The sequence below is a fragment of the Polypterus senegalus genome, chromosome 13 (assembly GCF_016835505.1).
Source record: "Polypterus senegalus isolate Bchr_013 chromosome 13, ASM1683550v1, whole genome shotgun sequence".
Taxonomy (NCBI): Eukaryota; Metazoa; Chordata; class Cladistia; order Polypteriformes; family Polypteridae; genus Polypterus; species Polypterus senegalus.
The window spans coordinates 80,261,802-80,405,980 of record NC_053166.1 but is presented as its reverse complement, the minus strand read 5'-3'; the positions used below and the strand labels follow the sequence as shown (position 1 = coordinate 80,405,980).

At 40.1% G+C, this 144,179-nt stretch overlaps 2 protein-coding genes and 7 non-coding genes across 9 annotated transcripts; 4 read left to right on the top strand and 5 right to left on the bottom strand.

Annotated features, from left to right (window-relative positions):
- Positions 1-29,513: 29,513 nt before the first annotated feature.
- Positions 29,514-34,973, bottom strand: LOC120542548 (histamine H1 receptor-like). The gene is made up of 2 exons (XM_039775079.1): positions 34,805-34,973; positions 29,514-32,497 (listed from the first exon to the last, which is right to left on the bottom strand). Exon 2 carries the CDS (start codon positions 32,476-32,478, stop codon positions 31,036-31,038), a length of 1,443 nt encoding a protein of 480 aa, XP_039631013.1. The 5' UTR covers positions 32,479-32,497; positions 34,805-34,973; the 3' UTR covers positions 29,514-31,035.
- Positions 34,974-54,747: 19,774 nt separating this feature from the next.
- LOC120542484 (deoxyribonuclease-1-like) lies at positions 54,748-106,969 on the bottom strand. The gene is made up of 10 exons (XM_039774989.1): positions 106,936-106,969; positions 97,306-97,451; positions 77,598-77,686; positions 77,278-77,361; positions 74,377-74,492; positions 73,364-73,476; positions 73,030-73,187; positions 62,465-62,558; positions 57,064-57,115; positions 54,748-56,132 (listed from the first exon to the last, which is right to left on the bottom strand). The coding sequence occupies exons 2-10, from the start codon at positions 97,441-97,443 to the stop codon at positions 55,921-55,923; spliced, it is 1,056 nt and encodes a 351-aa protein (XP_039630923.1). The 5' UTR covers positions 97,444-97,451; positions 106,936-106,969; the 3' UTR covers positions 54,748-55,920.
- A 2,836-nt stretch (positions 106,970-109,805) lies between these two features.
- On the bottom strand, positions 109,806-109,877 carry trnah-gug. The gene has a single exon. It is a non-coding gene; the product is annotated as a tRNA-His (tRNA).
- A 653-nt stretch (positions 109,878-110,530) lies between these two features.
- On the top strand, positions 110,531-110,602 carry trnae-uuc. Its single transcript has one exon. It is a non-coding gene; the product is annotated as a tRNA-Glu (tRNA).
- Positions 110,603-118,658: 8,056 nt separating this feature from the next.
- trnae-uuc lies at positions 118,659-118,730 on the top strand. Its single transcript has one exon. It is a non-coding gene; the product is annotated as a tRNA-Glu (tRNA).
- A 1,906-nt stretch (positions 118,731-120,636) lies between these two features.
- trnah-gug lies at positions 120,637-120,708 on the bottom strand. The gene has a single exon. It is a non-coding gene; the product is annotated as a tRNA-His (tRNA).
- Positions 120,709-121,322: 614 nt separating this feature from the next.
- Positions 121,323-121,394, top strand: trnae-uuc. Its single transcript has one exon. It is a non-coding gene; the product is annotated as a tRNA-Glu (tRNA).
- An 8,218-nt stretch (positions 121,395-129,612) lies between these two features.
- Positions 129,613-129,684, bottom strand: trnah-gug. The gene has a single exon. It is a non-coding gene; the product is annotated as a tRNA-His (tRNA).
- Positions 129,685-130,653: 969 nt separating this feature from the next.
- Positions 130,654-130,725, top strand: trnae-uuc. Its single transcript has one exon. It is a non-coding gene; the product is annotated as a tRNA-Glu (tRNA).
- The last annotated feature ends 13,454 nt before the right edge of the window (positions 130,726-144,179 follow it).

Below are 144,179 nucleotides of genomic sequence, written 5' to 3'. Positions count from 1 at the left end.
CACTTTTTGGGTCTTCATAACACCTACAAACAATCAGTAAAGTGGTTATTCATCTCCGCTGTGTGACCTACTAACAAAACTTCACTTTGGACTTTTCTGAGGTGTCTTAACATTTCTCTTGATATTACTTATCCTATATATAAACGTCTACATATGAAAGTGTGTGTGTCTGTCCGGCCCGGAAGTGACAGGTGGAGTCAGGGTAAGGGCTCCACCTCTGAGGAAACAGAAAACTCTCTTAGCCACTACTAACACAAGTGAGGACAGCACGTCAGCAAAATGAAACCTCAGAAGAAAGACAAAGTCGCTTAGCTGCTAACATCAGGAAAACAGTAACCCTTTTACTTTTCCTCCTACTGCTAATGCACAAGCGATGCAAGCATGTCGGCAAAAAGAATCCTCCTGGGAGAGAGACGCCCAGCGTAGTTCCTTTCAATTACCTGACATCTCTGCATTTCAGTTTTTTTCTGACAATTCAATAGTTTCTAGGACCCCGGGCTTTTTACAGCATGGTCTTACACAGCTATTTGTAGTATAAGATCTGTGATCCCTTCATATTAACAACCTGAACTAAAGTGTTATCAATTTCAGGAAATTTGAAGGCAACTTCACACCACAAGACAGTCAACTGAAATTTATGACATGACAGACGTTCTTTAAAGTGTGTGACAGCTCAATGATGTCATACAACTGGGCATCACATTCCCTCTGATACTGCATGAGAAACAACATGGAGTATCAGTTTGGGTTGACTCAAAAAATCAGTCAGTAATACAAATTGGGCTTAGAATTGAGCCAGAATTGCATGGTGTATGCCCGGTTTAAGATGTCTATGCTGCACGTATGCCCAGTGTTGGGAGACGATTACCTCATATGTTTTCAGTCATTTTAATATGGACGAGAATACTTTCGTTAACAATGTGAAAATGCTAGTGTTCACAGAGATGGTTTTAGGAAAATGTAGTTGTATGAATGTAGCCTCAGTCTTCATTATAACAGGGCAGTATTAAGAGTGCAAGGAAATGTGATTATCTGTTAGAACCTCCACACATCAAATAAGTGTGACTTTTTATATTTTGCTTTTCCTGACGGGTCTCAGTAGTGACTTATTTGCACTATGAACTTTAATTTAAAGTTGATCAGTAGTTTAGTGGTTAGTATAATTACTATAAATCCCAGGCCCAGATGTTTTCCGGGGAGAGTTTGCAATTACTGCTAATGTGAGTTGGTTTTCCTCTGACAAGGTCAGGTCAGGTCAGGTTGGGAAGCATGCACTGGTACACCCACCACACAATGAAACAGCTCGGGATCCTGGTAGGCAAAAGGCAGAAACATGGTCTAGTCCCACCCTCTGGAAATTACCATCTGTCTGCTGCTGCCAGGTGTTACATGGGAATCCTCTTGGCCTGGTCCTGCCACTCATGTCCTCAACAATGAGGATCCTGTGACCAACATCACCCTTAGGGAATCACGCCACATGGCCATAGTGCTGTAACTGACACTCCCTCACAATTCAGGTAATGTGCCTCATTTGGGAATCAATGAGGAACTACTCATTCGACACAAAGCCAAACAAGCGATACCCAAGGATTCTCTGAAGTAACACAGTACTGAAGGAGTCCAGTCTTCAACTCAAGTCACTGGACAGCGTCTATGTCTCACAGCCATATAGCAAAACAGGAAGCACCAGGACTTTAAAGACTTGGACCTTCGTCCTTTTGCAAAGATTATGGCAGTGCCGCACACCCCTTTCCAGCGACCTAATAACACCCCACGCTCTGCCAATCCATCTACCAACTTCATAGGAAAGAGCCACCAGAGACAGGAATGTTGCTGCCGAGGTAAGTAAATCTCTCAACGAGGTTAACACTCTCTCCACAGACAGACACTCTGCTGATGGCTGTGCTTAAGAGGTCATAAAAGGCCTGGATCTTGGTTTTTATCCAGGACACTCCCAAGCGCAGACACTCCGACTCCTTGCTCAGTCTCTCGAGAGCCTCAATCAGAGCCTCCATTGACTCTGACTCTGACTCCTCTGACAAGATGACTGACAATTGTATCTGGCTCCAGAATGAGTATGATTGGCATGTGGTGGACTGGAACCTTGCCTGACCTGTTTCCTGCAATGTATCCAGTGCTATTAGCATAGACTCTGGCCAACTGGAACACTACTTTGGATTAAGCTGCGTTGAGGCTGACTTTAAATTTCATGTAAATTTGATTTAAATAGGCAGATATGGGATACACAAGACAAAAATGCTGTCAAATTAATGTAATTTTACATGGCTTTTTGAAAAAGTCTGCTATCTCTATTATGTCTAATAAAAAATATGTGATGGAAATGGTATAAAGATTATTGCCGATTTTGGAGATCTTTTTCCTAGGTGCTGCTGAGATGACAGCTTACTGCCCCATGTTAACACCTTTACTTACTCTGTTTCATTCAAGTTGTTACCTTTAGTGATGAATACAGGGAGAGAATCCCACATCCAGATATCTGCCAAAGTCCACTGGGAGCATCTCAGCTGAATGAATGAATTTGTGTTTGTGCTCCAAAGGAACTGAATCTATCAGAGCTATTGCTACATCCTCTCAGAGTGGCCTGAACTGGAAGTGACTGAGCATCTCCTAACTCTTATTTGGATCAGACGGGCCAGCCTGTGTTGGGCAGCCACATCTGCCTGTAATCACACCACAGCGGTACTCTGCCTCTGGCGGAGTTGGAAGCAGCTTGATTCCCAGGTGAAGATGAAAGCACCAGGTCGCAGGTGCACAGGGGAAACCTGAGCCCACCTTCAAAGCGGCAGCCCTCAGGCAACTAGCTCTCAAGCCCCCACCTGTCAGCGTCTCAACTTAATTATCAAGAGCAGGGCTGGGGGGTCTCATTCAAGAGCACAAAGAGCAGAAGAACATAAAGGGATTGGGAAGTGCAGCTTTAGCAACTGTTTACTCTTTCCTGCAACTTGTCATTTGTAAGTACTTGTTGGAGAACATCACGTGAAAACAGAAGCACATAAGTTCTGTGATACATGTGGGCAGTGTGGGTGTCACCCACTGACCTGACTTTAGAAAACTGCTCCTGCTGCTGCCCCAATTTCAATCCATGTTAATCATATCACTTCTTGATGCCTATCTTGCCTCATTCCTATAGTAGCTGAGATTGCAGAGCATCTTTTCTCATCCACGAAATAGACAGGTTACCTGGGTGTCCACTTTCAGAAAGGGATTTTCAAGTCAGCTTTAAAGATACAACATAACCTGCATACCCAGCCTGGCCTGCAAACTCACATGTCCTGCAGCAGTACCTTCAAATAGCTGCACAGATACTGTCTATCTCTATTCTCCCCATGTCTGCAAAACTTAGTTTAAACAGACTATATACTCGCTTTATACTTACTTCTTTTCCTCAAAAACTGTGTTACTCCAACTAGAGGATAACATGTAAACTCTGCCAGGAAAGTTTGAACCCATGTTTCTACAGATATGAGGCAGCAATGCTACCCTGTGTTCATACTGTACATTTGTCCACCAGTGTATGAGATAAAAGTTCAGGAGGGTCTTCATTACACTTGTGAGCCAGGCTGCTCAGTTCAAGAGAAAGCGCAGTGCATGATGGGAGTTGGCATTTGACTGAGGGGAATCAGGCACTGAGAGTCCTTCATTACCAAGTTAGGGTTATTAAATACAGTATATGATGTAGCCTTTGAGAAATGATTTGACCTGACCACTGCATTCAAAAGAATCAGCCAAAGAGGAGGTTAATGAGGTAGAAAAAGTAGCAGTGGAAAAAAAAAGCTGAAGCCAGCAGAGAGGGAAAAGCTCAGAGACAGATGTACTAAACATATGTCAGTCTCCACCAGCACCTCCATCAGAATTGAACAGGGCACCTACTGACTGTACCTTGTAAGTATCCAAGAGCCCCTGTAGCAATTCTTCTCCAATTTCTCTTTCTCTCTTAATGTGTAATGTAGCACCTTCCTACTCTTATGCTCAAGGCTTAGCTATTAGGCCATGCTGACCCATGGCAGCATTCTCAAAGAGGGTCCCATTTGATTGAATTGTATGTCATCTGAATCTGACTGGCCCAGCTCCAACTGATATCAAAGATCAGCATTTTCCCCTGACATCAAAGTAAAGTGGGGCACTACTGTGCCTCGAAGCTCTGAGGACTTTGGTACAATTTCCAGCTCTGTATGTCCACGTGCATTTTCTTCAATTACCCAGTCCATGGAGTGTGTGTAACAATGGATTGGCAACCTGTGCAAAACCAATTTGTGCTTTGCACCTAATTCTACTATTATAGACTCCAGCCCATCTTGTCTCTTCAATTGACAAAGTGGACATCTTTTATTATTTGTAAATGTCAGTTTTCTTCTCTCGTTTCCATCTTTCTGAACAAGCACAGAAAGTGACAGCCTTCAAAGGAGCAGCGTCTTCAATGACATTTATAGCATAAAGCCGTGGGCACATCGTCAAATGTCTGCTTTAATTTTCAGTAAATCTGGGCATCCAATTCTCCTCCTTGATATTCATACAGCATATTAAACTCTTTTACCCAGCAGACACACTTTATATAGACACATTTCTCACCAAGTATTGTGTTGATTTAGATCATTGGGTACGTGAGTAACGTGACCAGTAAAGATTATGTTGGGAAGGATTCACAAGCTTATAATGCACTCCACATGCATGTCACGATAAAGAAATGCACATCTGCTCAGGTAACTTACTTTTATTGCGCTCTGCTCATGTTGCACTTTAGCGTTTTCCTTTCCTGAACTTGGGCAGAAAGAATTTATGAGTCCGAAAGCTAGGCCAACTAGATTTTCATTATTCCAGAAATGAGACACAACTCATTATTCCAGCAGGTATGGTAGATGTAGGTTATATCAAAAAGTAAGGAGTTTAGTATGTCTTGTAAAAAACTACTGTGATTGGGTGGACAGAATTGCAGGAACCGCTTTGAAATTTTGGGAAAACAACAGGGTATCCAGCAACTGTGCCTGATTGCACCAATAACAGAAAATTATGGCATGCTGGCTGGTTCAATAAAAAAGTGTTCCTCTTAGGGATGATTTAACCTAACACTAACCTAACCTAATTCTGACAAATCTGTTCTGACATCTCAAATCTTTTCTTGACAATGTCAGGCAAGTTGTGTCTGGGGACCATCTTCCAGGATCTGAAGAGGTAAGCAGTACCACTCTGGGAGGCAGTGGATGCCTAGCAACACCCACAATGCCCCAAGAAGGTTTTGGCCCTTCTGGAGAAGTTAATATAAAAATGAATCACTCTTGGAAAGTGGTGTCATGTTCTCTGTCATTCAGAGAGGACAGAGCTCTTACCTGTTTGTTATTTACTGTTAAAGATGAACAAAGCCATTTTCTTTTTGTATTTTTGGGCCCTAAATGCAATCCTTTCTGTTTTGAGTAAACAGGTTCACCTGGTAGGTACCCCCACTATTTCCAGGCCATGGCACAACAAAAAGAAATTCTGTCTGAAATATGCAGTCCTATGATATAAAACAGTATGGATCAGTGTATTTAATTAAACAGAGGGACTCTCAAACTCAAGAGCGCTCTGACATGAATTAACCGTACAGCATCAATGAAAGCCTGCGGTCAGAGTGGCCCACCATGATTGAACTTATTTATGTTTCCTGTCGGTTACAGGCTCTGTTTAAAGGCTGAATGGAAATTTCCCTTTATATTTTTCTTTGTCCTGGGGGTTTCCAACAAATGGTGATTTATTATTTCCAAAAGGTGGGCCTTTGCATTATAGGTAAAAGTAACTAGCTTCTTTATGGTGTAGTAATGTTGTAAGTAAAGTAAAGTAGCAGGTGATATGCAAAGCCTGGTGAAGAAGCAGAATTCACAACAACGTGTCTTATGGGCATCATTGGTAAGCTCAGGTCTGTAGTGTTCCAAATCTCAGTCTTAATGACCATGCACTCTATAGACCATCTTCCCTCCCATCAATGTCAACTGTAAATATTGAATGGACTTGTGACATGTAGTCATAAAACAAAAATCCTCTAAAAAATTCACTTTCAACATCTGCTGCTAGAACTTCTCCATTGTTGAGTGGCTGGAATTGGAAGGTGATGCTTGACTTTAACTGGCAAGGTAAGCTGAGAATGGCTTGAAAATATAAACATAACAGCTAGTAGACGTGCTCAAGAAAAAATCATTCTATGCCAATTAGGTTTAAGGGAGTAGGAGAGCATTCATCCTTCCATGTTCTAACTTGCTTACCCAGTTCAGGGTCACAGGGAAATGGTGCTTTTCCCAGCATTGTGTTCAAGACAGGAAACCATTTTGGACAAGACAGTAGACTATCACAGAGCTCACTTACATACACATGCACCCACAAACATACACAATGACAATTTAGAGATGGCAGTTTACCTAATACACATGTGGTTGTTATGCTTTCTGGGATACTTGGAAAAACATATACAGAATTGAAGATAAAGACTGGAATTTGAAGTTGGGAGGCCACAGTACATATTCTCAAAAATCATTTGAGCAGTCAGATTCACTGAAAAACACAAAAACAAGAAGGTGCTGCAAACCTCAAGGTACAATGTGATGGTCAAAAGCTTGATAATGTAATGCAAGCTTTACCGTGAGTAGCACAGATTGCCATGAAAGTTCAGTTGCCATGGAAATGAAAGGGTGAGAATAGGCCCAAGAAAAAAGTGCACTCGAGGGGGATAGCCAGAGAGATACGTGATGTAGATCACAGTCAAGCCTGAAGCAATGGCTGGCGCTGAGGTTGACTCATGAGACCTGGTCAGTCATTAGTCTAGATGTCAGAACAAATGTTTCTTTGCTGACACCTTTGAGATATGTTTCACCTCTCTGCTCTATTGGATGGGTCTTTGGAAGGGTAATAAGTCACAGAAAAGAGCATGGAAAAGTTCTCAAGAGGGCACTTATCTAGAGAAACCAAAGGTTTCTGTGATTGTTCATCTGGATGCTTTCTAAGTCACTTGTCCAGTTTAGGATAACAAGGAGGAGGTAAGCAGGACCGTCTTAAAAGCATTATAGATCCCAGGGCAAAGTAGTGCACTGTAGCCCCAGGTTTGACAGCACAGCAGAAGCATACATAGGCATTAGAAACATGGGCCCCTATGCTCCTCAGGCCCCCAGCCAGTTCCCATTGTGCCTATATGTTAAGATGGCCCTGAGAAGGTGTTTATTTCTGTAATAATGGGCACAAGCTAGAAACCAATTCTGAAAATGGCACCAGTCCACTATATTAAATACACATGGCCCACTCACTCACAACAATGCAAACTATAAATGTTGCTTATATCACAGCCCAGCAAGAACATTCCTCAATTTGCAGTTTTTCTGAACAAATGAATGAGTGAATGAATAAAAAGCCATCGTTCAATAATCAGTTACTTTCCTGAATGATTGAATGAGGAAAATAGTATCCATTGATCCATAATATTTCCCTAATGAATGAATAAATAAATGTATGTGAAGAACAGTATCCATTTAGCTATCCATTGTTTTCTCAATGAAAGAATGAGACAAAAGGCATCCATCTAGCCATTACTTTTCTGAGCAAATAAATGAGAAAAATAGTATTTATTCATCCATCCATCCATCATTATCCTAAATGACTGAATGCATGAATGAATATACGAATGAGAAAACAGAATCCAATCATGCTTCACACTCCTGAATGAATGTATAAACTAATGTATGCAGAAGCGGCCTTAGGGGTGTGTGGAGCCTAGGGCTGACCAACCCCATGCCGGTTAAATCAAACGCTGTTACTGGTATGTGTGGACTGTATAAACTTGCACATGAATTTAATAAACATAATGTTAACATACACCGGATTTTCTCATTACAGTATTCAGCTACATTTTTGCAAGATAACATGTGGACTTTACAAAATATAACTGGAGAAAATCCATCCATTATCCAACCTGCTATACCCTAACTACAGGGTCACGGGGGAGCAAATCCCAGCCAACACAGGGCAGGAAACAAACCCCAGGCAGGGCACCAGCCCACCGCAGGGCATGCACACACACACTAGAGACAATTTAGAATTGCCAATGCACCAAACCTGCATGTCTTTGGGAGGAAACCCATGCAGACACGGGGAGAACATGCAAACTCCACTTAGGAAGGACCTGGGAAGCGAACCCAGGTCTCCTAATTGCGAGGTAGCAGTGCTACTCACTGCGCCACCGTGCCACTACTAGAGAAAATAACTTGACAAATCCACTTGAATGGGACACATAGACCTTAGAAGCGAGGCCTCCTTAGGCGCGGGGCCTGGGGCCCACTTTCCTCCCCCTAACACCGCTCTTGAATGTATGAATGACTGAATGATCCAACTATCCATCATTTTCTTGAAGACTCTTGAGTCACTTCAGGATTGTAGAGAGTCTACACTTCTCCAGATGTACAATATTTTGATGTAAAGTGGGCACCATCCCTCAACAAGGCGCCAGTCCATCACAGGTCACACACAAGAGCACTTATTCATGGTGGTAATGTTACTTTCATATTTGACATTCACACAAGGATTTTTTTGTCAGTCATTCATAGCTGATGTAGTGCCTGTCATATTAATCCTTAGCACATAAAATGTTTTTCAACTTCAAGCTGGCAAGATCAACACATGAGAACATATTGAAATGAGAATTTCGCCTTTATGGTTCCTAACTTCTAATAGCACCCTGTCAAAACAATACAAAATTTTCTTAGAATCCAAAAGGGTGAATTGACTTTCTTCAGGGTCACACACTGAGCACCTGCCTGGGTTTGTCACTTAGTGCACTCAGGCCACTCAACTTAGTCACAGTTCCTAGCCGAAGTCACATCATTGTTCATCTGGCTTTGGCTGGCATAGTGACCTAAAGTTTCCATATTTTAACATCATTCCAGCATTTCTTACACAGAGTTGGGTTAACATTAATTTTGCTTCATTTTAGTCCTCACAAGGTTTTCCTTTTAGATAAGATCTACAGATGGCTGATGCCAGGAAGGGATTTGTGTTCATTTATGTGGGACGTTACACAGCCGGAGGTTTATTCTCAATCTGTTTAGTCCTTGTATCTCACAAGTCCCCCAGTGTGCAAGTTACTTTGATTTCAGCTGTCACAGGCTTAAGCACATCAGATCCATTCTTATTCTTTATTAATTTCCGCTGCCATTTCCATATTTCTGTAGCCAACCAACCAACACAGACACAAACAGCCAGGTAGCCTTTCACCTCTTCCAGTGACATTTAGTGGTGTGGGCCTCACTATCAATGACCTGCCTTAAGAAAACTAATTTGAATGACAGGCTGACTATAGAAAGCACAAGCCTTGCACCCAAGTCTTCTAACTGTTCTCTCATTTTCTCTAGCATGAAATTTCTCTTCCCGGTCCAGAACCTTGGCCACTGAGACACCCTAAGTCATAACTCCCAAGATAATTCAAAATTTTCTCTCTTGTTGATGTTGAAAGTCTCCCCATGCATGTGCATATAACAATTTGCAAAACATAAAGCTGCATTATGATGGAGACCTGTTTAGGTCTAGCTGTCCTTCGAGTGGTTTTTCAGAATGCCAATGAGATGCCTGATCTCTTTACAGTTCATCGTCAGTCTGCTCTCAGAACTGAAATGAATTGCCCTGAGAATCTTAGGTCAGTGAGCTAGTCTCTGGTGGACCGACTGTGGGATGACATAGTTTTCTGGAAATGGTGCCACCCCAAGGCAGGTGGTTATCCTGGTTCATCACTTGCCTGGCTAAACACACAAACATGCACACTCACTCTTGAGACTGTTATTATTAAGTGTTTATTTTTGCTCAGGGCGGACCATCTTGAAACGCGGCTTGTAATCCAAAGGAAAAGAAAAAAAGGCTGGGTGGAAAGCGCTGGGGGGGTGGCAGCCGGCGTTGATTCAGCGGCTCCTTTTATGTGTCTCACCTTTAAGGTGTTTAATAAAAGGGTTGGCAGAGGGAGCTTTCAGGGGGGGAAAAAAAGAAGCCGTTTGATAAGTGAACATGCTCAGACCTGGGAACAAAGTACAAAGAAAGAATAAGAGCAGGAGTGCCATGGGGGAGAGGTAGGTGGCAGAGATCTTGTTGCTGCTCTTGCTCAGGTATTTGAAGCTAAAGCTAGGAAAACCGGCTCGACCAGCTCCTGACAAAATGCACATCCTCAGGGCTCGAGGATCACAGTGTCATGTTCAGGCAAAGTAATTGGAGAGCGCTGACTGCACACAGGAATTCTGCGCCCAAGGGCTGTGAGGCTCAGAGACAACAGAGAGATGCCAAGCTGCCTTTGTGTCAGCCGAAACACTACCCATCAGCAACACCCTGCCCCCCACCCCACTCCTGGCCGAAATCCTACACGGTGGGCTCACAGAGCTCAACTCACAAAGAACATCCCGTGCTTTTTCCTGTCTTTGTCACCTTCACACTCCGCTCTGATCTTAGGAAGCAATTAAGGTGCTTAATGAGTCGTGGTGCACAGGGAGGGGCCTCCTTGGGTGTGGGTACGTGCCAGGGCTTTGTCAGGGTGGTGGTGGTGGTGGTAAAGGGTGGGGGAATTCTCTTCTAAAGTGGTTCATCATTAAAGGTGCTATATGCTACAGTGAGAGCCACTTTAAACATCTGTCTGTGGAGTCTGAAAAGGACCTCATGGAAGCTGACTCTTGAGTCACCCCATGTCTCAAAAGGTCATTAGGGGTGCTTGAGGTAAAAGTTTGAGGGGATTAGGTCACTCCTTCCAGTCCCGTTCATGTGACCTATCCAACAATGTTGGCAGTATGGGAACAGAGTTGGCTAACAACAGGAGGATATCCTAATTGCGACGTGCATAAGTCGCTTCCTTGTACCTGAACCTGTAAGAAGGGTTGTAAGGCCCAGTGGACATCTTTTCTATGTTCGTTAGTGAAATGGTTATGCTAGAAATGTTAACCACTTAGGCTAGTAACCTGTCTGAGCTCTTCTTTGGAAGGGCTGGTGTGTGCCAGGTGTTAATGGAGGGTGTAGTCTTATGGGCACATTGCCTCCATATGCACACTGAAGGCTGTCTCTCACAGTCTCTGCCTCAGCAGAATGCTGTCCTGGGGCAAAACATTACATGTGAGCACACAGTGTTTTTTTCCCAGCATGCTTTAGGTACTTTCCCACATGATTCACTTAGGTGAGCAGACATAGGTCTTATTTGCCTTTCTCTGTCAAAAGTGGTCTCCACTTTATGCACTTGGCTAACTTTCCTCCTGTGTGCCAATGGGATCATCATGAAAATCAACTAAGGAAGGCCAGCATGGCCATGGTTAGGGCATGTCTTGGTCTTTTGATGTCCCTCCGACTCCCTTGCTCAGAGATTTCTATTTAACTGCACTTCTGTCACCTAAACTGCACCACAGAGTGACTCCGACAGGGATTTGGGGCTACCTAAGTGCATTTTCCACTGCAGCCATTTTCTCTTCATTTAAAATCTTATTTTTTTCCCTTTATTTATTTTGATGTTTTACAGGAATGTGTGTTATTGGCATCATTGGATGGACAATGGACAGTGTGATAGCTGCAGCTGTCATATCCACTGATGTGTCAATACACAATGTCGCATACCTCATTATTATCATCATGATGTACTGTATGGCTGACACCTTTATGCGTAGTAATTTACAAGATCAGGGTATGTTACAACAATTTAAAGATATTTTTTACGTGTGGATCAAATAGAGGTTAAGGGACCTGCTCTGGGTCACACAGTTTGGCAGAAGTGGCAACTAAACTGGCACTTCTTGCAGCTTAAAGTCTGCTGCTTGAACTAATATGTAACACCTCTTTGCTTCTTGCTTGCATTAAAGCAGGCAGCAACAGGAAAATCTTTGTAAGAGTATGGAGACGATGATTGTTTTAGTTTCAGAAGAATGGAAAAAATGTTCTTTTGTTTTCTTTTCTCTTGACATGGATTTAATCAAGGTGTGGTAACACCAGTCTGGACTTCAGTTTAATGCTCTCAGGTTCTGGCTTAGCCTTATAAATGGATCTACCTTTTCTAAACCTTTTATCCCATGGTGACACAGAGGTTAATTACTGCTCCAGAGCACTGGCTTTGAACCTCAGTCCTCGCACTACCTGTGTCGAGCACGTATATTCTCTCCGTATATGAGGTTTCAATCATGCTCACTTCTGGGACATCTTCCACACTCTAATATGGAAGACAATACCACCCTAGTGGAGAATGGGTGCTGTCATTAACTCCATCTCATTTTCTATCTGAAATTTAGAAGCTCACCAGATGGATGATGAGTGAACCAGTTCTTCTTCCACTTCGAAGCTCTGCTCCTTCTGGGCTGTTGTTTTAAAAATCTCAGGGCCACTGGAAGCTGGTATTCACTGATGGTCTGAGGAGACCGGAATTACCATAGACATATATAGATAGATGCCGCATTCACTGTGTTGCCCAGTCGACGCGATACGTCAGTGCGTCCGCCCTATTGCAAATGGCAAAAGTGCCATTTAAACTAATACAGGTAGACGTGGAAACCGGATTTTCTGATGAAATAACAATAACGTTTAAAACAGTATCATTTACATACAACAGATTTTGGCGAATCGTTTACATGCAATTATTTATATCCATTTATACACTAATAATGGCAATTATTAAATAATAATAATTATTATTATTAAATAATTCCTCCCATATAAGTAACATTTCTCAGACTGCCTTCTTCCATCTCCGAAACATTTCTAGATGTCCTGTTCTTACGCAACACAGTACTGAAGTATTGGTTAATGCCCGAGTCACCTCACGTATAGATTACCGTAATGCTATTCAATCTGGCATCCCACAAAAACGTATCCATCGCTTACAACTTCTTCAAAATTCTGCTGCCAGGACAATAACCTGCTGTTCTAGATCCACTGAACATACTACACCTATTCTCACTCAGCTTCACTGGATTCTTGTTAACTACAGAATACAATACACAAAACGGCTCTGAACATTTAAAGCTCCCCTCTACCTCACTGATCTCCTCCAGACTTACACTCCTCTCGCTCACTCAGATCCTCATCTGCAGGTCGACTTTCTGTACCACACATCAAACTCTATTCTATGGGAGCGCGAGCGTCTCTTATAGTGTGCCTCAACTCGGGAATTCTTTTCCCTCTCATATACGTCAGCTCGATTCAATAACACATTTTAAAACTGCCCTCAAAACTTATCTTTTCAAACTGGCATACCAATTGTGAATTTTGCACTGTTACTGCCAGTTATCTTTGTTTGTTTGCTAATTATTGCTTTTTGATTTATCATTCTCTTGTTTTAATTTTACTAATGTTGTTTAATTTTATTGTAAGGTGACCTTGAGTGCTAAGATTATAAAATGGGATTTTCTAATGGCCAAATATAACCAAAACAATTGTTCAGGCTTACCTATGAAATGTAATCCCCCGGGATCTGGTTTGGAACGTACGGCGGTTTGTACAATCCCAAGCAGCATATTGTTCATTACTTCACTCCACAGCAGTGCCAATCGCAATAGGGCGGCGACGTTGACGTACGATGCTGCTAGTCATGCGACGTCTAGTAATTCTATGTCTATGGGAATTACCCCTCAACTCTTCTTTTGTTTGCTTTGGCTAAATGTTAGTGTTTAGCACCCATGTCATGGGCAGAGTTTAAGGGGTTGTCAGGTGGGCCTGGCCTCTCCTAACAGATGTGTTTTCTTATTAAAATAAGTCCTAAATAAGTGATATTTTTCCTTCAAATTTTACATTGACGTTTTTACAATTAATGTAAATATTATAATAATAATCCATGAATATGCGGCACAGTGATGCAGTGTTAGTGTTGCCATCTGGTAGTCTGGGCCCAGGATGCTCCCTGCATGAAGTTTTCATGTGGTGCCACGTGGGTTTGCTTTGTTTTCTCTCAGAGTCCAAAGACATACAGGTTGAGTGAACTGGTGTGTATTCAGCCTGTGATGTGTGGGCACTCTGTCCAGGGGTTGTTCCTGCATGCACCCGCTGCTTGCTGGGATTGACTCGAGCTGCCCCCTGCCCTGGATAATTAGTTTTTAGAATCTGTCCTGACCTAAGCAACTCTCTTTATTGCATGCAGCATACCCTTAAAATAGACAGTGAAACATTCTGGTATCATTTTAATTACAGGTTAGTTTACTATTTCAGACTTTACCTGAGAGAGGTCACTTCAGTTTACACATCTTGGCTACAGGATTTTCCTCTTTTACACATCGTAAAGCCATTCCTGATAGCAAAACAGACCCTTGGTAGTCAACAGGAGTGACTGAAATGGTAGTGCGCCTGTGCCTGGTGCTCATGCTTGCCTGTACAAGCAAATCTCCATTACACATCTGCACACACCATTTTGACAAAGTATTTAAAAAAAACAGAAAACAAAAAGCTAATATCAGCCTCTTTGATGAATCAAACAAATAATTGAAAATGCTCCAGCTTTCAAATCAGTTAGCTAAGTCCATGAATGCATTGAAATTACTCCACATGTATTATTTTTTAGTTAAAAAATAATATATTACAAGAAGCAGACAAATAAACCTAAATTGGCATCGGAAAGAGTATTGATGAACTTTTTTGTAATTTCTAAATTTGAAACGTGTTAATGTAAGTGGTGTAACTTTACATTAAAAACAATTTTACGATATTTATGATGTAAATATATAGAAGTACAGTTTTGACTCTCAAAAATGAAGCTATCTTTAGGGGGTTCATCTGCCCTCCCCCCAAGTCTAAATGTCAAACTCTGCTCATGACTCTCGTGTGCCTTTATTGTTACTCTTTTTTTGAAAACCCATATTAAAGGCGGATTACGGGCTGGTACCCCAACCTTTTTATAACCTGACCAATTTCTTTGCTCTTACAGAGGGATTTATCGCAACATCCCAATGATATTTGTTAACTGAAATTAGTGACTAGAAATCGACCTCTTATTAGTGAGTGCTGGTTTGTGTACTGTATGTGTGTCAGTAGGCACTGTGATGGATGGTGCCCTGTGCTAGACTGAATTTCTCTCATGACCCTTGTGGTGGGTCCCGGCCGGGATGCCCCTTTGTCACTAGTTCCGGGGGAGTAGCCATGGGAGCCACGCTATGTCCCTAAGAACCTTTGTTGGCAGCCCCTCTGGGTTGCGTCGGGGTCACTTTCAGGAACACCGGAGCTCAGCTTGGTTGGGCTCCGTGGCCTCAGCCAGGGGGAGCTGCATAGAGCTGCATGGTTTAATGAGCCTGTCTGGGTAGAAGCATAGCCACACCCGGAAGTGCAGCCAAAAGTTGGTCAACGAGCACCTGCAGCACTTCCGGGTGGGCTATAAGAGGAGCCTGCAGCCACTACTCGGAGCGCCAGAGTAGGGAGGAGGAGGACAAAGTTGCCTGGGAAGAGTGGAGGAAGACAAAGAGTGTGATTTGGGGTGATTTTTCTTTGTGTGTGTTTTGGGGACTGTGTAGGGCCTCTAGGACACTGGGAAGACGTGCCCAACGGCTGAAGAAAAAATAAATCTTTTTGTTTATTTTACCTGTGTCTCTGGTGTCAGTCTGTGTTGGGTCGGCGCCAACCAAGCGCCAATATCACACCCTGAATTGTAAGGCAAGTTTTTTTGACCATGTCCAAATTGATTCATTCTTAGCAAAAGATTTACTAAACCTCTTGACAGTCCAACATTAATTAATCACTTCACAACCATAATGAAAAAAAACTTATTGTTATATAAAACTCTTCACTGTACAGGCTCAGAGCACCTGCACAAATTTTATATCTACTATGTATTAATGGCAAATTGCTACATCTACATTCATTAAAACTTCACAGCCATAACATAATATTTTAAAACCCACTGAATCCAACTCAGAGGTGCTAGGGGTCTGAGCCTATTCCAGCAGTCCTGGGTGCAAGGCAGGAAACATTCCCAGACTGGTTGCCAGTCCATCACACAGCCCAGTCATGCATACACCAACACAGGAGACTGAAATTGGTTTATAAGATAACTAGCCAACCCGCGGCATACCATACGCTACATAGTCAGGCCGGTTTTTTAATGATTTTTAAGCACAGGGAGAAAATTAATATTTGAAAAATCGGTAATGTAATAAATCAGCAAGAAAAGCAACATTATAACAATGCACGGAATGAACCAACACACAATCGTTCGTGACTGAAAACTGGCGGACCGCCATTGCTCATGTGCCCACCTCCAACTCATCATGTTGTCATCTTTGCACAGTCCAGATGCACCTGTGACTCAAGTAGACTTTCTGTGTTCCTGCAGGAGCATCTAAGAAGACGCATGTTTGTCGCGGATGCAAATTGCTGTATGTAGTGTGTAAAACAATTTGCTATGGTGCATGCGGTCGTGCATCGTAACCGAAAGACTGCTTACTTCATTGTGTTTTAACCTCAGTTGTAAAGGATTGTTTTAAGGATCCCATGGGATACCCCTTGCAAACCGTTTTACACGCTGCATATGGCAATTCACCTCCACGAGAAACATGCCTTTATGAACAGTCAACGTGGCTCGGAGGTGCCAGGAGTTGGTGGGCGTGGCACCTTCCTGCGTGCGCCATAGGTGTCTTGCTTGTCGGCGGCTCAGTGAATCCACGCCGCTTTCCATGGCTGTCTTGCCTTAGTGAATTATATATATATATAGATTATTGTCGCATGTACAGAATTCAGGGAAAGTAGTGCTTTCATATGCTAATCAACATGCAACACCACTCTCCAACACTAAAGTCACATTAACCTAATCTACACATATTTGGGGATGTGAGAGGAAAACCCACACACATATTGTGGTCGAAATTTAACATCTTATTAAAGAAAGAAACATCTTCTAACAGGACAATTCAGTAATCAGGCAGGAGAAAAGCTGTCCATTATCTTTTAATGACTCCTTGGCAAAATACCTCGGAGGGAGCATTCTTCAGAAGCAGTCCATTACAGAATGGTCAGAATAATCAGAATGGTCCGAGAAACAAAGGATAGAGGTTCATTTTATAAACTGTTGAATTTACATAAAGTGTCAATCAATGCATACATTTTACTCTGATTGGTTCATTGGTTTACACCCAAATGATTTATACAAAATAAAAGTATGTTAGGTTATATTTTGGTTCTTCATATACCTTTGAGTTGCGCCACCACCCTTGAAAATTCTGTGGATACAACAATTGTCCATTCTTGATGCTTATAGTACATCTGCTGATTTCTTAGTCATCCTTCAGTACATTTTGTATGTTACATCAGCTTGTCTTCTGGTACATTTACTTGACCATCGCAGTATTTTTCCTAAACTAAATCTTATATTTCAGTGTACATTTTGTTGTTCACTTGACCTTTATTTGGTTTCCCACATATATTAACCCTTTATGCTGTTTCTTTATGATGAATGCTATGTAACCCTAAAATTATTCTTCCACAATATGGAAAGAACATGCAAATACTACACAGAGAACAACTAAGTATGAGTTTCAAAACTATGGAGACAGCCCCACTACTCACTACACCACTGTATTGCCCCACAGTGAAACCAATCAATATAAACTCAACATAAGCTATAAACTGAAAAATGACAAGATGGCCATGTCACAGAGGGCAAAGCAAAGAACATAAACCTCAGAGTGTTCACAGTCAAAGTTAGACAATGTCGCAGATCTTCCTACTCAGGCCAACCGCTGCCCATTCTAGAGTATAACTACATGCTCAGCAGTGTATAAATGACATGCAGTCATTTCACTGATTATTCACAAACCCAAGTACCTCTGGTGTCACTCTCCATGGAGTGATATATAGAGAGAGAGGTTGGGAGCATACACTGATACAGTGCATTGTTGCACCCACCACATGACGAATCACCCAGAGTGATATAGCTGGATTTATATACAGCAGGGCATCGCATGGATATAAAATGGATGCCAAAAAGACAGACAGAAAAAAGGATGGCAGGTAGCAGTTCATAATGATCATTATAATGGTATAACAATTGTTATAATGTCAAAATGAGGCTTTTGTTTCTGTGCAACATTAGCAGCTAATCAGCAACTCTAATCAGGGTGTGCTAGACTAATATAGTGAGTCTTAAACACTGATACAGATATAACATCCTTTATCTAAGCTGACGGGTTGTTGAGTCAATGAGTGTGTTTACATGTATACACAAAACCGCCATAAGGTGAATATTCTGGTTAAGGCAGACACCTGGTTTCTGAAAACCCAGTGTTAACATGCGCAACTCCACCTACAGAGTTTTTCAAATGTTCCAAAGTCATTAAAATGAACAAAAAAGAGTTCAGCCTCCTCAATGACCTCCACAAGTCCAAAAACAAGATTGGGGTCTGCGTCTCCTGAGCAATGTGCGAAAAGTTACTAATAGTAACTAATATGTTATATAGTTACTCATTATAATATGTAATGCATAAACAGTGTGCTACTTTTGTATTACTTTCTCTTCTTTTGTATGAAAAACTTCATATTTGACTGGCAAGCCTTTGTTGTTAAATCCTAAGCCCATACATGAACATTCATGAAACTGACAAGAAACACAACTAAACATAATAATTTCCTTATGTTTTATAAATACATTTAGTCCTTCATGTGAAGTAAATTACATTCACAATTTGCAGTATGAACAATGGAAGCTGTATCATCCGATCATACTGTTACAACATCTCTTTAGCGAAGAGCTGGATTAAAACTAAACTGACACTTCATTCATAGGTTTCCTTTACCAGATTGCAAGCAGCACTTTCTTTTGCTTGGCTGTGAACCCTGCCAAGGAGTGGAGTACTGATATGTATGCTTCTTGCCTAACACCCATTGCTGCTGTGATAATAATAGTGCAGGTTATTCTAACTTGACGAGAGAAAACTATTGCATTAGGTTACTCACTATTTTAAAAAACGTATACTCAGATATGAGGATGGATATTTGAGGAGTAAACCACAAGACAAAGAATATATTTTTATATTATGTACATTAAAAAAAATGAACAACAATCAAATCAAATTGATAATATATTGACCAATTATTATAAAAATAAAGTTGAATAAATCGGACTCTGCAGTTGCATGAGTAAAAGGTAAAGTACCACTTCCAGCTAATAGAAATAGCCCAAAAGTTAATAGAAATCTACGTTTTTGTACCTGATACGAAATTTGCTTGACCTAAGTGAAAGCATACTCAAGTTATCGTGTTTACGTATACACACACACACACACGCGTGCACACAGTCAGACACACAGACATAATTCCAAAAATGGTATTTTCAGACTTAGGGAGGTCTAAAAAGTTGAGATTCATCAAAATCTCGAAATAGAATTTTTAGAGGATTCCAATACATTCCCTATACTTTGTATATGAGAAAGTAAAAAGTAATTGGACTACTTAATGCACATTATTTTTAACGCTTTATTGCTCCGAAGATTGTCCTGCCGAGCTTAGCACTGTACATTCATATAAACAACATAAATTTATTTAGTTTTGAAATATTGAGACAGATTATTTAAGCCATTAAAAGAAGAAATGCAATAACAAAAGCATTTGCCTCAGGAAACCTATCTTTGTGAATGCTTTTCCTGTTATCTACCCGTAGTTTCTGGAAGTGTGTGCAAAGCTAACAATGTGCAATGGACATGCACAAAGTACAACTGTACAACTGTAAGTGTAACTCAATTAAGGGTTTACATGGCCACATTATCGGATTATGGTTTACATGGTATTTTAGAAACTGGGTTTGTGTGAATAAGCAGGTTAATAAGGCACATGTAAATGTCTTCAGTGCTGTTACAGGCTTAATTGCCATCCCACATGGAGCTCTTAGAAGACCAGCACCTCGACATGATAATTTATGTGCTGGCAGGAGTTAATAAATTCTGTCAAGTAAATAAAACACAAGCCATTTAAAATTTCATCTGTTTGAAGGAGGATTTTGAAAACATATCTCGAAGCCAAAGGGAAGACCTGCTAACAGAAGCTCTGTAGTCCTATTTCCTAGATCCAGTAGCTATAATTTTGAATTAGATGAAGGTTACAGACAGAGTGATTTGAGTTGCTTATACCTGCGGTGGGTTGGCACCCTGCCCGGGATTAGTTCCTGCCTTGTGCCCTGTGTTGGCCGGGATTGGCTCCAGCAGACCCCCGTGACCCTGTATTCGGATTCAGTGGGTTGGATAATGGATGGATGGAGAAATAATGTGTTGCCTAATTGCAATAGCCAGTTCTAAATGGAATAAATGAATGAATTCTATTCCATAATCAGAGAACGTCTAAATTCACCTGCATTTTTAAGCTGGATAAAGCAGATCTTGGATAATGTGATAATATGTGTGGCCTAAATTGTGCTGACTCAGAAAAGTTAATGTTTAGGTACTGAGCTAACAATTAGGAGGACTTTCCTGCTCTATGTATCTTTCCCACCTATTAATAACATTGTTTGTTCCTTTTCTGTATTCAATGTCACATAGTTATCACTTATCCAATATTTTAATATGATTATACAATTAATTAAGAGCAAAATAGGAGAAGCCTCATTTGGTCTTAAGGATAGGTACAGTTGAGAATCATCTGACTATAAAGCAAATGACTTTAATGTGTTCTAATGATGTCTTCTAGGAATATCAATAAAAGTGAAATTGATAATAGTCAAAGTACTGAGGCACACAAAGACTAATTTCATAATGTAATATTGGGGTACTACATTCATATGTCTGTATTTTTTTCTACCCTTTGGTCTGGTAGGTCATGGCACCCTCATAATCAGGATTGTGATACTTGTCGATACATAGACCCATTTATCCTCTTCTGACCCTGCTTTTCCCTTTATATTGTACTGAATTTTATATTTATATTGTATTAATGGGTACACATCTAAAATCAAGCACATAGGGGATGCCAGTCATGCTAAATCATCATACTCATGCCACGTCAATTAAGAGTTGCCAGTTAACCTAAGATGGATGCCTTTGGGATTTCAAACAGAACATCAAAAATATTTGCACCTAAAAACAAATTGTACATGCAACCCTACACAGACAGAGACCAGCCTGGGAGTCATGTCCACATTTCACATTATAAACCTTTATTATTCTGTTGTGTCTAGTCTGTATCCATACATCACATACTGTACTTCAATCACCCACTTCAGGCAAAGCTCATGACACCCAGACATTTCAGCAGACGTGTAATTCTTTTCATTCTGGGAGTGCTGGTTTCACTATCACTCCATGGGACTATGCTGAACATTTTTCCATTATCCATCCACACATCTGTTTTAGCTGTTGCCATTCCAACACCAAGTCTCCCAAACCAAGTGATGGATTGGATCAGAAAAGACATCTAGCTTCTGTATTTTCCTATTAAGGAGATGCACTGAGGTGCTCACAAAACTGGTACAGAACAGGTTGCCATGATTCAGGTAAGCATTACTCTTGCATTGTTATTTCAGTTGTTGCACATGGGCTTGGCAGTGCCAAGATGATCCTAAAAAGCCCAGATAAAAACAGGTAACCCATACCACAGAAAGGCCACACAAGGCCTTTGGAAAAACACTTCATGAGAAGCCAAACTGGCACAAGAAGGCAAAATTTGACAGAAATCAACTTCTGTTCTAGTCAATGAATCAGTGTGTCAAATTCAGTGTTATATTGATGATGGGCACGTACCAAATTCACTAAACAATAAACAAAAGGCTTCAAATTATCATCCAGCATTGAATTACTTAGATCACATACACTTAACATCCATCCATCCATCCATTTTCTAACCCGCTGAATCCGAACACAAGGTCACGGGGGTCTGCTGGAGCCAATCCCAGCCAACACAGGGCACAAGGCAGGAACCAATCCTGGGCATGGTGCCAACCCACCGCAGGACACACACAAACACACCCAGCACACACTAGGGCCAATTTAGAATCACCAATCCACCTAACCTGCATGTCTTTGGATTGTGGGAGGAAACCGGAGCTCCCAGAGGAAACCCACACAGACACAGGGAGAACATGCAAACTCCACCCGGGTCTCCTAACTGCGAGGCAGCAGCGCTACCACTGCGCCACCGTGCCGCCCTACACTTAACATGTAAGAATTAAATCTTGGTCCAACTATAATGCGCAGAAAGGCAAAATAAAAATATCATGTCTGCATTCAACTGATTCTGAGTTGGTCTGAATTTCTAAGAAGCCTATACTGTCATCCAGTAGCAACAGTGTCAATAGGACCACAGTGCTGTGCACAGGCCGGTCAGGTAGACTTAATCAGCGCCAGTTAATAAGTATTCAAACTACATTGGTGTATCTAGGCCTGGACAATTCCACGGAAGCAGCATCACTTGGATTTAGTGACCAAGACAAAAAGGGATAATGTGGAATGGAATTGTATGGATGTATAAAGATCTTATTTTTTCTGCCATTTAGTGTTAGTGTTTTGGGCCTTGACGCATTTTGTTTGTTTATTTGTATATGATTTATTTTCATCACTGAACATTCATTAGGTTTCCTCCACTCATGTCAACCAAGCTAACTAGTCCTAACCAAGAATGAAATCTAATGATGAGGTGAAAAAATGCCAAGAATATGGGCACACATGCTTAGCAATGAAGAACTAGTACAGCAGGAATTGCTCATGGCTATTGACCTTTGGCATGTCTGGAGCTTGAAGAGTTTAGCCGCTCCTGTACTTATTGCAAGTGGCAAGGAGATATCAGGGTGAAGGGTCACTGGTCACAGTGGAAGGGGTCAGTTGAAGCCAAGGCTTTGTAAAGAATGAGAAAACATGAAAATATTTGCTTTCTAAAGGTCTTTATGCTGTGTGAGAGTGCAGCCGGAAATCCTCACTAGGTGATAATGCTCAGTGAAGGCTGGTCACAAAAGGAAAGGTAGTTTTTCTGTTCACTACTCTGCTTTTTTCTCCATTTTGTAATAACCTAAGATGTTCAAGAACAGGGCGTTCTTATTGGCAATAGAATTGTGGTGTTCTGTCTCTGCCACAGTGCCTTCAGCACACACTGGGTTGACATTTTCTTGACTTTGCTCCTCTGGTTGTTTCATCATTTCGCCTTTCCTTTCACACTCCACCCCCAGTCCCCCCACCAAACATGCATTATGATACTCAAGCAGCGAAGAGAAGAGGCGTTAGGTTCAACACAGATCCTCAGATAGTCTCAAAGGGAGTGAGGAGCTGGAGGCACTGCAGCATTAGAACATTGGTTTTATATTCTCATTCTCTGGAATGCTGCCACTGCTGTCAGGCTGACTGCAGAAATGTGAGCAGCACTGATGCCATATATTATCATAATGGTAAACTTTGGGGACTCAGTAAAATCTAGAGGAATCAGTGAATTAGTGGCTGAGACAATTTACCGGGATAGGTGAAAAATAAATCTAAAAACATTTTAAGCTGAAAGGTAGTGCTGCTGCCTCACAGATGCAGGATCCTGGGTTTAAATCCAACTCCAGGTTGGTGATTGTGAAGAGTCTGCACAGGGCCGGCGTTGTTTTTTTCTTTATGTACTTCACCATTTGTTGTTGCCAAAGACACGTGGGTTGATTGGCAATTCTCTATTGGCCACATGAGGGTGTCTGTGTAAGTGGGACCAGCGGCGGTCTAGGCTCAAGCACGTCATAAACCATAAACCTGAACTGAATTTAATGGATTTGGGATTAGATTAAGTAGTATCAGGTAAACCCTGATTTAAATTCAAGCTGAGATCCATTTTTTAGGCATGCATTTAGTCTTTCTTTTACCTCAGCTTCATTCACCATCACAAGGTGCTTTACAGAGAATTAGGGGTTACGATAAAGTATCACACACAAATCATCCTGCAGTTATCAAGAGGAGTGTAAGAACCAATCTTAGAAAATGAATGCTTAAAGCTAAATTTATATAAGTAAAGAGAGAAAGTAATTTTCTCATAACTATAGATAATGGTATAGCCTTTTACCCCCTGTAAGTTAATGAGAAATAGGACCCTCTTGGCTATACCTGTAATACAGTGTTAATTAAGCCAGTTGGGAAATAGTGTCATTGCTAGCATGGACTGACAGACATATTTGCAGTTTGCAAATGGGATTGGCATACAGTTTTCTGACCATTTAGAAATGGTTCAACTGTATGACCAAATGTAGAGAAATGAAACCAGATACATAAGCCTTAAACAGAATTTTCTTTAAACAAGAACTTTTATTTATTTTGTAATACCAATCTTTTCTATATTTTTTGTGTGAGCTGTTTTGCTTTGAACTTTTACTAAAGCTTTTAAAAATGAAGATATTTGGTCTGTGGAATTATTTCAACACGAGTCACACTTTTGCCAGAATCCTATGAAGCTAAGTATGGTAAAAGCTGCAGAACGTTGGTAATTTTGGATAAATGCAGTTACAAAGAGCCTTGAAGGGCATCTAAGAAGTTTTAATAGCCAATATAAAAAGGAATCAATCAAATCAAACTGACTTACAACATAAAACTATAAAACAAAACAAACCCCAAAATAATCAAACAGGTTCAATAAAAAATTGTAAGTAGACCTGTTAAAAGCAGCAGTAGAAAGGTAGCATTGCAAAACCAATGACTTTTACATGATGAAAGGAAAATAACCAGAAAGCCAGAGGAAACAGATGGGTCTTCAGTCATAAAAACATACTAAATTTGACAAACAACAGGAGATCATATAGCTAAACTGTCCCAATGTCCATTATCCAGATACTTCTTAAATGTTGTCAAGGTTTCTGCTTCAACTACATGTCTTGGTAGTTTGCTCCAGATCCCCACAATTCTTTGCATTAGTCCTAAATGTACTTCCTCTTTATTTCCACAGTCTGTATGTAAATGTTGACTCCGGATGAATACTCATGGGCAGACTAAGAAAGAGAAGATGTCAGCTCTCTGACAAATTTATATGTGTTATAGACTCTAAAATAGTTGGTTATCAAAAGCTGTGCCTTAAGAGTCTAGACTGGCTTAAAAACCAAACTCCAGAAGCAGGCTGTACAGTCTGTATAGGCCAGATGACAGTCAAAACTGAAAAAAAACCCAGAGTTTAATAGTAGGTATATTAGGCTTATGATTCACTTTCTCATGTTATTAATTGCTCTAGTATATTTAAAAACTTAAGGTTTTTTTGTTTTGCTCATGTTTCGCTTCTTTTTATCTTTCCCTTAGGAAGAGATTGAATCTTAGTTTTCTTTTCTATACCTTGGTTTTTCTCTGTATTGAAATATACTCAGCAAAAAAAGAAACATCCTCTGACTTTCAACTGTTTTTACTTTCAGTAAACTTAATGTGTAAATATTTGTATGAACACTAAAAGAGTCAACACCATAAGACATAAACTAAAAATGTTTCACAAGGTGTCCCTGAATGAAGGGAGGCTCAAATTCAAAAGTACCAGTCAGTATCTGGTGTGGCCACCAGCTGCTTGAAGTACTGCAGTGCATCTCCTCCTCATGGACTGGACCAGATTTGTCAGTTCTTGCTGTGAGATGTTACCCCATTCTTCCACCAAGGCACCTGCAAGTTCCTGGACATTTCTGGGGGGAATGGCCCTAGCCCTCACCCTGCGATCCAACAGGTCCCAGACGTGCTCAATGGGATTGAGATCTGGGCTCTTCCACTGCGAGGATGATCAGCTGTCCTTCCTGTCTCCCTGTAGCGTTGTCTTAGGCGTCTCACAGTGCGGACATGGCAATTTATTGCCCTAGCCACATCAGCAGTCCTCATGCCTCCCTGCAGCATGCCTAATGCACGTTCATGCAGATGAGCAGGGACCCTGGGCATCTTTCTTTGGGTGTTTTTCACAGTCGGTAGACAAGTCTCTTTAGTGTCCTGCGTTTTTAGAACTGTGACCTTAAATGCCTTCTTTCTGTAAGCTGTTAAGGTCTTAACGACCATTCCACAGGTGCATGTTAATTAATTGATTATGGTTATTTGAACATGCATGGAAAACATTGTTTAAACCCTTTACAATGATGATCTGTAAAGTTATTTGGATTTTTAAAACATTATTGTTGAAGTACACAGTCCTGGAAAAAGGAACGTTTCTTTAAAAATGTATTAATATAACATAGTGAGGTTCTAGACTGCTAGTCCCATAAATAGAGCTAGGGTGGTTGTATTAGTTGCAGTGTCAAGTCATTTTGCCTCTTCTGGCCCAACATATTACAGAAAAGGAACAGATATAGTATATAAACAACATACAATTGTACACAACTAAACAAGCATATGCAATAATAGAGTATACAAAATTATAGTCAACAGACAACACAAGAAATCCATAAGAGGCTGAGAAACTTGTAGGTGAAACCCTACCAATTTCCCAATATAATCAGCACAGATAATGTATGTATTGTGAAATATTGGCAGAAATGGTTTTGTGTGAATTCTGTGGGCAATTTGGTATTTGATGGGAAGCCACTGTAGATGAGCCAGCCAAGGGTTAATGTGTTTGTAGAATTCTGGATGGAAACTGGAAGTAGTATTCTGAATCTGTTGTAATCTGTTAATACCTCACCTTTGAAAACATTTAAAAAGATTATAATAGGAAAGCCTGGCAAGCATTTGAGGATCTAGTTTAGAGAAGTGCAGTTGGATGTTGGCAATGTTTCATAGATGTCCTGGAGCTTGTGAGTGCCATGGAGGACAGATGGGCATCCTAGCTGGACGACAACATGACCTTTTATCAAGATGGAAGGTACCTGGGGATGGATGAGCAGAAGCAGGAAGCCAGGAGTAGTTCCATCCCCCACATGTTACGTGGCAGTGGCCCACTAGAGGTGTCCCAGCTTGGACATCTGCAGGGGTTCATGAGAACTGGAGTTCAGAAGCGCAACCCTGTCAGGTGTTCAAGCTGGGATGCCTCCTAATAATATATTGGAGACGGAACTGCTCCTGGCCTCTGTCTTCTGCTCGTCTATCCCCTGGAATCTTCCATCTTGGCAACAGGTGGTGTTATCATCCAGCTAGGTTGCTTGTCTGTTGTCCATGGCACTCACACGCTGTAAGACTATATGATTCTAAAGATGGTTAGAAAGGAAAATAAGACCGAAGTGTAGAAAGGAATCCAGCTGTGCTGTCCAGGTGATCCTACAAGAGCAAATTTCATTTTCTGTGGAAGTTTGTAGATATCCAGGCACTAAGTTCAAAGTACTCAGCTTTTCAATTGCAAATGTGCTTTTTGGGAGTGATTGAAGCATGAAGTCATGCTAGACAGGTGGCCCAGTTATATGTAGTATAATGGACAGCACACATAGACTGGCATCCTGACCAGGATTGAATATGGATACTTACCCAGCTGGGAGGCCAGTACAATGGAAGGATTGGGGGAGATGAGCACTGCTAACTATTTTCTTCTCCAATACGCTTGGTGGCAGCTTTCTTGGTTTAGGATCTCCACGCGGATACCCTCAGGGCATGCTGGAACCTGTAGTCCCATGATGCAGGGGGCTGAAGGCGTTAACAATCCCTACTTTGTGGGAGCTCCATTCAGCCCGGAAGTACTTCCATGGGTTATGCCCTAGCACAAGAACTGCTCCTGGGTCCAAGATAAAAGAGACCACTCAACCTCATCCAGGTGAGTTGGATTCGGGTGTGGAGGACAGACAAAGCTTCCTTGAGAGGATTGGAAGAGAAACAAGAGAGAGAAAAGAATTTAATCGGTGTTGGTGTTTATTAAAAGAAGCCTTTTGTAAGGTAATGTATAATAATAAACCTTACATTTGCACCTGGGACTTGTGTCTGTGAAGTTGTGTCTGGGGTTTGGGGTATTGCAATGCCACCTACTGGTCAGAGTAGATTATAAAAGAAGTGAAAAAGAATTTCTGAGCTGGGGTTTCATAAGAGAATGTGGGCAGGAAGCTGGATTCAGCATTGCATTTACTGTACATTATCAGCACTGAGGAAGTTCCTCACAGCTCTTACTGGAGCAAATTGCGAAGAAACTGCGCTCTCAAAAAATTTACACAAGAAAAGCACATTGAAGGGAGGAATAATGTTGAGTTGAAATTTCTGGTTAGAAAATGGATAGATTGATATAGGACTGGCTTCTCCAGTACTCATATTTTCTCGGGGAGACTGATAGACACCGAGTGTGATGAAGGAAGCAAAACAAGGTACACCATTTTAAACATCAGAAGAAAATCCAGGGAGTAGTCTGTAACATCACTGGAAAGAGAAAAGGCTACAAGAAGAGAGGAAATCAAAGAGTGCAAACATGGAATTGAGCAGGAAAGAGGAGAGTGAAGATAAGGGATCTCATCTTAAATGAAAGAGATGAAAGGGGAGCAAATTAAAGTGGATGAGAAATTTGGCCTGGAGAATCATATTCATTATTTATAAATAGGATTATAAGATTTCACTTCAGATGAATTATACTTGTACAGTTTTAGCAAGAGCTACTGCTTGTAGCATTGGAAGGGGGAGGACAAGATTTCTTCTCTTTGGACTGTAGCAAAAGATGATGACCATGATTGCTCCAGGAACAAGTTTCCTGTGTGCAGTTTCTCTCTGTTCATATATAGTATTTTCTTGATAAATGTTCCTGCTATCAACACAGGGGAAAATATATTTAAACATTTCCCATGAAACTCTGAATTTCCAAATGTTTGACTTTGACACACACTGCCTACTTTTTGAGGCATCCTATCTTAATGAAACTGTTAAGGAGTTTAATTTACTGCGTGTTTGTTGAGTTCTCTGCTGCTGGAGTCCTTAGGATGTGCACATATCATCCATTTGATGAACTTGCTTTTCCATTGCAGGGCACAGAAATCTTACACATATTTTGGTAACAACTTATGGGATCAAATCCTTGGACACACACCTTCTCTTCCTCATGCTAGGCTGATTCAGAGTGTCCATCTAACTTAATCTGTCCATCTTTGAGATGCTGGAGAGAACCCAGAGTAACTGGGGAGAAAATCACGTGCATGCTGATAGCAACCAAGATGGGAATCACACTCTGTTCCCTGTAGTGTTGAGGTAGCACTGCTTGAGGTGGTGATCTTGATGCATTATATTATATTATATTATATTATATTATATTATATTATATTATATTATATTATTAGTATGAATTAAGCAGGTTTAAAAGTTGATGAATAGACAGCTCAGTCTAGAGTCATGGTTTGATGTCATAATAAGCTGCATTCTAAGACTGAAAATTGTTAGTTTAGTTCAGCAAGACATTTAACCAACACTGTATACATTCCATACATACTGTATATATTGTATATCTCTTCTTGCAAAATTGGTATACTTCCTATTTAATAATAGCAGTTGACCTAGCATTAGCATACTTGGGATGTAGGAAAATAAAACAGAGTAGCTGGAGAAAAGCTCATTTGAACACAGCGATAAAGTTCACATTTTGCACTGACAGAAACTGACAAGAATTAGAGCCTAGTCCTTGGAGCTGAGGTACCTTGTTATATTATAACATTCTTAAACACAGCTAATCCAATTTAAGGATACAAGGCATCAAAGCCCTATCCCAGGAGCTCTGTGTTCAGAAGAGGAAACAATCCTGGATAGGGCACCAGATCATTGCAGGGTGGTGGTACCTGAAGGAACAACTCAAGCAAACTTGGGGAGAACTTACAAACCAGACAAGGCATGGAATATGAAATCAGGGTGCTGGATCCATGAAACAGCAGTGCTAAGTACTGGGTTTGGGTTAAGTTAGATTAGATTTTCTAAACCTACTTCCATGATATTGGAGCATATATCAGCAAAATTATTCACAAGGCAGGAGCCTTCCACAGACAAGGTGCCAGTCCACCACAGGGAACATTAATGGATATACATTAACTCTCACTCATAAAGGAGGAATTTAGAGTTTTTCATTCACTGAACAAGCATGTGTGTGGGTCGTGGGAACAAATCCTGATTACCAAGAGAAAAGTCATTGAGAGAAAAGTCTACCTAGTCAATGACCCCGCTGGGAATCAAACCTAATTGTCAATCTGCAAATATTTGATTTCCTCTAGAATGAAATCCAAGTCCACAGATTGTGTTCTATGCTGTAAGAATACAGCAAAATTGTGGTGTAGTCCCTTTTTGTAGATCTATATGCACTCCAGTGTCCATCTCTTTACCTCTTTCTGGTTGACAAGCACACCATCCTTGCACAAGTGACTGTGTGGCCTGGCACTAGCACTGAATATCAAAGGAAGGATTTCATTGTAAGGAAGCCATCAACTTAGATTTGTGTGACAATAACAGGTTTTACAGTTGCAAGCTTTAGTAATGGTTGGATTAGAATCTGACAGATGGGCACAAAAAGCAATGTCTGTATTATAGGCCTCGGGGTGTTTCTTCACCTCAGTGGTGTGATGCCTTTCTTCCCCACATGAACTGCTTTTTGTACAAGAGGAAGCAAAATCCACCATGTCACATTCAGCTTCATGTTACCTGTCTCACTATTTCTCCTTCAGTTTGTTGTTTCTCCTGTTGTATGAATTTTCTATTTGTGTATTTTACTTTGAGCCAATGTGCTTTGAAGATCTCAATGTAAAAATAAAAAGAAGTAAAAAATTTTATATAAAATCGATAACACAGAGCCATGTTGTTTTGTGCATTGCTTTAAAATCAAATACACAATAATAGTAGTAAAGATTCACAATTGTTCTTGATCCAATTCAGGGTCTCAGAGACAAAAATTAAAAATAAAAACAACCCACATTTAGGCAGTAGCATGTCAGAGTGACTTATAGGCATCTCCTTCTATGGCTCAATCCTGCCATCTTCTGGTAAGAGTATGCTTTGTGGGCACGCTTAATGCTGTGCAGCTCACAGGCACTTTCAGTAAGGTGGTCCATTTCTAGAAAATCTCCCATTGTGGCCTTTAACAAAGCCACATTTTGACTTTATCCATTTACAAATTATTTTTGCTGATATCAGAGTTGACCTGTAAAGTCAAGGAGAAGAGCAGAAGGAACAAAATCTGGTAAGATCTCCTTTCTACAGTGTGTTAATGGTGAGACCTTAAATAGATTACAATGGTGGCTTGGTGGCTGCAGGTCTCTCCACATGATCAGCGCTGCAGTCCAAGCAAGTGACGGAAAGTCTTCCTGAAAGAACTGTTGCACAGTGGGTAGATGAAGGGGTTGAGGGTAGAGTTGAGGTATCCCAGCCAGATTGTGACCATGTGGGTTTGGGGGCTGATACAGAAGTCACAGAGAGCTGTGACAGTAAATGTGGTAAAGTAAGGCACCCAACATGCCATGAAGACAAGTATGATTGCCCCAAGCTGCTTAGCTGCCTTCCTGTCCTTCTGAACATGTGATCGCTGACTGGAACAAGACACCATCTTCCAGGAGTCAGAATGAAGCTCACTATGTGATATCTTACTCATCCTCTTCTTTGGTCCCCGTCCTCTTCTTGTAAGGTGCCACGTTTGAGGGCGTCTTCTATCTGTAATGTTCCCAAGATCCTGACACGCACCTACTGTGCTCATCTCATCCATAGTGTCAAGGCCATGTAGCCGGGTGTATCTAGTTGAGCCAATCATTGCTGAGAAGGATGCTGGGTAAGTGGAGTCCGAGTCCTTTTGCAGTTTTGAACATGGTTTCCAGGTCATCTGATGCTGACGTGGCTGTTGTCTTTCCTGAACTGGGTGAGCCAGAGGTGTCATCTTCAGTCGGACCATTCTTTGAAACCCACTTCTTCTCCTTCTCCTCCTGCTCTGTGATGGGAGCAGAGGCCCTTTTGCATCATTGAGTGAAGCTGGGCTCCTAACACCAAGAGGGCCGTGGCGTCTCTGGAAACACCTCTGGACTGTTAGATACATCCTGGAGTAATACCAGAGCATGAGCGCAGAAGGAATGTAAAAGTTTAGAAAGGCAGCAAGCAGCTTGAACCAGCTACAGTGTCGAAATTCAGTGTCACACTGGTCCACCTGAATAGGGGGTGACTCCTGACTGGTGTCAGATTGAGGCCAGCTCAGTATAGGAAATAGCCAAATCATAGAAATCAGCCACACTGAGCCAATGAGACAGGCTGCCCGGGCTTTGGTCCTCTGCTTAATATATGCCAGGGGCTGTTGGACAGATCGATAGCGGTCCAAGCAGAGTATGAAGAGGCTGAAGATAGAAGCTGTGCTTGCCACATAGTCCACTGACAGCCAGAACTTGCAAGCAGCTTGGCCTAATTTCCATTCTCGGGCTAGGAGATAGACCAGAGCAAGGGGCATCACCACACTGCCGATGAGAAAATCAGCTCCTGCCAAGCTGGCAATGTACATGTTACCAACAGTGTGCAGGGAACGCTCCCGTCTCAAGATATACAAGACGAGAACATTCATCAGAATTGTGAGAGCGCTGATCCAGCCCAGCACAATACCCACAAGCACAAGCTGCACTTCAGTGCCCTCACTTTGTGTTTTATTAGACTGGACACAGCTTTGATTGTCACTTTCTTTCCAGTGGTTAGGCTGCCCTGGGACAAGTTCTGTTGCCATTTCGCAAATGGATGGCATCTTGCTGTTCCACGATGCCCTGAATGGAAAAAAGAGGATAAGTTTAGAAACTGGGAGTCATGACATTTCAGTCTTCCAAAGCAGACGTTGCAGAAACATGTGCTTTTTTACATGCAAGGAAGGGTTGATGGGGAAACTGGAAACCATACAGAGCCCCTACCTGGAGGATTTGGGTCCATGTTGCCAACTGAAATAAAAGATGAGGAGAGTACAACCTGCTTGACTACTTGGGCAGGACAATGAAGTCCCTTTAAAAGCATATTTATTTATTTAATCTATTATCCAACCTGCTATATCCTAGCTACAGGATCATGGGAGTCTGCTGGAGCCAATCCCAGCCAACACAGGGTGCAAGCCTACCACAGGACACACACCCACACACCAAGCACACACTAGGGACAATTTAGAATCACCAATGCACCTAACCTGCATGTCTTTGGACTGTTGGAGGAAACCCACTCAGACACAGGGATAACATGCAAACTCAATGCAGGGAGGAGCCGGGAAGTGAACCCAGGTCTTCAAACTGCGAGGCAGCAGCGCTACCCACTGCACCACTGTGCCATCCCTATATATATATATATATTCAACACCGTTGTACTTGGCTCAGTGATGCAAATTTAACTCGTTAAGTGGCTAATTTCACTCAAATCGTTAGGTCATCAGTAATTTTTGGCTAAAAGTAGCCCTGTCCCATTGGCTACTCTTGTTCAACTATCAATGAAAGAGATTATTTAGAATAGATAGATAGATAGATAGATAGATAGATAGATAGATAGATAGATAGATAGATAGATAGATAGATAGATAGATAGATAGTAGAGTATGATGCTTATTTCAAAGATGACGGCATCAGTCAAGCAATCTTTTTATGATATTGCATGCTTCACAGTGATCGCCTTACAAAATTGTTTTATAAAACAGACAGAGAACAACATTATACAGATGTACACAAAAGAATTTAAATATAACTGTATTGCATGCCATATTGGTGCTTACATGAAATGTTAACATAGATTCCTGTATTACCAGAGCCACTACCAGATGTCCATAAAATGTCTGCATGAAATTCTATTTAAGAACTTTTAGTATAAATAAAGACTGATTGACAACTACTGCCCTATGCATATACATACTGAATCTATATAATAAGACAGAGTGTTGCAAATTAAGTATCAATTTCAACAATAACTAATTGGGGTAAAATTCTCAAGTGTTTAAAAAGGCAGAAGTCACAAGATGCACATTATCCCAGTTGTGATTCTCAGATGAAAAGCCATCTTCCTGGGGTGCCCGCAGCCCTTTTCTTTTTGTTTCCGGTTAGGTTTATGTGGTCCTGCAGCCTAAATGTCATTTCTAAATCTGTTTTCTTTTTCCAGCGTGTCTGAGAGTCAGCGCTACTATATTTATGTACAGCATTTAAATTTATTTGTAATGAGTTCCCATAATGAAAAAGAGTGTCATGATTTTAGAAAGTATTTACTGCCCATTTGATGAGCTTGAGTGCATCTTCAAAGGAGCTGATCCAGGCACCCTAAGCTCACTAGCCAAGCTATTAATAAAACTTGACAAAACGTCATCCAGAACATTTCTGAGTACGCGCTAATGTAGTGAGCTCCTCCAGATTTTCTCTTTTAAGGATGACTTGTCTAAACATCCCAGAGACTGTCATCATTCTTGTGTGACTGTTTGGCTCCTGAATGCAAGCACTGTATAAAAGTGGTGATCCTCACCTCTATCTGAAGCTCACTATTTTCAGCCAAAGAGGTTTGCCTAAATCAATCATTAAGCCCCTGGATAGGATGACAGTTCAGTGCAGCGTGCACAACAAAAACAAGCAATTACAGATCAGAGCTGTTAACAGGCAGTGTGTATAGAAGAAATTAGTGTCTCAGGAAAAAACCCACATAAGCACAGGGAAGCAGCCCAGTCTTTCTGAGGTGAGAAGGGACAGTCACTGCACCCTCCATCAGTAGATCAATCATCTTTAACATGTACAGTGTCATTGAAAAAATAGATTAAACTTAAAATTTCATGCAAACATTCTTTCAATAACAACTCAGATAGCTTATTTAGATTGATCCAAGAGACACAGTTAAATGTTTGCTGGGGTGTCAAGTCTGGTGTCTTGGACACTAGAGTGTCCTTTCAAGCCTCAGAACTGTATCACATCAACAAAGGATACACACAGTTCATTGAATCTAAAAGCATAAAGTAGAATATAGAGAGGAAAAAAATGCAGGTAGGTGTGCACAGCAAACCTGCTCAAAGACATCTATTTTGTGTTGCTTTCCCATCATTTAACCCTCACTCTTCTATGCCTTACCTTAAAGCAAACGGTGCTTGTGTCCTCTCACGCTCACCATGCCTATCCTCTTGCAGCTTCTGCTCAAATGCTTCTTTAAAATACCTTCTCTTTAATGCCAAAAGAGCTACAGAGAGATCTGGTAAGATGCTGTTCAAGCAGGCTGGACAGATGTAGCTTGTAGCTCCTCTTTACACATCCTTCCTTCTAGCAAGTAAGCACAGAAGAGAAGCAAATGGTCTGCATCTGATGAATTCAGTCTCAGGGGGCCGGGCTGCAGAAAGTTTATTACTTTATGATAAAGCGCCGCACACGCCTGGAGGAGGCCACCTGCTTGGCGATAATGATTAGCTGTTGAGGCAGTTGATTCTAATGAATTGTCAAAGTAATATCCCCGCTGGGTTGACGGCTATAATGATGACAATGTCAATGGCACAGATTAATAAAGCTCATTAGAGGCACTCACCTCATAAAGATAAACAGCTACAGCATCATCCCTCTCCGTTGCAGATCCCAGCAGGGTAGCAGAGCGAGGAGCAATGAGCTCTATGCAAGACTCAAGTAGGAAGGACCCCTCTTGGTAGCAAAGTGCAACTGACAGCAAGCAGATGATGTAGCAGCTGGGGACCTAGCTGTCCACCTGCTGTTCTGGGGCTTACTCCTAAAAGCTTCCATTGAGGTTTGAGGTTTTGTTCAATTCATTTTTGATACCTGTGTGGGTTAGTTTAGTAAATGCTAAAGGAAAGCAAACATATTTTCCATTTCTTTAGTTTTGTCTTTGATTTCTTCTTGTTTGGTTTCCTAGATGGCCAATTATTGGTGACACTGTAACAGATTTAAATTGAGGATGACTGTCCACTGCTTTAGTACAATGTGGGTGTTAGTAAGCAAATTAAAAATTCAAACGTCTGTAAAATAAAGGCCCTATTCACAATACGCAGAGGAAAGCATAGTCACATCCCAAATCTCATGATACAGTATGCTGTTTATACTCCATCAAGTATGTTGTGCATGTCCGAACCATTCTCACCTGCAAATACACACTTCAGCTTCTCTTTAGGCCAGCACTAGCCACTTTCCTTGTGTCACGACCCAAAGCTAGTTCTTACAATATCTTAATATTTCAAAATAAAGTGGAATCCTAACTTTAAAAAGTAGATCAAAACAACATTCTGCATCACCATGTACTGTTACTGTATATATATAGACAGGTTTATATTTCAAAGATTAACATTTATTGATCATCAGTAAATGGGACTTATGAACTTTGAGTCCCAAAACACAAGTGAGTTACAGAAATGTTCAAAAATGCCTGGCTAGGCTAGATATAAGGGTAAACAAAAGGATCTTTATAAAATAAAAATATTTCTTCTTCAAAAAAAATACTCTACTCTGGTTCCATGGAGCACAAAGGCAAAAGGAGTTGCCCAAAACAATAAGGGAATCCAATGCAAACAAAAGTCCCAATAAGGTAATCCAGATAATTGTCAAAAAACACAGCAGAACATCAAAACATCCAGTGATATCACAAAAAGAATCGACACAGCACAAAACAGAACTAAAATCCCTGACTCCATAGCTCATTTGAATGATCCACCAGGAACTGTGGGAAACCCTCGCCTCTATTGGGCTGAATTGAGTCCCAGGTTGTGATGGGCAGGTGATCCTTCTTCTTGGGGAACCATCCACAAAACACAAGGTACATAACAAAGACTTAGAGACAAAATTAAAAACAAGGAATAACGCAAATAAGTAACAAAAGTAAAATTAATGTAAAGAAATAACTCAAAAATGAACAAATGGGAAATGAAACAAGGATTTAACCCCAACTAGAGGAGTAACCCTGGGTGAAATACAACAGACATATATCACGCTTCAACCAGGGCCACCCCCTGGCTGGGGTTCGAATGTCTCATTTTTAATTTTTTATGTTGACATTGTTGATTATTTAGTTTCTTTATGTCTATATATCTTTTTTCATGGGCCATGTGCTTATGGGTGGTCCCCCAAGAGGAATCCTTCAGTCACTTCTTGTTCATTGATTGCATTCGTGGTGTTGTTGAGTTCTCTAGTGTTTATTGCCTTGCTTTCTGATTTACCGTTGGATTTTGACATTTTGCCCTGTTTTTCAACCAATTTTTGGATTTGGAATTGAGGCATGTTTTGGATTGCCTTTGACTTTTAGGAATCCCCTGCTGTGCCTTTTGTACTCTTTTGAGATTTTTGTTTAACAAAGCATTTTTATAGAATAAATTTATTTATAAAGATTCTACATTTGCCCTTTGTGACTAGCCAGGGACTTTTCATACTTAGGAACCTAAAGTTCACATCAACACATGGTCATTACACAGTTCCATAAGTAAAAGTATGAGGTGGGTAATTGCAATCACTTGAAAGTAAAGATTTTTAACTTTCACATATAATCTTATTCATCTGTTTAACTGTTTTCTAAATCTGTTTTTTCACTCTAAGTGAGAACAGAGTTAATCCCAGTGTTGTGATGTGGGATTTTGCATATAACTTGATAAATGTTTTGTATGTCTTTATTTATAATTTAAGCAAACCAAGTGGTAAGAGGTATTCGTGTTTGCCCCCCCGACCCCATTTTTTACGACTGTCTCTTTCTCATTTTATGACAAGATTTGGGGGATGTGTCTTAAACCAGTTTGATGAGTATTTCTCTGCTAAAGTCTTTGTCTCATTCCTCACACAAAGCCAGGTTAGCTTAACATATGGTCTTGGTGGGGTTGAGGTGTTAAAATGTACTATTTCTCTCATTGGTCTGAGATATGGCTGTTTGGAATTGGCTTGTCTCAGAGGCCTTTAAGTACCACAATGTCCTATTGGTTCTAGAAATTGGAGAGAACCTATAAATTTGCTTGCTCAACCACATTCTCTCTCTCTCTAACCAACATATGATGAAGAAGCATCTCTCTTGCTAACCTGTGATGATGAAGACAACACAATGAAGAGCACAGCTCAGCAGCCATATTAAACAGACATGTGGCTGAAAGCTGAGCACAAACGATGCCTTAACTAGAGACATTTTAAGTAACTGCAAGTCAGTGTGCCACCTGAATTACACACCACCATGTTATCAGGTTGTATGGTTGCCAATATTCAAATGTACTTTGCATTTTGTTATTATTTATGAATATTATCAGTAATACATTATTTTATGTGTAACTTAACTCCTGCTTGTCTTTTTACTACATCTAATTGCCTGAGGTTATAGATATAGAAGGGAAGGTGGGGATAAGTTATATACAGCGGTAAGTCTGTGAGATTAGGCATTCTAAGGCTACATATTAATAATACAATAGGGGAAAGTAGAGCAATATATATTACTCTACCAAGATAAAACACCCAGTAAAGCTTAAACAAACATTGACCAGGAATGGGAAACCAAGCCTTTGCAGTCCACACTCAAAAACCCACCCACAGTCATCCACAGTAAGCCAATACACAGTCACAAATCATCTTATACCTTTGGGATAAGGGTAGAAAAATGGACTACATGGAAAAAAGACATGCACACTCACACATTAACTTATACCAAGACACTATAAAGTTGTAATACTGACTGTTTAAGCAAAAAACAAAAAAGTGTCTACATTTGCAACTAATTCAATTGTTAATTTGAAATGTCCAAGCGCATGATGACATTTCCTAGTTGCCCCCTAAAAAAGCAATTTGTAGTAATGTGTGTTTTAAAGTGGACTTCTCAACACTTAAATTGGATTTACTGTTGTGCAACTGGAATAAAAAACTAACATTTTATAGTCAATTAAAATTTATACAGAGATAATGCTTTGAGACTTCACAAATTGTGAGTTCTGAGATGGGGAAGCAGAGCTCATTGATGTGCCATGCTGGCTAGCCAACAACAGCAGTAAATGATAGTTAAACATGCTCTAAACTTATCAGAAAGAACCAATGGATAATGATTGCCAAGTTTATAAATCTCTTCTCCATATCCAAAGAAAATGTGAACAATAAAATATTCACAAGTATGTGTACTTTGGGTTTCACAAAGCCTAATCACTGATTGCAAAGCTGTGTGGAAACAGGTGTCCTCAGATTTGCTCTTCTCCAACAAGACTGAAGGTAAATGCTTTTTACCATGTATTATCAGTGTGGATGAAACATGACTTTCATCACTATGATTTGGAGACCAAAAGACAGCCAGTGGAATGGAATTATCATCTAAATTCCTGAAAAAATGTTAAGGTTACCCCTTTAGAAAGGGTTGTCATGGAAAAAAAATATGATGTAGAAGGGATGATTTTGGTGAACATCAAAATAAAATTGTTCAGTAATTTGTGTTTTACAGTCAATTAAAATTGTGGTGTTGTCAGATCAATACCTCAGATCTGTGTATCCAAACTCTTAAAAAGTTGGAGAAATATTAAATGAGAGTTTGAACTCAAGAAAATATTGCTTAAACCAACCCTGATCATGTTAATAATGCACAACCTGACCCAAGTGTCAAAATACAGAATACAATCACAAAACTGTGGACTGTTTCTCTCCATAATATAGCTCAGATTTTGCACTCTCAGACATACATTTCTTGGAAACATAAAATGGTATATTCTGAGGGAAAAAGTTTGGGAGAGATGAAGTGGTGATTGGAGAAGTGCAAACTGCACATTAATTTAACATACTGTTGTTTCTTGCTGATGCAAGGCAGTTGAAGTTGATCAAGATTGTCTTGAAAAATGAGTATCACATGTGCGCTTAAGAGGCAGTCAACAAGCTCTGAGCTGAGTGATATAACGCAAGAAAAAGGGTTCATTTTTGGTACTGATGCCTCTTTCTCTGTACAGAACAAAAGAAGACAAATCATAATCACATGCACTCACCGACAACACTTCCGGTGTCTGAAAATGGTTACCTCAAGACAACTCCCGTGGACAACGTCAACAACAACAACATTTATTTATATAGCACATTTTCATACAAACAGTAGCTCAAAGTGCTTTACATATTAAAGAATAGAAAAATGAAAGACACAATTATAAAACAAAATAAATCAACATTAACATCGAATAAGAGTAAGGTTCAATGGCCAGGGGGGACAGAAAAACAAAAACTCCAGACGGCTGGAGAAAAAATAAAATCTGCAGGGATTCCAGACCATGAGACCGCCCAGTCCCCTCTGGGCATTCTACCTAACATAAATGAAACAGTCCTCTTTGGATTTAGGATTCTCACGGAAGGGCTTGATGATGATGATGGTCACGTAGACTTCTGCCTTTTAATCCGTCCATCATTGTTGGAGCATCATGAAGCTTTGAGTAGGTGGTGGTGGCGCAGGAAAAAGAAACAGAAAAGAGAGTAGGGGTCAGTACGGATTTTAGAGCCACCATGAATAGTTATTATGAGGAAATATAGAGGAACATATAGAACATATAGAGTATCAGGATTAAGTTAAATTAAGATTAAATTGAAGTTATAGAAAAGCCATGTTAAAGTAATGTGTTTTCAGCAGTGTTTTAAAGTGCTCTACTGTATCAGCCTGGCGAATTCCTATTGGCAGGCTATTCCAGATTTTAGGTGCATAGCAGCAGAAGGCCGCCTCACGTCACTTCCGGTTCATCAGTGATGATATCACTTCTGACTCCTCAATGATGACATCACTTCTGCTTCCATCGTCATTTCCTCACAACTCATTTCCTGCAGCCATTTTGTATATAAATGATCATTTCACCTATGTGTTCTGTCAAATGTTTTGATTTGTTTTAATCAAACGTTTACCTCATTTCCATATTGTCCGTGGGACATTATTCCCCAACTCTTTTTGCAGTTTTCTGTGTGAATTTCTTTGTTACATGAGGAATGACCCAAACACATCTAGATATTATATGGATATGATCAAACAATTAAAAAAATAACTACTAAACCACCTGAGAAAACCTATTATTTCTCCAATATTTTAATAGTCTGCCGGTTTACAATGGCAGCTTGCTGGTAAGGATAAGCATGGAGTCCAACTGAGAAACAGCAGGGCTACATTAAAGGGTACCTGAAGGGGGATTTTACTGGAACGTACTGCCTGTCCTCTGCAAATTACTGAAAACCTCTCTCTATTAATATTAGTAATGAATGAAAGACCAACAAACATGATCTAAATAGAGCATCACACTGACTGGAAGGCTGACTTTCCTGGTGGAAATGTGCTCTTTGTCAGTGTGGAAAGGTTTATTGAGTGAGGCACTGATTTCATTATATCAAAGCCAGATGCATACCCTGACTACCCATGGCCTAATTACAAACACTCTGTCACGTCAGAATAACAAAATCGGCAAAGGGTAACGTCACACCAGGATAGATGCATTAAAGCTAAACAGCATTAATGATTGGGGGAGCCTTGTATTCCCTCCTCTTTGTGATTTTGAGTCTTCTGATTGGCTCAGCCACAACTCTGAGGAAAAGCAGAGTACTGCCAAACTTTTGATCAGTGTCTTTCGCCTTGATGACTCTCGCCGTTAACTTCAATTTGCCTTTGTTTTTGCGTATTTTTTTAATATCTGGAATCTCTTAGAGTAAATGTAGCAAAAACTTTGCAGTGGATACTGCTTCTATCAGAGGAAAGGCTTGACAATTTGTATCAATTATGATTACTCAAATTAAGTTAACTAAAAACAATGAGAGGTCAAAATGTCCTACTTACTTTTGATAATGTATCCAAAGGTTTAGAGTGTCATTCATTCATGTATTTATAATCTAAACCTACTTAATCCAGTAGGACTGTGGAAAGGAGGGTGGTGGAGCCTTTCCTAGCAGGTTTGGACAAAAGTCCAATCTAGACGACTCACAAGTCAGTGAAAGAGTACTTAGTCACTCACAGGACCCATTTAGTCTTGAAAATTGGCCTAGTATGCACAACTTTGAGATCAGTAGTTGGGAAGACTAGCCTGCACACCACTCTCCTCGCAGACAGAACCAACACCAGTATCTTAATCCAGGATACTGGAGCTGTGAGCTTCTACAAAGGATTGAATACTTTCCCTCTTCTCCTTTTGTCAAAAGTTGTCACACTTATATCCAGGACTCTCCCCACCTCCTTCAACCTCACCTAGAGCTGTTTGGGAGTCATCCCCATTAGCTTTGGGTGCGGTGCCAGGGAAAAGGTGGCTGAGTTGTGTTCCTTCAGGCTGTGAAGGTCCCTAGCCTCCTTTTACCTGGCTGTTTTTTTAAATAAATTATATACATACATATTACTTAGATACATCCATCCATTTTCCAATCGGTTGAATCCGAACACAGGGGTCTGCTGGAGCCAATCCCAGCCAACACAGGGCACAAGGCAGGAACCAATCCCAGGCAGGGCACCAACCCACCACAGGACACACACACCAGGGACAATTTAGAATCACCAATCCACCTAACCTGCATGTCTTTGGACTGGGAAGAACATGCAAACTCCACGCAGGGAGGACCCGGGACGCAAACCCAGGTCTCCTAACTGCGAGGTGGCAGTGCTACCGCTGCGCCACCGTGCCGCCCTAGATACATCCATCCATCCATCCATCACTCAACCTTCTATACCCCAACTACAGGGTCACAGGGGTCTGCTGGAGCCAATCCCAGCCAACACAGGGTGCAAGGCAGGAAACAAACCCCAGGCAGGGTGCCAGCCCACTGCAGTACTTTGATACAATGATTCTTTAAATACATGTACACTCGATAGTCTAAATTTAATGTTGTGCTCTACATTATAGTGAAATATTTACTTTGGTGCACTTGAAGCCTTATGAACTGCCTATATTACATGGTAGTACCTGACATATAGGATGTGATGTGACACAAAATGCTATATTTCAAGCACAAATTTACAGATTTTATATCCAATAAAAAATGAGACAGTGTATTGGGAGAGGGACTGATGACACCACCATCATAAGTCTGATCACCAACAATAACAAGAACGATTGGTTCACCTCCTTTTCCTGCATGTAACCTCATAGCAGCCACTGTGTGGTATGAGCTCTTTAGATCAAGTAAGAGGACTTAAAGATATTTAAAGCTGTGAGCCTTCTTCACTGCATCTCATACTTATGTCAAGTGTGGCCTTCTTTCTGTACCCAGAAATGAATCAATTAATATATTTTTGGATTTGCCAATAATAAGGGGGAGGTCATTTTTCTAGCACCACTGCATCAGTAAGAGGACCTCTTTTCAATAAATTGTCTCATCGTTGTTGGTGATAAGCCATATGATGTTCATCTCGTCAGCAAACCTAATGATGGAGTTAAAGCTGTGTCTGCCAATGCGGTCATAGGTGAACAAGGCATGCAGGAGGACGCTCAGCACACTACCATATGAACTGTCTATGTTGAGGATCAGTGTGGAGGAAGAACTGCTGGCAAATATGACAATCTTAGGGTCTGCCTGTGAGTGAGTGTAAAATTCAGTTTCAGAGAATGACTGTGGTATAGCGAATCCATGGATCCAAAAAAATGGCTTGTTTTTTAATAATCCATTTGCTGCGTCAGTCTCTGTGGGCACACTCGTACAACTGCGTGGAGATGATTAGATAATTGGGGTGAGATGCACCTGCATGTGAAGGTGTGATCGTTCTCAATTGCTTCATTGGCTTCCTGCGTTGCGTGATTGAGATGCTCCACCCACAGAGCCATAAAAGTACAGGCTGGTACAAAAGATTGGGGGAAAAAAGAACAAGCAAGAAAGAGAGCAGAGGTTAGAAGTAGAAGAATAGGAGGCAGGAGGCACGGAGAGACGGTGCAGGAGCAAGAGAGAGAGAGAAAGAGAGCAGGCTCGCTGGTGAATGCAGGCAGCTGGGAGTACAGCCCCTGAAGGAGTGTTTGGCCAACACTTGGAGGCGGCAGTAGGAAGTGGTTGCTCCAGCTGGGCTTGCGATGGAGAGCCCCAGTGTGAGCGCCCCGGTCTCTGGGGACCCGAGGTTTGGTCCAGTGAGTGAGCTGTATGTAGCCAGGGGATGGAAGGCTACCAGACCAGGAGGACAGACAGTTGCATCTGCAGATAGGGTGACTCTCCTGTTGCAAGGCCCGTATGGGAGAAGCAGGAAAACTGCCAATTAAAAGGAGAAGGTTTTTAAAAACGTGACTATTTCCAGCCTATTGATTTCAACCTCATTTTAAAAGGATTTATTTATTGTGGATTTTAACTTCCATTATTGCAGTTTTTTTTTCATGGATTATTTATTTATTGAACTATGGAGAAGTGCACAATTTATTTGAACACTGTTTTAGTTTTGTTTTTGTTTTTAATAAAAGCACGGGAAACTTTTACACCATCCCCTTGCTCCATGTGTGATTTGCCAGCTCATCCGGTTATATTACCGATGTTGTTGGGTTCAAGAGTCTCCCAAAACTGGAAGAAGAAGCCTGGAGCAGGACCCACACCGTCACAGTGATGCTAGGTCTCAAGTCAAGGAGTTTGATAATCAATCTTGACAAGCTAATTGTAATAAGCATTAAATTAAAAAGAGAAGAAATACTGGGAATGGAGCTGAACTAAACAAGAAACACAAAATAATAGTTTACAAGTAAGCAAATGGTCAAACGGAAAGGTGCAGAAATCTGGAATCGGCATAAATATTTAGGTCAAAAATGAGAGCTAAATGTCCTAGCAACTTTAAGATCCTTTCCGTGTTTACATTCAGTGGTAGATTTACATATGAGCGACATGGGCCACTGCCTAGGGTGGAGTTATGCTGGAGGTACCATGGGGCACCAACAACAAAAAATTCAGAATGTCAGTTACAGCCTGAGCCACTCAATCCACCGTTTATAAACCCAAAGGGTCACACTCTCCATAAAGTTTGTGTTATGTACGTAGAGAGTGCCACTAATGTAAATGAAGGGGCACATGAGGTGCAAACACTGAGAGGAGCTCCACACTGTCATCACTGGTAGTCAGAATGGAAAACTTCTATGGACACCAAGGGCTGCCGCCACCATTACCCCCACCCCAAGCCATCCGTCTAGGGCTCCAAATGGAATTTGACTGATATTGTTTATATTCCTAACCAAAAGATGAATTTGTTTTATAAAATATCTATAACTTCGGATGTCAGGCTTACCACATTGCCATCTTATATACAAATCATGTAATGATGTCATGTGCCATGATGTCAGAAGTTATGCAGCAGAATCCAATGACATTGCCACACAAAACGAGGTCAGAGCTGGGAAAATTTCACATGAACTACTGCAATAATTCTTAACCCCAAAATGAAGCCATGGTGCCATGGTGACGTCACCATCAAACTGATAGAATGAAATGAAATGAACCAGAAATGTCAGAATAAATGTAAAATTAATATTCCTGACAAAATCATGGTAGTGTCTCTTTTTTAAGACATGGACTCCAAACATGGCTCTCGAGCCAAGGTGAAACTGTTCCAAAACACGAGGTATGTGAATATCAAAGGATCTAAATTCAGGGCTGCTGCAGTAAACAAAACAATAAACCTTTGCACTCCATCATCATAATTGGTGAAGGAACGGTAAATTACTGATGATACTTTTTGAATAAACAGATTTTTAAAATGATATAAATGGATAAAGGGGTGAATGGTGAAGTGTTGTGGTGATGTTAATTCATATGACATTAGAATCACTCAGTTCAAAATAGAATGAGGTCTGATGTATCTAAGGGACAGTTTTCAAGTTGTAAGCTTTAAGTCATTGTAAGCCACACTTTCTACCCTAGTGTGAACTCTGGGGCTAAACATCATTTCTAGTTAGCAAACCTTTTGGCAGAGGTTCCAGTCATTATCAGATTCTTCTTAACTAGAGCCCAAATTTTGTTTAATTTAGTCAGATAGTAGACCATGCTGAGAAGGGAAGATGACAATAAACAGTCATGAATAAAGACAGACTTAAAATTATGAAGATGCTCAAGGCTCAAGGAAAAACGCTTTAATGGAGGAATTAAATAATATATTCCTTGAGAGCTGTACAAAGTGTAGGCGCTCAATCTAATTATTCTGTTTCAGGTCTGTGATGCAAGGAAAAAATGTTTTAGATCCTAATTAAACATTTCAGCTTGTCCATTCCCCTCTGGGTGATAACCTGATTTCGAATTAAGAGTAGTACCCTTTTATTTCAAAAATATGTCCAGAACCTGGAAGTAAATTGTGACTGTTGGTCAGAAACTATGCCATTAGATGTGTTCTTTGATAAAGATCTTTACAATATTTTTCCTGTAATTAATGTCTATAACAAAATAAAATAGACGGATTTAAGAAAACAGTCAACAGTGATTAAGATGGTGGTATACCTATGTGAGATAGGAAGATCTGTGATGTAATTGAACGGGAGATCCTTTCAAGGGACAGAATCAGGAAAAAATTAGTCATATTGGACAAAGGGAACTGGTTTTTGCCTTATTATAAACCTCACGGGCCTGTTATGTAAGACTTATTGTCTTGACTCATTGTGAACAATCAAAAATAATGTTGAATTAGTTCCTGAGGTTTCATGATTCCAGGATGCCCTGCTGGAAAAGAACCCTGGTGCCAGAACAAACCTTCTGTTCTGACATCTTCTTTTATAAATTTCAAACCCTTAGGAACCTTTCAGGGGATAGCTGGATTTTCTGAACTATTAGTGAAATTTCTATAGTAATTGACAACTCATTAAATCTTTTCAGCTGTCTAACTTTGCCACCTTTAGGCCAGTCTGACCATATTTTGGTACAGTTCAAACCTACATATAAACCCATTGTCCAGTGGCTACCAGCCACCTCCAGGACCATGCAGGAATGGACAACGGAGTCTGAGGATGCTCTGAAGAATGCCTTTGAAAACATTGACTGGGATATGCTTTGTGATTCACACGACCAGGACATAGACTCAGTCACTGTATCACAGATTACATCAAGTTTTGTGTGGATAACACACTCCCTACAAAAAAAGTGTGCTGTTTTCCCAACAACAATCCATGGATCTCAAAAGACTTTAAAGCTCTAATGAATATGAAGAACAGAGTCTTCAGGTCTGGAGATAAGGACGAAATAAAGCAGGTGGAGTCAGAACTGAAGAAGCAGCTTCTCAAGGGGAAAGCCTGCTACAGAAAAAAATCTGAGCACAAGTTACAACAAAATAACATGAAGGCAGTCTTGAATGGGTCGAGGGCTATCACCAGCTACAAGCAGGCTGTAAAACAAGGGAACAAGAGCAGAGCCATCTTCATCCTGCACGATCCTTCTCTTGTGATGATATCACACCAGTAATCTTCAGTTCCCCTCCACTCCCTGGACTTTATGTCTCTGCCGATCAAATTAAAAGAGAGCTGAGAAACTTCTGCATAAACAAGGCTTCAGGGCCAAATGGAATCAGCCCGAGGAATCAGGGTGCTGAAAACATGTGCCAGCCACTTCTGTGGGGTTTTCAACACCTGTTTCCCTTTCCCTGAATTTGAAGAAGGATCCCCAGTCGTGGAAAACATCATGTGTGGTCCCAGTGCCCAAGAAAGGGCATTCCAAGGACTTCAGATCAGTTGCTCTTACTTCATCTACTACTATCATGAAGACCTTTGAGAGACTAGATCTAAAACAGCTGCAACCCCTGATTTCAGAACATCTCGATCCTTTGAAGTATGCCAATCAGACACATCTAGCTGAGGAAGTTGGTGTCATCTGCATGCTCTGTAGAGCCTGTTCCCACTTGGACAAAGCTAGCACCACAGTCAGGATAATATTCTTTGAATTTTCCAGTGTTTTAACACCATTCTGCTGCATTGATTGGGATGAAAGCTCAATGTTCTGAATCTTGACACCCCCAGAATCTTTTGGATCATGGACAATCTGACAAACAGACAACAATTTGTGAGGTTGAGTGACTATGTGTCAGAAATGGTGGAGCTGGAGCACCTCAGATAACTGTCCTGTCTCCCTTTCTGTTTACCATCTACACAATAGACTTCCTTTACAATACCAGCGCTTGCCATCTACAGATATTTTCAAATGACTCATCCATCATAGGCTTCAGTAATAATGGAGATAAGTCAGAGTATAGGAAGATTGTGGAGGACTTGTAGAGATATAGGGAGATTGTGGTGCCGGGACAACAACTTGTAACTCAACATCAGCATGACAAAAGAGCTGGTGGTGGATTTCAGGAGTGCCAAAGAGCCTCAGAGACCATTCACCATCCAAGGGAAGGACGTAGAAGTGGTGCAGAGTTACAAGTACCTTGGGGTCCATATAAACAAACTGGACTGGTCTGACAATACAGTGGCTCTTTAAAAGAAGGGTCAGAGCAGGCTTCACTTGCTAAGGAGACACATGTCTTTTGATGTGTGTAGCAAGCTGTTGGAAATGAGCTTAGCAGGCCCATAGTAACCAGTATGGTGTTCTATGCCACAGTCTCCTGAGGAAGGAACCTGAGCACAAATTAAGCACAATGCTGAAATAAACTTATCAGAAATGCCTGCTCCATCACAGGGCAAACTCTGGACACACTGGAAGCTGTAGTAGAAAAAAGAGAGAGAGAGTGGTTGGGCGCATGCACTGATTACAGCACATTGCCACACCCAGAGTTTGGCAAAATTAGAAGCCTTAATGAAAAATCCCATCCAGGAGGTGCTGTTGTGGAGAATTTTTAGCCACAAGCTCATTCCACTAAGAAGTGTCTCTGAGGGTCTTTTCTGCCCACTGCTATCAGACAATTCAGTGCTTTCTCCTGTGGCATTTTGAAATGTCTATCTATCTATCTATCTATCTATCTATCTATCTATCTATCTATCTATCTATCTATCTATCTATCTATCTATCTTCACACAAATGCGTATGGGAAACAGTTTAAGGGCTTGAATAATTGTGTTTCTCCATCAAACTGGGGTTGGCTCTGCATTCTAAATCTTTCTCCTTTTATTCCTCTGCAGACCTATGGAAGACCCTCCCTCTTAGAAACATCATTTCTGTTTCCTGTTCCATCAACCTGCATAACAAGGACATCACTTCCTTTTCCAATCCATCTGAGCCCACATCTTTCTGTCACCCAACTATATAATAGTCTCATTTTCATTTGTTACCTCAGTTCTGTTTTTAATTGTACCTGCTTGCCAAGTAACAGGATGGCTACCTCAAAACTTTTTGTTATGTTTATGCTTCTTATTCTACATATTATTTTGTACTATATGTCCTGTGAGTCTGTGCCCTTATTTTTATGTTTTTGCTGCTGTAATCTAATCTAATATAATCTAACTGAATTATGTTCCTTCCAATTCAGGACTGCCGTAACCTTAGAAGAATCAATTATTAATCCACTGCATGTGATTTCACAACCCAGGAACAACACTGGAGAAATGTGATTCTCACACTTTTTGATTTTTTCAATAGATATTTAGTGACAAAATCACTTTTTACATGATAGAAGAGCCAATTCAAATTAAAAATAGAAAACAAAAACAGAATGATGTCAAAATAAACCAGTCCATAATTTGTTTACATATTCTATAAAATTTAATTTACATTTGACTAAAAAAAATAGCCAGAGTATTAGCAAAGGGCATTATTAAATACTCATAATGGCCCTTATATTTCCACTCATTACCCCTCTGTTCTTATTAAGGTTCAGGTTGTGGTACATTAAAGTATCCCAATCAATGAGTGTTGGTCATACTACCTACTGAATTATGAGTGTCATCATTTGTGCCAGATTTAGTGAAAAGCAGATGACACCATCCTGATGTTGAAATTTCCCTTTTTAGCCAGTGTAAGAAAAATAGACTGATTTTGAGCTTGCCAATATTTTATAATGTTCAATAGTTAGTCATAGACAATAGAACATTTTTTCTTACTTTTGATCAATTCCAATGAGTTAAACACAAGATAATTAATTTTCTAGGCTTCTTCAAAGATAAACATAAGGGACTGAGCTGACCTTTAAAAAGGAACATCTGAATTGTGCAAGAAGCATTGGCAAAATGGGAGAAAATTACCCGAACGACAGAGGAAAGAAGCTTTATCAGGTAACACTTCCCTCATGGGTATTTAATATTCAGACTGATGTATTATTTATGCTAAATCAGAAGACATTTTAGGAGCTGTAAGCAAACATCCTACTTTGGTTCCCACCAGCTGCAGGAGGAATAGAGCTAAGATGTGATGCAACATGGGTGGCGGTCAAACGCAGAGATCTTCGCAAAATTGAAACACAGGCACATAAATTGACCCTTAGGAAACAGAATGTCACTGCTCCTGGGGGAAGGAGTCAGAGTTTGTGGGTGAGGTGGAGCTCTATCAACTAGACCCACTTCCTGGGTTCTGGAAAAAAAAATCTTAGAGTAGGCTGGACTCTCTGGTTACCCCGGGGAAAGATGTTGAGTGGTAGTGGGATTTTTATTTAACCCCTGCCTGGTCAATGCCATATTAAAATTTGTTTGTGAAGCTGAACTTCATGGAGGGGAGAACTCTAGCTACATTATGTGATTATTTACTAAATGGCAGCCAGGCCTTCTTGGAGTGCCTGCAGAAGATTCTGGAAAGGGTTCCAGAGGTTCTCTATAGTTCTACTGGGTAATGATGGAGACACCTAGATAGACATGATTGGGAGGAACAGCTTGCCTGATCTAAACCTCAGTATTTTTTTACTGGACAAACACCATGTTTGAACAAAAGGAGGCTCATATGTGTACTTGGTACCATAGTATCTTAAGCTAACGATCTATGATACAATTTTATAATCGTATCATCTGATTTGTGGTCATATGTTCTGGACACTTAGGTGTGGAGAGAATCAGAGCTGTCAACTAATTACCACCTGTTGGTGAGCTGGGTCAGATGGTAGGGGAGACACCTGGAAAGCCCATGCAAGTAATGTGGGTGCACTGGGGAATGTCTGGAAGAGGCCCCTGTCCTGAAAACTTTCAGTCCCACCTCCAAAAGAGCGCTTTCCACCTCCCCAGACATAGAGTCAGAATAGACTTTGTTCAAAGCCTCCATTGGATAAGTGGCTGTCAAGAGCTGTGACTTGAAGGCAATGGGTGTCTCTTGAAGTGGCAACTCAAAGACCCAATGGTGGACACCAGAGATGAGGGTTGCCATGGGGATGAAGAAGGAGGCTTTCCATGTATGGTTAGCACAAGTGACTTTCAAAGCTGCAGAGGGGTACCAACAAGCCAAAATGGTACATTCTTGGAAGTTAGGAAAATAAAAACCCCAGTGTGGGAGAAGTTGGGAGAGGCCATAGAAAGCAACTGGAAACAAACAGGTTCTGGTAAACCATAATGTGGGCAGGCAAGGCATCACCCAAACTGTTTTCAGCAAAGGTGGAGATATGCTGACCCTGAATGAGCATGTAGTCTGGTGTTGGAAGGAACACTTTGAGGAGCTCCTGAACTTGACCAACATGCCCTTTGAGGAGGAGGCAGAGCCAGAAGCTGATGCGGGTTCAATGCCCATTTCTGTGAGGCAGGTTACTGAGGTAGTTAAGCATCTCTGCAGTGGCAAGGCACCAGGGTGGATGATTTCTACCTGGAAATGCTGAAGGCTCAGGACATTGTTGGGCTCTCATAGCTGATACACCTTTAAAATATTGTGTGGTTGCTGGGAGATGTGCTTCTGGAGTGGCAGAAAGAGGTGGTGATCCCCATTTTTAAAAATGGGAACTAGAAGGTGTGCACCACATATCAGGGGATCACACTCCTCTGCCTCCCTGGGAAGGTTTACACTAGAGTACTGGAAAGATTGTATTCAGCCACCCCCGTGGAACCCCTTGTGGAGCCTCAGATTCAGAAGGAGCAATGTGGATTCCATCCAGGACATGGAATAGTGAACCTGCTCTTTACATGGGAGTATATCAGATCAGTCTATATATATTTTATGGACTTAGAGATGGTGTATGATTGTGTTCCTTAAGGGATTCTTTAGGGGCTACTGGTAGAGGACAGGGATCTGGAGCCATCTCTTACCAGCGTTCTACCCTGCACTGCTACAAACAATGGAGTAAGTAAATAAAACAATTTAAATGAGTCACAAATATCTATAAATCTATAAACAGCTTCATAAGCTGTCATATACACTGATCAGCTACAATATTAAAAACACCTGCCTAATATTGTGTAGGTTCTCCTCGTGCCACCAAAACAACTCTGACCCATAGAGGCATGGATTCCACAAGATCTCCAAACTGATCTTTTCAGGTCCTGTAAGTTGCCTCCATCGATTGGTCTTGTTTTTCCAGCACATCCCACAGATGCTCAATTAGATTGAGATCTGGGGACTTTGGAACATCAAAGGTAAACATCTTGAACTCTTTGTTATGTTCCACAAACCATTTCAAAATAATTTTTCAAAGTGGCAGGGCACATTTTCTTGCTGGAAGAGACCACTGCTATAAGGGATTCCATTGTCATGATGGTGTGTGTGTGGTCTGCAACAATCTTTAGGTAAGTGGTGTGTGTCAAAGTAACATCCACATGAATGTTAGGACCCAAGGTTTCCCAGTAGAACATTACGCTGAGCATCATACTGCCACCTCTGCCTTGACACCTTCCCATAGTGCATCGTGCTGCTATCACTTCCCCTGGTAAACGATGCACACCCACCCAACGTCCACATGATCTGAAAGTAAACATGATTAATCAGACCAGGCCATCCTCTTCCATTGGCCCATGGTTCAGTTCTGACACTCATGTGTCCATTGTAGGTGCTTTCCGTGGTGGACACGGGTTAGCATGGGCTTTCTGACCAGTCCGTGGATGCACAGTCCAATACACAGTGATGCACTGTGTGTGTTGACATCTTTCTCTCATTTCCAATGTTAAGTTTTTCAGCAATTTGTGATACAGTAGATCTTCTATGAGATATGCATATATAACACAATGGAATATCCATCCATCCATTATCCAACCCGCTATATCCTAACTACAGGGTCACGGGGGTCTCCTGTAGTCAATATATACTGTATACTTCAACTAACCAAGGAAAAAACTGAAGTGTTTCTTGCTTGACAATTTCATGTACAGTATATTAAATACATTTTAGCAAACTGACAGCTCAAGCAGCTTTTTAATGTAGCTCATCTGATTTACCATTGGTGTTTATTTAATATTATCGTGTTTATTTGTTTCAGTGCTGAACAACATTACAGATGCTAAGTCCCATGAGTGTTCACAAACTAGACTGGGTTATTTCAGTCATTAGTCAGTCATTATCCAATCCGCTATATCCTAACACAGAGTCACAGGGGTCTGCTGGAGCCAATCCCAGCCAGCACAGGGCACAAGGCAGGAACAAACCCCGGGCAGGGTGCCAGCTCACCGCAGGGTGCACACACACCCAGACACCAAGCACATACTAGGGACAATTTAGAATCACCAATGCACCTAACCTGCATGTCTTTGGACTGTGGGACAAAACCAGTGCACCCGGAGGAAACTCGCGTAGACACGGGGAGAACATGCAAACTCCATGCAGGGAGGACCTGGGAAGCGAACCCCGGTCTCCTTACTGTGAGGCAGTAGTTCTACCACTGCACAAACGTGCCACCCCAGGGTTATTTCATCCAGTACAAATAAATGATTTTTGCGCACAGCACAGACAAGTTTGTCCAATTGAATTCATTTGGTTCTTAGTGGCTGAAGTGGGCTGGCGCCTGCCCGGGGTCTGTTTCCTGCCTTGCTGGCTGGCTGGGATTGGCTCCAGCAGACCCCCGTGACCCTGTAGTTAGGATATAGCAGGTTGGATAATGGATGGATGGATGGATGATGTTATGTCTCTATGGCCATTGCCCATTTGAGTTGGTTTTAGCCCAGATACTCTGGTGTTCCTCCAGAAACCCAAAGATTCAGGTTAGGTTAACTGGTGATTCTAAACTGTGTCAACCTTATTTGTAATGTGCTGGTACTCCATCCAGTATTAGTATGAGACTTGCACCCAATGCTGGTCCCTAAATTTGTTTAATTGGGTTTGAGAATGTTATGTTGAAACCGTTGCAAGTTTTGCTAGTTTTTGTCATCTTTGATTTTTGGTGTGCCTTTAAAAATGTATTTCTTATACATCAGTGTATTTATCCAACCTATTTCACTTTACTCTGCGGTGGGTTGGCACCCTGCCCAGGATTGGTTCCTGCCTTGTGCCCTGTGTTGGCTGGGATTGGCTCCAGCAGACCCCGTGTTCGGATTCAGCGGGTTGGTAAATGGATGGATGGATGGATGGATTTCACTTTATTTCTGCCCGTGGCTTACCTGGCCCTTGGGGGTTTCTTCTGTTCAATGCATTTTCTTTCACTTCTAGTAGGAGCCAGTGATTTTGCACTGAATTATCAAGTTCAATGGGATATTCTTAACATTCAAGTGCAGACGACTCACTCCTGTTGGTAAAAAGGGGTCACTTAAAGGCGATGTCACATTAGGTGACTTTTCCAGTGATTTTCAGTCATTGGCCTACATTTACATAATGGTGCACTCCCCTGAAGTACAGTTTTCTCATCTGACATACCTAGCAACTCAATCCAACTAGTATGCAATACTCTGACAAAATCAAATGATTTTGTCTTTAGTCACTGGGGTGGGCTCGGTATGCATGAAAAGGAAGTACAATGCATCTAATGCAGCAACGAGATAAAAGAAAGAAGGGGCTTCAGACTTTATCTGTCGATGTCTCATATTTTACAGTATGTATCATCACAGAATGGAAAAGAAAACAAAACAGGACTGTGTCTGAACTCACTGTGGCTATTAGCCCACCATAGAGCACCAGTTCCATTAGGCAGCATGTTAATGGATATCTGAGATAGGGGCTGGTCGAACTGTCCTGGAAGATCAGCACACAGTTGTCTAATTTGACATGGCCAGTGATTTTCAGTCATTTAAACTGACATGTTCCGGCAACCATATCAGCAACAGCTGTCAGAAAGTCTGACATATCATATGGCTAGAAGTCATGTAACGTAATGTTGGTTTAGGTGATGTACAGATGAGCAGGCTTGCTGCTGGATCTCAGAGGAAAACATGCATCGAGAGCAGTTTTAAGGTTTTTATTATTTATCTTTTGAAACATCAGTTCAATTGACTTCAAGATAAGTCTATTATCAGCAGTGTCAGCGTTGTGTTGTCTGGGATACACTTAATTTCACTTTGAAGTTCCCCTACTAATCCTAATTTTGGGTATTGTGGCGATGTACTGTATACTGTGTAGTACTTCTAGCCTCACTCTTGTGTTTATTTTGTGCTATTATGATGTTTATAGCATTGGGAAGAATGTGTTGCTTTGCTTATTGCACCCACTTTAATCATGGGGATGAATTAACACATTTTGCGTGATATTTTCACAAGTGTTCAGAATGTGTGGCTCTGATAACCATACTTTTATATTTTTTGATGTTGTGCTCTGTGTTAGCGTACTGTTTTAGTGCTGCTCAGAATCTGTGATTTTGCTTGCTGTTTTTGGGCATGATGGCCTTGTATGCTTTGTATGGACTTGTTAACCTCATTTTTCTATAGTGTTACTTCTGTTACTCTCATCATTTATATGATGTACTGTGTACTATGTATGGCTGTGTTAACCACACTTTTGTGTTGTATGGTGTTATGATATTTTCATTATTGCATTAATAGTTATATAGTGTATATGTAACGAATGGTTCTGTTCTCCTCTTTTTTGTGTTATATTGAAAAGTTGACAATGCGAGCGTCAGAGAATCAAATCATACTACTGCATGTTGTGCCCTTGTACTATATTTTAGGGTGTAGCCATGTCTTTATGATTGTTCAGACCATTCGACACTAATATTCATAGTTTTGTGTGTAGTGAGATTGTATACCATGTCTGGTACTTTTGTGTACGGTCACATTGGCACGCATTTTGTTTAGAATGTGTAAACTTGTTAATTGCTCTGTTGATTCGGCGAAGCACAGTTAACCTTACTTGTCTTGTGAGACTTTCATCACTGTTTTATGGCACAGTGCACTATGTGTGGCATTGCTAATTGTACTTTTGCTTTGTATTATGTTGTGATGCTTAATTGTCTGGTAGCATGGCTCTTATACTCACACTTGCATGTATTGTTAGAGCTGTGTTCTGTTTTTTGTGCTATGACATTTTTGGCACTGCTCAGAACGTGGGACCCTCCGTGTGGTGGTGTTGTGTAGTATGCATGACACTGTTGTGTTGTGCTGTATGTTGTGCTGATGTTTTCAGTCTTGACAGAACTCCTTGTAGTCTGCACAGCAGCTGCTGTACTTGGAGCATGAAGCATTGCAGTGGCAGGGCAGACTGTGGTTGTAGGCTCCACAGCGCCCCTTGCAGGTGGTGAGATCCACTCCCACACAGTCACATGGCATTCCTGACTGGCCACCTTCTATCCCCAGGGAGGAGCTTGGCTCAAACACCATGCCATCCCAAGCAGCTGCAAAATGAAAAAAAAACATGTGAAATTGAGATAGTTGGAGCCTGGTAATGACACAAAGAGCACTCTGCATGTGACTGCATGACTTTCTCTTTAACACTCGATGTTGAATGCCAACATTTATAGGAAAAGTGAATGAAGCAGTTGGGATAAATGAACTAAAAATAGCATCTCTTCAGATTAGAATTAAAAAATGAGAAATCTGTCATCATAGTCTAGAAGGTATGAGTATGGAGTACTTTCATGATCATCAGTTACATTCTTCCCCCAACTAAGGAGGACATTCATGTAGCTTAACTGATAAACTGATACACATACAGTATTGTCTACATCTAATATAGAGAAAAATCAGTGACCTGGACCACCTCCAAGTGAACCAGCTCTTCTTCTCTGACACATCTCTTGAACCCATGTGTTGTATTCTTCACATAAGAAATGCTCTTCAAGCAAATGTTCAAAATGAAATGAGCTACTAATGACTGAATGAGGAATGACTACTAATTCAAGTATTGCTGATACAAGTGCAAATTGAAAACAACTCACTTGGAGAGGGCCAAATGTAAATACTAATTTAGCTACATTATCCATCTGTTCAGAAATAGTGGGTATACTTAGATTTGTGGCTCTTTAAGCTGTACTGTTAACTGGAGGCAATGGCTGCTCTCCAGTACTTCCCTTCCTCTGTTTAAAACAAATGGAATTTAATGGGTATTAGTTTTCATGAAAGTCAAAACAAAAGGATAATTGTTAATTACTTTATATGGCACCTTATATGTTGAACATCAACCCCAATCTGTGCCACAAACTATAAGTGCAGACAGACTCAAGTACACTGCTGACTAGAATTGCTCCATTTGAGGAAGAGGCTCACCGTAAACTGTTAACTGCTAACTGCATGCTAATACTTCATGTGACAAGTAAATTTACTTACCATCATCTTTGACCTCCACTTCTACTGGGTAATGATCAGAGACATCTCTAGCCTGAAAAATTCCAAAGACATTTAAAGTTGCTAGACTCCATTTTATATATCATCAAATTTAAATGGGCTGTCTTTTTAAATGAGTTCAGGAAATGGTTGCATTTGAAGTTCTTCCTAGGGCTTCTTTGTCCTGTAAAAGCACTTTGTTAATGAGTCCAATATCAAAATCTGGCATGGATTCCAGAAAGTCAGTATAGAGAAAGCTGCAATAAAAGCGTTTATAGTTATTTTGTGAGAGAAAAAGGATTGAGTGGCAGGGGCACAGTCACTAAATTTGTGATGATACCTGTCACCTGAAAGATACTGGAAGTGATGCGTCTAATACAGCACCAGGTCACAGCGGTCACGTTATAATAGTGTCAGTTCTACCTAAGGAGCAAATGAGCTAAAATGGTTAGCCTTGGTTCCACAAGGCTCCAGGAAACAGGGTTGTAGTTCTGTCCTGGGGCCTCATGTATAACGCTGTGTGTAGAACTCACACTATAACATGGCGTGAGCACAAAAGTGGGAATGTGCGTACGCACAGAAAAATCCAGATGCAGGAATCTGTGCGTATGCAAACTTCCACGTTCTTCCGCTACATAAATCCCGATCAGCGTGAAAAGTAACGCACGTGCATGCGCCTGCTGTCCCGCACCAACTCCTCCCAGAATTACGCATCTTTGAATATGTAAATCAATATAAATAGCCCTTAAGCTCAGCATTCTGTGAAAATACAATGGCAAAACCATGAGGAAAAACAGAACAATTTCAGCGAATACCAAGTGGAGGCAAGGAAAAATGTACAATAATTGTTGGTTTAACAGTGGTATAAACAAGAAAAGAAAGCTGATCAAGTGATATAGCATGTCGGAGAAACTCGAAAGCTCAATTTCACAAAGTCGCACAGTGCCCAAAATAAAAAAGAAGTCGCATATCAAAGTCACCGTGAAAAGGCGAGTCGTACCCACCGTCTGAGTGTCATATGAAAGCTTATTAGGGTACAGAGAAAAAAAAGGCACACAGTGGGGAAAAAGCATGAAATGTCAACTTTAATCTCAAAATTTCCACTTTTATCACGTAGTTTATTTTGTCACTAGCAAAATACCCGCGTTTCGCAGCGGAGAAGTAGTGTGTTAAAGAAGTTATGAAAAAGAAAAGGAAACATTTTAAAAATAACGTAACATGATTGTCAATGTAATTGTTGTGTCACTGAGTGTTGCTGTCATCAAGGATTTGATTATCATTATTTCTTTCAATCAGGTTCGTATTTGGAGGATGTGTTGTGTTCAAGTTATATTCCGTGTTTGTCAACTGTTGTAAAGATAACAGGTATCATTCATCGAAGTGTTCACTACCCAAATCGGTACTCGTGAATCTAAGATGTTTAACAGGCATTCCCGGTATTAAGTTGTGGATTTGCCTGCGAGTATTTAGCGGCAGCATGTCTATGAACTTAATTTAAACTTAAGCTTTACACCTTGCTTTCCTATTGATATGTCTACAAAGGCTTGTTCAGATTCAGAGGGTTGTTCCTTTCTTACTGCATCAATAAACAGCTCATCTTCCTCTTTATCTGAGACATCACACACTGCATGCATGGGTTTACCTTTCCCAGTCCTGCAAAGTCAGTTCACGTGAGCCGCTCGGAGTACATGCATCGAAGGTTCTCAGCTGTGCTTGTGCTATCTCGTGCGATCTTGCGATGTCCACGGCTTTATTTAATGTTAGCTAAGACCCGCCACTTAAAAGTTTCTCTCATACTTTTGCTGAGTTTGTGCCAAACACTATTCTATCCCTGACCATCTCATCTTTGTTTGCATACAGTAAGCACAGTCCTTCATCCGCGAATATTTAGCGGCAGCGTGTCTATTGGATTGCTGTTGACGGATGGCCTTATAGGGGCAGGCACTCAATTACGTGGGAGGCGTGACGATGAGGGACGCAACTCCGCCTCATATGGCGACCGAGCTGCAGGCTATGGCTGTATATATGTACGTAAGTAGGTTCCAGTTATGACCGTTACGTGTAGAATTTCAAAATGAAACCTGCCTAACTTTTGTAAGTAAGCTGTAAGGAATGAGCCTGCCAAATTTCAGCTTTCGACCTACACAGGAAGTTGGAGAATTAGTGATGAATGAGGCAGTCAATCAATCAGTGAGGGCTTTGCCTTTTATTAGTATAGATTAAAGTAGAACATCATAAGCTTAATCTTAAAATCGTTTAATTTACTAATTTCTCAAATCCCATTGTAACTAAAGTAGTACGTTAAATGCTTTGTTTTGTATTTGATCTTCTATGTGCTCTATGTGTGTAAATCACTACGTGTTTCTTAAACCTCTGAAAGGACAGAGAATCCATTACATTCATGATATTACAGCTCTCTGAATAACTAAAATACTGAGATGTATATGTGATATCATTTTCATGATGATAGGAGTTAAAGCATGTTATCAAACATGGGAACAAGGTGGCGCAGTAACTGTGCGCGACCTTCGATAAAATAATTTGTTGCAGCACTACTGTCTCTTTCAAACGTACTAACCTCCAATTCCTGTCCTTCTTTTTCTTTCTCCAAATACCCAATCACCACACAATCAGCTCTGTAATAGACGTTATGCCATCTGTAAGCTTATAACGCAGATTCTTCAAAACTTTTAAGGAACATTGAAATATCTTCGTAGTACATGTTTAATTATTCTATCCCTTACGCCAGTCCCAGTGAAGCATACAGTGCGAGGCAGGAACAATTAGTGAACAGAGTGCCAGATCCTTGCTAGCGTAGCGACACCGTGTCCTTTAATTATTAGCTATACAGATTATTTAAATAAAGTTAAAGTTTTATCTGTATAATATAATAAACATATTTTGCTGCATTTCTTCTTAAAAATGATATCATCGTCATATGTAAATACACGCTTTATAAAGTGGCTCAGGTTGTGCAATATTATAACTGTATTGCAAGTTTAAAGTGAGGTAATTGTACTTATAAGTACAAACAGTTCTACAAGGAGCAGTTGATGGAGTAATTGATTGCGTTTAGAGCTCTTGAGGTGAAACTGTTTCTGAACCGCGAGGTCCATACAATAAAGGTTTTGAAGCATTTGCCGTGTGAGAAGCAGTTCAAATAGAAAGCATGGCTCAGACAGCGTGTGCTTGATGCTGTATACCAATAATTCTCTTTCCGATCAGCTGCTCTGAGTGGTGCAGTGAGAGTAATATGGAAAAAGATGATCCACTGTGGCAACTCCTATCGGGATCAGCTGAAAGAAGAAGGTGCAGTGAGAGTAACAACACTAAAGCAGCTATGGTTTTTAGAATAGTTTGACCATTCTGTGGACCATTATATTGTTACAGGTTAATTACAATCAGATGCATTAAACTAATAAACAATATGCGGTTAATTTCAGTGTATTTATAAAGCTGCGTCAGGGATGAGGATCTGAAAAAGAAAGACAAACCACACAGGAACAGTAGCATTGCTTCGACGCTGGGTGCCACCAGTCTGCAAAACCGAGCGGAGAACTTGCGTACGACAGGGTATGAGGTACCGTGGAAATGTGCGTGGCTTTATGCCAAGTTTAGGTTTTATACATCGTGATTTGAACGTGGAAACGTTCGTACGCAACATTTCTGTGCGTACGCACCGTTTATACATGAGGCCCCTGGTCACTATCTGCATGAACTTTGTATTTAATCTCTGTATCACCCCAGAATCTTTTTCAGGTAATCCAGTGCCACAATCCCAAGATATGTTAGACTGGTTGGTAAATCTGCACAGATCAGCCATAACTTGAAAATCACTGACAGGTGAAGTGGATAACATTCATATGTATCTTGTTACAGTGGCACTTGTCAAATGGTGGTATACGTTAGGCAACAAGTGAAAAGTCAGTACTTTAGGGTCATGTGTTAGAAGCAGGAAAAATGGGAAAGCATAAGGATTTGAGGGACTCTGACAAAGGTCACATTGTAATAGCTAGACAACTGGGTAAGAGCATCTCCAAAATAGCAGGTCTTGTGGGGTGTTCCCAGTATGAGGTGGTTAGTACTCACAAAAAGAAGTGCAAGAAAGGAGAACCGGTGAACTGGCGACAGGGTCATGTGTATAGAGAGCAAAAGCTAGCCCATCCAGTCCAATCCCACAAAAGATGGGATGTAGCACGTAGCTGCATGTTGAAAAACTCAATGCTGGTCATGAGACAAAGATGTCAGAAAACACAGAGCATTGCAACTTGTTGCGCAGAGGGCTGCATAGCCGCAGGAATGGCCAGAATAACAATGCTGACCCCTGTCCACCACCAGAAGCACCTATGATGGGCACGTGAACGTCAGAACTGGACCACAGAACAACAGAAGAAGGTGGCCTGGTTTGGTAAATAATATTTTCTTTTAGATCATGTGATCACCCAGGTGTGTGTGTGTGTCACTGGGGAAGAGATGATAGCAGGAGCAGGATGCATTATGGGAAGAAGGAGAGCTGGCAGAGGCAGTGTGATGCTCTAAGCAATGTTCTTCTGGGTAACCTTTGGGTCCTGGAATTCATGTATACAGGTTTGTTACTTTGACACACACCATCTACCTAAAGATTGTTGCAGATCACGTAAACCCCTGCATGACAACAGTACTCCCTGATGGCAGGGGGCTCCTTCAGCAGAATAATGTGCCCTGCCACACTGAAAAAAAATATTTAGGAATGGTTTGAAGAACATAACAAAGAGTTTAAGGTGTTCAACTCAATCTGATCATTTATCTGTGGAATGCGCTGGAAAAATAAGTCATATCCATGGAGGCTCCACTTTGCATCTTACAGGACTTAAAGTATATCTGCTGTTAACATCTTGGTATCAGATACCACAGGTCACCTTCAGAGGTTTTGTGGCTTTTCTTGCTTGATGGGTCAGAGCTTTTTTTGTGGAACATGGGGGACCTACACAATTTTACGTAAGTGGTTTTAATGTTGTGGTTGATTGGTATAAATAGGCTTGGTATGACTAGCAAACATTCTGGGAGTCTTTCCCATTTTGCACTCACTGCTGTCATAATAGGATCCAGCAAGTTGCAAGCTTACAAAAAATATTGGATTAAGTAAGCATAAAAAATGGAAGGAAGCATATTTTAGGAAATGATGGTACAGATGTTTGAAGCCCTATAGTATGAAGTATGTTGGACCTTTTCCAAACTATATTAATACAAAAGGCTTTTAAATAAGTATGTGCAGTACACAAGCAGAAATTTAGATTATTTTTGTATTAATCAAATGCAGTAAATAGAGCACTGAATGGATAAAGACACTGACTAAAGTGCTGGGCTATTGTATTTATGTACAGGAGCAGCCAATGAGTCCTTGAGAGACAAGTGGTCCACTTACCTTATCATACAAGAGGCCTAGAGCCTTCTGGTAGTTGAATGCTGAGGCAGATCCAGGAATAATTGTGTCCGGCACTGTGCCACTTGCCACAATCCTGAAAAAGGTTAAATATGGGTTAAGCAGCTCTTATGAAAAATGTTTTGCCAATTATCCCTTACCTACATGATGTTGTTAAATTAAGCAAAATCACAGTCTTTAACATGAGTTAGCCACAATTCACTCTAGAGAGACAGACATCCTATCAGATATGCGAAACAGAACCAGAGTAGCAGGAGAGTGTTGGCCCAGGGCAATACATGCAAAAATAAACCAGGGACTTGTGAGTAGACCTGCCAAATTAATAGGTTACATGAATAATATGCAACAGACTGTGAGCTTCATCCATATTGATCCCCTCAAGTGGCTCCTGACTCGCACTCTCTGCACGTCTCTTGTGTTAGTGTTAGGTAACACGCCTCTTCTGACACCTTCTCACAATTGATTGCTGTGACTTTTAACATGAAAGGTCAAATGACAAATGATACAAGTGTCATTCATTTGGAGAATCTTTGTCAGCAGGAATCACTTTTGTGATGTTTCTTCTTATTTCTTTCATTGTTACTTGCCTGTCCTTGCCTGCTCTACAGTTATGATTTGTCCTTTCCTCTGTCTTGCATCTTATGTTGAGTTCCTGCTTGTATTACAACTTCAATGTCGATTTATCTTTAGACCCTTTACCTATGGCTCTCTTACCAGATTGACATCTTTCAAAGCATAGTGGGGGGTCAGTTCAATTTGTATTATGCACTTTCTTTTTTTTCGGGGAATAATTGTAGTTGAGAGATCAGCTCAAGAGTAAACAATGAAATGTTGTTAGCATACTGCAACCAGTGGTGGGCACCTGCAGATTTTAGGTTTGAAAGCTGGCTTTTGAGGAGAAAAAGCTAAATCATGAAAGCGCAGTCATCTTTTTAATAATATATTTGTTGGCCCTCTCTGGAACCCAGCCCAGGAACAGTAAATGCCAGCTAGATTACCAAGTGAGTTGTAGAGGCCCATGGATCATTAACACACCAATTTCTGAATAACTTCAATCAACAGGATTAGTCCTTCAGTTGACTCCATTAGTTGTGATGCTTGAGGAATATTAGTAGAGGATAACCGTTTGTTCTCTAAATGATTGTTTTCAACAGTCATCAGATTATGCCTGTCAGGATATGACTATCAGAATAGCCGTGTCTTTACTCATGACATTTACCTCTGGTCTTTCCTGCATCTTTTGCAAGGCTAACCTAATTACACAGCAGCCAAATGATGGGACCGGAAACTAACAAATTTGGAGCTTGGTTATGGTCTTGCTCTAGCAGTGCATACGTAGAGACTTGGCAAATGCTGCCATTCCATTTGATATTTGTAGTGCTTTGCTTTGTATGCTTTTGTATGTCCTTTTTGAATTTTTTTAATTATGGCTTTTCTCTAGCATTTTTTAAACATCTCTTTTTTTATTTCTGTGTATGACTTGACGTGTTTGATTTTGGCACAGCCCCAAACCTAGCCCCTTTTCTCTCCGTCTCGGTTTTGTTCATTTTCAGTTTTCTTTCATTAATACTTCTTGTGCTTATTGCCTTGCTCAGTTTAATTGTTAAGGGGGTGGGCCCTTAAGCTAGTTTATTTACCTCAGGTGCTGTGGTGATTAGTAGCGCAGTCACCTGAGGGAAATTTAAGAATGGACTCGGCCGCTCTCCTCTAGAACTGTTCCCTATGTACTTACATTTAAAAGGTTTTTTGAATTTTCAGGCTTTTGACTTGATTATGGTTATTGTTGCTACTTCAATTTTGTGCTCTGGTTTTTGAGCTGTTAGGTTTATGATACAATTAATTATTGTGGTAATTTTGTATGGATTTATAATGTTGATATTTATCAAAGCATTTAGGATTCACTTTAAATTTATGGTTTTTTTTTTCTTATTTGTTTATTCCATTTTATAATTTCCACTGTTTTGTTGTTCACTGTCATGGCTTTACATCCTCTTCTATAACAATGTAATCTTAAATCATCCCTGTTGTTCTGTCTTCAGGAGTACACTCATATCCCATCCTCAATGAAGCCATCTCATTCGACCCTTTTACTTTTAAAACCACTTAACATGCACACGTACCGGTCCCGGTACATAGCTACGATTGGACGACGTCACAGCCATGTCACAGCCATGTGTGCATGCCTCTCTGTCATGCACCTCGACATACTACACATCAAATGAAAATTCAGAGTCTCGTCTTCCCGATGATATAAACCATTTTGACACACAACAACCACAGCACTGACACTAAATCCTTTTTTACAGAGAAGTAAATACTTTTAAGAGCTGACTTTTCCTACCTTTGACTACCTTTCAAGGCTCTCTGCAAGTCAAACATCAATATTTCCGAGCAATATTGATCTCATTCTGTCCGTAAGGCTCCAGGGAATATAATCCAGTAAAACGATTAGGTCCAAAATACACGATAGATCCTCAAAGGGACAAAAACTCCAGAAAACGTTTCTTAACTTGAGACTAGCTCCGACATTTTTTTTCATTTCTATTGGTCATATCAGACGTAATTTGTTTCTGTCGGCAATAACCATGCTAAAGCATGTTACACGGAAGTGTTAGCTTCTGATTGACACCTAAATTGGCCAATTACGAGGGTTCTGGGGGGTGACTGGCACCTCGTATAGCCAACGAGTGTCACAGACAGCCGAACGATGACGCACAACTCCAAACCCTGGTAGAATCTACCAGTTTGATTGGACGCTGTGAGTGACACTCCAAACTTACAGCCAATGAGCAGCTGAGCACGCCGATATGTAACTTGCCATGCCAACTTGTAAACAAAACCGATCGGAGCTGTGCCGTCATCTTAAAAATCATCCATGTGATGACTTCATGAAATATGACAACTGGGTGTCATGTGACAGCAATGGGGGATCGTTTCAAACAAATATATGGCCGCCAGGCAGAAACATCAGTGAAACTGCTGTCACAGGTGGCTGGGGGTGGTACCCAGCCGGGACATCCAGGAGGACCGGAGGAGGGTTTATGCCTCCCGCAGATCACGAGGGGGCGAACGCTCTGGTAGCTTTGGGGACCACGGGTACCGAGCTTTGAAGCTCAGCCCTGTAAGGGCCCATGGTCACCGCCAGGAGGAGCCTCAATGCCTTTGGAGCCCTGGACCTCAGCACTTCCGTCACACCCAGAAGTGCTGGGGGGAAGAGGATCAGGGACACCCGGACGGCTTCCCGATGCAGAGCCGGTACTTCCGCCACACTGGGGAGTGACGGCGGAAGATTGCAGGGAGGCACCTGGAGCATATCCGGGTGTGTATAAAAGGGGCCGCCTCCCTCCATTCGTTGGCTGGAGTCGGGTGGAAGAGGACGAAGTCTTGGCGGAGAGGAGTGAGAAAGGCATTGTATTAAGGGCCTGGACTTGAGGGTGATTGGTGCTGCGGCGCTGGGTTGTGCGTGATCACTGTTGTATATATATTGTAAATAAACGTGTGTGGTGCTATAAAATAATGTCTACCTGTCTGTGTCTGGGCTGTTTACTACCCTGCTTTTTCCAGCAGGAAACTAAATTTAGCATAAGAATAAATACAAATAACTATGAACTAATGAGATCTTGAAAAACAATAGAAAACAAGTACAAAAATCAAACGTGCACCGTTCAAACCCCCAAAATTGTGTCAGCAGCTATGTTGAGACTTCCTTGGCTAAGCAAACACAATCTAATAACTGACTAAAATAAAGTGGATTATATACAATATTTGAAATATGGAGGGTCCTGGAACCCTTGATTAACCCTTTGGACCCCAGAAAGACTCAAAATCAAAACTGTGGGAAGTCTTTAAAAATAAACAAATAAATAAAATGTCACAGTGTTATGAATAGTTTGATGTCCATTATTGGGTTTGCAAGAAAATATGCTTGGACAACATCCTTGTATTTTAGCTTTAAACCTTAAAATATTGTGCTTCTGCTGTCTGAGTGCTAAACTAACTAGCACTGTAGCACAGGCCTCTAGCAGGACGGCAATAATGATGTTTTGTTTTGCCTAACCTCACTCCAAGAGCAAAGAAAAATTTCTGCTTATACATTTTGGATTTCAGGTTTAAAAATTCAAATGAAACAATGACTATGTCCCAAAAAAAGATTTTTCAATGGAAACTTTCACTGCTGTTGATGTGAACATCAGTATTGCTAGGGCTAGTGAGTTGGCAAATTTAGCTCTCCTGAACAGATGTGCGCAGGTCTCATTAAAAGTGTCCTTTCTTTGTGAATCTGGTAAGAAATACATTGCTTTTACATTGCTTCTTCTGCAGATTACGTATGCATGTATGGCCAAATTAGTCTGCTTATGATATTTATACAGTATAGTAAGTTATGCATTCTAAAGTATATAGCTAATCATATACTCCACTGTTCCAGAGTAATATTTCAATCTTTAGCCAGCACAGGAGTACTAACAATAGCCCCTGATTACCATCAGTTAATACGTAAGTAGTAACTGATAACATTTCTGTTGTCATGAACTGCAGACATTCGTGTTTCTGTAGTGAAACAACACCTTGTATATCTTCTCTTAACATCCCTTTACCTACTGGGGGACTTTGACCATTTAACAAAATAATGGCCAAGAACACTGCGGGGTGACTGTTTCAAATTTTCATGTGTTATCTTAAGCCAATGTCACACTACACAATTTTTGTCATGGGGTATGTCAGATTTGCCGATCGCAGTCTCATTGCTGCACCATGTCAAATTACATGACTGAAAATTGTAGCCCATGTCATATTTATCGATTGAGCGTAAATCTTCCACTACTTGTCCCTTTTACTGACAGCCAATAGAGTGTTTTCTGATGGAGCCGGTGCTGTACGAAGGGTTAACATCTGCAATCTCTGTTTTTTTTTCCATTTTGTTATGTAAAATACAAGACATCATACAGATGAGCTTCTCTTCTGCTTGTGAGCTTCACAGTCTTAATATTACCTGAAGGAGCTGTCGCTGTACCGGCACTGTACAAAGGGTTAATAGCTATGGTATGTTCAGCCACAATCTCTGCCCATTGTTCTTTCTTCCAGTCTGTTTTAGTACATAAAATACGAGTCATCAGAAGGATAAGCTTCTGTTCTGTATGTGAAGTTCAAAATGCCCACATTCCTTATTCCTTATCCTATGCCTTGTACTTTCGAATGAGCATTCACTGGTTGTCGGTTCTCCTCTGTACACAGCCCACCACTACAACCAACAAGAAAATCAGACAGGCTTGATTTTGACATAGCCAGTTGCAGACTAGTTGGTCTAAGTTGTTAGGTATGTCTTTACAGGAACATGTTGCCAACAGCCTCCGACTGGTTAAGATTTGTAAATGAAGGTTACGACTGGAAATCACTGGAGAAGTCATCTAACATGACGCAAGTTTTAGATTCATCTTAAAAGTGCTGTCATGTCAAAATATTTAGACTTATCCAAAACTCTCCATTCCAATTTTTAGCAGTTTTTAACGATAATATTCAGTCTTGTCCTTCTTCTGACATCAATAGCTGCTCAAGAGTTAGTACATTACAGTCAATTGATGGTAAAGCTCTACATCATGGCATTTTTTGCTTCTTGTTTGATTTTATAATGACAATTTTGTAATGCTGTCTGACTCCTGACTTAAAGCAGATCACAGCTTTTGGCTGGAGCCAGGCTGCATTTGGTTGAAGATATCTGCCTTTTGTTGAGCAAAACATTCATCTGTAACTTCTAACAATGCCAGAATCACAGGAGCAGTCCTGATAATGATTAAACATCATTCCTTCTAATTTTAATGTGAACTCAGTTTTTAGATCAAGGAAAAATGTTTGCCATTCTTGAACTGTGAAAGAGCATGAACTGAACTTTTACATTGTTCTTCATTGTGTTCATGAGAAATTTCAATTGTGATCAGGATTTCTATTAAACACATGAAGAGTGATGTGTAGTTTCTAATGAACTGTGTATAAATGCAGTTTAATCGTCCTTCACTTACATTAATCACTCCATGGAAGTGAATTTACAATTATGTCTGTTTAAACCAAGTATTTTAGTAATACAATCTCATCTTCCAGCTACAAAGATTGCACTGAGAATATTACAACAATGGCCACTGTAGTCTGTCATTTGGAAATGTGCCCTCTTTATCTCTGCAACAAACTTGGTAGGATTTTTTTCCCACAATTTAAGACTTCAGAGTCAATCTAATTGTAATTTCGATAAAAATAACTTTACAGGGATAGTGCAGTGAATAATGTGTGTTCTTCATAGCATTTAAATCACAGTGTCATTTGACTGGAGTCCAGGCAGTGCGTCTCTTAGAGTCTGTATGGAATTTCAGTGGTTTCTTACTCAGAAAAGACAAGAGACTTGTTAGATTTACTGCAAAATCTAACTCGACCCAGTGTCAGCAAGTGTGTGTGAGTGTGCTGAACATGAAATTAGTTCTGAATTCACTCAAGCCATAACAGACTCCTACTCTCTTTTATTCTATTTGGGAAAATTTAACTTGGAAGACAGATGATTGGATAAACGAAAAAATGGGTGTCTTAAACTGATAGAGAGTTTCTTAAAACTGGTGCCTTTTGACATATGCAGCATACTAAGCTCAGATACAGCCAGCTCCATATTTGACATATTTTAAAAGTGTAATTTTTAGCATTAACAATGGGTGATAATCCTTTTGAAGAAAGTCCTAACACAACTCTGTTTATGTGATGAAGGGTGGTTGCTGGTGAAGTGTTGTATTTTGTCTGCATAACATTCCTTGCAATAAACACTCATAATTAAACCAGAGTAGTTACCTCTTTCAATGGAAATGTCAAGGAAATTGATGTGTCCATTCATTTCTTTATCGACCATTGGATTGCTCCATATCAGGATTAACACCCATTAACACCTTTCACATCAAAGACATTTATTAACTCTTTCAGAGCTAACCTTTTTTTTCTTGTTTGGCCAAAAAGCTGAATATTTTTACAAAAAACTCAGTTTTCTAAAAAGTAGACAATGCAATGGTTTTACACATAAATCAGCATAAATATTTATTTATGAATAACATCTCTGCGTTTTATATTCCTTGAGCCACTACACTATGTAAATTCACATACCTATTACACAGCACAGTCCTGCAAGGTATGGTGATATAAGAAGTAGCCAGTCGTGTGCCTTGCCACATTACACTGCTTTCAGTACATGTTACCTTGATGCTGTTGAGTCAGGCATCTGTTGCTGCATACTGTGGCCACGGGGGCAGCTGGACGAAGGAAGATGGGGGTACCTGTCTTCATACAGCTGGCAATGACAGCGGTGACAGTATACAGCAACAGACGCCCGAAACAGCAGCACCTGTGTAAAACGTACTGGAAGCTTCATACTGCAAGCAAACAGAGCCAAACTATAACATAACAGCGGGTTTTGTTAATGTTTACAGCTGATTACTGCCTTCTACCCCTGGATGTTGATTAATGTTGACATCTGCCTCAACCCTATGTATCACCATAAGCCAACACCTGCCCTGAAAGAGTTAAACAATGCCTATATAGGAGACGCTCCAGACCTCAGCAAACAGACGACTCCAACTTGGTCCCTCACCGCACTTACAACATCCTTCCTTATCATTGTGGTTTGTCAGAAAGTACAGCATGCCTCCTGTCCAGATCAAACAATTCAGCAGACACTTTACGGACTGTCCTTTTCCATGCTAAAAGCAAAAAATTGACTACACAGGCAAGAAACGCAGTTTACAGCATTCCATGCGATCCATGCCCAGCAGTATACATGGGACAAACATCTAAAAGACTTGCAACATGAATACAGGAACATCACAATGCCGACAGAAGGAAAGACCCACGGTCTCTGATTTACACACATACAAGTTTCACCAGACACATGTGAAAGTAAAATTCAGGGCCAATACTAAGAGTACCAGGGAGCTGGCTGAATTGTTGCTCTCTAATGAAAACTCCATTAACAGACACTTGGACTTGAATCCAGCATATGCAGGCTTAAAATGAAGAACACTCAAATAATTAAAAAGACTTTATGACCAACACCTTTTGAACCACACCTTACTAATTCACATACCCTCCGACCCCCTTACAACCTTACCCTCCACCTAATATATATTGCTTTTGATTCCTAACTCTAAGTCTAATTATTTTCCTCTGATGATGACACCTGGTAGTTTGTTGAAAGCTTAGGAATAAAAAACTATTTTAAGATTTGTGACTCATACACTTTGTGGAACTCCAGCAACAATATGCAAACCTTATCACAGAACTTCACTTCCATATATATCTTCTTATATAATATGCTTCCGTGACTGTCCGTTTGTCTGTCCAGGATTTTAAATTACTTGTAGCTCACAAACCGTTTGACCTACTGACCTGAAATTTGGTACACATATACTACGTGACGTCTGCTATCCACATTCAGGGTCATGATTGACCTCCAAGGTTATTACTCTTTTTATTTTTATTTTATTGTAGAATCAACTCTCGGCAGTGGCCAGCAGGGTGGCCATGCTGCGCATGCGTAAGGGCGCCATTCTCATCCCTACCACCTTCGCCGTCACTTCCTCTACCTCTTCATATCTTAAATCATTCTTGATTGAAGACTTAGGTGCCAGCTTAAGTGAAAAAATAAGGAAAATGTACAAAGTAATTGCAACATAAACACTGACTTAATCAGTTTTAACGCAACAAGATGCCAATGAAAGAAGAGAAGAAGCGGGCTGCTATGGTGGAGAAAATAAGAGCTGCTCAGGAAGCAGCAAGCACATCAACCTCTGGGCAAATGAATGCTAAACGTACAGAGAAAGAAAGACTAAGTGTGCCATTACTGGTAAATATATTTATAAATATATATATTTGTATATACTGTATGTATATATATATATACAGTATATATATATGTCTGTGTGTGTGTGTGAGTGTGTGTGCATGTATATATTGCGGAAAGCAGGCCCAGTCTGAATTAGGATTACAGACATTTTCAGAAAGTACAACACAAATCTGTAGGTATAACATCCTGGAGAAGAGTACACTGGCAACAGCTACTTGTGTGACCTTGTCAGTGTACTTGAAGCTTTGCCACAAGTCGATGCTATGCCCTTTGTTTGTTAACGGAGTTGCAGTTACAGTAGTTATATCAAGGAAACAGTATGGAGTATGGGGTAATAGAGCAGCATTCTTGTGGTGCAATAGATGGCAGCAGGGTCTCCTGCTCCCTGCTGGAGTGGACATAGGACTTAAGACATAGGACAACAGGCTGCATAGACACAATGATCCAGTAAGGGGGAATACTGGGAGGGCAGTCAAAGGAATTTCAAAATCCATCGCTGACCATAGAAATAATTTCTGAGACATGCCTGGAATAAGTTCTTGGCCCAGGTTTAAAAGATTCTTCAGGCCAGTCTATGAGCTTGGTGTCAGGTGGTGAACTGTCAAGGGCTCATCTGGAGGGAGGAAGAGAGGCAGGGTGTGACTGGAACATTAAAGGGAGATGGATAGTTAGAGTCTATAGTACATGTGGGAAGATGGAACACACCTCCTTATTTAGTAGTAGGTCTTTTTTCATCTGTAAATTGTGCTATCTCTATTATATTGTCATTCCCTTATAGTAAATTCTCCTATTTATTTGTAGATTATTGCCTCCTTGGTCTTATAAAAGAGCTCTCCTAAGGGCTGCGTTATAAACTATAACAGAGAGCAAGATAACTACAGGATGGTGCCCTGGATGAGATGCTATTACCTGGCTAGTGGTACTTTGTCTCAAAGTGGCATGGCATAGGAAGTTCCCCCAGTTTTAGGCTTATAACGGCCTCTACCTCCTCAGTCAGAAATGCTTGAAGTTGGGAGAGGGGCTTGTCCAGGATGTATAAATTGCTATTCCCAGGAACCTTTGCAGTATCCTGAGTCCCTGCAACAGAGTTCTGCTGCTACCAATATATTGGGGTTTACAAGGATCTGTTACCTTGACCTCTCAGCCAGTTAGTGACATCTCAACCAGGATGTGTAACATCTTGTAGCTATTCTGCGCATTGGTATATTACAAATATATAGCATATATACTTTATTCATGTCTCAAGGGTCCAGGTCATTTCTCAAGTGTATTTTGCACATTCTCTTTTCATTTGTGTGGTCTTCTCTCAAGTACTCCGGTTTTATTCCCACATCCCAAAAGATCTGATGATTAGGTTACATGGCTGTCCAGAATGGGCCCTGTATACGTGTGCTTGAGTGGACCTTGCTTTGGACTGGTGAACTGTGCATGGCAGTTTCTTGCTTTGCACCTAATACTGTTAGGACAGACTCCCAACAGTTATCCAGAGTTATCCAGTTCTGGGTTCCGAGCAGCCAAATCCTGTCCTGGCACCAACAACTCAGTCCATATCAGGACAAACCTACACATGCCCACAATCAGCTTCAAGTTGCCACTCAACCTAATATGAGCAACTTTGGGATGAGAAAGGAAAACTGGCAACTGAATATAATCCATTTTCCCATGTTATTTATCTACTACTCACCTGTCGTAGGCACAATGAGTGTTCGCACTCACAGTTGTGTCTTCACTGTCCACAATCAGCCAGCTTAGAGCCTTGGATTGTCGAAGTCGGACAAGAGGCCACTTGCTCACAGGAAGAAAACTGCAGTCTGCATTGAAATCCCCCAATATGATCACATCCTGAGGTCCATTGGTGAAAAATGAAATAGGGGAATAACAGTTATATTCATATTTGGGATGTTGAAGGCAGAGAAATAGCTTTGCACTAGACAATGTTTCAAAAAACAATGTCAGCCAAGTTATAAATAGCCTCATTACCAGAGAAAAAAGACCAGAAAGAGAGCAGCTCCTCTCACCTCTGTGTTGAAATGCTGCTTGGCATCAGTCCAAACATCAAACAGAGAATCTACCTCCTGCACAGCATAATCTGGGCTCGTGTGGATGACAACCAGGACAAGCTCTTTCAGCACTAACCGAAGACACCAAACAAGACAAAAGCATTATGGACCCAGACTACCATGGAAAGATTTCACTAGACAGTGAAAGATTTCATTAGAGCCAAACTGCAAGAGCAAATAACATTTAAACAGTCTGCCGTCAGCAGGTGGTCTAGATGGATTAGCGAGATAAACACTATTTCAGGAAGCCTCTGCAACACTTAGTCATCACTAAAACACTCTGGAGCACAGCTAAGTGAAACAAGACCCATATGACAAATGTGGCGTTTCCATCATGAAGAAGAAGGCAGTTGTCAACCTCTGCTGAATTTTATTTCTTCCTTGTAATTGCGTGTTCTGTTGTAGAATCATAGTAAAATTCAAAGAAATCCTTGTTATTTGCAGTAATTCTTTTATCCAGTCGTAGCGGTCTATAATGAAATCTCACTGGGTCTTTCACGCTCTCTGGTATTACTGCCACTTCTCTAACCACCTGACCGATGCAGCCAGTGCCTCATCTATTCCTTGGAATAAAACTATAAAGAGAAATGGACCTTCTGAATAAAAGAGACTGCGTAATTGGTACTGCAGCCCAGCTTGACTAAGCGACAGCATGCAATCCAATATTAATTAAATAAATGCCACAAAATGAGTGAAACCTAGAGGACTGCTCTGGCAACACAGGGAGTGTGCTGTCTGAAAAAACACATACTACCGCTCAAATGGATGATTGAACTGAACCTGAAAATATGTTTACATTGTACTTTCCCAAAGGGCAGCAGTATTTGAGTTGAAAACTATGCTGAATATTGAATCTCTTTTATTATGACAGGCTTAAAAGCTTTCTGTTTTACACTTGCTAAACACGCATCATGTATATGGGCTCTGAGTGAGGCCACTTCTCCCGTCTAATCAGACTAGCTGAGGTTCACCTGTACTGGGGGAGCTGAACTTTACAATGAAAGGTTCCCTGATGAAAGAATCAGTTCCACATTCTTCACAGCCATCGTCATAATGGTACCAGTCCAGTGGCTGAAGCAGTTCCTCGCTGTCAAAAAACAAAAACACAGACTAATCAGACGAGCTTCTGTGTCCATTAAAATGCAATATGTTATTAGTATATTTTAACTGAGTCTCCACCTTGAGCAGAGGGGGCAAAAAGGGGAAGAAAGCATGGGGGAATCCAACATGGGCTACATGTAAGAGAAACCTAAACTTGAGACTGAAGACATCTGAAAGAAACAGGAGCTGCCAACAGCATTCCACAGGGACAGCAGAATAACTGGTGTGCTGTAGGGAAAGGGTAGAGTGTCAGCCCCATTTCTCACAATCTTCTAAAGAGCAATAAGGAAGCAATGCTGGGGCTTTATACTTTATAAGCTACAGCCCAAAAGGTCCAATGGGAAGCTGTATCTTCAAACAAAACAAAGGGCTCCATCTAGAGGTTCTATCAAGGACCACTTGTAGAAATTGTGTCCTAATGAGCTAGGGGCTTTTAAGGGACCCCTGACCAAAACATAACATCTATTATTGGGTATGAATGGTTTTCCCCTGTGGGTGCTCATTGAGTCTAGAGTTGGTAAGCAAGTTGAACAGCAAAAAGAGAACAGCAGAGTGTGTGGGTGTTTTGGAGATGCTTTGGGAAAATGAGTGACTAACCCTTTCTGGTTAATTAGAGTTTAAACCTCCCACTTACAGACAAGAACAAATGTGTTGGTACCCTTACAGCTCATTGAAAAAGTGCTGTAAGCTTCCTGAAAAGTGATTCAATAAAACACAATTGTCCTATGTATACCTGCATGACTTTGATATGCCATTGAGTAAGGCAAAACAAGTGTAAAAGAGTATTGCTTACAGTATATTACAAAGATACTCTAAAATGGCCTGGACTCATTTGTTGGTACCCCTGGAAAAGATCATAAATAACCGATCAGAGCAATTTTTCAAACTAGTGGTTTTCTTTAATTAGTATGTCATATTTCTCCATCCATCCATCCATCCATCATCTTCCGCTTATCTGAGATCGGGTCGCGGGGGAAGCAGCTTGAGCAAAGATGCCAAGACTTCTCGCTCCCCGACCACTTCTTCTAGCTCTTCTGGGGGAATCCCGAGGCATTCCCAGGCCAGCCAGGAGACACAGTCCTTCCAGCGTGTCCTGGGTCTTCCCCAGGGCCTCTTCCAGGTTAGATGTGCCCAGAACACCTCACCAGGGAGGCATTCTGATCAGATGCCCGAGCCACCTCATCTGACTCCTCTCGATGCGGAGGAGCAGCAGCTCTACTCTGAGCCCCTCCCGGATGACTGAGCTTCTCACCCTATCTTTCAGGGAAAGCCCAGACACCCTGCGGAGGAAACTCATTTCAGCCGCTTGTATTCGCGGTCTCGTTCTTTTGGTCACTACACATAGCTCATGACCTTAGGTGAGGGTAGGAACGTAGATCGACTGGTAAACTGAGAGCTTTGCCTTACCGCTCAGCTCCTTTTTCACCACAACAGACCGATGCAGAGCCCGCATCACTGCGGACACCGCACCAATCCGCCTGTCGATCTCACGCTGCATTCTTCCCTCACTCGTGAACAAGACCCCAAGATACTTGAACTCCTCCACTTGGGGCAGGATCTCACTCACAACCCTGAGAGGGCACTCCACCCTTTTCCGCCTGAGCACCATGGTCTCGGATTTGGAGGTGCTGATTCCTATCCCAGCCGCTTCACACTGAGCTGCGAACCGATCCAGAGAGAGCTGAAGATCATGGCCTGATGAAGCTAACAGGACAACATCATCTGCAAAAAGCAGTGACCTAGTCCTGAGTCCACCAAACCGGACCCCCTTAACACCCTGGTTGTGCCTAAAAATTCTGTCCATAAAAGTTAGGAACAGAATCGGTGACAAAGGGCAGCCCTGGCGGAGTCCAGCTCTCACTGGAAACGGGGTCGACTTACTTCTGGCAATGCAAACTAGAGTATTATGAGTACAGGTACCTTGTGTCACAGAGGTTCTTTATTTAAGTCTTGTCGGGTGAATCAGAGATCAAGTGACTCTAAGAATCCCATTACAAATGCATATATGCAATTAGACCTGGACCAAGCCAGGCACAACAGCAAGTTTTTATTTTATTAGTGTGCAATTTGAAATCACCAGGCTTGGGTCAGAACAACTTTCCATGTTAAGAGATGATATGGGATGGAGAGACGGTGGGAGCATCCGTTGATAGTGCGTTGCCACACCCAACCACTTGAATTGGGACCCGAGTGCAGTGGGTGATACCTCAGCACCACACTGAAACAAGCTGAGGCTTTTTTATGGTGGCTGGAGTGCCAAATCTGCCACCAACCAACCAAGCTTTCCATGTAAGTTGGAAGACCTGCTTGCAGGGCTGGATGAAGGTTAACATCACACCAAGGATGAAGCAATTGTAGGTTAAGGGCCTTGTTCAAAGGCTCAATGGAGTAGAGTCACTTCTCTAGCCTCTGAGCCACCACTCCATTATGGGATCGGATCGAATAATATTTTGTATGGCTTGATAGGGTAACTTCTTTTAAATTAATCCGTGTTCTTCTAACAAATAAACAAATTATACACACACATTCACAACAAATATATACTGTATAATATAGCAGAAGACAACAGTAAAAGTGATATGCGCTATAACATACAATTTTCTTGCATTTTTCTTAGACACCTTGATCACTGTTTACAAACCCTTTCATGCAACTCATACATTATATGAAGTTTTACATTCATACACTGTACCCTTCCATGCTGCACCTCTAATGTGTACTCTTGTGCACAGCTAACAGTCGCTTCTCAGTAGGAGATGAAAACAACTTACTTGTAAACAAAGGCATATTTCTCTCTGTAGTTACTGCGTCCCAGGTGGTCAGAAAGGATGAAATTATAATGGCAGCCAGACTCTCTGCAAAGAATAAAGACATGGTGGAACATTGTGTTGCACACTTTGACAGAATCTGATTTCTTCTGCCTAACAGATATGTCAAGTTACTTTTAGGAATAGGAACAGAAGCCCTGGCATGTCATTTTGTTCTTTGTCTCTAATGCTCTGCTTCTGATACATTTATTAATTCTGGCCCTAAGATTTGCAGCACTTTATCATAGACATCTGAAGCAAGTGAGTCAATAACACATACTCACTGGTTGAGCTGGTGAACCAAGTGCTTAACAGCAGCATTATCTGAATCCATTATCTCCTGCACTGCTACCAGCTGGTACCTCTGCAAGATCTGAAAGCATTTCAAGTACATTTGAATTAAAGTATGGCAGATGATCTCATCCTCCTTTATTCAGTTCTCATGAGATACATATGAATAGACTCTACATGTATTACTGATGAAACACTTGGCATGTCTTTATTTTATGTCGCAAGTAAGATGAATAAAGCAATACATTAAACATGACCGCAGAACAGACAGTAGGATACATTAACATGAAAAGGACTGCAGTCAGTCAAGAAGCCCATCTTATATTAATTAGCACTATCATTGCCATTCTCAAAAAAGCATTTTGCACTGGCTCAACATTTAGGTCCACTTAATGTCAAATTCTTCAGGCTGTCCTCCTAAAGTTGTCAGCAACAAAACCTACAGACACCAGTTGGACATTACACAACAAACCTATGTTAAATCATAAGGCTCTTGTCAGTGAGATGCACTGGTACAATTTTAAATTTTTATCCAAAGATGTTTTTTTCATCTCTTTATGCTTTGTTCCTCATTCTAAACCTGTGACAATGCTATATAATACAAAATAGTATTACAGCTAAAGAGTTATATACTTGGGATTACACCAGCAACCTTGTGATTAACAATCCAACACTGGGTACCCAAGATTGCATTACTTACTCGCTGTACACATATGATTGTTCATTTCTCCCTATATAAAATCCAACGTCTGTCTATCTGTCCACTTTTTACGTGAGAACTACTTAACGGATTTAGATCAAGTTTTTTTCTATAATTTGCTTGGACATTGATTTTGCAATTTCTCTCATTGCACTATGCATCATAGTTTGCTTGCGGTACCAATTTATTTGTGCAAATCCAAGAGACACATAGCAGGCCGAGGGGAGTGAGGCAGGGCCTTCCTCACTCACGCGCCAGCCCCGGGGTGTATACCTTAGCTCCACTTAGCTAGTGAAAGAGAGAACTACTTAACGGATTTAAACCAGGTTTTTTTCTATAATTTCCTCTAACATTCCAGTTGATTTTGCGACTACTCTCGTCACTCTAAGAATCATAGTTCGCTTGCAGGAGCAATATATTCGCGTTAATCCAAGACAGAGGCTATGGGCCGAGGGGAGGGGAAAGCATGATGTCAGGAGTGGGGAGCCGGGTGAGGCCCTCCTCACTGTCCTGTTTCACTACTACATGGGCGGAGCCGCAGGGGATGGCTAGGCTAATTATAAACATAATTACAGTGCATCCGGAAAGTATTCACAGAGCATCACTTTTTTCACATTTTGTTATGTTACAGCCTTATTCCAAAATGGATTAAATTCATTTTTTTCCTCAGAATTCTACACACAACACCCCATAATGACAACGTGAAAAAAGTTTACTTGATATTTTTGTAAATTTATTAAAAATAAAAAAAACTGAGAAATCACATGTACATAAGTATTCACAGCTTTTGCCATGAAGCTCAAAATTGAGCTCAGGTGCATCCTGATTCCCCTGATCATCCTTGAGATGTTTCTGCAACTTAATTGGAGTCCACCTGTGGTAAATTTAATTGATTGGACATGATTTGGAAAGGCACACACCTGTCTATATAAGGTCCCACAGTTGACAGTTCATGTCAGAGCACAAACCAAGCATGAAGTCAAAGGAATTGTCTGTAGACTTCTGAGACAGGATTGTCTTGAGGCACAAATCTGGGGAAGGTTACAGAAAAATTTCTGCTGCTTTGAAGGTCCCAATGAGCACAGTGGCCTCCATCATCCATAAGTGGAAGAAGTTCGAAACCCCCAGGACTCTTCCTAGAGCTGGCCGCCATCTAAACTGAGCGATCGGGGAGAAGGGCCTTAGTCAGGGAGGTGACCAAGAACCCGATGGTCACTCTGTCAGAGCTCCAGAGGTCCTTTGTGGAGAGAGGAGAACCTTCCAGAAGAACAACCATCTCTGCAGCAATCCACCAATCAGGCCTGTATGGTAGAGTGGCCAGACGGAAGCCACTCCTTAGTAAAAGGCACATGGCAGCCCGCCTTGGGTTTGCCAAAAGGCACCTGAAGGACTCTCAGACCATGAGAAACAAAATTCTCTGGTCTGATGAGACAAAGATTGAACTTTTTGGTGTGAATGCCAGGCGTCACGTTTGGAGGAAACCAGGCACCGCTCATCACCATGCCAATACCATCCAGTGAAGCATGGTGGTGGCAGCATCATTCTATGGGGATGTTTTTCAGCGGCAGGAACTAGAAGACTAGTCAGGATAAAGGGAAAGATGACTGCATCAATGTACAGAGACATCCTGGAAGAAAACCTGCTCCAGAGCGCTCTTGACCTCAGACTGGAGCGACGGTTCATCTTTCAGCAGGACAACGACCCTAAGCACACAGCCAAGATACCAAAGGAGTGGCTTCAGGACAACTCTGTGAATGTCTTGAGTGGCCCAGCCAGAGCCCAGACTTGAATCCGATTGAACATCTCTGGAAAGATCTTAAAATGGCTGTGCACCGATGCTTCCCATCCAACCTGATGGAGCTTGAGAGGTGCTGCAAAGAGGAATGGGCGAAACTGGCCAAGGATAGGTGTGCCAAGCTTGTGGCATCATATTCAAAAAGACTTGAGCTGTAATTGCTGCCAAATGTGCATCGACAAAGTACGGAGCAAAGGCTGTGAATACTTATGTACATGTGATTTCTAAGCTGTTTTTATTTTTAATAAATTTGCAAAAACCTCAAGTAAACTTTTTTTATGTTGTCATTATGGGGTGTTGTGTGTAGAATTCTGAGGAAAAAAATGAATTTAATCCATTTTGGAATAAGGCTGTAACATAACAAAATGTGGAAAAAGTGATGCGTTGTGAATACTTTCCGGATGCACTGTATATTGTTAAATTTGTGGAAGACATAACCTTGGACTAATAAAGCGCAACAATGAGTCCCAGTATTAGCAGCTGGTGGCCGATACAATCAGCTATACAGAAGAGAATTACTTTGTTTTAAATCCAGCCAAGGCTAAGGAGCTTATTCTGGATTTTAGGAGGAAATCCTCCTCTTCCAGAGCCTCTGTTAATCAAAAGTACTGAGGTGGAGAAGGTAGATGGGTTTAAATACATGGGCCTGTATATTTCAAAAGACTTGAATTGATCAATTAATACCACAGCTATTATCAAAGAAGCACAGCAGCATCTTTATTTTATTTGGCTGCTGAAAAAAACCAACCTAAATCAACAACCTTTTATTCAGGTCTATAAGGGATTAGTGGAGAGTATTCTCACCAAAGGCATCACAGTATGGCTTGAGAATACCATACTGAAGGAGAGGAAGGCCCTAGAAGTGGAGTGTTAGGACTGCTGAGAGACTGACATGATCTCATTTACCTTCGATAGAGACTTTATTCTTCAATTCTCACCAACTATGGAAAAACCTAGTATGTCACATCTTTCAAATTTTTTGCAAATTGAGAAAATGATGTCGCCCCTATAATTAACGATCTCTTGATTTTATTTTTCCTGAACTTCAAGTATACAATGTTGTTTTTTTTTCGCCTGACCCCAATAACGCCACTTCCATCTCCAAGCCTGATGACTTCCGGTTCCAGGCCCCATGATGTTAATTCTGGTCTGAAATCCATGGACAAAGACCATTCCGGTTCCGTCCTAGATGACCTCATTTCCTGTTCTGGCCTTTAAAGCTGCCATCTTACCTCTATACGATCAGTTCCGTATTGAACTGAAATCTATGTACATCAGTGGCATAATTTATACCCGTTTGCAGCCAGGGAACAATATATGGGTGACTGCCCCAAACCTGTTTTTGACTTTTCTGTCTACTTATTGTGACATAGGATTTTCCATCCAAATCATCCAGGTCACTCTATCAGAAGGTGCTTCAGACAAGAAAGCACCAAAGCCCATTACAACTGCTATTATAGTAGCTTTTTACAGTGGTTGCCAGACTGGTAGCTGAGGACAATCAGGGTAGGGAAGATATCCTCTCCCCAACACATTTCTTTAATTATTTAAAAGCTCAATTTCTAAATCATATTTTGTTTTGTTTTTTTAGTATTCTTAATTTTAGAATTTTACTCTTATTATGCATTATATATACAGTACAATCAATAGATAGATAGATAGATAGATAGATAGATAGATAGATAGATAGATAGATAGATACTTTATTAATCCCAAGGGGAAATTCACATAATCCAGCAGCAGTATACTGATACAAAGAAACAATATTAAATTAAATAGTAATAAAAATGAAAAGAATTAAAATAAAATTAATGTTCGCATTTACTCCCCCGGGTGGAATTGAAGAGTCGCATAGTGTGGGGGAGGAACGGTCTCTTTAGTCTGTCACTGAAGCTACTCCTCTGTCTGGAGATGACACTGTTAAGTGGATGCAGTGGATTCTTCATGATTGACAGGAGTTTGCTTAGTGCCCGTCGCTCTGCCACAGATGTTAAACTGTCCAACTTTAATCCTACAATGGAGCCTGCCTTCTTAACAAGTTTGTCCAGGCGTGAGGCGTCTTTCATCTTTATGCTGCCACCCCAGCACACCACCGCATAAAAGAGGGCACTCGCCACAACCGTCTGGTAGAACATCTGCAGCATCTTACTGAAGATGTTGAAGGATGCCAACCTTCTCAGAAAGTATATTCTGCTCTGAGCTTTCTTACATAGAGCATCAGTGTTGGCAGTCCAGTCCAATTTGTCATCCAGCTGCACTCCCAGATATTTATAGGTCTGCACCCTCTGCACACAGTCACCTCTGATGATCACAGGGTCCATGAGAGGCCTAGGCCTCCTAAAATCCACCACCAGCTCCTTGGTCTTGTTGGTGTTAAGGTGTAAGTGGTTTGAGTCGCACCATTTAACAAAGTCTTTGATTAACTTTCTGTACTCCTCCTCCTGCCCACTCCTGATGCAGCCCACAATGCTGGTGTTGGTCATAGTTTTTAACAGAAATTTGAGGTTGTATACAAAAGGTTACTTTTTATATGTTGTTGATTATTTACTGTGTTATTGTGTATATTCCTGTATTCCTGTTTAATTTTTTTATGTAGAAAACCACACAAGAGTTGCAATGCCTATGTATACCTGTATCTGTGCAAATGGCAAATAAAGGATCTAATCTAATCTAATCTAATCTACTAAAAAACATTTGTTTGATTTTAGGTACTATATGCGCATTTGAAAGAATAACATAAAATATAGTTATCAAGAGACTTCTTTTTTGTGTATAGTAATTTCTAACCATCTTAAAATTTCAGTAATTTGTTTTTTGAGTATTACATTTTATCACAAAAACAGTGACATTGTCTTGCTGCCACTTTATATTAATTATTGCTGTTCCTGCCACCATTTTGTGTTTTTTTTTTTTTTTCTGGCAGCAATCACATTTTTGTCTGTCGTTATGCATATTGCTGGTCATGACCCTGGTGTCATGTGGTATGTTGTGTCATTGTGGTGATACAGTAGGCCTTGTATCGTAGCTTTTGGACTGTTCAAAAAACTTTTAATTCACACGCTAGCTTTTTGACTTTACCCCTGTGTTTTTTGACCAAAGATTTTTGCCCCATGTTTTTACTTTGGTGTAAGTATTTTTCCCTTTTTGAAACAACCTTTGCCTGTCATTTTGACTCAGATTCCTCCTGATTCCTATAAAATTGTTTATAGAGATTTATATTTTAAAGTAGTTTTGCAAAGTTTAATTTTGTCTCATTGGTCCCATTTCTTCTTTAAGAGACACGGGAGACTAGTCACATGCCCACAATTGTCGCACTCCTTACACGACAGTGACAGTATAAAGACAATGGCATTTCCATGTTTTAGTATGCTTCAGTTGGATATACAACTAAAGACCTTAGAGTGGGTAGCTCCTAAACAAGGAGGTCAAGTGTTAGATTTCATTTCATTTTTGGATTTCATTTGTGTCTTTGACTTTGGATTTTCCAATTTGCCCTAATATTGTCATGATTTGATATTATATAGTATTATCTAGGGGCGGCATGGTGGCATAGTGGGAAGCTCTGCTGCCTCGCAGTTAGGAGAGCATGCATGTTCTCCCTGTGTCTGCGTGGGTTTCCTCCGGGTACTCCGGTTTCCTCCCACAGTCCAAAGACGTGCAGGTTAGGTGCATTGGCGTTTCTAAATTGTCCTTGGTGTGTGTATGTGTGACCTGCGGTCAGCTGGCGCACTGCCTGGGGTTTGTTTCCTGCCTTGAGCCCTGTGTTGGCTGGGATTGGCTCCAGCTGACCCACGTGACCCTGTAGTTAGGATATAGCGGGTTGGATAATGGATGGATAGAATTATCTAGCACTTGAATTGGACATTTTTGAGTTCAAGGATTCTATTTCTGTTCATTTTTACTCAGAAATATTTATGGTTTATGTGCTGTGTTTTGTTTTGCAATGTATTGGAAACCACTTTATGTCGTTATTGCACCATATTAAGTTCCCTTTGTCAGATTCACTTCCTTGCATTTGTAGGGGTGTAACCTTAGAGATCTTGACCAGATTGTAATCAAGGTGATAGGATAGAATGACTGCTGGGGAGTTGTTTCTGGGTCTGTGGATATGAACGCTCTATCAAAAAGACTTCCTCCAAATATTTTTGTGTGTTTCATTTGGTTTTGACCTGTTTTTTCGACTTTGATTTTATCTCATGTCTTGACTTTGTTTTCTAATTGTGATTTCATTGCTTGTCCTTTTTTTTGTTTTCTCATGCAAATCACCTGGTGCTACTCAAAAAGTTTACAGCAGATGCTTTCCACTATGTACAGCAATGTGAAGTTAGCAGCCTCACATTATGGTCAGATATGAGATGTGAGAGATGCATTGTGTCTTGATATACTACCATTAGGAGATATCATTTAAAACATCATATTCCATTTCATTCACCTGTAACTGACATTCAGCTGTGCTTATCAATTAAACCTAATAGCATTTCTCCTGTTGTGTCAATAATTGTTAGTTTCATTTAGTTAAATCATATGATAATGATAATGTCTATTTCTTATGATTGGGACTTCAATAGCATCATAATACTAATATAAGTAACAAGAACCTGTCAAATAGTTTTGCAGAATTTGCTTTAGATTTAAATGTTATCTTTAACAACTAGTAGGGAAAACCTGGGGGTTGGTGGCAGGATTGGCACTCCAGTCACTGTAAAGCACGGATGTGCTCAGTTCCTAATTTGGGATCCTGAGGTGGTTCGTTGTGTGGTAAGTGAGGCAATGTGCTGTATCAGTGCATACACCCAACACCCTCCCACTCTCTTTAACACTACTCTATCCTCTAGTGCAGTGTTTCCTAACCTCAGTCCTGGGGGCACACTGTCGCTGCAGGTTTTTGTTCCAACCAACTTCTATTTTTAATTGGAGTCCTGAGCTAATTAAGTGATGTGTTATTTCCCAAGTTCTGTGCTTTGGGAACAATATAGAAATTAGAAAACTAAGTTTGGTATATATATATATATTGTGGTGATTATTCTTGCCAAAATAATACGTCACAAGACAAAACAAAGTTTTGGGGACCGTCCCCGTATATTGTCGTCCAGACAATAAAGAAATAAAGTGATTCAAAGTCTTAAGTCAAACAATGAACATTTTACTGAAGCCAAAATGGCGGATTTATAGCAAAAAGGATTATGGGACAGGAAATGGTTGGCAGGAAGTGACGTTGCAACAGGAACCGAAACCAACGTCATCATGATGAGACGGAAGTGAGGTTATTTGATGGAGCTGGAAGTGACATCATCATGGTTGGCCGGAAGTGACGTCATTGCGGCCATTTTGGAAACCGGAAGTTGAGGAATTATTTTTCTTCAGGTTTTCTGTTGACCAAAAGAGATTTAGGTAAGTACCACGTGATAACCCTCTATCTCGCGATGTTTCACTCACCTTTAGGCTCTTTGACTGCCTCCTAATCGCACATGTGTGACAATATATATATATATAAATACTAGCAAAATACCCGCGCTTCGCAGCGGCGAAGTACTGCATTCAAATTTTTATTAGGAAGAAAATTAAACCTTTTTAAACTGTGGGACAATATGCCAATAATTATTTGTTAAGGATCTCTTTGTATACCATGTTGTCAGTTCGGCCCTCCGGTTGTAACATGACCAAGCTGTGCGCTGAGCTTACTCTTGAGTATGCAACTTACAGTTGGCCATGTGAACAGTAATCTTGTCTCAAATCTCACAGCTTGGATTGCTGCTGTCATAATCGGTTTGAGATCCATGGTTTGTTTCAATTACGACAGTATTTGCAGGATTTGTTGTGTTGAAGTGACATTTGGCATCTGTCAAGCGTTGTAAGCACACAACCGGTTTCATCGATAAAATCACATCCAGCTTTTGAGAGTTTAAACATTCATAAACATCAAAGTGTCCACTACTGAAATCGTCACCTGTGAATCTAAGATGTTTAAGAGGCATTGGCGGTTGTCGAAAGGTGTAAAATATTTGGCCATTTCGGTACACTTGAAAGCGACAACCGAACAATTCAGCGGCAGCCATCAACTCACATGCAGAACCATAGGTGAAGGGCTTAAGCATTTCACTCTTCAAGTGCTCCTGTGTAGTATAATTATCTCCTGTACCGTCATCAGTCCACACCTTGAACCTGTCCCAGTCATTCAATACATAAGACAGAATGTTCCTCCGGATATCAAGAGTGAGCCTGATATGGCCGTGCAATATGTAACAAAGAGAATGGAAAAGGTAGGTGGTATCTCCGGGCATGGAAACCACTCGGTAAGTGACAGTTCTTTGATCGAAAGAATTTCTTGAAGATGGGCCCATAAGTAACAAAGACTGTTGAAAAGTTTAATATGGCATCCGACAGTGGCATCATACTACCGAAATAAGTACGTACATTGGTTTCAGTTAGTGGAGGGAAGCCGCCTACCAAATTTCGAGAAGATGGGGCCATAAATAAGAAAGTTCAACATGGCGGACGTTGTTGACCATTATGACCATTACGCGTAGAATTTCGAAATGAAACCTGCTTAACTTTTGTAAGTAAGCTGTAAGGAATGAGCCTTGCAAATTTCAGCCTTCTACCTATACGAGAAGTTGGAGAATTAGTGATGTTGGAAAATTCAATATGGCGGCTGACAGTGGCGTCATACCACCGAAATAAGCACATACATTGGTTTCGGTTAGCTAAGGGAAGCGAAGCCACCTACCAAATTTCGTGAAGATGGGGCCGTAAATAAGAAAGTTCAACATGGCGGACGTTGTTGACCGTTATGACCGTTACGTGGACAATTTCGAAATAAAACCTGCTTAATTGTTGTAAGTAAGCTGTAAGGAATGAGCCTGCCAAATTTCAGCCTTCTACCTACACGGGAAGTTGGAGAATTAGTGACGTTGGAAAGTTCAATATGGCGGCTGACAGTGGCGTCATACCACCGAAATAAGTATGTACATTGGTTTCGTTTAGCGCAGGGAAGCCGCCTACCAAATTTCGTGAAGATAGGGCCATGAATAAGAAAGTTCAATATGGCGGACGTTGTCAACCGTTATGACCATTACGCGTAGAATTTCGAAATGAAACCTGCTTAACTTTTGTAAGTAAGCTGTAAGGAATGAGCCTTGCAAATTTCAGCCTTCTACCTATACGAGAAGTTGGAGAATTAGTGATGTTGGAAAATTCAATATGGCGGCTGACAGTGGCGTCATACCACCGAAATAAGCACATACATTGGTTTCGGTTAGCTAAGGGAAGCGAAGCCACCTACCAAATTTCGTGAAGATGGGGCCGTAAATAAGAAAGTTCAACATGGCGGACGTTGTTGACCGTTATGACCGTTACGTGGACAATTTCGAAATAAAACCTGCTTAATTGTTGTAAGTAAGCTGTAAGGAATGAGCCTGCCAAATTTCAGCCTTCTACCTACACGGGAAGTTGGAGAATTAGTGACGTTGGAAAGTTCAATATGGCGGCTGACAGTGGCGTCATACCACCGAAATAAGTATGTACATTGGTTTCGGTTAGCGCAGGGAAGCCGCCTACCAAATTTCGTGAAGATAGGGCCATGAATAAGAAAGTTCAATATGGCGGACGTTGTCAACCGTTATGACCGTTACACGTAGAATTTCGAAATGAAACCTGCTTAACTTTTTTAAGTAAGCTGTAAGGAATGGGCCTGCCAAATTTCAGCCTTCTACCTACACAGGAAGTTGGAGAATTAGTGACGTGTGGAAAATTCAATATGGCGGCCGACAATGGCGTCATACCACCGAAATAAGCATTACATCGGTTTTGGCTAGCGCCGGGAAGCCACCTACCAAATTTCGTGAAGATGGGGTCAGCCTTCTACCTACACGGGAAGTTTGAAAATTGGTGACGTTGGAAAATTCAATATGGCGGCCAACAATGGCGTCATACCACCGAAATAAGTACGTACATCGGTAAATTTCGTGAAGATGGGGCCATAAATAAGAAAATTCAACATGGCGGACGTTATCGACCATTATCGACCGGTATGACCGTTACATGTAGAATTTCTAAATGAAACCTGCTTAACTTTTGTAAGTAAGCTGTAAGGAATGAGCCTGCCAAATTTCAGCCTTCTACCTAAACGGGAAGTTGGAGAATTAGTGATGAGTCAGTGAGTGAGTCAGTGAGTGAGTGAGTGAGGGCTTTGCCTTTTATTAGTATAGATACATATATATATTGTGGAGGAGTGCCGGCTTCTCATGCCGGTCTTCACCCCCAGGCCAACAGGAGGAGCTCTCCTGAAAGCAGGATCGTACCCCAAGGTCCAGCAGAGCTTTACGGACTTTGTAGTATTTATACACAGCCCTGCTGGATACCTTGGGGACCACTAGGAGTCACTGTGGTGGGGGCTTATGGGCTCTTTCATGCCTTATGACCCAGGAGTACGTCACGGTCACGTGACGGGAAGGAACGACGTGCTCCTGGGTTGAAGTGAAGAACTGATTGCCCTGACCTGGAAGGAATAAGGAACTGTGGACTGTTGGTACAGAAACACCTCTGGGTCATGGGCTATAAAAGGATGATGGCTCAGTCCATACACTGAGCTGAGCTGGGAGGTAGAGGAGCAAGTGTCTGGGCGAGGAGGAGAGATTATTGTGTGATTTAGTGATTTATGAGTAGTGTGGAAGGTGCTTGGTGCACTGTGAAAAATAATAAAGAGTCTTGGACTTTTATCCGGTGTCTGGAGTTGTACCTTAGGGTTCAAGGGAGCACTAGTGCCCCCTACTGCCACAATATATATATTACTAAATGTCTTTATCAAGAGCATCCAACTTAGATGTTTTTATTACTCTTATTATAGTGCATTTAAATCAAACATGAGTATTTGCAGTGGATTTAAAAAGTATACAGAACTCTGCACTTCCTGCACACTTCATTATGTTGCTGATTTAATTTTAAATTGATAAATGTGCCATTTAACCCATCTATCCTACACTCAATAACCCATAATGGAAAAGTGAAACATGTTTTCAAAAAGGTTTGCAAATATATTAAAAATCAAAAGCTGAAATCTCTCATTCATATAAGTGTTAAGACCCAAAATTCAGTACTTTGTAGAGGCTCCTTTGACAGAAATTAGAGCTTTCAGTATTCTTAGGTAAGTCACTTCAAGTTTTTCCCATCTGGATTTGGTCATTTTATTCATTCCATCTGACATCTCATCTCCAGCTCCATTAGATTGGATGAAAAGCATTTGTAAACCACCATTTTCTGGACACTCCACAGAAGTGGAGGTTTAAGTCTGGACTTAGACTGGGTGACTCAAAAACAGTGAGAGACTTAGCCCAAAGCCACTCCAGCATTGACCTGGCTGTATGGTCACTGTCGTGATGAAGGGTGAACTGCTGGCACTCTGTGCACTCTGGATCAGGTTGTCTTCAAAGACCTTTCTGTAATTGGCTGTATTCATCCTCCCCTCAGTTCTGACCAGACTGTTTGTCTCTGTCCCTGAGAAGAACCTGCATAGCATGATGATGCCACCACCATGCTTTACCACAAGGATAGCATTAGGGAGGTGATGAGTAGTGCCTGATGCCATAAGACTAAGGGATAATGGAGGAAGAGTAAATTAACCTACACTAGGAAAGTCTGAAGGATAATATAGCTGAATGCAACATAGCAGTGTGGCATGAGAGACATCTTATTTCTCTAAAATCATAAATGAAATTTCTTATAATCCATAATTTTCTACTATCGATCATCTGTTAAACCCAGCTCCTGGAACGGAACCCACTATAGAGACATCAAAAGCCAATTGCAATATTTTTGCAGTATATTTTAAGGAGAAAATAAATAATATAAGACTTAATATATTGCAAATGCAAGGAGCAAAGAGGAAGTAAGTACAGTTATGAAGAGGATGAAGAATGGAAAGGCTGTTGGTACAGATGAAATACCTGTGGAAGCACTGAGGTGTTTAGGAGAGATGGCAATGGAGTTTTTAACCAGATTGTTTAATGGAATCTTGGAAAGTGAGAGGATGCCTGAGCAGTGGAGAAGAATGGAGCTTTTCCACTGCATAGTACGGCACGACACGGTTCAGTTCAGCTCACTTTTGGGGGGTTTTCCACTGGGAACAGTACCTGATCCTTTTTTTAGTACCACCTCAGCCGAGGTTCCAAGCGCGCCGAACCGTTACCAAAACGTGATGTGTAAACTCTGCTGGTCACTGATTGGCCGGAGAAAATCGTCATTACTGCGTCACTGAACTTGCGACACGAGACACAACAGACCCGCTAGATTTTTAGCACAGCCAGCGAAGGTTTGGACGTACCATTTTGTTTTAACCAAAAATGGCTGTTTTGTGGTCTATTGAGGAAGTACAGACGTTCCTCTCGTTGGTAGCCGAGGAGCAGATCCAGCAAGAGCTGGATGGGGCGATGCGGAATGAAAAAGTTTTTCAGGAGGTCGCTTGTGGCGCGTTTACGATGATGTCACGGCAGTAGAGGCGGCGCAACTATAACGACACGTGAATAATCCCGCCCACTCTAAAGCGGTACTAAACTGCAGTCGAAACGCAAACCGAGCCGAACTGAGCCGAACCAAGGTGAGCTGTACTGAACCGTGCTGTGCAGTACTATGCAGTGGAAAAGCGCCAGAAGTGTACTGGTACCGATATTTAAGAATAAGTGGGATGTGCAGAGCTGTAATAACTACAGAGGAATACAATTGATGAACCACAGCATGACGTTATGGGAAAGAGTAGTGGAAGCTAGGTTAAGAAGGGAGGTGATGATTAGTGAGCAGCAGTATGGCTTCATGCAAGGAAAGAGCACCACAGATGTAATGTTTGCACTGAGGATGTTGATGGAAAAGTATAGAGAAGGCCAGAAGGAGTTGCACTGCATCTTTGTGGACCTGCAGAAAGCATATGACAGGGTGCCTAGAGAGGAACTGTGGTATTGCATGAAGAAGTCGGGAGTGGCAGAGAAGTACGTTAGAGTTGTACAGTATAGGATATGTACGAGGGAAGTGTGACAGTGGTGGTGGAGGAGGGATTACATCAGGGATCGGCACTGAGCTCTTTCTTATTTGCAATGGTGATTGACAGGTTGACAGATGAGATTAGACAGGAGTCCCCATGGACTATGATGCTTGCTGATGACCTTGAGATCTGTAGTGATAGTAGGGAGCAGGTTGAGGAGACCCTGGAGAGGTGAAGATATGGTCTAGAGAGGAGAGGAATGAAGGTCAGTAGGAACAAGACAGAATACATGTGTGTAAATGAGAGGGTAGTAAGAGGAGTGGTTAGAATTCAGGGAGTAGAGTTGGCGAAGGTGGATGAGTTTGTATACTTGGATCAACAGTACAGAGTAATGGGGATTGTGGAAGAGAGGTGAAAAAGAGAGTGCAGGCAGGGTAGAATGGGTGGAGAAGAGTGTCAGGAGTAATTTTTGATAGACGGGTATCAGTAAGAGTGAAAGGGAAAGTCTACAGGACGGTAGTGAGACCAGCTATGTTATATGGGTTGGAGATGGTGGCAATGACCAAAAAACAGGAGACAGAGCTGGAGATGGCAGAGTTAAAGATGCTAAGATTTGCATCGCGTGGAACAAGGGTGGACAGGATTAGAACTGAGTACATTAGAGGGTTAGTTCAGGTTGGACGGTTTGGAGACAAAGTCACAGAGGTGAGATTGTGTTGGTTTGGACATGTGCAGAGGAGAGATGCTGGGTATACTGGCAAAAGAATGCTAAGGATGGAATTGCCAGGTAAGAGGAAAAGAGGAAGGCCTCAGAGAAGGTTTATGGGTGTGGTGAGGGAGGACATGCAGGTGATGGGTGTAACAGAGCAAGATGTAGATGACAAGAGGATATGGAAAAAGATGATCCACTGTGGCGACCGCAAATGGGAGCAGCCAAAGAAGAGGAAGAAGAATATAATGCAAACAGTGAAAATAACCCTTACAGAATCAAAGCCTCTTTATTGCAATATTGTTTTAATAAATTCATCTAAATTGCAGAAAATACTCAGCTTAAGTTGTCCACCTAGTGCCGGATCTGATTCCAACAAGCTATCTAAAGAAGTCTCAGAGGTTTTAATTGGCAGTGTATTGGTTAACTGCTCCTTAGATACTGGCATTTACCAGATTCTTTAAAGACTGTGATAATTAAACCCTTGCTTAAAAAGAATAACTTAGACTGATATGAAGGGTGGCACAGTGGTAGTGCTGCTGCCTCGCAGTAAGGAAACCTGGGTTCGCTTCCCAGGTCCTCTCTGTGTGGAATTTGCATGTTATCCCCATGTCTGTGTGGATTTGCTCCGGTTTCCTCCCAAAGACATGCAGGTTGGGTGCATTGGTGATCCTAAATTGTGCTTGGTGTGTGTGTGGGCTGGTGCCCTGCCTGGGATTTGTTCCTGCCTTGCACCCTATGTTGGCTGGGATTGGCTCCAGCAGACCCCTGTGACCTTGTGTTAGGCTATGGCAGGTTGGATAATGGATGGATGGCTCTGATATAAACAATTTTAGCCCAATCTCCAACCTGCCTTTTCCAATGAAAATTACAGAAAAGGTTGTTTTCAAGCAATTAAGTGACTACTTAAACCAATCTATATCCTTGACAAGTTTCAGTCAAATTTTAGATTCAATTAGAGTATTAAAATTGACTGAATTAAAATAATTAACAATCAATTGCATAATGTAGATGCCAACAAAATCTCTATTCTTGTCCTCTTAGATCTGAGTGCAGTGCTTGATACCATAGATCACAGTATTCTCGTTAATCGTCTTAGATTGGCCATTGTGACAGTGTACTACACTGATTTAAAATGTGTATACTGTACATCAGAAAGAATATATTTTGTACGTTATGGAGACTCAAAGTCTGCAATTCACGATATTGAATGTGATGTACACAGGGGTCTATTCTTAGCCCACTGTTATTTTCCCTGTCTTAGGTCATATTATTTCATGAATATGGTGAATTATCACAGCTATGCTGATGACACACAGCTTTGTTTATAGAATCAGACAACACAGATTGTCCCTACCATGTTATCCTTTGTCTTGATAACATCACTGAATGGTTGAGATTCGACTTCCCTAATTAAAATGAGGGAAAAAATGGAAGATTATTTGCAGCAACAAGAATATCCTTTAGAACTGATTTTAGAATATTGTTGATCATATATAAGGATGTTAACAGTCTCATGCCTGCCTGTATTTTGGAATGTATCTCACTCTATTTTCCATCTTACAATCTGAGATCCTCCAAACACTGGTCTGCTCAATATACTGAGAACCAGGTATAAATGAACTGGTGAGGTGATCTTCAGAATACTCTACAAATAGAGATTTGCCAGGCTGGCACTGTGGAAACCTTAAAAAATTTCTGAACACCTATTTTTTAATTTTTTAATTTGACTTTCACTTAGTCTATTATGTATTCCTTCTTTAATAGATTAAAATTTATTATAATTTTATAATAAGATTTTTTATATTTTTAGTATAATTTTATAAGTGACTAATCCATTTTCTTTTTTCATGGTCCTCTGCAGTGACATTTTGCACCACTGCTCTCAGTCCACATTCTCTGATGCTGCTGATGATGAAGATGAAGATAGAGGCTGTACATGTCTGCAGTGAACCACCACGAGGTGCTCTGGCCACCCTAACCTGACACTGACAGGCAGAGACACAAGTTCCTTGGCACAACAAGGGAAGCCCTTTTTTGCTTGCTCCCCACAATACAGCATCAATAACACAATCCTTTTTCTATTCTTCTTTCTCTCTTCCTCTTCTCCTCTGGCAGGCTACATCTGACTCCCTCCTGACTCTGCCTCCCAGAATAGTGGCCACTGACTCCTTTTAAGCCACACCCAGGAGCATTCCAAGTGGCTCATTAGGGATGTCTGGAATTACTCCCAGGTGTGGTGGATGCAGCCCCCACTGGCAGCATCCCCAGAACCCAACAGGTCTGAGCTGACAAATAGCCCTGTGGACTCTGAGACACTGTTGCACCCCAGGGGGGCTGCCAAATAGCAACTCGAGGAAGGTAGCACCCTCCATAAGTCATCTCCCCCTGTTCTTCCATTATGGAGGCATCCCAGCCAGGTAGTGGTGCCATCTGCCAACTGTCACACTGCATAAATTGGACATAGACTTCACTGGATGAAACTTCTCTTTAAAATGAACATTCTAATGTCCTATACTCTTACTGCATAGTTCTTTTATTATTTCCTTATGTTATGTACTATTAGAACAACTTTACTAAAAATAATAAGGAACAACATAAGTTCATTTATGTTAGGCAGAATGCCTAGTGGGGTATGGATGGCTTTTTGACCCTTCACATTTTTGTTTTCTACAGCTTATCTGGATTTTTTTTCTTGTTCTCCCTTGTCAACGGACTTACCTTTAGAGACTTAAAAAATAATACATATATAAGGATTCTACCAATCTAATAATTATTTTATTTATTTTAAGTGAGTCCATATTAATTGATCTTTATTTATTCATCATTATTCTTACCTAATTTTTGTTTTTCTTGTCTTTCTTCTGTTTCTTTGACATTTTATAAAGCCGTTTGAGCTACATCCTATGCATGAAATGTGCTATAGAAAAAAAAAACATAAAACGTTCTTTGCCCGACTTGGAGTTCTGCCTGAAAATTTCAGTTTTTGTCTTATCAGACCAGAGAATGTTTTTATTCGGTCCTTTAAATGACGTTCGGCACAGTCCAAGCAAGATGGCTAACTAAAGATGTAAATGCCTAGAGTGCTACTGAGATTAGATTAGATTATTTATTTATAAAAGCACATTTAAAACAACAGAGGTTGCGCCAAAGTGCTGTACAAGAAAGCATTAAAATAAACACAATACAAACAATCATGCAAAAGCAGATTAATAAAACAACCAATTATAATATCCACCACAAACCCATCATCCATCCATTATGCAACCCGCTATATCCTAACTACAGGGTCACAGGGGTCTGCTGGAGCCAATCCCGGCCAACATAAGGTGCAAGGCAGTAAACAAACACTGGGCAGGGCGCCAGCCGACCGCAGGGCACACACACACACACACACCAAGCACACACTAGGGACAATTTAGGATCGCCAATATACCTAACCTGCATGTCTTTGGGAGAAAACCCACCCAGACACGGGGAGAACATGCAAACTCCACACAGGGAGGACACAGGACACCTTACTGTGAGGCAGTAGCGCTACCACTGTGCCACCATGCTGCCCAATCCTATCATATACAGTGAAAGACAGAAGAAAACAAGTAGGTCTTAAGCCGACTTTTAAAAACCTCAACAGAAGATGAAGACCTGATGTGCAGAGGCAAGTCATTCCAAAGCCTAGGAGCAACAACTGAAAAAGTTCGGTCTCCCCTTGACTTCAGCCAAGATCTTGGCACCACAAGGAGCAGTTATCCAGATGACCTCAGTGCTCTTGGTGGCACATAGAGGTGAAGGAGGTCACAGATATATTTTGCAGCGAGACCATGCAAGGCTTTAAAAACAAACAAGATTTTAAAATCAATGCGACACTTCACTGGTAGCCAGTGGAGAGAGGCTAAAATGGGGGAGATGTGATCCCTTTTTCTCAATTCAGTCAAAAATCTAGCTGCAGTGTTCTGAACCAGCTGAAGGCGTGACAGAGCGGATTTTGCAGACCCACACATAAGGAATTACAATAATCAAAGCTAGATGTAATAAAGGCATGAATGACTGTTTCTAAGTCCTTCTGTGATAGAAAGGATTTTAGTTTAGAAATTTGCCTCAGTTGGTAAAAACTGGACTTTACTACTATGGAGATTTGTGTTTCAAAACATAGTGATGACTCAAAGATGATACCTAGGTTTCTGACAACATTACGAATCATTGCTGCCAAAGGTCCTAAGTGCATGCCGATTTCAACTGCAGATGTGATAGGACCAAAACTAATGACTTCTGTTTAATTTTCGTTTAATTGCAAGAAATTTTGTGCCATCCAATATTCAGTATGAGATGGCCGTCCTTTTGGCAGATTTTCCCATCTCAGCAAAGGACTTCTGAAGCTCTGTTAGAGTGACCACTGCATTCTTTCTCGACTCCCTCACCAAGGCCATTCTTGACTGGTTACTCAATTTGGCTGGATGGCCAGCACTATGAAGAGTCCTAGTGGTTCCAAACTTCTTCCATCTCACAATTATTGATGCCTACGAGCTTCTAGGAGCACTCAAAGCTTTAGAAATGGTTTTATGCCTCACCGCAGTTTGATTGCTGAGGTCTATAGAGTTCCTCGGACTTGGCTTGGTTTATGTTCCTGACATGCAGTGTGAATTGTTGGACCTTTATTTATACAGGTGTGTGCCTTTCTAAATGACTTCCAAAAAATTTAATTTGCCAAAGGTGGACTCTTCTGGGCGGCACGGTGGCGCAGTGGTAGTGCTGCTGCCTCGCAGTTAGGAGACCCGGGTTCGCTTCCCGGGTCCTCCCTGCGTGGAGTTTGCATGTTCTCCCCGTGTCTGCGTGGGTTTCCTCCGGGCGCTCCGGTTTCCTCCCACAATCCAAAGACATGCAGGTTAGGTGGATTGGCGATTCTAAATTGGCCTTGGTGTGTGGGTGTGTTTGTGTGTGTCCTGCGGTGGGTTGGCACCCTGCCCGGGATTGGTTCCTGCCTTGTGCCCTGTGTTGGCTGGGATTGGCTCCAGCAGACCCCCGTGACCCTGTATTTGGATTCAGCGGGTTAGAAAATGGATGGACTCTTCTAAATTCTAGAAATTAAAGGAAACAGGACGCAACTTGACCATAGTTTGGAGTGCCAGTGGTCTGAAAACATACCTAGATGAGAGATTTCAGTTTGTAATTTTTAATAAATGTGTACACTTATCTGAAAACAAGTTTTCACTTTGTCATTATAGGATGTTGAGTGTAGATTGATGGGCAAAAATGGCAAAGTTATCCGTTTAAAATCAAATCTACAACACAATAACAATGCAGAAAGTGAAGGGTTTGAATACTTTCTGAATCCACTGCATTTGTGTAAATGTATGGTTTTATGATCTTCTGTGTAGGCACTCTGAACCTGTCCTCAGTGAATTCAATTGAAAGGTGTAATGTCAAGGAGTATTATTTGTACACTGTGCCATTAAAATGTAAAAAAATTCCAAATAACTGCATCATCAAAAATGAAATAACTAACATGATACTACTGTTGTTGTTTTTACCGTTGTCAGCACATTCATGATTTCAGCATTGTTGGCTTTTGATTCGTCAAAACGTTGGATGTTGAAAGATGCTATCTTGAGTGCTTGACTTTCTTGAAGTGAGGTCCCCAGAAGCACCAGCAAGATAAAGATATTCATCTTCAGCGCTGTAATATAAGGAATGAAACAGTCCTTGAAGGGGTTACAGAAGTTTAGATTTAAAACTATATCTATACACTCATTGCTGAACCTGCTAAATGAAGTCTAAATGATATTTTTGGGAACTCACATACAAAATAGTGGTTAGGCTTTGATTTTTATTTGAATATGTTTCTCATATTATCCCTGATATCATTGTCATTTTGATAAAGAATACTTATCTATAACTTCTGCTGCTCAAATTCTGCTGGTCTTTTCAATTGTATCACGTGCTTATTTCCAAAGAGCCTTTATCTCAACTTTTGGTTACATTCTTCTCCTAGGACCCCTTGTTCCACTACATCCAAAACCTCAGTTTTCCATTTACATTGTCAGGCATCCAGAAATGCCTTTTGACTGCCTCCCATTTTCTATTAGTAGTAGAGTCCCAACACCCCTTTGTTGGACTTACTTAGGGGTGCGTTTTCGTGTAACATTTGGCCCCCCAGTTGGGTTAACTGGCTACACACCATTTAAGAGGTATGAAAACAGCAATCACTCACGTTACTGAACTTAATACAAAATACTGTAACAGCAAGAATGTAAAATAGTAAATTATTTACTGAACATCAGACAGAAATCTCAACAATAACAATAAAACACAATCCCAAGCACCACCTCACAATTATATTATTCTAATTCATGAATTTTTACATTCATTGACATCCAGTACACTTAAAACTTGGCCCTGTCCCTCACACTACCGATGACACAGTCCTGAAACAAAAGTCTGATTCGATGCTCACGATATATGCTTGTTCTATGTAGGGAATTGTCTGAATTGTGAAACTGTAGGAAAAAAGGCAATAAATAAGGCAGCCAGTTAGTGCATTCCTGTTGACAGAAAGCTGGAAAAGTTTCTGCCAGATTTCCAAAAAGCTCTGCTGTCCATGTATTTTCTGAGATTCTGCCTCTGGCATCTTACTGATAGAGGAAACTAACCACTCTTCTTCAAAAGCTTGCACTACTTTGATGGGGTGTGTGGTCAAGTAAGCGAATGACACGCTGGAGAGAATAAATGTTGGGGCACTAACCTGGTCCTCCCTGTTTAATTCTTGTAGGCTTTTATCTTAGAGTCAAAATAAATTGCTGCTCTATGGTACAAAAATAAGCAAAAAAAAAAAGTAAATTGCCGCTTAGGCAGAGGTGTTTCTCGAAGTTAAGTCACGAGGAAGGAGCTTCATCCTGTGATGGGCTCTGATCTAAGAATGATATTTCCTTTTGGTATTATTGGAACTTATAATCGTTGACCTGAGGGCTGCCCCCAGTAAGCTTCCTCTTACCACTGTGAGGGAAGGGAAGAGGACATGATTAGTGCCAATGCCTCATTTCATCCTGGGGTGGCATTAAATACCTTATACAAGCCCTTAGGGTGAAAGAGAGTGTACAGGGTATTACTCTTTCCCCGGTAATATCTGCCAGCTAGTGCCAATCCAGTTGTTTTACTTCAGCAAATAAAAGTGCTGCTTGTCCTTTTTACTCTTGTCTAGATTTCATACTTGTTTTCCTTTTTGAAATTCCCTCCCAACTTCTAAATGTGACTATTTTTTATCCATTATGCTTTTGTGCTATTGTGGCAACTCCAGACTCCGATTCATCTGGCAATTCTCTACTGCCTTGTCGGTGCATCATCACTATTTGCCGTACTCCACCTGACCTTACACAGACAGGTAACATTTTTTTTTTTTTTTTATTAATTTTATTGCAATCCATACAAATCAATCAAGTTTTACAAAAGAAAAATTGAGTTAAGGACAAATCGATCCCCACCCCTGAGAGAGAGAGCAAGGCAAACGGCGTAAAATTTAAGGCTTGTAAACATACCTAAATTAATACAAAGTAAATTCTCTGTGCTTTATGAGCTTATTTTTAAATATTACTGATTAGATCCTGCCATGTTTTGAAAAATGTCTGTACAGATCCTCTAACTGAGTACACAGACAGGTAACATTTCACACAGAGACAACAAACAAATGATGACACACGGTTCAGAATTATAAATATGTGATGGAGCAGCACTGGCCTCTTTTAAAGCTTCACCATGCATTCACCACTATTTTATGACCATTACTCTAACTGTTTGGAACTGATCACATGTAGTAACATTCAGTCCTATTAGTGTGGCCTGTTTCCCAGTGTATGTGTTCTATGCCCACCTTTATTTATCTCATTCATTCTAGGAGCTATTCTGTCAATACACTAGTAACCCATTCTAGTGGCAGATGTAGCACATATGCAGCACAGTATGAATGTGTTTAATTGAACAAAAATCTTCACTCTTCTAAAAGAAAGGATTTATATTCATACATTTTATATATTATACATGGCTGCTATCTGCCTAAATCCCACAACAGTAAAGGGATTTGGGGCATGTAGTGTGGTAGTGCAGACCGAAATATTAAAAAGACAGATATCAAGAGATGACTGCTTTGGAGACTGGCCATTGTATTTGAGATGGTTAGCTGGGCATCCCACCCCAACCTAAAAGTAAGGGTCTAAACCTGTAGAGTAAGGATTTACATCTGTGCAATAAAGCCCAGTTGGGCAGATACAGTTTGCTTAGCTTGTTTTGAGAAGATACTTTATATTGTCCCCAGAGCTGGGGCTAGGTTATTTTGTGCCCTATGCCAGGCTTATTAATGTGCCAGTCGGTGGTTCAATAGCTAACCCATGCAGCTGGGTTCCCATCCCCCTTATGATCTGAGCCCTAGGTGAATGCCTAATTCACCTTAAAGGTAGCGCCAACCCTGGTTGTCCCTACAGTACTTAGTTTCCCCTGAAGCACATTTTGTTATTAGATGGTTGGTGCTGTTCTGATTCCCATTATCCCTTATCTGTTTTTTTGTTTTCTTATTTGATGTAATTATTTCAAAACTATACATTATTTAATATCTTTTTTTATGACTTGCTTTGTAGTCAACTAGGCTTTTACATTCAAGGTATTCATATTAATTGATATTTGGAGCAACCTAAGTTGTATGTTCATATATGTTACATCTATAATAGGATATCATTGATTGTCCAAGTTGAGCAGTGATGTGTGCCACTTTATAGACTGTATATTATATATTTATATTGTCATGCTTGGGAGACAGCTTAAGGGCTCTGGTGATGGCAATTACCCACCAAACCAGACGTTGAAACTGGGTTCTCATGTTTTCCCTCTTCATCATTCTGCAGAATGGAGGATTAAACCCCATTCCACCTCTTACATCATTTCCATTGCACACCCTCCCGGACCTGCCTACCTACCTACCTGGATTCCATAAAACCGGAAATTCACCCATTTTCTGCTTGCTCTTTGTCAGACTCATGTCTAAAAGATTTTGTTTTTGTCTTTGCAAAAAGACCAACTTATTTCAATTTGCTTTACATTATATGGGGTCACAGACTTGCCCCAAACCGTTTTTTCATGGTGTTTCTCTTCTTTTACTACATATACAGTACCCTGTATATGTAGGTGTATTATGCTTTAGGAAAAATGGAATCCCCATAGAGACTGGCAAATAACTCTTGAGTGCCCCAGAGCTTGAATAAGAGACAAAAGTTTTCAGATATAAAAGTTAAAAATGTAAATGTTGCAGCTGAATATCTTATCTACAAGATGACGAATTTATCATAATGAAAATTTGAAGAGAAAGCTTGTATTACTCTCCTTGGAATCTCTTGCTGGTGTTCAGAAATGTTTAGATACAGCAAATCCATAGGAAATTCTAACCCTTACGTGACTAGATGTATTTATCTGCCTGATAGAAGGTGTTGTATAGATTTGCTCCGACAGTGCTTGTCCTGCTGGTGATGCTTTGTAGTATTTTACATGTCAACAGCTGTCTGAAATGCATATATGTCACATTACATTCCCAGTCATTAAGAAACAAAACTACAACATATATATTAGGATACAAAGTGGGTATTGATATCAAACAGATATTATTATTTGTAACAGATACACATTATTAAACACTATAATTGGTTGTCCAGATGCTAAGGGATTACTGGGACAGAAAGGGAACTAATTGGAAGGGCCACACAGGACCAGCTAATAAAAAAAGAACCTTCTAAATGCCAGCATGGGGTGACATAGCATGTGTAACTTGATTTCACCAAGGGCACCAAAATGAGGGGGGTGCTATGGGGAGTTCACAAGGTATTAGATTTATTCATATAATCTACACAAGGTATTAGATTTATTCATATAATCTACTAAGTGGCATCAAATAACTTTATATGGGGGCTACAGGAGTGAGCCTATCAATTCCCAATTGGAATTTTACTACTTGGCTTTTTAAATGTGTTTAGCGGATAAAAGAAAAATATACATGTGGGGCCACCAGGGGGCACTTTACTAAAATCTCTTTAAGAGTATGTCTGATTCTTGAAGTCATTCCTGTCTGAATGAGCCTAAGATAAGAAGGGTAAATTGACTCAAGACTGGCTTAACTGGCAATGACGTACTGACGTAAGGCCAGATATTCCGATAGTGGATAATAAGAATTGATATAAATTCTCAGGTAGTAGTGGTGCAGTGTCTAAGACTTTAACATTAAACCACATGTCTGCAGGCTCAGTTCCTGCCTCTGACTTGATACATGACCCTGAACAAATGATGTAAACTGCCTGTGCTCCACTTGTCAGAAAAATAAAAGGTATGTAAACAATTATGGTATATTCTGCTTTTGTAAATTGTATAGAATAAAGGTGTCAGTCATATAAAATATAATAAATAAATAATAATAACGTATAGGAAAATGGACCAGAAACATTTGATAGCAACGTCCAGCGAGTTGGGTAGGGTTTTGCACTCTTATAGATATTCTTCTTATCTTTCTGTAACGAGAAGCACATGGATGGAGGGAACTACAAGGCAGAATTTATTGCCAAATCACCACAAGGCAGCAGCATTATTTGGCTGAAAGAGTTCAGATTTTGACAAAGATTTATGGGACCTCTAGTGTTCGCAAGCGTCTCTCTATGGAATCAGAGGTGAGCTGTTAATGTCTTTCAGTAGGTTGGGTTGGGGGGTGCATAAAATTCTCCCCAGGGCAATCTTATAAGGGCCTTCACCTCTTCAGTCAGATGAGGTTAGAGTTAACAGAGAAGCAGGGACAAGGGCTCACCTTGTAGGTGAAAGAGGAGGACAGTGTATTGAAAAAGAGGACACCTGGAAGATAAGGAGGACTGCTTAATTTCCGCAGTCAGGTAGTTAGACATGTAAGTAATTAGTAAGGACAAGAGAACATACTTTTGTTGTTGTTTTCCTGTTTGTGTTCTTTGGTTTCTTCCATTTCACTCATTCTGCCTTGTATATTTGGATTAATATGAAAGTTGCCTCGAAAGCTTGCATATTGTAATCTTTTTTAGTTAGCCAATAAAAGGTGTTATTTTACTTGACTTCTCACTACATTCATAATGGCTAATACAGTACAATACCCTGGATTAATGTGATAAATTCCCTTTCCTTACCCTTTGCTGAACTGTACTGAAGTCATTCTAATGAAGGGTCTGCTATGGAGCACTTTGCTCTGCCACTCTTCCCTCTTTATATAATAAATATAACTAAAAAGTATAACATTCAATATTATGGAGGTATGGTGATAGAGCACTTAGTATCTGAGAACTATGCATGGCTAATCTTTGACTGTACCTTTTTTACACCGTGAAGGCATGTAGGTGTGTGCATTACTGCATCCTATTGTCAACTGATGTCCACTCCATGAATGGTTTCAGCTTATTGTCTGATGTTGTCAAAATTGTCTCAGGCTACATATACAGTCCTATCGGCAAAGAAGTGAATGGTGTATCCAACTACTTTATAGCAGTGATATATTAGATATCAAATGTTTTTAAAGGTTATTTCAGTAGCCAATAATTTTAATTAAAATTAAAAAAATTACTTGAAACCTTATAAATGGGTATAATAATAAACTGGGGCTTTAAGTGATGAGTTGTATGGACAAATTTGTAAAATTACATAACATTAATCATGTTCCTATTATCTGCATTATCATTCTGGACAAAAATCATCAGGAATAATCAATAACAGTCAATCTCAAAAAAATATACATTAAGAAGTAGTTGGATTTAGGAAGTGGATGGAAGGATGAATGAATTTGAACAGCTTGACTAAATCATTAATGGGAGTACTCTGTGCTAAAATAATGAGCCTGCAGTGTCGCTTTAAATGCTGAGTCCAACAAGGCTTCTCTGATGCTGGGGGATGTCATCAAATAGGCAAGATGGCACTGGTGCTCATAGAAAAGTATGGGACAAAGAAAAATAACTGGGAGATAGAAGAGGTTAAACAAGAAAGGACAAATCATAGTCAGAGAATGAACCAGGGTCTAAACACCAAATATACCATCAGTACAAAAACACAGAGCCCAAAATCATTGTTGAGAAAAATGTGCACAATTTCCTAACTCTACAGCATGCTTATTTGCTCTTACTTCAAAAACAATAATTGCAATTTACAGTGGATTCAGAAAGTATTCAAATCCCTTCAATTTCCTTTCTGTATACTATATAGTGCTGTAGATTTAATATTAAATGTAAAAATTAGAAATGTTGCCCATCAAACTGCACTCAGTAACTCATATGACAAAATGAAAACATTCTTTCAGAAACCTATTAAAAATCAAAAACTGAAATTTTTCATTCATGTAAGTGTTCAGATCCTTAATTCAGTACTTTGTAGAAGCCCCTTTGGCAGCAATTACAAATCCTCTCAAGTTCCATTAGATTAGATGGGAAGCTGCCACCATCATCCTTCACCATAAGGTTGCTATTAGGTAGGCGATGAGCAGTGCCTGGTCTTCAGCAGACATAGTGCTTGGAGTTCTGCCCAAAGAGTTTAATTTTTGTCTCATCAGACCAGATTGTCTTTCTCTTCATACTCTCAGAGTCCTTAAACGCTGTCATATGCCTTTTGCTCAACAGTGATTTACATCTAGCCATGATACCATAAACCATATACCATGATTTATGGAATACTGTTGAGATGGTTGTCCTTCAGCAAAGGACTTCTGAAATTATGTTAGAGTGATCATTGGGTTGTTCCTCACTTTCCTTACAAAAGCCCTTCTTGCCCAATTACCTTTGTGGGGCTGGTCCCAGAGTATATAAGTTCTCTTTTGGTAGACCACCTGGACCCAATGCTGTTTGCCTATTTGGCAAAGATTGGAGTGGAGGACGCAATTATCTACCTGCTCCACAGGGCTTATTCTCATCTGGAAAAAGCTGGCAGTATAGTGAGAATTCTGTTTCTTACAGCATCTTCAGTACCATTCAGCCATCCCTGTTTAGGGTTAAACTGACAGATATGCAGGTGGATGAGCCAATGGTGTCTTTGATAATGTAGTATCTGTCAGTCAGACTGCAGTTTGTGAGACTTAAGGACTGTGTTTCTGATACGCATGTGAGCAACACTGGAACACCACAAGGAACAGTCCTGTCTTTTCTCTTCACTCTGTACACCTCCAACTACAAATATAACACCAGGTTATGTTACTTGCAAAAATTTTCATATGATTCTGCACTCATGGGGTGTATTGATAAGGGGGGAGAGACAGAGTATAGGAGTCAGGCAGAGATCTTTGTTTCTTGGTGCAAAGAGAATTGTCTGCATGTTAACATGAACAAAAGCAAGGAACTGGTTACTGACTTTCACAACGCCAAAGAGCCTCTATGTCTGGTCACTATTCTAGGAATAAAAGTAGAGTGGTAAACTCCTACATGTATTTGGGGGTTCACATTAATGACAGGTAGGACTGATCATGGAACACAGGGGAATTATACAAGAATGGCAAAGCAGGCTCTTCTTTCTTAGGAGACTGGGAAGTGACATCTTCTACATCTCTGTGATGGTCAGTGTGATATATGTGTATATATGTATATATATATATATATATATGTGTATATGCTTTGGTGTGATGGGCTGGTAACATCACATCAGGAGAGGCCCACTGAATCAACAAGCTAATTAAAAGAGCAAGTTGGGTTATAGGAAACACTCTGGACCTAAAAGAGGTCACAGTGAAGGAGATAATAAAAACAAAACTGAGTGCCATTATGAACAAAGCTGCACAACCTCTCTCTGACACACTAACACTGAGGGGTTTCAGCCAACGAATTATTAAGCAGAAGTGTATCAAGAAACGCTACGGATGATTATTTATACCAACAGCAATAAGTCTGCATCATGCCTCACTAGGACTGTGACAACCAAGTCAGAACTTTTCTTTTTTTTAAATTTCTTGCTTTATTGTCATTGTGGTGTGTGTTCAGACCAAAATGTTTGTGAACATTAATTTATTTACTTACTTATCTGCCTGTTTATTTATTTAAAGAGCTTCTGTGAAAAGCCCAATCTCCCCCTAGTGACAAATAAAGATCTATCTATCTATCTATCTATCTATCTATCTATCTATCTATCTATCTATCTATCTATCTGTCTGTCTGTCTGTCTGTCTGTCTGTCTGTCTGTCTACTAAGTTTGGCCAGACAGCAAATAATAGACCTGATGGTTCTAAAAAGGTTTTATGCCTTTGCCCTGATTAAGGCCTCACCACATGTTGATCACTGAGGTCTACAAAGAGTTCCATGGACTTCATTGCTTGTTTTTTCCCCTTGCACGCAGTGTACATTTTGGGACCTTATATAATTAAATGTGTGCCTTTCTAAGCTATCCATCCATCCATCCATTTTCTAACCCGCTGAATCTGAATACAGGGTCACGGGGGTCTGTTGGAGCCAATCCCAGCCAACACAGGGCACAAGGCAGGAACCAATCCTGGGCAGGGTGCCAACCAACCGCAGCCTTTCTAAGCTATGTCCAATCAAATCAATTTGCCATAGGTGGACTCCAATCAAGTTGTAGACACATCTCAAGGATAATTTAAACAAACAGGATGCATCTGTTGACAAATTGGTGGACAGCAGCAAAAGGTTTGAATACTTAAATTAATGAGAGACTTCAGTTTTTGATTTGTAATAAACCTGTAAATCTTTCTGAAAACATGCTTTCACTTTTTCATTATGGGTTATTGAGCACAGACTGATGATCAAAAATTTAAAAGTTATCCATTTAAAATTAAATAACACAATAGAAGAGGTCTAAATACGTTCTGAATCCACTGTATTTCAATGATATCCAGTACCACTGGGTGCTGCCATATTATATACTATAACTGATGCATGATTACGCGTGAGCCCGGCGACAATAAGCAATATGGCCATGACTATGTAAAAATAGCTACAAAATGGCAGCAATCAGAACAAAGACCCACACACAATCAACCCAAGGCAAAAATATATAACTAAATAAACACATTGAAATGAACATACAAAAAATTTGAAAAATGCAATGAACAGAATCATAGACCCAAAAACATGAGAATGCAATTTACATCTGAACATCAACATTCAATAATGCCAAAAACAACAATTAGTAATTACTTTTCAAGATGGACCCATGTACCTCAGACTGAAAAGTCACTGCAGAGGAAGACAAAGTAAAACAGTTAAAGTTTATAGCTGGTCTCCTTTTGAAATGCCTGAATATCACAATATTTTGCTTCTTTCCTTCTTAAAATTATATGGATATGCTGCTTTACAATATGTATGTAATTTCAAGGTATTAATATTTAGTAAAATTTTGGCTTGAAAAATTGATGTTTCTTGTATATTTAAGGCTTTACTCACTCATCTATGGACCTGATTATTGTTCAGGCCTGTTTTAAGCTACAGGAACAAACAAGGTATTTTTAACATTTATAAAAAAACACTTTACTTTAGAACACAATTGTATGTGGAACATTAATGTATACCATGATTGTGAAGAAATACATTTGACATTTGAAAAATGTCCATTTGCTTCTACACACCAGAGAGTATGCTGTGATTGTGTTATGGTTTAGCCAGGGTTTCAACTTATTTCCACTTGAAAAATACCAAACTTATTTTTTAATGCACTACTTGGGTACTTCATGTTGTGTTGGTTAGTTCAGTATTCAGACTGAGCGCACAAGCAGAAAAACCACAAGTGAAAGTTTAAACCAAAAATTAATATCTGGATGGATGTTAATGGGTTAAAAAATTGTGTTATCATAAAAACATGAAGACCAAATAGACTGAGTGGCGAAACCTGATCTAAACAAACCTGGAAGAATCTGTGCCATAAAAGGTGACATATAGTTAATGTAATTAAAGACAATGAAAGCTTAATGCAGAATGTCACTGTTGTGCCAGTTTAGGGAAGAGACTAGATCTTAAAAGCCACTGTGACTTTCAGTCGTGTTTTTGGCTTAAGCATTTCAGTGGAACCACACTTTACAGAGCTTCATTTTAGTTAGTAGATTCCAGAACACACAGCCACTTCCACCAAGCCAATTGATAGTCCTGACGTGTATGTCTTTGGGATGAGAGCAGAGTATGTGACGAAAATCAGTTTAAAACAAATTAAAACAATACATTCAGTGATGAGCCAGCAAATGAACCCTAATGCCACAAGGAAGCGACATTAGCCAATGAGCCACCACGGAGTTACTTTTTTTTTTAAATTAAATTGTATTTGTTTAATTTCTCTGGAATGGAAAATAAATTATTGATGTGTTTTTACTTCATTGGTTTGATGCCTAGAAGTTCAAATACATGTGGGTCATTGAGAGAAGCCGCTAATTGAGTGTTATTTACTCATGAGTTCTCATTATAAATAAACTGATTAAAAATGCTTACATTGGCACAGCAATTACAATCGTTCACAAGAGAAATATGCAGCACCTCTCCACTGAACAATTGTTGGGAATGTCTCTGCTCATTTGAGTTGGGGCTGGGGATAGCAAAAAGTGATCGTATTTTTAAATAATTGATGAAATACATCTGCACAATGTGATCAAAGAAAATATTAAATATAAAGTCTCTAATTACTGTCAGGGGGTGCCCAGCTGCCAAGAATTTGCCAGGGCTAAAATCCCACCAGGTATAAGGCATGGCACAATAGTCTCATACAAAGCCCCAAGAAAGAAACAGACACACACTGGCAGCAGGAGAGGTCCTACATAAGCAACTACAGCGACATATACAAATATATGTCATGTTTTTGTGCTGTTTGTTAGAGATGCAGTCCAAGTGGAAGTGTGCAATATTCCAGCTGAGTGCTTAAAGGTGGGTGATCCAACACTCTCCCTGAACATAGCATGCAGACTATATGACCAGGGAGGAAATACCAGAAGTGACCATTCCTCCTGTCACCTAGAAGGCATTGGGCCTCTAAAAGAACTTTACGGAGCACAATTGTCCCTCTGTTACAGCAGGTACTGTAACTGAGGAGCTATTTTGATGGCCTGGCCATTTGCTGGTAATTGAAGGCTTGAGGTATAGGGTGTGAGGAATGGCAAGGACCCTAACCCAGCCAGGACACCCTCAGAATGGAGGATAGGGTGCACAGGGCATTGTCCCCCGGGATCACTACAGAATTGTAGTGAAGAAATGTTGTTAGCGTTGATTGAGGAAATAAAATTGGATGATTCCAGTCTGCTGTTTCTTAAAATGTATTAATCTAGTGTGCTCTTGTATAAAATGTCTTCCAGATGCGCACAATAATTATCACTATATTCGTACAGTCTAATTACTTGGGGTTTAATCAAATACAATCACACAGGGGCTTGGCGACAGAAGTAGTCCAGCACCTCAGTCTTTTGGAGTAGCATAAAGACGGGCTGCCGAGTACAGTACTTGTGAAACGGCTCCGTGGCTAGTAATGATAATTATAACCATGAGATGGCAGCATAACCAACATAATACAAAGAAAGAAAGAAAAAAATATATATATATATATATATATATATATATATATATATACCTGTATATATAGTCATTGCAGCACAGCTGGCTCTAGTAGTTCTTCACGTTGTGATTATCATCTAAACAATGGCTGTGTTAGTGTTTCTTTGTGACTGCTCGTTTGTTTGATCTATTGATCGTCACTGAAATGTGACTATGTGTGAGTGTATACATACATAATATGTAATAACAGAAAATGTGAAGATCACAGAAAACTCCTTAACTAGATTTTTCATTTCGGCTACAAAACATAATATATTTGCATGTGTTACCTGTAACTATACATCGTTCACAAGTCAAAAAGTATATAGTCCATTTCAAACCTTATTATTATAGGATATAAAAATTCGAAAATGAAAGTATTTTGTTTAGTAGCAGGCGTGAAATTACATTTAATGCGTAGTTTTTGATAATATAGTCCAGAAAACATTCCTGTGTAGTCTTCCATCGGGGAGGAAACATTTAAAAACACATTCCCAACTTTATGCCGTGACCCGGATTCGAACCGGGGTTGCTGCGGCCACAACGCAGAGTACTAACCACTATACGATCACGGCAAGCTATTAATGGGATAGTAGAAAAGGTGAAATACCAACCTTAATCAAGTAACTTTAGTAATTTACAAAAACCGTATTCTTTAATCTAGTCTTCTCTCGCGAGTCCCTCATCTAAATAAAACATATTATTTTAAAGACTTCTTGTTGATTACAACTAATACCTCATGTAACAATGCCAAAGTAAGGTAGAAGCAAATATCTCCGCCATTAGTCTGCTTACAACTTAACTGCGTTTTGCGCCCTCATTAACATACAACCAATCATAAACGGATGTGAGCGGACAAGCCAGTTCAACCACGCCCTTTTCCGCCTTGTGACGCCAGTAAACACAAGCCACATGCTACAAGAGTTCTTAGAAAGATTACTATCCTGAAAGTTGTAAGCAAAAATTAAACTAACAAGGACCTTCCTGTACACTTTTGTTAAAAAAGATTTAAATGACCATTTTACAAACATCTAAATTGTTTACCAATTAAACTGAAGCGTGGAGTGGTTACTTAAGTTGTTATTTAATTTTTCTTGTGATATGACAAGTGACAAGAACTTGCAGTCAGTAGTACGGTCCAAAGAAATAAATTTTACCAAATAAATCAAAACGAACTGTTTGTTTATATTAATAATTGGTACGGCCAGAGGCACTTTTCAGGTGTCTTTCCCATATGGTCTAGCGGTTAGGATTCCTGGTTTTCACCCAGGCGGCCCGGGTTCGACTCCCGGTATGGGAATTGTATGTTTTAAGGCTGCAAATGAAAAGACAACCGGCAGCATTTGCTCAGGAATAAACCTTCCTTATCATGGCCCTAGAAATACAAGTGTCAGTGTGCCAAATTTACATTGTGTAGAAATAAACCCTGATCACGGCTCTGTGCAGAAAGATGCCTCATTAACTAATATTGCACTGTTTAACTTGAGATCTCTTAACACTAGAATTACCAGAGCCTACGAAAAAACTCGTAATTCCGTCCCACCTTAAACTGCTTCTTAAATCCCTTCACACCTCTCCGCCAGCGCCCTTTGTTTTCTAAATGTGCTGATAAAGATAAAGCTCGGAGCAGCCGGCTATTCCATCCCCCCACCAATTTAGAACGTGCACGAACTTCTCTCAGCTCATGCCTTGATTGAGTATCTGGGAGTGAAGTGGAGTTTTAGAGTGGAAATAATAGATCGTTGTTTGGAACACACGCATTTCATGTCTGTTCCGTTTCTACAGTAATCTGTGTCAACACATTGTTAAAACAGAAACGTTTTTTATATTCTAGTAGTAGATGACAAAATATAGGCATAAACTATATAATGTATGAAGCCTGAAGTCCAAATAGCAAAGAAACATTTTCACAAGAATAACACAATTGCGCTTTTATTCAAAAATATAACTGCAGAAACAAAAAGCCGCCTAAACATGTGACATTGACACCACTTTATTGTAACTGCCTCCGTGGCTCAATAGACTCACCCCCCGCTTGGGAATCAAAAGGTCACGAGTTTGATCCTGTGCTCCTCCGTTTTGAGAAGTAAACTGCTCTTAGTCTTACTGTTTTAAAATAAAAGCATACATTTGATTTCAGTATGTAACAGCCGGTGCAATTTATGATCCTTGTAAAGGCTAGCTTTTTTTTTTTTAATTCACTTTTCATTCTCTCAGTCGCGTTCAGAATCAATCTATACAACCCCATCTGACACAGCTGTTTTCACTAAAGACGCGCTATAGCTCTGCAGTGTACCACGATGCATACTAACGCACAATCACCCCGGTTCTGACACACAAACGCTGGCGAAGCTGCCTTCTTCGTATCTCACCGTCACTTGCTTTTCGTTTTATTGAGTGTTCCTGCCAGTCCCCGCATGTTGCTGTATGCTGTTTCTTTTGTACTCCAGGACATGCAGAGGAAAGAATGGTAAAGACCAGTAACTTCGGCGCTATATGCAATCATCAGACACTCCCCATCTGCCCGTGTCGTTCAAACACAGAAACATATATTGGTGTAAAAGTATAACAAAAGTGCACTTTTATTCAAGTGCACTTTTTCCATCGCCTTTTCCTGTAAGAAGCAGTGTACACACTTCTCTCTATCCAGCATACAGCAACATGCGGGGACTGGCAGGAACACTCAATAAAACTGAATAAAAAGAAAATCAAGTGACGGTGAGATACGAAGAAGGCAGCTTCGCCAGCGTCTGTGTCAGAACCGGGTGGGGGGGCGTTAGTATGCATCGTGGTACAGCACAGAGCTATAGCGCGTCTGTATTCTGTTTCTTTTGTACTCCAGGGCACGCAGAGGAGAGAATAGTAAAGAGCAGTAAGTTCGGCGCTATATGCAATCATCAGACACTCCCCATCTGCCCGTTGTTTTGTTATACTTTTCAATACTTTTTATACTGCTCAAACGGGCATGCTCAAAAAATACACGTGTAATGCCACGAAAAGTGCACGCAGACACTTCATTTCGCAAACAAAACAAGTGCGCACGCTGAGGAGAGAATAGTAAAGAGCAGTAAGTTCGGCGCTATATGCAATCATCAGACACTCCCCATCTGCCCGTTGTTTTGTTATACTTTTCAATACTTTTTATACTGCTCAAACGGGCATGCTCAAAAATACACGTGTAATGCCACGAAAAGTGCACGCAGACACTTCATTTCGCAAACAAAACAAGTGCACTTTTATTCAGCAGATGGGGAGTGTCTGATGATTGCATATAGCGCCGAACTTACTGCTCTTTACTATTCTCTCCTCTGCGTGCCCTGGAGTACAAAAGAAACAGAATACAGACGCGCTATAGCTCTGTGCTGTACCACGATGCATACTAACGCCCCCGGTTCTGACACACAGACGCTGGCGAAGCTGCCTTCTTCGTATCTCTCCGTCACTTGATTTTCTTTTTATTCAGTTTTATTGAGTGTTCCTGCCAGTCCCGCATGTTGCTGTATGCTGGATATTTTCACATGTATTGTCTCTTTCTTTCAGGTGTGTAATAGAAACCACAGCATAGAGAGAAGTGTGTACATTGCTTCTTACAGGAAAAGGCGATGGAAAAAGTGCACTTGAATAAAAGTGCACTTTTGTTATACTTTTACACCAATATATGTTCCTGGGTTGAGGGTGTTTGGCGTTAGTATGCATCGTGGTACACTGCAGAGCTATAGCGCGTCTTTAGTGAAAACAGCTGTGTCAGATGGGGTTGTATGGATTGATTCTGAACGCGACTGAGAGAATGAAAAGTGAATTAAAAAAAAAAAAAGCTAGCCTTTACAAGGATCATAAATTGCACCGGCTGTTACATACTGAAATCAAATGTATGCTTTTATTTTAAAACAGTAAGACTAAGAGCAGTTTACTTCTCAAAACGGAGGAGCACAGGATCGAACTCGTGACCTTTTGATTCCCAAGCGGGGGGTGAGTCTATTGAGCCACGGAGGCAGTTACAATAAAGTGGTGTCAATGTCACATGTTTAGGCGGCTTTTGTTTCTGCAGTTATATTTTTGAATAAAAGCGCAATTGTGTTATTCTTGTGAAAATGTTTCTTTGCTATTTGGACTTCAGGCTTCATACATTATACAGTTTATGCCTACATTTTGTCATCTACTACTAGAATATAAAAAAGTTTCTGTTTTAACAATGTGTTGACACAGATTACTGTAGAAACGGAACAGACATGAAATGCGTGTGTTCCAAACAACGATCTATTATTTCCACTCTAAAACTCCACTTCACTCCCAGATACTCAATCAAGGCATGAGCTGAGAGAAGTTCGTGCGCGTTCTAAATTGGTGGGAGGATGGAATAGCCGGCTGCTCCGAGCTTTATCTTTATCAGCACATTTAGAAGACAAAGGGCGCTGGCGGAGAGGTGTGAAGGGATTTAAGAAGCAGTTTAAGGTGGGACGGAATTACGAGTTTTTTCGTAGGCTCTGGTAATTCTAGTGTTAATGGCAAAGCATTGGTGCTGTCAGAACTCATCACTGACACCAAACTTGATATACTGTGTTTAACGGAGACTTGGCAAAAAACAAACGAATTTACGTCTCTCACGGAGGCGACTCCACCTGGTTTCACTTTCCATACAGAACCTCGCAGCTCTAGACAAGGAGGTGGGCTAGCGGTAATTATCAGAGCAGACTTAAATATCAAACGAATCCCAATTGACTGTCCACTGTCTTTTGAGTGCCTGGCTCTTAAACTAATAACGGAAACAGGTCCTGTCTCACTCATTGTTCTTTATCGTCCCCCAAAATACAGTGCATCCTTCTTATCTGATCTGATTGAACTTTTAACCCACCTAAGCTCTTACTTTCAGAGAATTATCCTTCTTGGTGATTTCAACATCCATATTGACACTAAACTGAGAAATGAATTCCTATCCTTACTGGACTGTTTTGACTTGACACATGTTGATTTTCCGAACCACTTTGGTGGTCATATATTGGATCTGATCTGCACTTCTGGACTATCTGTTGCCAATATTTACAGCACTGATTTGGGACTCTCTGACCATAAAGCAGTATTTTTCACTGTCTCACTGCCTTTACCTCCTCTTACCTGTAAACAACAAATTTCTTACAGAAACCTTAAAAATATCTGTCCCTCTATCCTTTCTGGATCCATTTCTGATCTTTTACTGTCTGCACCTATTCCGTCAACACTAGATAGTCTTGTTGATCACTATAACTCAGCCCTTCATTCGGCATTAGATAAAACAGCTCCTTTAAAACATAAGGAGGTTTTCTTTAAACATTCAGCTCCTTGGTATAACTCAGAATTGCAATCTATGAAAGCAGCTGGCCGACGCCTTGAGAGAATGTCACGTAAGACTGGCCTCACTGTGCACATCCAGGCTTTCTCTGACCACCAAAGAGCTTACAGAGAAGCACTAACTGCTGCTAAGAACACCCACTATGGCAGAATAATAGAAAGTGGCCACAATAACCCAAGGGTTTTGTTTTCTGTAGTTAATAAACTACTCGAACCTGCATCTGGCCCAACTACCTCTTCTACTGAAGTCTGTGAGGATTTCCTCCACTTTTTCCGTAACAAAATTAAAGATCTAAATAATTCAACTAACATAAATACATCATCTGTTTATATCTCTCCCTGTTTTCCCACTCCATCCAGCTCCTTCTCTAAGTTCTCACCAGTCACATCTGCTTTTGTTAATGCTGATGAGACCGACTACTTGTGTACTGGATCCCATCCCCAGCACACTACTTAAATCCTGCCTTCATGCCATTATCCCCACTGCTACAACAATAATAAACTCATCCCTTGACACTGGCTCTGTGCGCTCACTTTTAAAATCGTTTCTGTAACCCCAATGTTAAAAAAGTCTGGTCTTGATGCTGACAATCTTAACAATTTCCGTCTATTTCCCACTTACCTTTCCTGTCAAAAGCTCTTGAGCTTGTTGTAGCCTCCCAGCTCACCAATTACTTAACCACTAATAATTTGATGGAACCCTTTCAGTGTGGTTTCAGGGTGCAGCACAGCTGTGAAACTGCTCTGCTACAGGTGACCAATGATCTGCTTATGGCAGCAGACTCTGGACAAACCAGCATATTAATTCTATTAGACCTCAGTGCAGCATTTGACACTGTCAGACATGACATTCTACTGTCCAGAATGGAGAACATGCTGGGTATCTCTGGCACTGCCCTCCAGTGGTTCAAGTCCTATCTGACTGATAGGCAAGAGTTTGTTAGTCTTGGCAACAGCAGATCCAGCTCACCAGTCACAGAAGGAGTTCCTCAGGGCTCTGTCCTCAGCCCTCTTCTCTTCTGTATTTATATGCTTCCCCTTGGCCAAATTACTCATAGCTATGGACTGGGCTATCATTTTTATGCAGATGATACTCAACTCTACTTCAATGTTAAAAGTGGAACTTCATCAGAGCTTTCTCAGCTCACAACCTGCCTTAGTGAAATTAAAACCTGGATGGAGCAGAACTCTTTAAAATTAAACTGCAACAAAACTGAACTCCTGCAAATTGGGACTAAAATGCAACTTAATAAAATGAGCTCCTTCCCAGTCCATCTTGGCGGTGATCTCATCAGACCTGCCTCTACTGCAAAGAATCTTGGTGTCATTTTTGATTCCTCCCTTTCTTACTCCGCCCACATAAATCACATTAAAAAACTTTCTTACTTTCACCTCCGTAACACATTGCATGTTTGTTCCTTCCTCTCCTTTTCTAATGCTGAGAAACTTGTCCATGCTTTTATCACATCCCATATAGATTATTGTAACTCGCTGCTGGCAGGTGCCCCTTCTAATCTTATATCACAGCTCCAGCTTATTCAAAACTCGGCTGCAAGTGTCCTTACTCAAACCAGCAGCAGCGAGCACATCACACCCATCCTGCTCCATCTTCACTGGCTCCCTGTGTCTTACAGAATCAAATATAAAATCCTACTAATAACCTACAAAGCCTTAAATAACCTCACGCCAAACTACATCAGTGACCTTCTCCATCACTATGTGCCTGCCCGCCCACTAAGGTCCTCTGATTCTGGCAATCTTGTTGTGCCCCACACTAATCTACACTCCATGGGTGACAGGGCCTTCAGCTGTATAGAGCCCAGACTCTGGAATGACCTACCGAAATTAATTAGATCAGCTGACTCCATGAATTCATTTAAAAAACAAGTCAAAACTCATCTGTTCAGGAAGGCTTTTAGCTCTACTTGACTTTATTACCCTTCTCTCAGTTTACCTCTCTGTCAAGATGTGTATGTGTGTGTGCTAGACCATCAATTCTGCTGTCTGTTAGGCTTTCTCTGAATTTACTGTCTTAATCTTCTTTATTTATTTATTTGGTTTGTACAATGCTATATACTGTATACCCTGCCGTTCTTTCTTATATTCTGTAAGTGCCTTGAGCATGGGAAAGGCGCTATATAAATAAAATGTATTATTATTTATTATTATTAACAATCCTGTACATCCTCCTCTAACACAATAACATTGAGAACTTTCACTAGAAATGTGTCAACAAAAACTTCTGTGGCACCTTCATACTTTAGGCAATAAACTTTATAATGCCTCACTGTGACTGCGCTCTTATTTTTAGCCAAGTCAGAAGGTGTTTTTCTTTTTTGTCATTCTTGTATGAGTTTGATGGGATTGTTGCTGTGTGTTATAATATTTCCATGTTTCTTGAGCTTCTGTAAAAGCTATATTTTCACTGGGGACAAATTAACTACTATGCTTTATAGCAAAATCTTTGTGAAAACCTGACAATCACATCTACTTGAGCTTGGTGGGCACAGCTAAATCCAAAACCATGAATATTAATGTGCAGTTAAAGCCCCCCTCTCCCCAACCCCCTGTGCAGTTGTACCATCTCTGTTGTTTTTGAAAGGCTTTACACAAGAGTTTGGATTGTGTGTGTTTTGTTGGTGTGTGTGTGTTGGTTTTTTTTTTGGCATTCTAACACCCAAAAGTGTTCACTTTAGTTGAGGTCGTTCCCACACACCACACTCATCAAGCCAAGTCTTTATGGACATGGCTTTATGCACAAGGGCACAGTTATGCTAGAACAGAAATGGGCCTCCTCCAAATTGTTACCACAAGTGCAGAATTGTCTAAAAGTCTTTACATTTGATAGCATTACCAACACTTTTCACTAAAACCAATGGGGCCTAGCTCAAGCCCAGGAAAACAGCTCCAGACTGCTATCCCTTTTCCACCCCACTTTATAGTAGGTACTATGCAATCTGAAATGTATTGTTCGTGTGGCATCTACAAACCCAGATTTGTCCATTACACTGCCAGATACTGTAGTGAAGTATCATTAATCACACCAGAGAACACGTTATCATTGCTCCAGAGTTCAACGGTGACATGCTTTACACCTTTCTAGACAATGGTTGACATTGTGCATAGTGATCTTAGGTTTGTGTACAGGTGCAAAGCCATGGAAATTCATTATCCTGATCCGGCAGTTTGGAACAATATACATTTAATGTATTGACTTTTGGCAAAGAGAGCACCCCATGACAGTGATATGTTTACAATCACTGACCTCTTCGGTACTACCCACTCTAGTGCCAACGTTTGTTGATGGCAATTACAAAGATATGACTTTATGCACCTGTTAAAAATGAGTGCTCTGGGAAAACCTGAACTCTGTAATCTGGTGTGTCCACATACGTTTTTGTCATATAGCTTAAATGTATCAATTTAAGTTAATTCGTTAAAATTAAAAGGAATAACAAAACAATGCCGTGACCCGGATTCGCTGCGGCCACAACGCAGAGTACTGACCACTATACGATCACGGCACACTACCAGCGACCCTGTGCTGTCGACTCGCTTTAAATGGTTAATGATTAAAAATATAATCCAGTAATAAGTATTTTTTCGTCACATTTTAAATTCGACAATAAATTACACCAAATAAAATCTAAACAACCCAGCGGGTGATGTTAAAAAGGTCGATCGTGCTCATGCCATTACACATGAAGACGAAACGAGACTTGATTTTTAACTTCTAAATTATTCTTTGAATGACGTTTCAAGACACAGAAAAGTGTTACGCGGTAAACTCAATGAATTAAAAGAAGCTGTAAGACAACGTCGATTACCATTATGTGAGGAAAACAAAAAGTGAGGAGTGAAACAAATGAATAACGGTACGCTGTAATCAGGCATGCTTTCATTGTACATACAACGTCATTTAATAAATTCCAAATACTCCCGAGCAGGGTGATGGATTCGATTTAATAATGATACAAATATTGGTCATACATCATGTACAAATTGATCAATCTGGAAGATTTACAGAGCAGTCCCATATGGTCTAGCGGTTAGGATTCCTGGTTTTCACCCAGGCGGCCCGGGTTCGACTCCCGGTATGGGAACGACTGTTTTAGAAATCAACTGATTGAAAGTAGTCATTAACCATTCGTACCTAAAGAAGCGTTTCGTAGTACGAATATAAGTAAGGTGACTGACAAGACACTTATGAATCCCAACATAATCTCGGGGCTATCTTAGAGATACAAAACGTACAGCGATTAATGTTGGGTTGTTGTTCAATAATCTAATAATTGTGCAACGTTTTCTGAGTATAATTACTACATCCAAATATAAAAGGTATTCACTGTGATATTAATTATATTTAATATTAATATGTTAAAAATCATATTTGACGGCTCAAGCTTTTTCTCTTTATACAGTATATATTTCTTTATATAAGGGGCCATACCCTGCTGGCATCAGGGTGCTTTACTTAGCAAAACACAATATTACATAAGCAGTACATTAAAGTAATGACTTAATAGGCTTTTGCGTAATGAAAGCTATCATTTTTTTAATTCTATGTGCATAACTGCATCATTTTCTTTTGGAAATTTACTGGACAAGAAGCAAGCTGCCTTGTATATAGTAAGATTAATTCAAGCCAGGAATAAACCTACTACTGAGAAAAATGAAGGGCACAGTGGCTAGCATATTACAGCAGGTACAAAAACATTTTCTCAGTGACATTCAATATGGTACTGTTAAAGGATGCCCTGTTATCAAATGTCTGCCCCGCTGTTGCTGCCAAGGTCAACTGTAAATGCTGTTATTGTGAAATGTAAATGTCTAGAAACAAGGTCAGTTCAGCCTCAAAGTGGTATGCCATACAGGCTTACAGGATGGGACTACTACCATGCAACATGTAAAAATAGTTTTTCCTCGGATGTAATACTACCAAGTTCCAAGCTATCTCTGGAAGCAACATCAGCACAAGAACTGTTCCATGCAATCTTCATGAAATTAGTTTTGATGACAAGCCTAAGATCACCACATGAAATGCCAGGCGTTGCCTGGAGTGGTACAAAGCACACCACCATTGAACTGTACAGCAGTGGAAAGTGTTCTGTCTGGAGTAATGAATTGCGACTCACCATCTGGTGGTTGAATCTGAGTTTGGCAGATGTCATGAGAACTGGCCTGCACAGAGTCCTGACCTCAACCCCATCAAACACCTTTGGGAGGAATAGGAATGCTGACTGTGAGATAGGCCTTAGTGCCCGACATCAGTACCCAACCTCTCTAATGCTCTTGTGGCTAAATGGGAATGACTCCTCATGGCAACGTTCCAGATGCTACTGTAGTGGAAAGCGTTTCCGGAAGAGTACGGTTTGTTACAGTAGCAAAGAGGGACCATCTCCAAATCACTGCTCATGGTTTTGGAATGAGATGTTCAACAAACAAACAGAAGATGTTATTTGGGGGGTTCTGATACTTTTGACCATTTTTCCAGCTAGTGTGTAGCTCATGTCAGGATGGTGTTCTACCTGGAATTATTACATCTGAACTGAACATCAAAACAAATAGCCAAGGTACTGTAAAACTGATAACAAAATTCGGTGTTATCCTGTTAATGGTTCTACAGTATATTGCCCTGGGGAATTGTAATATTCCTACATTTAATCATGTAGCTGTTGGGTTATTTGTCCATTGCTTTCTTCTTTTTGTCCTGTTTTTTGTTTCTTATTATCATTTACAACTTTAACTTTCATCTATGCGTATATTATTTGGTGTTCGGCTACTGCATTATATTATTTTATATCCTGTGTTAATGTTATCTTTGCGTTTTCTCCTATTGTATTCCTTTGACATTTAAGCATGGGAATGGCGCTATATACATAAAATGTAGTATTATAGCTTTGCATATTGTATTTATTTTCAAAAATAGACCTTTCTGAATACTATCAATGTTCTGTTAGCATGTTTCTTTAAAAAAAAAATAACAACGATGAACCATTTCCACGTAAATGCCGTGACCCGGATTCGAACCGGGGTTGCTGCGGCCACAACGCAGAGTACTGACCACTATACGATCACGGCACGCTACCAGACACACCGTTAAAACATTAAAACGCCGTAGGCTGGAAAACTAAACACACAAACAATTGTTGTTTTTATATAGTAAGTTATTTTAGTGTCATTAGTCAAAAAAATTAAGATATTACTTCTATCGGCAAGTTGCTTTGACTGATGTGTCTTTTTAAATATTATAGCAAAGTTTTAGACGGATTGCATAGTGCAATTGTATTTTATCATTATAATTAGTCGTTAAATGCTAATTCTTATGTCATGTTTAAATCCAATAGTAATCTTATGTCATATGTTTAAATCCAATAGTAAAGTTGACCAAATATAAATTAAACAGCTAGGGGGGGAAGTTAAATGGCATTTATTAGGGTGTTGTGCTCATGCTGAACGGCAAGCACATGAAGAACGATTCGATTTTCGTGAAAAGTATTACTCGCTATGACCCGCTATGCTTAAAATGTATTAAGTGAAAGAAGCTCAAAGGAAACGAATATTTCAGTATATTAATAAAAACATTGATGTAAAAATATGAAAAAATGAGAAACGGGGCAATTTAAAGAAACATCATCGTCGTGTTTTGAATTTGGGATTTATTACCATTTCCATTAAACAAGCAGACCATAAAGTCCCATATGGTCTAGCGGTTAGGATTCCTGGTTTTCACCCAGGCGGCCCGGGTTCGACTCCCGGTATGGGAACGACCGTTTTATAAACCTCGCCTATTGCCTGCAGTGCTCTTAAAAAAAACAAAACACTACGAATGAACGTATTGAGCAGCTGGAACTGAGTGATATGATCATTACACACGACCCCTTACAGGATGGAATTTTGAAGAAGGAATTGACACACTTGTGACAATATTAAGAATTTTTTCCTCAGTACTGCTTAAGTTTCCAAGTACATCGTGCTCATGCCCTTTATATTTTAATTTAACAGTAACACCAATTACATTTAACATTAATTTGCGTGACCTTTCAAGGAAAACCACATTTCAGTTCTCCTTTGCACTCGTACACCGCTTGTGCTTGCGTGATAACCTGCAGTGTATACCCTCACCGCCTATGGTGGGTCGTATAAAGCAGAGCTATTTTTCTTCTCCCACCCACACAGACGCGTTTTGCTTTTTTTTTTCGCTCTTACAATTAAACCTGCTGTTTCTACCTTTATTATAATTACTCCAAAAACGTGCTAAACACTAAGTCACCCTGTTTATTGATAACGTAAAAGTACTATTTTCAAGCAATCATCCATCCATCATCCAACCCGCTATATCCTAACTACAGGGTCACGGGGTTCTGCTCTGAGCCAATCCCAGCCAACACAGGGCGCAAGGCAGGAAACAAACCCGGGCAGGGCGCCAGCCCACCGCAGTTAAAACAATCAGAAGAGCAAATATCATAAGAAGAAAAATATATTGAAAATTAATCATTTTATAGATTGTATTTTATATAAAACCATGCTCAGCTGGTATCATCGCAGGATGCTTTGCTAAGCGAAATAATAATATATTAAATGAAGCAATGCATTAAAGACTCCATAAACTATTGTCTATTAAAAGATGTCACAACCATCCACATTTTATATTTCATACACATTGGAAAGTGCTTTTCTTTTGGATTTTGGTACTGGATACGAAGCAAGTTGTTTTGTAAAACAAGTTCACTTAAAGACAGGAATGGCCCTGTTACTGAGGAAAAAAGTTTGTTTTAAAAGTTTGAGAACACTTTGCACTGAGTACATAAAATGTGTTTCTCTTTCCCCTTACTGTGAGCAATAGCACGGTATCTTCTATTAATCAGAGGTCTCTTTCCTCATTTTCACATTATACCACTAATGCATTCATAATAAACGGCCAAGCATTTTGGCACTGCATGTTTTCACTTTGAAATTGGTATATACCATACATACAGTAGATGGTAGCAACATGTCGTAGTGGCATACATCTAAAACATCTTGTGGTGAACAACAAACAGTTTGAAAGAGTGGTTAAGCTTCAAATATCTTGTATCCATTATCACAAAACATCATAGCCAGGAGATACAGGCACACATAAGTGTTGGAAACAGAAGTCTGGGGCACCTTGTCTTGTCAAGAAGAAGCAAAAAAGCCATGTATAAAATCACCATTCGTCCAATTGTCATCTATGTCAGTGGAGCCTGGGTCCTCATGAAGAAAAATTAGAATGTTATGAAAATTGTAATAAGTACAGGTCCTTCAGCCGAGCATCCACTTAGTTCCTCCAAAATAACATCAAGTCAAGTTCTGAAGGTCCCCTAAAGTCCTAGTATCCACCACACTAACTTGACAACTTATTCCAAGTGTCTATGGTTGTCTGTGTAAAGAAAAACTTCCTAAAGTATCGGTCTCGAGCCACTGTATCCCTTCATAATTTAAACACTTTGATCGAGTCTCCTTTTAACCTCCTTTTGCCTAAACTGAAAAGGCTCCGCTGTCTCTGTCTTTCCTCACAACTTATCCACTGTAGCGCTGGAATCAGCCTTGTAGTTCATCTCTGGACTTTTTCTAATGCTGCTATCAGTGGTAGCTGGCGAAAAAAAAAAGAAACGGTGGGGTCACAGTTATTGGGGGGACAAAGTGAAGCAGCACTTCATAGCTCAGGAGAAAAGAAAGGAAAAAATCACAGACTGTAATGTTCCCTACACATAGAGCGCTTTGACGAGTGAGTAAAGTGCTATACAAATGTAAAGAATTATTATTAGTAGTAGTAGTAGTGGTAGTAGTAACAGTGTAGTCAGACATGTGTTGATGGGTTGGCATATGTGAAATTAGGAATGTGAATAAAATTTCACATAGATAAGGTGTTTTATAGAACTTGACCATCAGCAGCCAAATGACGGGAATCCTCTAATAAAACATAGATAGATAGATAGATAGATAGATAGATAGATAGATAGATAGATAGATAGATAGATAGATAGATAGATGAATGCACACAAATTCAAAGACCCAGCCATCTGGGTATGGCCTTACAATAATGCAAAAAAACAACAAAAAATGTAAATGACATGCCAGCACCCAAACTATAGACATAAATAACAGCCTACGGTGAACAAATGTTTTTTTCTCTCTCTCTCAAGCTCTCAGTCAGTTGAACCTTCTTAACCTGCATGACCTTAACAAACAATAGGCCTGTTACTAAAGCACGCTAAGAGAATAAAACACACAACATATAAAAAGAAAAGACAGGTTTTGAAATGCTTGCAAGAATAACAAACCACCTGAATCACGATATCCCAAGTCTATTGTCAGGTTATATGCAAATAATTTTACTTGTTAGTATTTTTTAATATTTAGTGTCTATTTCATGAAATAAATAACATTAATTTGCACAGCTTTGAATTGCTTCTGTGATTACTCGTCGTGGATATTTTGAATGCTTATAGCTGCAGGAGCTGTAGAACGCCTAGTAAAAGAAGGCCATTTGTTAAAGAGGCAAATGTAGTTACATTACAGGTTTAGGCGCCACAGCATTCTCAACTTTTGTAATGCATGGTTTGAAGAAGTGATCACTTACATCAAATGACCCTAAAAGTAGCATTAAATACTTGAGAATTTAAAAATCACAGGAACTGATCACCTAATAAATAATACACACACCAAGACCTGCCATTTCTGTATTCGTTGTCAGCTTATCTTTTGTCATAACAACAGCTGGGAAAAAGTCTGCATGGAAGCTTGTCCTTGATCACTTGTCTCCTGCTGAATTCTTAAGACAGGTAGGTCTGGTCCAAGGTCCTTTATCATCTTTTTTTCTTCCAGTGAATGATTTATGAAGGGGTGTTTCCTTAAAGAAATAACTGAATTTGTTTTGTTTTCTGAAGTTCCGCTTGATGTTGCCATCAAAGTCCCACTTGCTCATCTGTCGTTGCCTAATGTTGTGAACTGTGAACCACTGAAGTCAACATGACATGATGTGGTGACGATTGTCCAATCACATTAGATTAAAAAAATCTGAAACAACACTACTTTGCTGCCAATAAATATGGGCATGTCTGGAGTACAGAGAGCTGCGTCCCCAGAAAAATCTGAAAGCAACCAATTAAAGAGCAGCCTCGGGTCACCAGCTTTCCAAAGATCAAGGACTTACATAGATTATCATCTGGCCTGTGTCCTTCATTCAGAAAATATAGGTATTCACACAGAATTTTATTTTCACACAGAAATTAAACAAAAACAATTCTGAACCAGTTTTTAATGGATGTTGACATGCACTCACATCAGGCATGTTGTGCATATAAACAATTGTATTTCATTATTATTTGACATTACCTAATTAATTTAAGTAGAGATTGTAAACTACATGGGGATATATATATATATATATATATATATATATATATATATATATATATATATATATAGGGGGTTGCGGTGCTCCAGTGCCTCACATTACAAACTGCAACTGCCTGTTATGTCTTTTTGCAGCCTGGAGACCAAAACTTAGGGCTGCCAACCGTCCTAATTTTCCCGGACATGTCCTCATTTTTAATGCCATGAATTTTGGCTCTTAAAATCTGAAAATCTCCATATACTTATCATTGGTAAAAATTAAAAGCCATACACCAATCAGCATTTGTGGAAGGACACATTTTTCCCAGAATCTTCATTTCCATTTTGGTAGTAAGCAATGCAGATATTGATGAGAATATATCTGTCCAATTTGCTTTTTTCACTTCTTCTTTTGAATTCAGCTTTATCTTCTTGCCGAGTAGACAGTTCATTATAAATGTTGTTCCTTTCCTTAATTATTTGTAATCTTAATTCACCGTAATTAAGTGAACTTAATCAAAATCGAAATTACAATTTCACATTTTCTATATGTTTGATCTTATTTTCGATTCTTCTTTCAGGAGCTTGGCTAAACAAGAAATTTCATACATCCAGGCTGTCATATTTAAGGCCGAGTGAGTACTGCTTTGTAATATTTTAATGGAAAACATTGTTATTATCACCCGTTGTTCCAAAATGGATTTACAGTATAATTGTAAATGAATGAGTCAACTATTAAAGTTTCAGTTAATTAAAAAACAATCACACATGTAATCATTCATATAAATGCAGTATCTTTTTAGTCATCAGTTGATCAAGTAATAAGTCACTTCTTCAAGTAATTTAATATTTTCGTAATTCTTTCAATTACCAAAATTCATGAATACCCATTATGCCAAAAAGGAAGTGCAAGTTCACAGACTACTTGAACAACAAAGCTCCTTGTTTTCGAAAGGGCAGAACAGATTCAATTAAGGGGCTAATGCTCACAAGATTCAGTTTCAGTAGCATGCTATGTAAAGATTTCTATTCATATTTATCCAAGAACCCAGACTTACTGAGAAAAATGGTTTCAGTGGAAAAATCTAAAAGAATGTAGATAAATGCAAATAAACTAAATTGAAAAGAGTAAAATTATTTTTATTTTACTAGAAGTGAATTTACCATGTGTATCAATTTTTACAGGTTTACTACAGTTAAGATATGCAAATAAGAATGGAAGGAATGACGTCTGTTAATTTAAGAGGCTCGACATATTCAAAATATTTAATGGGTTATTAGTTTGCCAGTGACTGTGATTGTGGCCATCATATCATAATTATAGTGATAAACTGCTACTAAAGGTTTATATCATTTCAAAAAAACATAAGACAGTATAAAGGTGTATTATGGCATCAAAAGTCCTCATTTTTTGCCCCAAATGTCCTCATTTCCAGAGAAAGGGAGTTGGCAGCCCTACCAAAACTGCACACAGTACATCAGTACTCCAGGCTGGCCTGTTGGGAATGTAAAATGATGAGAAAGTTTACAGACTTATACAATGGCGTCTAGTGAATCCAAACCAATGTTGAGCTGTAAAACCTGTGGATAGACTCCCTATTGTTATCGAAGTAAAGAGAGGAAGACTATGCTGGACAAGCCACCTGGAACACATGTTTAATGACAGAGTAGCTGCAAAGGTCTTCCATCAAAACAAGAAGGTAGTAGAAGCCTTGGTTGACCACACAAGTCGAGATGGGCTGATGGCATGGAGGAGAATCTACGCAGGTTCAAGAAGTGAGGATGGAGATTTTGAATCCAGATCAGGATGGTTGGAAAAACTTGATGGAACAGGCAGTGTTCTTAAAGGGCTACGGTGCCAATGTGTAGCACAACATACAGTATATAACTAAGATGGTAGAATGGGAAAAAAGAAAACCATAAGCAACAGAAATAATAATATTAGCAGGATAGAAGGAAGGCTCATCAAAGTTTCCTATGGACTCTCCTGTTATTGGACTGAGACGCACTTAGTTCTTTATGGGCACTAACTGCATGTGGTTAAATTACAGGAAACAAGGTGCTGTAGAAATTGGGTGGACACACTGTCACTTGGATGGCAGTAGTAGCTTCATCTTTGTTACTAGCTGTCAATTACTGGCGCTAGAGGTGTAGAAAATGGAAACCCGGTTGGCTCAGAAGGGGGATCCAGTGCAGGGGTGCCATCCTGAGAACATGAAATGCTGTAAGAGAGAACTTGTTAATTTGCCTGGAGAAGCATGTGGGCATCAAGGTGAGCCATCAACCACTGCCATACCATTGCATCCATCATCTGAGATGAAAAAAACAGAAAGTAGGCTGAAAGATATTCAACACTGTCTATTTAGGGTGCCATTAAAACTATTACACAAATGTGGTGTTTTAATGAAGGCACATCTGTGTTTGGACAAATACTGTAGGGACCCAGAACTGAGTAAATGCATATGACGACTCAATGCAATGTATATGCTTTTGAAGTTGTCTGTTGCTAAGGGAATGCAAACTTGCTGTAACCAGAACACAGAGTACTGATCAAGTTGGAGTGTACCTGAGATAGTACTTTACTAGCAGCAGATCAAGACCAGACTAGGTAGGACACTACTAAGAGGAGATGATCCTTAGGTGTGCTGTTGAGGTTTACGGCGAAACAAGATCAATACCAAGCTTAACTAATTTGTAGCTATCGCCTCGTTTTTGTTTTGTGTTTCTCCTCGGTTTGCACAGTTGACCGTCTGATCATTGATGACGACGAGCCAGCAATTCACATCTCGCCCTTTCTCAATTAGCTACATATTCCTCTTGATCTAAAGCAACAGAGCTCAGGGTGAAAGTAAATCCTTTTATAATCTTAGTGTAAAAAATTATTTAAATGGTCAAGATACATTAGATCGAAATGCTGCTGTTATTTTAAATGTTATTCACATCCTGCATCTGAATAGGCCATAGAAAACACGTAGAAAGTAAGAGGGGCGGCGAATGGTCACCTCCAGTCTCGTTAGATTATGCAGTATAAATTTCAGCCTTACCTATTGGCAGCCTCGTTGAAATACGTTCATGAAATTTCTAACGCCTCTCGAGATATCTTATCAACAGTGGCGTTTTTCTGTTGCTGCATATTCCGCGTTTTTCTACGTGACACACTGAGGCGGTTACTCGTGGATTGTACTGCTGCACCTCGAGCGCTGAAATCTTCGAAGGAGACCAGCCCGGCTCATTTTATTTTTTTATATGTGTGTGACACCCTGGGGCCTGTAAGAGTCTTTATCTGGTAGTGCTATAACTCATTTTTTCAATTTCGTTAATAATACAAAAAAGCTGATAGGCTACTTGTCATTCATTATGCACCCTGCTTGCCTTAATAACAGAACTGATAAGTCACCAAGTCGTATAAAATACCTGTTCTAAGAAAGGACAATCTCCAAAAGAATATCTCATCGCAGACAAAGTTCACATATGAGCACAGACTATACTGTAATATAATACATACTGCTAGAGATTTCATTATCAGATCTGGAAAACAATCGCCATCAGAGTGAAAAAATATGGAAGAAACTAACAGCATCTTTTAATTCACTTTTCGAATAGGCTGCCTAACGATTTCTCACGGGGTCTGGCGCTTAAGGGCCAATGACTTGCCTTGCATTACAGGTTACTGACATGGCCACTGGCCCATGTCGGGACTGAACTTGGGGGGAGGGCCCGGCCTGTGAGCGCTACACATAACAGGGCAGTTACACTCAGTGATCGAACCCCTGTCGCTGCTCCACACCCTCAACGTGCTGCAAAATTAGATGACAATTCCTTTTTCCAGTGGTCCTCGAATACTCAAGTTTACTCACACACAATGTGAAAAATGAGCAAAAAGCACCCTTAACATTAAGGCAAATTGAATAAAAAATATCATACACGTCCTCTTAGTGGCAACAAGAAAGGGTGTTTTTACGGTAAACGTTATAGTTAAATCAACTGCTTACAGTTTACAGAACTAACACGCAACACTCGGCACTGCCTAGAATTTTCCAAGCAAATAAAACGTCTGTACAACATCTAGTCAGGGAGCAAACCAGTAAGCTTGTATAAATAACTATAAGCGCGGGCTACTTTCCTCGACAACGGTAACAGCACAGAATGCAGTTGTAACCCTGTATCTTTTTTTTCTTTTTTTCTGTCCGGTTTAACTGCAAACATTACATATATTTAAATGATTCAAATACATTTGAATATAAGAGAATAACAAAAAGCCATTTTTCCCAGAACTGGGATAGGACTGTATGGAAACTGGCAATGTAAAAAATGTAAGATGTAAACGCCGCGATGTTTCGATAGGAATGTAGTTGTTTCTACGAAGTCCAATCGACAAAGTCCTCACAACGGGTATTGATGTGGGCGGGGCCAAATCTCATCAAATTTCCATAGTGTCCCCTCCCACATTCGGGTAAGATCGGCGATTCTCGGAAGCAAGGTATAGTCTGCCGGACGTATTTTTTTTTTTTAGCTTTCGTATTACAAATGGGGGCTTTATTTTTTTAACTCGTTGTCTACTAGCGCACAACGATCTTAATGAATATTTTTCCTCCACCTTAAAAATGGAACGCATGGATATACTAATGCCGTGACCCGGATTCGAACCGGGGTTGCTGCGGCCACAACGCAGAGTACTAACCACTATACGATCACGGCACTCCATTGAACTGCTTGAGTAACTACAGTCCTTTATAAATTGGATAGCTAAATACAAGTGTGATTTTTTTTAGCGTATGGTTAACTATGCATTGTTGGCACGGTGGTATCAGAGGATACTTCTTTTCGAAAACAGTATTCAAAATCTTTTCAGAAGGGCATCCAAGTTTTGCGTGTCCAGTTGCTCAAGTGCAGGTTTGTTTTCTGTAGGGTGTCTCGTCCCGACTTGGGGGGATCGGAACGGTAGGAGATGGCTGGAGCGTTGAAGGTTGCTTTTGATTTTGTTCAGTAAAGGGCTTAGCCCGATTTCGGTGGATGTGTGCCAGTCCCTCGTTCCCTGGACACTGCAACACATGTAATACAGTACTGCTGTTTCGATTGGGTTTAACATTTTATGCATGAGAAATTCACAAACCAAGTAATTTCTGTGGAATCAATCAAAAATGAAGTTGTACTTAGTTGATCTAAAGTTTCCTTCTACTGATTTATCTTTTTTTATGCTAACCTTTTCACCAGTTTGAGTAGAGCCATAAAACTGAGCTGAGAATCATGCCGTGATTATCACGATGACACGTCGCGTTACAGATTACAATACACGAGTACATTGAAGCCTTGTTTTAAATGCTTAAATGTAAATTCTTCCGGCGGATCTTACCAACATAAAGCAATCAGAACGGAAAGTCAGAATATCTTTCTTACCGCACTGCTCTCGGGCGACTGCTAACTGTGCTCATGCTGACACACAGGTGAAGGGCGACTTGATTTTAAACGTTTGCAAATGATTCTTCCGATGAAGCATCAGTGTGCCGAGGGTTATTTGTAAAATTGACCTGTGGAAAGAAACTCTAAAAAAAACCTTATAACGAGAACAAGTGCTCTTGGTGTTGTGTGTGATTAACATGCCCTCCCAAAAAACGTATAAAGAGAACAAGTGTGTTTGCTGTTGTGTGTAACTGAAATACGTAGTTGTCCCATATGGTCTAGCGGTTAGGATTCCTGGTTTTCACCCAGGCGGCCCGGGTTCGACTCCCGGTATGGGAACGACCGTTTTTAAAAACGCTGTCAAGTAGTTGCAGATTAATGTTTCATATTAAAATGATACAGAAACAATGTACTTACAATACAAAGCGTTCCTATCACCTATGTTCAAATATTATTAAAGAGTCTTACTGAATTAGTAGTAGCTGTAGCTTGCGTAGATCTCAGATAGGGTGGCAATGGAAGGGCAGTGGTTTCGTTCATTATCAGACTGCGCCACCTGCTTTATTTGAATCATCTAAATATAAAGAGTCCCGAGGAGGAATATGCCTATTTAAAGATCATCAAATATGAGGTAACCTTCACTCAAGTAGACTGAAAGGCTCGGGGCGATAATCTGCACGACCAATCACCACCTCTAGAGGCGCTATAGAGCTCTGCAAACACGTGTCTTGTGGCGCTTGGGTTAACTTTTTTACGCTAAAAGGACAGACTACTTAGGTTGGCAGCCCTAAGTGTTCAGTAAACAAAGTGAGTGGCAGCACGCAGTGACTTCATGAAATAAACACTTCAGATAACACCCTAACACTAGTTAATGTTTCAAGGTTAAAATGGATGCAGTTTAATTACTATATTAAGGTCCCGTTGTTGGCCCAGTATATGGAGGAATATTTGGAACAAAATTAACTAAATAGATAAATACACAAATAAACAAAAGTACTGTGAAATGTAACAATAAATAAATAATAACAACGTGAAAGTTAATGTGTTACGAAATGTTTTTTGCTACTTATTTCTTTATGCATTTATTTATTTCTTAATTTGTTCATTTCAGTGACACTGCAAGCAACATGACATAAACATGGAAATAAAAACTTTTCTCATTCTCAAGTTAGGAGGACGGGTTCCAGTCAGTGATTTTTTTTTTGATTGGTGAATTTTTGGTAGTGTGGATGTAAACCTAAAATGCCACATTTACAGCAGACACTTCAGAGGCAAACTCTTATTGATTATTTTGGAGTTTCATGAACTAAAGTAGCCAGTTTGCGCAGTAATTTTGAACAACTTTCTTTTTGCACTCATATCCAATGTGTCCAGCTACGCACGCATGAGCCACAGAATTCCCACGTCAAATCAAGCACATGCATCCACTCTGCAGACGATCCACCAATCAAAAAGCAGTGCCCACCCTCTTAATGTTGATGATTGAAAGTGACAGTTTTCATTTCAGAGCTTATTTCATGTGGTGTGTGCTGTCACTGAAATAAATGAAGTCTAATTTAAGAAATACATAAAGAAATAAGACTCCAAAACATATTTAATGACATTTAAATTGTTTATACTGAGATTTCATGATGCTATTATTTATTGTCACATTTCACAATATGTTTATTTGTTTGCATATTTATTTACTTCTGAAGTTTAACAGTGACAAAACTGAAGTTTTACTGGTTATCCCAAAATCCTTACTATTTACAGAAAAACATCCACTTTTTCTGTTTAATATTGATAGTCTGATTGTTAAGCCTGCTCCTTTTGTCAGAATTCTTAGTGTAATATTTGACCCATTACCTAATTTTGAGTTACATATCAAGGCTGCATTTTGCTCATCTTCTCCTGTTTCTCACTAGCAACAACGCACAAACTTTGGTTTGTGCTTTCATCATATCTCGTATTGATTACTGTAATTCTCTCTTCATTGGCCTTCCTGCAAAGTGCTTACATAAGTTACAGTATACTCACAACCCTGCAGCTGGAGTTCTTACTTATATGAAGCGTTCTGGTCACATCACCTCCATTCTCATTCAACTACATTGGTTACCAGGTCAGCCCCATATCAAATCCAAAATCCTGCTCCTCACTTTCAAAGTCCTGCATAACCTTGCTCCTCTTTACCTTAGTGTTCTTGATCTCTTAAGCTCCTTCTCGCTGTCTCAGGTTTTCTGTCAATAATCTACTTGCTGTCCCATGCACCAGACTTTTCACATTGGGAGGCAGGTCCTTCAGTGCCATGGTCCCCAAACTCTGTAATTCTCTTCTTCTGTCTCTCCATGACCGTTCTTCCTTCTCTACTGTACTTTCAAATATGATTTCAATACTTTCCTCTTCAATGAACATTTCATTTTTTCCTCTTCTGACTTGAGATTGTTAAAGGTGCTATATTCTTTCTTTCTTTCTCTTTCATTTTTTTCCCTTTTTTCCAGTGATCCTGTACTATGATAAATGTTTTGAATAGTAAATAAATGCAATGATATTATTCTAGTATTGCTCTGTGTGTGGACTAACACAATGACTTTTTCTGAATAATCAATCACCAATACGAAATGTTATCTAGTCTCCTGGACTGGTTGAAGGATCCAATCATCAAAGTAGACATAAGATATTGTCATAAGAGTTAGTAAGTGAGAAAAACCTGAAGAATAAGAAATGTGATGGCGATGAGAAAATAAGCTTTATCAAACATGGGGTTTTCCAATTGATAACAGATATCCAGACAGACATGATCAACATTCAGAACAATTTGCAAAAGTTTATTTTGTGTAAATTGAATTAGTGCTGGTTGATATACCAGTTCATACCAAAAATCTTTTTTTTATTTTTGTTATGATATAGCTATTTCTTATACCGCAACACCAGTTAAATAGCCTAAACAACGTTCAGAATGTGGCGCAGCGGGAAACTGTTTTAGGGGGGATCTTTTTCACTGCTGCACCGCTATTTAAACACGCATGCAACACAGTACATGCGTTAGTGGAGGTACTAAGTGGTGAAAATGAGCAGAGAACATTACAAAACTGAAGCTGTAGCAGACGATAAAGTTGAATATGATGACACAGAAGAACTGTTGCCATAAAAAGATACCATGTCTGTTGTCTGGAGATACTTTGGTTTTTAAAGGTCGAATGTGGACCATTATGTTCAAATGTGTGAATACTGTTTCTATACTACTGGATAATACTGCAAGCCAAATTGTACTTGTTTTTTTTTTTTTTTCAATACTGTGTAATGTACCTGGGTACTGTGTAATAGTGTGACAACATGTTCACTTTATTCTCGACATTTCCACTTTAATCTTGACATTTATGATGAGAATAAAGTTGACATGCTGACTTTATTCTCGTAATTTGTCATTAACGTAGAACATCGTAAACTAAACTACATCTTAAAATGAATATTTAATTTACTAGATTTCTCAAACCCCATCATAAGTTATGTAGCACATTAAATGCTTTGTGTTGTTTTCCTCAAGCCATGTTAAATCGGTACGTGCTTCTTAAACTGACTTCCACTTGCACTGAGGAGGCACAGGCAGCGATCACCACACAGAATACATTGATTTCATGATACTCCTGCTCCCTGAACATTTAGAATGCTAAGATAAATGCTTGATATAATTTTCATGATGAAATGCATTAAAGCATGTATTAATCATATTGGGGCACGGTGGCATGGAGGTTGCAAGGCTGCCTCGCAGCAAGGGGGTCCCGGGTGTTCACTGCCTTGAATTTGCATGTTTTTCTGGTGGGTTTACTCGGCGTGCTTCAGTTTCCTTTCAAAGTCATGTAGGATGGCGGGTTTTGTTATTCTATATTGACCCTGCTAGTATATGTATTGCTCGTATTCACCCTGTGATGTGCTGGTGTCACGTTCAGGATTTGCTCCTGCCTTGTACACAATGCTTGCTGGGATAGGCGCAACCCTGAATGGATGGCATATTTAAACATGTATAACGAAGATTTTTTTTTAAGTTCTGAACACTCCATGGTCTAAGTTTATAACTAGTTTTAATTTCACAAAGATGTTTATCGTGTGGTGACTGGTTATGTGGAGAAAGATAAAGGAAGGATAGGAACTGGATAGAGACAGCATGCATGTAATAAAGAAAGCCTGCTCAGAAGAATATCCATTGATTTCCGTGTTTGTGTCTCCGACCACCAGATCACAAACCCAGCATTTACACAATATTTAAGTTAAACCTGTGCAATATCCATTCATACATCCAGTTTTCTGAAGCCTCCTCACACCTGCCATAAAGTTCTCAACACTGAACATACACCTGGGGACTCCTTACTGCGAGGGAGCAGCACTACCGCCTCACTACCGTGCATGTTTAATACCTGCTTTAATGTATTTCATCATGAAAATGATATCAGGTATTTATCTTAACATTCGAAATTTTCAGAGAGCAGGAATATCATGAAGTGAATGGATTCTGTGCGGCGACGTCTGCCTGCGCCTCCTCTTAGTGTGGTGGAAGTCAGTTTAAGAAGCGCGTAGCAATTAACAACTGGGTCGGGGAACACTTAACACAAAGCATTTAATGTGCTACATTAACTTATGACAGGGTTTGAGAAAATCTAGTAAATTAAACATTGATTTTAGGATGAAGTTTAGTTTCCGACATTCTACTTTAATAACAAAATAAACTATGAAAATAAAGTGGAAATGTCTGCTTAAATCTCGACATAATCATCAAGATTAAAGTGGAAATGTCAAGAATAAAGTCAACATGTCAACTTTATTCTCGACATATAGTTTTTATTTTCTTCACCATGGCCCTAATACGATTCCGTAGGGCTATACCACAAATAGCATTATAAATGCAAGTTGCAGTTTTATTATTTACGTATAATGCTTAGCTTGAAGCAAGGTCCATATTAATGCAATTTGCCTAAATGATGATTCATTTGGTAAAGATGTCATCACCAAGTTGCACTTGTTTTATTTTATTTTATTTTTATTTGGTGAATACTGTGTAATGCACCTGGGCTTGAAGTAATTGTATTATTACTGGAAGTTGCACTATTATTTATTTTATTGTTATTATTTATTAGTTTAAATATTATGCAGTTTAATGGTGGTAAAGTTGTTTAAAAAGTCACTTTAATGTGTCAGTGGACAGAGATTGTTAACATTAACAAAGTGTAGTTGGTTTACAAAAAATATTTACTATTTATTCCTTTTCTAAGACATGTTCAGTGCAATACAACTTTTGACAAGCACCTCTGAATATTTTCTAATTCTAAATGTCGCTTTGGATGGTTGAAAATATGTTATCAAAATTTTAGCTTAAGTTGTTTGCAAAATTTGTTCAATAAAAAGGTTCTATATTTTGACTTCAACTGTCATGCAATGTGATTCCTTCTCTTCATTAGTGCCACCCCCTTGAAAACGATCACTTTATGGGGCCATGCAAACCTGTATTAATACCTGTGTGCACATTAAAATGTTTTTTTTGTACAATATACAATGCTCATGACAGTGGAATAGGTTATTCTTAGCCAGTCTACTGCAGTAGTTGTAGTGGAAAATGTGGCTAGCATCTACTCATGCATGGAAAAAAAATACTGTCGAATACCATGAAACCAGTATAATTTTGAAAAATACCATGATATAGAATTTTGGGCATACTGCCCAGCACTAAATTGAATGGATGATGGAGCTGGATGCGCTGAACTAGCTCTAACATCCAGCTCAGTGGCAGTGATTGAGCCCATTTTTGGGAAGACTGAGACACATCCTTAGTATGTGAAGATCCTGGCTCTTTTCTATGAAGTTGCAGAGGACACGGCAAAGTGCCTAACAGTGTGCTGAAGAAGACTGCACCTCACTACAGACACAAAGGACCATGTGGCAAAGAAAACACGTGTATTCCACCACAAGCAAAGTTCTCAGTTTCAATCTGGTGCAATGATACTGAACACAAAAGGCCACACAGCATTAGACATCATCTTTAAAAGATTGTAAAATCAGCAAACCTAACAGGATCAGCAAACTAAGAATAGCAAGCCTTTTCTATATTAAATGTTAATCTAATCTGCATTGTGTCAGGTCTTATGTTAATATATAGTATATGCAATTTTCATATTTCTATAATCCTTGGGTATATCAATAAATCTTATTTTTTATAAAGTGAGTGTACTCCAGTTACTCTGATATACAGTACGTCTAGTGGACAGATATCCCATGAAGTCCAAGGATCTTTCTGCAGACCTCCGCAATAAAACTATGTTAAGGCACAGATCAGGGAAAGGGTATAAAACCATTTTTAAAGCTTTGAGTGCTCCCATGATCACAGTGACTTTTAAAAATGGTGAAACTGAAGAAGTTTGGAACCACCAAGTGTTGGTCATCAGGACAAACTGTGTAAGAAGGGCCTTGGTCAGGGAGGTGACCAAGAACCCAATGGTCACTCTAACAGAACTTCAGGAGTTCTTTTCTGAGATGGGAAAACATGTCAGAAGAATGACAATCTCAGCATCATCAATCAGGCACATGTGACAGCCCGCTTGGAGTTTGCTAAAAAGCATTTAAAGGATTCTTGGAGTTTGAGAGAAAACATTTTCAGGTCTGATGAGAACTGTCTGGTAGAACTCCAAGCATTCTGTCTGGATAAGACCAGGCAGTGCTCATCACCTGCCTCATACCCTCCATATGCTATAGCATGGGGATAGAAGCATTATGTTATAAAGGTGCTGCTCAGCAGAAAGAAAGGATTAATGAAGAAAACTACTAAGAGGTCCTTGGAAAAAATTTGTTCCAGAGTGAACATTACTGCCAACTCGGGTGACGGTTCACCTTTGAGCATGACAATAAACAATAGCACACAGCCAAAACAATGCTAAAGTGACTTCGGGAAAAGCTTCTGACTGTTCTTGAGTGGCCCAGCCAAAGCCCAGACTTAAACTTCACAGAACTTGTATGGAGAAACCTGAAGATGACAGTTTACATTTATAGTAAGTAAAAAGGTAAAAACTGGGTAATTTTCAGCTGTAATATTTATATATTTCTTGTTTATGAACATGTCAGGAGTCATAATGTGTGTTCTCAGAGTAATTTAGATGTTTGTCCATTGGAAATAATAGCTAATTTGTAAATGACCAACATAGTAGACAGGGGGATTATCTTAATGTTAGAAAATTACACTAATGGCTTTCTCCTGGATGTAGCAGCCTTGGCAGAAGAAAAAAGAATTCTGTTGTGAATAGCTGAAGGAGACTCAGCATAGAATTATCAGATGTGGAAACTGATAAAGATGAGTTAAAAGTTAATGAAGAAGAGACAGAAAGATCCTCAGATCTATAAGGCTAAACACAACCCACAATGAGACAAAAATATATAATTTTAGACAACAGATATGTGTATCTACAAAACTTTCTTCACACTTAATGTGTTCTCCCATAAGCCCCAGCTCACTCCTGATTGAAATTGTAGCCCCCAACCACTTCAACAATGTTTTTGGGATGCCCCCTCTCATTTTAACCCTTCTCCCCATTACTACAAAAAGTTTATATGATAAGTTGGACAAACAGCAACACACATGCAAAATTTTGTTAAAATTTGATCAGCCATTTTTGCATGATTGGCAAACAAACAAACAGATATCCAAAAAGTTCATAATTTTATTTGTATAGTGTTTATTAAAATAGATTAAAAACATCAATCATATGTATGAAACTGGTTTGTCCTTTTCAGAGTCATGAGCAGAAAGAGTTTATTGTAGCAGAATCTAAATTGTACATCTCAGGTCCTGCCCTAGTTAGGACACCATTGAGAATTGAGAATCTCTTAATCACTAGTCACACTAATGCACAAGAGCTTAGGGAATTAGACAAAGTCAGAGACCTCTGAATAGACATGGGGAGAACTAATTTGCTCTATAGGGCTTGACACAGAGTTCAAATGCTGTGAGGCAACTGCATTACCCACTATGTCACCTTTCAATTCATCCATCCATTCATCCATTTTCTTTAGTTTAAAAGCAAGGTATGGAAGCTTATCTCACATAATTATCTCCTTGTTTTTATCCTGCACAGCATAATATAGGAACTTATCACAGCAGCAGCACTGGACAAAAGAGCAAGAACCAGCCCTGGTGGGGCTTGAGAACAATGTAGAACATACACATGAATACACGCTTTCAAAATGGCCTAGTTTAGATTCCCTAATTTATTAAACACACACGTTTTGGGAAAATCCATGTGGACAACAAACAGCACAGCTCAAAGAGCACAGAGTCTGGGCTGAGATGTTACTCCAGGTTGATGATGTTGTGAAATGGCTGTGCTAACCACTGTGCCACCATACATATACACAAAATGCAGTACTTTCAAATTACATTTAAAATGGTGCTAATAATGAATGTTAAAGTAATAATACAGTAAATCCACATTCTCAGTCTACTGCTTTTTTTTGACATATTCTAATATTAAAGGCAATCTTACCTCTTTTGGCTCTTGAGGCTTCTATTTGGAACTTCCAAAATCATTTATTCTTCTTTTATATGGCAAGGTCTATGATTTTATCACCTGAAATGCCAATGTGAAGGCCGTGTTCTACTTGGGTGGATTTTTGTTTTATTTCTGTCCAGATATTTCTTAATAAAGCAGCTTCTATCTAATATAAAGCGCCACAGGTGTGCTTTACCCATGCAGCTAACCGTTTACATATCCTTTTTTTTCCCAGAAGGTCATGGTAAATGAGTTTGTCCTTTTACTAAATCAGCACAAGACAACAAAGCAGCGCGTTTCAGTAAGCACTGCTAGCAGCCACCTGCTGGGACCATCAAATAAGGGCATCACATCCCATGGTGTGAGGCGACTTCAGGGAATGGAGTGGTTAGGAGGCATAAGATAATGAGAGAGCAATTAGGGTGGATGACCCTGTTTGCATGTCTTAGCTGCAGAGTGTCCATTGCTTAGAAGCCATTTATCACTGGTGACTTTTAAACCTTTGCTTGGTCACTTTCTGTGCATTTGATTAGTCTCTGCTATATATAAACTCAGAATCTTCATAACAGAGATGTACACAGGTGGACCATTATTATTAGTGGTCATTAAAACACTGATAGTAAAACCTAAATGATCCAAAAGTCTTTTGATGCATTCACTTTTGATTAGAAAAAAGTGAGGTTTGCCATGTTTGCAAATTATGGGAGATACAGTATAGCCCACGATTTCACTGAACACTATTGGTAGTGGAAGAATTCAGAATTGTTACCTAATTGTGTTGGGTTATAACATCATACACAATTTGTATCACCCATACATAGGAGAATGTGAGTGGTCTGTTAACAAAAAAGATCAGATAACACAAATAAGTATTAGACCCCCATCTATTAACCCATTTTCAAACTCACCTAAGTCATTTCAGGGTCACTGGTGCTGCGGTGTGTCCCAGTCCATTAGAGGACAAACACAACCACATATGAGGCTAAGTGACCCCATATGCACATCTTTAGTGTGTGGCATTCAAAGGGATAACTCTTATTTTGAAATGCCCTTTCAGTGTTACTTTTTTTTTGTAGTGCCTAGTGTATGAGTCAGGATGTCATCAGCCTGCTATACATAGACGTGTCTATCTTAATAGTTCTGTATCAGTGAGTGAAACAATCAAGTTGTGTCTCCTCTTGCATACTCATTTGTTCAGATGCGTTACTGAAATTCAATACTGTAATATCATTCTTTTCTAAATGTTATGCTATCCAGGACATAATAGTTGAAATCCAACCCAGGAGTGTTAATCACTCTTCCACCATCATCTCAAATTTACTGACTTAGTCTGACAATATGGCATTATTGATTCAACTTATGACATTATCTTAAATGCAGAGCAAGAGCTACATTTTTCATTTTTTATGAGATTTATGTATGGTGACATGATGGCACAATGGTTAGCCCTGGCAAATATACCACTGTACATGCATATAGACATAAGTGTGGACATAAGTGTGTGAATATGCCCTGCAATAGACTTGTGCCACATCCAGGTTTGTATACTGGCTTGTGTGACTTAAGCCAGGATATTCTCCATAAACCAAAGCTGCATACAATGACTTTGGTAATGGATGGATACTTTTCATCTGCAACATATTTTGGTTAACGGTGTCAGCCAAAAACAAATGGTTAGTGGAGCAATATTGTCCTTTGTACAGAGTGTAGTGCAATCCTCACTTAAACCTGCAACACATTGGTACTTTCCACCACTTTACTTTGAAACTCCTGTCTTTCTTATTGGTGACCATTAAGTCAATGCAGGTTAAACAAAACCAACACTCACAGGTGAACATGCTTGAATTCTGTCTCTTAATGCCAAATATAATTTCTGAGGTCTTTTTGACATTTAGCGTAGTATAGTCCTTATTGTTACAGTTTACCAAGCCGTCCATTTGATTTAAATAATGGCTTTCATCCGCAGCAGATATGCATGCTATCATCATGGAGTCATCAGCATACTTGATATTAGAACCGTGCACATCAGGTCAGATAAAACACAGCCTTGGGGACTTCCTGTACTTTGTTAAATAAAAGTCCCGAATCCACAATGTAACAAATGGGTTAACATTCATACTGTTCAACTGCTCAACCAGTATGTGTGGCTGGATGGTATTGAATGCTGAAGAAAATCTTAAAAGAGTGCTCCGACAAATGAATCAGGCTTATCAAGAAAGTAAAGGTTTGATGTACAATAACCAGCAGAGAACCTTCCACACTTCTGTTTGCATAGCAAGCAATTGGAGGTTATCTTGAAATGACTTTGTCTTCATCATTAAAATGCCTTTCATCAAGTGTTCAAAGCATTTCATTGGAATGGAGGTTCTGTTGTGGTAAGACAAACGCTAGACACTCGACAGACGAGCCTTTTTTTGGTTTGTCTGGTCCAAATTGTCACACGTACAGGAGGGCACCACTACAAATGAAAAGAAAATCAAACTGTTTGAGGTATGATTCAGTTGTGATGAATGATAGGCTGCTATGACTGAGTCTCTTGGGGGTGTCAGACTTGTGGAAGTTAAGACCTCAAAGAGCCCCCCTTTTGAGTCAAGTAGCCAGGCAGGAGAAATCTTACCAATGCGTCCTTATTTTCTCTTTGAAGATAGTGAGCTGATCAGAATATCTCCCTGAGCAAAGCGATTCCTATTTTTTTTATATCTTTTAGGGGGACTACATGAGATGAGCTGATTTATGATTGTACAACTTTGACCTATAAAATAATTGGTTAATACATTGCTTATACCGTTTATGACCTTATTTTCTCCAGTACATATGGCTTAAATTTGCCAGAATCTAAGCTGCACCCATACCAAGTTCCTTTTTTAAAGCGCGTCGTTGCAACATTCTATTTTAGCAGATTACTCACACACAGCTCAGACTTACCGCGCCCATTTCTCTTTGCACAATGGTCACTGTCCATGACTCAAAGAGATAATATAAAAACACTATGACTGAAAATTGCTGGAAAAGTCATGTAGTGTGATGTGGTTTAAGAAATGAAAGAGTTGGGTGCCTTTATGAACACTTGTATATCAGAGTTGATAAGCTTAACCTAACCTAGCCCTAACCCTAACCCTAAGCTTAAATGAGCTCAGGTGACTCCAGAGCAAAAGCCGATGCCTAGCAATTGTACGCATAGAAGCAGAAGAAGGAGCCAAAGGTAAGATATAACAGACATCACGTTGAAAAAACTTAAAAAGTCATGACCAACTAGTGGTACAATATACACACTGAAACACAGCTGATAGCATCTGCTTATTCACTATCCTGTGATAATGTGGCAGGCCTTACAAACATCGCCATGTGCACTGGATACATGTAGTGTATTTGCAGCCTAGAGCTTTGCTGACTGGTTAGGAAGAATATTGCTTTCCTAAATGCACAATTTATCTCATCTCATTAAGCCCAAGCTTTATAAGAGTATATTTATTACAAACACTACCATGCAACTGCATTCAGTGACTACAAAACATCCTGCTTCATTGTTGGTAATCTATCAAATTATGGAAGTACATGAATAGCCCTCATCATAGAATATGCTGACTTAACGCTTGTGAGCTCCCTAATACATACTAGTCTTAGTGACTCAATGCGAGTCTCTCAGCATAAAACACCTAAAGAGAAATTTCTGCCATAATGACCGTTATCTGACATTAAATAACCCATACTTACAGTAATCACATATACCTCATTACATCCAGCTTTAATAAAACACTAAAAAAGTCTTTTTGCTGAGTTCCAGCCTAGATGATCAGCAGACCTCACCAGTGCACAGAAACTGCCCCTTTGCTAAACCTGGGATTAGAAACACAGATGATCTTGGATGGATGTTCTTCACTCTCTATTGTGGTCCTCTTTAAATCTCCTCCTTAAATGTTATTACTCATGGTTCTGCTCTGTGTTTCAGTGCTAAACCAGAGAACATTTGCCTGCTGCTATTCTGTATTTCTGGCTGTCTGTCCATTGTTATCTACAAACTCTGAACACACATAAACTCCAATGAGAGTTTGTTTAATAAAGTTTGGTTTTTCTGTTCTTGTCTCCGCATCTTCCATTTTGCTCCTTTAAATGAAAGCCTCAGTTGTCTGATGGAAATGGAAAAATACTTTGTTTTAATGGTGTATATAAATATGCTAAGGGTTGTGTCTGTCACAGAATTACTCACAAACCAGTAGGACTACAGCCTTAATTTTGTTTGTAATTGAAAGCTTTTGATTTCATTGAGGCCAATGAAGCACAACATTTGGCTGATGGCAACCCTCATAAAGTTATCAGTGCTCATGTCTTTCTAATGGCAAGCTGCATAGCAAACTGATGGAAAAGGTGACAAGGCAGAGAGAAAAAGAAGAGCAGTGACCTCAGCTGGGCATGAAGCAAATTGCAGAGGTCACTTATGTGATAGGAAGAAGAACTTGGGAGCATGTGCTAATAGCACATTGCCGTACTCACTAGATGCCAAACAACAATGATTGGTACCTAAGTGCAGAGTGTGACACCTCAGCACCACACTGGAACAGTTTGAGATTTTTTTTCCGGTGGCTGGAGTGCCAATCCTGCCATAAACCCCCAAGTTTTCCCTGTAAATTGGAGGACCGCTTTGCAGGACTGGATTCAGATTAACCCAGGCCAAAGCAATTGCAGGTTGTAGAGTGGAGTAGAGTCACTTCTGGCATTCATAGGATTTGAACCTTCTGATTGCCAGCACAGACCCCTAGCCTCACAGCCACTACTCTTCCCATTGAAGATGAAGGATAATCCTGGCATCGACTGTGTTACTCCAGAAGGAAGAAGAATGACAGCTCTGGCTCCCAATAAGAATCAAGCCAGCCAGCCAGCCACACTGGTGCTTACAAAGTACTGCTAAGGGTTTTGTCTTTCATGGCAGAAAGGAAAAGACCAGCGGTGACATCTGCCTAGTGTGAGGCAAACTGCAGAGGCACAATAAATACAAACACATGTCTCTGCAAAGTCAGTTGTTTTCAGGTGTTTACAGCTTCATAATCCTTATGATCACAATAGTGACCGATACACATCGTTATGGCATGTAAACAAACAATGACCGTGGCCCCTGTTGACTATGAAGCCAAACACAGAAGGTGTTTAACTGATGAGCACGTAATTACTTGTGAACCACTGGGGCTAGAACTTTGATCTTAGTTTAGGACATAATACACACTGGTGAAGCTACAGACTGGGGTAGCAAGGCTTCACACTTAAAAAACTTCCACTTATGAGCAAACACTG

Bases quoted from the DNA above. Each gene is read 5' to 3' on its own strand.
- LOC120542548 (XM_039775079.1), bottom strand. From the start codon at position 32,478: ATGCCATCCATTTGCGAAATGGCAACAGAACTTGTCCCAGGGCAGCCT.
- LOC120542484 (XM_039774989.1), bottom strand. From the start codon at position 97,443: ATGAATATCTTTATCTTGCTGGTGCTTCTGGGGACCTCACTTCAAGAA. The intron at 73,188-73,363 runs GTGAGAGGAGCT...AATGGACCTCAG, and splicing joins AGCAGCATTTCAACACAGAG to GATGTGATCATATTGGGGGA. The intron at 62,559-73,029 runs GTGAGTAGTAGA...AACCTTTTTCAG, and splicing joins ACTCATTGTGCCTACGACAG to GATTGTGGCAAGTGGCACAG.